Source organism: Balaenoptera acutorostrata, chromosome 4 (assembly GCF_949987535.1).
Source record: "Balaenoptera acutorostrata chromosome 4, mBalAcu1.1, whole genome shotgun sequence".
In the NCBI taxonomy this organism is placed as follows: Eukaryota; Metazoa; Chordata; class Mammalia; order Artiodactyla; family Balaenopteridae; genus Balaenoptera; species Balaenoptera acutorostrata.
Window position 1 is genome coordinate 9,598,789 of NC_080067.1, and position 144,179 is coordinate 9,742,967.

The following is a 144,179-nucleotide window of genomic DNA, read 5'->3' on the forward strand; positions in this document are numbered from 1 at the left end:
TATCTGAAAACTAATACTTAACAACACATCTCTCCTAAGCAGTGACTTTCAGGGTCTTTTACAATTCACTTTAAAAAAAAAATACATTTTACACTGTGGCCCAGTATATATATACGTGTGTATGAAGCAAACATTTCACATAATACTTACCCTTATTAAATGTGATGCACTCTTTTATTCTCTATTCTATTTCATTCTTTCAAATGTTGTTTGTGACCCACTAAATTGATTCCACCTCCCACTAAGCTGATTTCACAACCCACTAGTGGATCCAAAACTGTAACTGTTTTAAAAAATTTGTACCATAGACCTTTTCACAATATACTGCTAACTAAATAATCCTTCCCCCCACTATAAATTTCCCTTAGGTGAAACTCTAGAATATGTAGATTAACTTGCACATTAGTTGTGGTTTGAGCATATGTAAATGCCAAGTCATTCCTACCAGGAACGATTAGAAAAAGAGAATATTGGGGGATGGAAGGAGAAAGAGGGAAGGTAGGAGAACTTGAAAGCAGGATTTTGCCATCAATCAAGCCGCCAGAGAGATAAAGGGAATGAGTTCCTACCATGTCAGCCTGGCCTCCAGTCACTTCCTGTGTGTGTCTGTCTCACCACAGGTTTAACGTGTCCAGACCAGAGTTCTTGGATTTCCTGCCTCCTTCTGCTTCTCTAGTCTTCTGGACTCACTATGGTACCACCATCCACCAGAGTGCTGAATGCCAAGACTAGTCTCCAGACCAAGCTCTGAAGTCAAAGCCTATCCCTAATCCAACCAGCACTTCCACTGAAAGCACTCAGGTTAGACCACCATCACCTTTCACTTGGGCTTCTACAATCGCCTCCTAATGCTTACCCCCAATCCACTCACCCCGCCACGATCCAGTCTCCACAGAGCTGCCGGAGTAATCTTTTAAAAATCTGAATCAGACCATGTCACTCCCCACTTAAATCCTTCCAAAGTCTTCCCCTTCACATTTAGAACAAAATCCAACCTTAGCTCGACTCCCTCTGACGTCTCCAAACTCACCTTCCTCAATTCTTCACCTCATCGTGCTCCAAAAATCCTGCCATTCCTTGAATACACCACAGTCATTCTCACCTCAGGACTTATGTATTTCCTGTTCCTTTCAGCTAAAGCATCCCTTCCCCAAATCTTCTCACTTCTCTTAGGTCTCTGCTCAAATGTCATGGCCCCAAAGAAGCCCTCCTGAGCACCTTACCTGAAATAGCCCCTGCCTCCTACCATTCTCTGTTTCTCTTCCCTGTTTTATTTTTCTTCATTGCACTATCAGTACCTTAAACTATCTTATGTGCTTGTTTAAGATCTGTCTCCCTCAGTGGATCGTAGCTTCCATGAAGACTGGTGTTAACGGCTGACCATCATTAACAGCTGTTGATCAAGCAAAGCCAATTGCATGGCTCACTGCAGCCAAGAAAGCCAATGCCTTGACAAAGTCTTAGTAGCAACTCAGATGGGAGAGGTGAAGGGCAGGAGATTTTAAAGTCTGGGGGTTCAGTTTAAGACAAGTATTTCAATACAAGTATCCTGATTGGAATTGAGTACATTTGTGATAGAATAGTTTAGGATTGGTGGACTCAGAGGGCAAGGGTTTTTTTTTTCTCTTTTCTTTTAATTGAAGTATAGTTGATTCACAATGTCATGTTAGTTTCATTGTACAGCAAAGTGATTCGGTTATACATATATATCGATTATTTTCCAGATTCTTTTCCATTATAAGTTATTAAGAAATATTGAATATAGTTCCCTGTGCTATACAGTAGGCCCTTGTTGGTTATCTATTTTATGTATAGTAGTGTGTATATGTTAATCCCAACCTCCTAATTTATCCCTCCCCCGCTTTCCCCTTTAGTAGCTATAAGTCTGTTTTCTGTGTCTGTGGGTCTATTTCTGTTCTGTAAATAAGTTCATTTGTATCTTTTCTTTTAGATTCCACATATAAGCAATATCATGATATTTGTCTTTCTCTGTCTGGCTTACTTCACTTAGTATGATAATCTCTAGGTCTATCCATGTTGCTGCCAATGACATTATCACATTCTTTTTTCTGGCTGAGTAATATTCCAGTGTGTGTATACATGTGTGTGTGTGTGTGTGTGTGTGTGTGTGTATATATAAATATATATACACACACACACACATACATACCACATCTTCTTTATCCATTCATCTGTTGATGGACATTTAGGTGGTTTCCATGTCTTGGCCATTGTAAATAGTGCTGCTGTGAACGTTGGGGTGCAGTGGGCAAGGGTTTTGAAGAGTAAATAGCCATTTGATAACCTAGTTAAGTATTATTCTGAGAAATGGCTCTTATTATCCTCATGAGACCTATTTTACTTGCCTACTACTCTAGAAAAAGTAGATTTTCACAGGTTCCTGAAACAAATTTATTTGCAAATTCATCTTTCCAGACAAAAATTTTCTGGGAGAGTAGTCATGTTAATGCAATCTTAGCTCTTAATCCTAAAAGCTGCATGTGGTTTCATATATAGTGATCTTGTTTGTCTGGGTTAATAACAAAGTGTTTAGAAGCATGCCTGACACATAATAGGCACTTAAAAAATGTTTATTGCTATTGTTCTGTAGTTGTGGAAAGTTCCTGGCAGGTACACAATAAATATTTGTTGGATTAGTTAATTAATAATTATGGTTCAAAGGACTAAGACAGAGCTAAATCAAACATGAGAGAGAGAAGACCTTGAAGACTTCGATGATCGTGTCCTGCTCCTTCTTTACGAGTTCTTACGTGGAGCTATTATGGCGGGGATACTGGGAAGAATGTCAGAGGAATTGTCTGCCATCGTGAGCTGAGTGGATTAAATGAAGACTCCTCAGTTCTATCTCCACATCGAGTATCCTTGTACTGTGGACCATGGTGGGACCTCATCAAAAGTTAAAAATATAAAAAAGCAAATTGTTGAACTCTCAGACAGAAGATCAGACCGGCGATATCTGGGCCCTTTATCGCACCCACAAAAAAGCAAACGACTTTATGTCTTGTTGAAACTGCAAGGGAAGAGAGATTCTGAAAGTTTTATATTAAGCAAGGATGGTGAAATGAAACTGATTTTGCACTAATAATAATGTAAGATGTGTAAAATCCTATACATAATGGCAAAGTATAACTTTTTATAGTTGAAAACAAGACTCTCATACAAATATAAAATGAACACCTGACTAAGATTTATTAACTCATTAATGAGGGAGGTAGTAAGAAAAAGGTAAATCTAGTTCAAAGAACATTTTGAGGAATGGGCTATTTATCAGCATTTAAAAATAAATGTGAGAATTAGATTGCTAGGTTAGATACAAAATGGGATTAATGTTCCACAAGACAATGAAAACCATAACCTTTGGGGTTATCTTTGCTACCAGACAGAAATTATTTGCATCTTTGCCCTACAAGATCTACAAGTTAACATGTAAGTTCACAGAGTTTGAGCCCTTAGTTAATAGTAAATAGCAAAGTCAAGCAAAGGTGCATCCCCAAGATAGTTAATTATCCTTAGGTGGTCTTGTTAGACAATGCTCCTATATATCATTGTAAAGATATGCCTTATTTCCAAGCTTTGGAGAATTTTGTATCACAATATTCTCTTCACTTTGGGTGTTATCTTTTTTATTTTCATGAACTTAATTTCCATAGCTTCTATAGGTTCGCTCCATCCTGATCCCCAACTCTGTAGTATCCATAAGGTTTACACTTTTCAACTGCAAATTCTACCATGAGAGAGAAGTTTTTTTACTTTTTTGTTTTTTGGGGAAGGTCAGCCTCATGATGGAAAAGAATCATTTTGCATACAGATGACCAACAGGAACATGAAAAGATGCTCAACATCGCTAATTATTAGAGAAATGAAAATCAAAACTACAATGAGGTACCACCTCACACCAGTCAGAATGGCCATAATTTAAAAATCTACAAATAACAAATGCTGGAGAAGGTGTGGAGAAAAGGGAACCCTCCTACAATGTTAATGGGACTGTAAGTTGGTGAAGCCACTATGAAGAACAGTACAGAGGTTCCTCAAAAAACTAAAAATAGAGCTACCATATGATCCTGCAACTGCACTGTTGGGCATCTATCCGGACAAAACTATAATTCAAAAAAATACATGCACCCCAATGTTCATAGCAGCACTATTCACAATATATATTTATGGAAGCAACCTAAATGTCCATCAACAGATGAATGGATAAAGAAGATGTAGTGGGACTTCCCTGGCAGTCCAGTGGTTAAGACTCTATGCTTCCAATGCAGGGGACGATCCCTGGTCAGGAAATTAAGATCCCACATGCCGTGCGGCGTGGCCAAAAAAAAAGATGTGGTATATATACAATGGAATATTACTCAGCCATAATAAAAAATGCATTAATGCCATTTGCAGCTACATGGATGGACCTAGAGATTATCATACTCAGCAAAGTAAGTCAGACAGGGAAAGACAAATACTATATGTGGAATCTAAAATACGACACAAATGAACATATCTACGAAACAAAAACAGACTCACAGACATAGAGAACAGACTTGTGGTTGCCAAGGGGGTGGGGGAGGGATGGATTGGTAGTTTGGGGTTAGCAGATGCCAATTATTATATATAGAATGGATAAACAACAAGGTCCTACTGTATAACACAGGGAACTATATTCAATATCCTGTGATAAACCATAATGGAAAAGAATATAAAAAGAATGTATGTGTGTGTGTGTGTGTGTGTGTGTGTATATATATATATATGAATCACTTTGTTGTACAGCAGAAATTAACACAACATTGTAAATCAGCTATACTTTAATTTTAAAAAATAAGAACAAAAAAAAAGAGAAAAAAATCATTTTGTACTTTGTGTTTGTCTCCCTTCTTCAGACTGCAGGCTCCTCCAGGCTAAGACTTGGTCAGTTCAGAAACTTCAGCATTTACTTCAGCTACACATTTCTGCTGTCTAGTGATGCCCAGTACACACCGGGAACACAATAATGATGCCTAGACAAATGAATGAATGTAATTAAAGAAAAAAAGTTGTTATCCTTAATCAGGGAAAAGGTATGAAGTTACGTAACAGTTTAACACACAGGTCCAGACCAAGAAACAGTTTGACACAACAGAAATACAGCTTTAGAGCTGCAGGAGGATGCTTGTTCTTTTGGGACGATCAGAAATCAGCCTATAAGGAAAAAGTTTCGGGGTAAGGCAAAGATTGTTCCAATCACCATTTAGCACAGGAGATACACTTTTAGTCTACCTAAAACAATTAAATCTGTTGTAACCCAATAACCATGTTTAGGAATGAGTCCTAAAAGAGAGCTGCATTGGAGAACTGATCCTTCTCATTTCTGGCTTTTCTCCTGCCATGAGAGAACTTGCCTAATACCTGTAAAGAAGAGAAATTATAACAGAACTTACATGTCTCTTTGTTATATTTTTCTAAGGTTTTATTTAAGAACTTGAGGTGGCTTAAGAAAAAAGATATCCCCCAAAAAGATCTTTTTTAGTGGAAAAAGGTGTCATAAAGTAAGGAGGATAGGTATCTGTACCAGAATCCTAGCCCTGAGCATCCTGGTAGCCAAAGCAAGAAAGAAAATTTTACAACCCACACAAATCTTATTTTCTAATAAGGAAATAATACCAGAAAAGAGAAAATTTTCACTATACAATATGCAAATTATAGACTCATTTGCCTAAATTATACAAAGAATTTATGTACAAATCCTTCTATAGGGACCCCAGATATTATGGTCAAAGCCTTCAACCCAAGTTTTACAAAAGCTGAATTTATGCTCTTTAAATTTCTATTTCTAATATTACTGTTTACTGAAAGCTAAGTCTACACTGTTAAATCATATGTAGGCAACATATCCAGATAGGGAGCATTTGGTTGGTCTAACCAGATACAGAGATACAACTTAAACAATTTTTAGAAATAAAGTTAGAAAGTCTTTTGGTTCAGCCACTTCAGATATCAACTTGACCTTCACTTTGACCAAAGCTATATAGAGGCCAATTCTAGACTGAGATATAAATGCTCAAAGGGCAGAGATACATCTCACTAATCTTTGTATTCTCCATGCCCATCATGGTTCCTGGCACATAGTAGGTGCTCAATAATACTTGACAAAGAGCAGTAGTGAGTGTAGAGCAGCCAGAGTGCCCTGAGGTAGCAAAGATGGCCTTGAAGAGGACTCACGTTGGAATCTGGGCAGAGAAGGGTCACACCCTCACTGCCTGTGTTAGTGTAAAATACACTTCTTCAGCTTCAGGACTCCCTGAAGTTATGCAATGATGCCTTCATCTATAATTTTAGTAACATATGTAAGTTAAGTGCTCAAAATCTGCACATAGCTTATTCTTTCACAGGGATTTGCCAACAAATCCTTTGCTGTTTCTCTAGGAAAGTAGTAAAAGGACTTTTTCTTTTTTAAAAACTTTGAGTGAAGTATAGTTGATTTACTACGTTGTGCTAATTTCTGCTGTACAGCAAAGTGATTCAGTTATATATATATACATATTCTTTTTCGGACTCTAAAAGGACTTTTTCTTTAACTTTTTCTTTAGTGTCCAATGCATGCTCCTACAGTGTTTTGTCTCCCTAATCAGTGGGATGGGCAAGGGGGCCTTACAGCATCGGTTCTCCTGCAGGCAACCATGACAACGCTAAGATCAAGGTGATTCCGATGACCCGCTTCAAAAATCAACCTGCCAGACCATCAAAACTGCCCTCCCAGGGGCCTTCTTTGTTTTCCCTAGTCCAGTGCAACCTGTAAATGAACACAAAACTGATTTTCTGAAAATATAACTTTGATTGTGTTATCTCTTACCTTACAAACATTCCATGTTGGGGGAGAAAAAACAAACAAAACAAGAGTTGGGAACTGGAGGGCAAGGAGGGCATCCCTCAGGGACCTCCCCACTGTTATGCCCATGCCCAGATTAAATGTCCAGTAAGTCTCGGGACCACATGTGGGTCAGAACACAGGTCAAACCCTTTGGAACCAGAAATAGTGGTTTTGCAAAACATACTCCATTATGCATCCTCCTGCCCTGTCTTTTTTCCCCAAACATTCTAGGAGGGCAGAAAAGGAGGGTCTTCCTGGGAGGGTGTCAGCTTGATAAATGCACCTGTGACAAAAATGCCGTCCATTTGTAGAGCAAGATATAGTTTCATATATAACCACATCTTGATTCTCATAGCAACCCACCTCCTGGATCTGTCCTAAGACAGTAATCTAAAGCAGGGCTTCTCAAACTATCCCCGGTGATGAATCACTTGATTTTTCTGTTTCCAATCCATTGCATATCAATAGTTTTTAAAAATAATGAATTATTTCTTCAGTTTTATAATAAAAATGTGCAAAGTATAAGCCCACACTTTTATTATTATATTCAACAGATATAAAAATAGGCTCAAATTGCTTTACAAGTCTCTGAATATTTGCTGTCAAAATCTGGGCTTGTCATATACCAGTAACGGTTGCAGACTGGCACCAGTCACGGTTAAACACTGAGTAGCTGTGGTCTAAAAAGCGTGCTGGGAAACCCCTTAGCACACCAGACAAACTCTCTTCCTCTTTCCCTCTGGGCGCCCTGCTTGAGAAAAAAGTCATACACACAAGAAACACAAAATGCCTAAGGATCCATTTTTTAGAGGGGGGATAAGAATGTATCAATAAATCACATGGGTTTTATGACATGAATCCAGCTCGAATATCATGTGAGTTTCACTGACCTATATCTGTCACTAAATGATCAAGGAAAGGTCAGTCCTGGGGATATGGGTGATTTGGTCTCTAGGGACATATTAACAATATATTTAGATCACCATACTAGTGATCATCACGGAGAGTGTGAACTTGTTTAATAGTGTCACATGCTTAAGTCCAAGGCGATTCCCAAAACAAAAGCATCCATCATTCCGAAAAGAACTCTGACCCTCCTGTTCCCCCTCCTGCTTTGAGTCTGAGACACTCTGGCCATTTCAAAGTTCACACTGTGAGCAGGAAAGATTTCATGTTCCCATCTATGCCGAAGATCATGCAAACTGTTCAACATATTTTCCTTCCAAAGGTAGAAGAGCCAGGGCATAATTCCTAACCCACTGGTTTCTTCTAACACCTCTGTTCATCAAACGATTTTCTCTTCTTCTTGGACTAGTTTACATTCCTCCCTGCAGGACGGGACGATGGAACATGGATAGAAGAGATGTGTATCTTACTTCCGGTCCTGTCCAATAGACACCTGCCAAAGCCTGGTCCTTCACGCTCTTTCCCTGTTCCGGCAAGGTTGGAAGCTGCCTGCTGTAGATGAAGAAGCCACAAACTGGAGGAGCCAGAGTCCCTGAATCCGAGCTTGGAGGAACCTCTCCCCAATCACGAACATTCATTCCAGACACTGAGAGTGAATCTGAAATGGGGTTGTGCCTTTGGGATTTGGGGGTTTGTACATTATAGCAGCAGATGTTACCTTAGTTAATATGCCTTCATAGTCAAAGATTTCAACTATTTTTCTCCATCATTGTGCAAATTGGCTGGTGAGTTAGAACTTCTTTATTCATCCACTCTTGTCACGATCCATTCAATGGGCCTGTTCTGGATCTTTTCATTCAAAAATTATTTATTGAGCACCTACTATGTGCCTTCATTGGACACATTCAAAAATTATTTATTGAGCACTTACTTTGCGTCTTCATTGGGCACAATTATCATATCTAAGGGTCCCTTAAAATGAGACCCAAGAGAACAATTCTTACTTCTAATTTGGTTCTAAAGTGACGCAGTTTAGAGCTATGATTACAAAGCAGAATTCATCCGTAGACTCTTTAACGCCCACCCCTTCCCTCCTCTCTACCCTCCTGCCGCCACCCCCGCACAGCTGTGTGCCAAACCACAGGTGGAGCTTCAGGCTGCATGATTTTGAGGAAAGAAAAGGAAGTGTTCCCCAGGAGGTCTTCTTGCTCATCCTCAGTTCAGATCCACGATTTCACAGGGACTTCAATATGGGAGGATATTGTTTCCATTGCGCTGGTGACATCAGAGAGACAGAGAGGGAGCATGCTTTGCCCTGGAGAAATGAGAGATTTCGATTCTTTTTATACGTGATCCCGTCCTCTGGGTCCTCGAGTGACTCTCACTAAACGCCCAGATTACTTGTTAAGCCTTTTTAAAGTCTGGTTATTCCTCATTTTGTGTCACAGCCCTGAGACAGAGCTTAGCGGGAGAGCAAAAGGACGCAGAGTTTTAGAGCGTATCTGAATGTGGCATTCCGATGTACAGAATTAAATGGGATTTACCTGTGCACCTTACTCCAGATTCAACTCCCAAGCAGGCGTGTTCCCTGTCCTGTTTCATCACGCGTTTGCCTCCTAGCTAGATGTTCTGCAGTCTTTGCAAAAAGTCTGTTTCACATGGACCTTCCTACACAGCTGAGCGGCTCCCTCACGAGCCATCAGATTTGTTTACTTGAAATGGAAAGTAGGGATTTGCAAATCGATTTTGATTTGATTTTTTATAAGTAAAAAATGAAGTTTAGATGACTATAACCCAGTATATTTTTATTCTTTCCTGCTCCTTACAACCAACCTATGGTCCTATTTCTCCAAGGAAAGAGTCTTTTATTGTCCCATTGTCCCATCCATACCACTCCCTACTTCACTGTTTGTAAAAATACTGCTGGGAAATTAAAACAAGAAATGCTATTTTCCAAAGAAACTGAAGCATACCTGAGCTTAGGCAAATGATGCTGTTTTAAGTGATATTGGCAACTCAGAACCGCGTCCTGTACGGTGTTTTGCAGGCCCTTTGTAAATGGTTAATTCTGGTGATGGAGATCATGCAGATACCCACTGACTTATCAGGAAAAAAGAAAAGAAAGAAAGCCTCGGGTTTCCAGACTGCAGACCTAAATCAGGGACCAATGCTCGCTCGGAATACGGATTTCAGGAAACTTCCAATCACCCTCCATCTGCAGGATTTAAGCCCCCAAGGCCAGAACCTTCTATTTTTCACATTTGGGCTGTGACCTGGGGCTGAAATCAGATACCACCCCCCCTTCTCCTTACCACCCTCCCTTGTGCCTCGGTAACTCTGTTATTTCTCCTATTAATATCTCATCAACATCGGGCAGGTGCTTCCTGTACGGAGGTTCTTCATTAACAAGTTGTCAGTAGGACAAAGTCAGATCCCCACTGCTGAAGGAAGCTGGCGTGAGCCCTGGCAGGAGGAAGCCAGAGAACATCCTGCATGATGATTACACTTTCTGTCGAGTCCGTGTTTTCCTGTCAAACTTAAATTTGGACTCATCTATCTGACTTCCAAGAACTTTCCTGGCACTTCCTCCTTAAGCAAGCATTCGTTCTCAAATTACATCTATTTTGATGTTCCATGTCATATCTGAATCAGCAGTTTTTAAATACTCGATATATCTTTAAATGCCAACAGACAAGTATAGCAGGTGTTTTATTGTGGTTTAAAGATCCACATTGTTCACATTTTACAATCACAATTAAAATTAAGCAATAACACCAAAGGAGTTCCGGTAGACGGCAATAATCCTTACCCGTATAGTGAAACTGATAAGGATCCAGATATAATAATGCCCATTGTAGTAACCCTGTGGTGACTGATTGCTATTCTGCCGTTAGGAAACAACCAAGAAATACTTTATTTTTTCAGAATTATCAATTTGTTTCTAGGGTATGGGAACAATGGAAACCTTAAGGGAGAATGCAATAGTTAGTGAGGTATTAAAACAGTTCTATAACTAATAAAAACACTAAATCAACTTAGATATGCAGCAGTGTGTCATTTCCATTTTAATAAAAAAGTACATTATTCTCTTCCCGGAATTACAAAATTTTATTTTATTTTTTTACTCCGTGCCAACATACTTGGAAAGTTAAAAAGTCATAAATCTACAGTTTCTGGAATTGTCATTTATGTGATTCTCTAGTCCTTACAAAAGATAGAAGAAAAACAGGCATTTTCATAAAACGATTGATTTGAAAAATTATTTGCAGTCGTTGCTTGCAATTTTTTTTTCTTTGGGAGGTTGGGAGGGGGAGCACAGGGACTTATAAACAAAACACATTTGATTTTCATAGCATCCCTGTATGCTGAGCGTTAAGATCTCTGGATATGCCTGCTCAAATAGGCAGTGTGAGGAAATGCTTTATTGAGGGGAGCTTTCACGTCCCTTGCAGTGTAGCCTGCGCGGTAACAAAGGCTCAGGCGGAAGGTCAGACTCTTGTTCAATTAAATCCAGGCACTGGCCAGATGGGAGACAGTAGGGAAACTGAGCCAGAAGGCAGCAGCAGCCTCTCATATTTGCAGGCCTGAGGTGACTTGGAACTCCCAGTTCCAAAACTGAGCCGAGCTGGCCAGACGTTCCACCAAGAAATTTAGATGTGGGACTTCTTTGGTGGTCCAGTGGCTAAGACTCCACGCTCCCAATGCAGGGGGCACAGGTTCAAGCCCTGGTCAGGGAACTAAGACCCCACATGCCGCAACTAAGAGTTCCCATGCCACAGCTAAAGATCCTGCATGCTACAACTAAAGATCCCACATGCTGCAACTAAAAAGGATCCTGCATGCCACAACTAAGACCCAGCGCAGCCAAATTAATTAATTAATTAATATTTTTTTTTAAAAAAAGAAATTTAGATGCATGCATTTTTCTTCTCTGAAAACATAGAGACGAGCTTACCAGCAGGGGCTGCAGGATGGTTTCCAAGCACCCTTGACAATTCTCCTGAGTTTATTGCCTGAGTTGTTGTGAAAACCCTCCCACGGGGAAGAGCCAAAAGTAGCTGTTGAAAGACCTAGCTGTAGAACTGTAGAACTGCAAGATCGTTTGAGAAGAACTGAGCAAGAGGAAAAAGGTCAAAACTAGAAAGGACCTTTGAATTCATCCAGGGCACTGAGTCTCATATTTCCACCAAAATACCCCAGAACAGTTGTCTCTGCCTTGCCTGCACTTTAGTATCCCATGGAGCGCTTTTAAATATGTACATATATTGATACATATTTAAAATATATACATAGATTCCAGGCCAGTTGAAGCCAAATCCCTTGGGAACAGAGCCTGGGTGATTCTGACACACACACATCACCGAGGAACTTGAGGGTGGATCCTCTTGTCTTAAAACCTGTGCACATTTTGTAATTCGACTCAATAAGGCATTTTTGTTTCATTAATTAGATAGGTTTTCTTTTCCACGAATATTCAAGTAAAATCAATGAACCAGGAAGGCATGCCATATCCCCCCTGTGACTTGCCCTGCACCTGAGAGTGTTACAAATGCCAGGGAAGCAAGGGTCTAACTCACTGCATAAATGAAGAAACTGAGGCTCAGAGAGGTAAAGTCCTTTGGGATTTCTGATGACACTCTACCATCTGCTCCTTTGTACCATATGTAAAGGGCAACTTAGTGACGAAACACTCTGGATTCTATTCAAAAGAACATAAGAAAATATGAAATGGCTGGAAAGTCTGATAAGAGAACCCAATAACAAAGGCAGTTACGATTTACTGAGCCCTGCTAAATATCAGAAATTTGCATATTCATACATTCATTCAACAAATTTTATTGAATATTATTATAGGAAAAGCACTGATCTAGACAGCTGAGGATACGACAGATATTAACATGAGATGTGATCCCTGATTTCCTGGAACTTCAGGCTACTGGGGGAGACCAAGATTAACCAAAAATCACAGTAATGAGGAAATAACTAGGACCTGTGTTAAATGCTCTGTAGTTCCATGAGAACAACAAGAAAGATAATCTATGCAGGAGACTCAGGAAAGGAAGAGACCCCTGAGCTGAGAGCATGAAGGATGTAGTTCAACAAATGGTGGGAGATGGCAGAGTGAGGAACAAGCATTCCTCACAGAGAGAACAGCATGTGCAAAAGTCCTGCGGTGAGAGAAAGCAAAGCACTTCAGAAGATGTGAGGGAGGGTTAGAGTGGCTGGAATAGAGAGAGCATGCGAAGCAGCAGACAGGAGAGGTGGGCAACGGCCAGGTCAATCTTTTTAACCATCTTAATGGAGGATGTTTTTGTTCCAGAGTTTAAATAACACAATCCAAGGTCACATCACTAGTAAGTGGCTGAATGGAAATGAAGCAAATCTGCTTCCCTGAATTACCCCTTTTGCTGTCCTGCCACTGCTCATAAACGCTCAGAGGTTGCCTATTACACTTCCTGTGGATTTCATGCATCACATAGTGAACAGCAGGCTCAGGGGCTTAGTCGGCAGGGTCTGCCAGTGCTGAATGGAGGACAAAGGAAGCTCATAGGACAAGACCCAACTTGGCCTCTGAGTGACCCAGAGTCAAAGAGCAGTGAAACAAAGAGAGAGAAGCTACAGAACAACTGAGGCAGCCAGTGCCACCCTGAAATCTATGTGAAATGTTTATATTCTTACAAACGACTTCTTTGGTATTATTTTGTTGTTTTTTTTTTCTGCACCCCACAGAAAACTCAACTTTAAATGGTTTAAGCAATGCGGATAGTTTATTGTTTCGCATAACACAAGTTCCAAAGGAGGATAGCTCCAGGGATGATTTATTCTGAGGCTCAGTGAAACCATCAAGGACCAATCCTTTTCTGCTCTACCCTCCTTAGCTTGTCTGCTTTGTCCTCAATGAGTTTCCATCATGGTCACAAGATGGTTGCCGCAACTTAAGTTTCACCTGTAGACAGGACAACCACCAGCCAGACAAGGGTCTGTTTCTTCCTTGTGGCTCCTTTTACAGAGCGAGGAAATGTCTTTCCAAATGTCTCTGCGCCAGCAGATTGATCCTCAGATCCCAGTAGCCAGAACTGGGTCCTATGCCCACCCCACACCATTAACCGTCTAGAGCAATGAAAAGACCACACGAGAATTAGATGAATCAGGATTTACTCCCAAGCTGAGGATAGAGTCACCTGAAAGGCACTTATATGAACAAAACTGGAGTTCTTTCAGCAAAGAGGTAGGGGAACTTATTTGAGGTAAGTAACCAATAGTATTGTTTCAACTCTGCTTGACCTGATCAGAAAAAGTCCCACCCTCTGGGCAGCTGGGATTGAATGACTTCAGGTCGATGACACCTTTAGGATCATTTAAAAATCAAAATGGAGTAACTGTGGTTCAGGCATCCAAAATGGAGCAACATGGCCATTGTGGATGTGGTTTCTGACGCATACCTGCATCACTGAGAGCTTGAATTTTCTCTGAACTGTATCAAACTCAAGGACACCACCAGCCGTTTTCAAAACAATACCTGCTAGTAGCTGCCAGCTGCAACCTTTAAGTTTCAAAGACCACCCCCACGACTATGTAATCATTTCAGACCCCAACTAATCTTTGCTTAGCAAGCACCCTTACTTCTTGCCAGCTCCAATCCTAATTCTTTTTTTTAAAATTTTATTGAAGTATAGTTTATTTACAATGTTGTGTTAATTTCTGCTGTACAGCAAAGTGACTCAGTTATACATATTTTTTTCATATTCTTTTCCATTATGGTTTATCACAGGATGTTGAATACAGTTCCTTGTGCTATACAGTAGGACCTTATTGTTTATCAATACTATATATAATTGTTTGCATTTGCTAATCCCAAGCTCCCAATCCATCCCCCACCCCCTACCACCTTGGCAACCACAAGTCTGTTCTCCATATCTATGAGTCTGTTTTCATTTCATAGATATGTTCATTTCTGTTGTATTTTAGATTCCATATAAGTGATATTATATGGCATTTGTCTTTCTCTTTCTGACATACTACACTTAGTATGATCATCTCTAGGTCCATCCATGTTGCTGCAAATGACATTATTTCATTCTTTTTATGGCTGAGTAATACTCCATTGTGTATATGTACCACATCTTCTTTATCCATTCATCTGTTAATGAACATTTAGGTTGTTTCCATGTCTTGGTTATTGTAAATAGTGCTGCTATGAACATAGGGGTGCATGTATCTTTTTGAATTATAGTGTTGTCTGGGTATGTGCCCAGGAGTGGAATTGCTGGATCATATGGCAACTCTGTTTTTAAGTTTTTGAGGAAACTCCATACTGTTTTCCATAGTGGTTGCACAAATTTACATTGCCACCAACAGTGTAAGAAGCTTCCCTTTTCTCCACACCCTCTCCAGCATTTATTTGTAGACTTTTTAATGGTGGCCCTTCTGACCGGTGTGAGACAGTACCTCGCTGTAGTTTTTATTTTCATTTCTCTAATAATTAGTGATGATGAGCATATTTTCATGTGCCTCTTGGCCATCTGTATGTCTTCTTTGAAGAAATGTCTGTTTAGGTCTTCTGCCCATTTTTCAATTGGGTTGTTTGTTTTTTTGTTATTAAATAGTAAGAGCTGTTTGTATGTATTGGAAATTATGTCCTTGTTGGTCGCATCATTTGCAAATATTTTCTCCCAGTCTGTAGGTTGTCTTTTCATTTTGTTTATGGTTTCCTTTGCTGTGCAAAAGCTTGTAAGTTTGATTAGGTACCATTTGTTTATTTTTGCTTTTATTTCTATTGCCTTGGGAGACTGACCTAAGAAAACACTGGTATGATTTATGTCAGAGAATGTTTTGCCTATGTTCTCTTTCAGGAGTTTTATGGTGTCTTGTCTTATATTTAAGTCTCTAAGCCATTTTGAGTTTATTTTTGCGTATGGTGTGAGGGTGTTTTCTAGCTTCATTGATTGACATGCGGCTGTCCAACTTTCCCAGTACCACTTGCTGAAGAGACTGTCTTTTCCCCACAGTATATTCTTGCCTCCTTTGTCAAAGATTAATTGTCCATAGGTTGTGGGTTTATATCTGGGCTCTCTATTCTGTTCCATTGATCCGTGTGTCTGTTTTTGTGCCAATACCATGCTGTTTTGATTACTGTAGCTTTGTAGGATTGTCTGAAGTCTGGGAGGGTTATGCCTCCTTCTTTGTTCTTTTTCCTCAGGATTGCTTTGGAAAGTCTGGGTCTTTCAAATTTTAGGATTATCTGTTCTAGTTCTGTGGAAAATGTCACAGGTACTTTGATAGGTATTGCATTAAATATGTGGATTGCTTTGGGTAGTATGGCCTTTTCAACAATATTAATTCTTCCAATCCAAGACCATGGGATATATTTCCATTTCTTTTAGTTATCTTTAGTTTTCTTTATTAATGGTTTGTACTTCTCAGCATATAAGTCTTTTACCTCCTTAGTGAGGTTTATTCTCAAGTATTTTTTTTTGATGTGATTTTAAAAGGGATTGTTTGTTTATATTCCCTTTCTGATATTTCATTGTTAGTGTAAAGAAATGCAACCAGTTTCTGTATGTTAATTCTGTATCCTGCTACCTTGTTGAATTCATTTAACAAGTCCTTAAATCCCACAATGTGATATTTCTCACCACAATCACTCTTTAAAGCTTCAATCGTACACTCAACACACATTTTGTGTGGAATCTTTAGGGTTTTCTATATATAGTATCATGTCATCTGTGTATAATGACTATTTTACCTCTTCCCTACCAATTCCTATCCTAATTCTTGACAAACAATTTATGTAACCTTGTGGTTTTTGCCTTTTTAAGCCTCCCACATTTTGTAGTCTGGCAGAACATAATTCAAGTTCTTCTTGAATCTGCATCTCCGGGCTGCAGTCCTAACAGACCACAAATAAACACCTCTTATTTCCATCAGGTCTCTGTTTCTGAAATTTTGGTTAACAAAGTTCATTCACAGTGTTTCTAATCAGTTCGACATGGTAGAAATAAAGCAGTAAACAATGTGCAAAAAAAAAAAAAGACAGTCCAACTTTGAATCCTGGATCCCTCCAAGCTGGGAGGGAGAGAACTGGACCCAATCCTGGGCAGGGCCTGACTGTGGCAGCTGTGAAGAAGTTATCCAACCTGCAGCTGTATCTCATGCACTCCACTGCCCAAGTTAACCTGCTCACACATGAGGGTCAGTAACACTTTCAGGCCGGCCAGCCCTAAAACCAAGGACAGAGTTTAGATATCCTCAGAGCCTATTATCAATCAGGGGGATGAAAATCACGGTGCAATCATTTGGCACATTGCTCCCTCTGTTTCCATCTCAGCGGACCAGAGTGAGCTATAAACATTAATTAGGAAAGATCCGTGACCCTCCTGAGATGATAGCAAGGTTGGAATCACAGATGCCCATCACAATTAGCTCAGAGGACAAACAGGCAGGCCACCTAGCACCTTTCCTGGGACTCAGTGACAAATGATCTTAAGATTCAACAACTAGTGGGTGACTCAGAAACCACTGGAAGACATTTTTAAAAAAAGGTCATATGCATCTGAGTTGCTAACAGGACCACCAGTAAACTTGAAGTTAGGGCTCTTCAGTCATGTCGCATCCCCTGTCCTCTGCAGACAACATCTCCCTGTTCAAACACCCTTGATAATTCCGGGGTTTCTGATAGAGGAGGAGTCATGACATAGGTACACCAAGGAGTAGGATCAGACAGCCACAAGACATGTGGGACGGAAGGGACTCTCAGAAAACAAGGATCCTGGGATCAGAAGACGACAGAGGTGAAAGATGTCTCAAAAGAGTGCAGAACGCCCTCCTCATACTACGCTCCAGGCGTCATGGAATCTCTTGGTTCCCCCAGAAATTTAGAAAGATTAATGGCCTTAAAAATTTCTAGAGACCCGCTCCACGGCTGCAATATTATAAACAAGTCCTTAAGTCCCATCATGTGATGTTTCTCACAACCATCACTCTTTTTTTTTTTTTTTTTTTTTTTTTTGCGCTGCGTCGGGTCTTTGTTGTGACCTGCGGGATCTTCATTGCAGCACATGGGATTTTTCGTTGCGACGCTCCTTGCGGTGCACAGGCTTCTCTCTAGTTGTGGCGTGCAGGTTTTCTTTCTCTTTGCTAGTTGTGGTATGGGCTCCAGAGCACGTGAGCTCTGTAGTTTGTGGCACACGGGCTCTCTAGTTGAGGCGCACGAGCTCAGTAGTTGTGGTGCTCGGGCTTTGTTGCCCCGTGGCATGTGGGATCTTAGTTCTCCGACCAGGGATCGAACCTACATCCCCTGCATTGGAAGGTGGTTTCTTTACCACTGGACCACCAGGGTAGTCCCCACCATCACTCTTTAAAGCTTTCATTATGCACTCAACACACATTTATTGGGTACCTACTATGGGCCAGTAGCTGTAAAGGTGACTTTAAGGCCCCACACTTGGCATTTTGCATATGTAATTACCTGTCCTGGCCATGACCCTAAAGAGAAGCTACTACTTACCCCATTTTAAAAGGCTGGTATATTTCAAAACCATAGCTGGTGAGTTTCAGAGATCAGATTGGAATCCTAGCCTATCTATGTATTGCCACAAAAATGCTGCCAACAAACCACCCCAAATATCAGTAGGTTAAACCTACGTTCATTTATTCTCAGTGATCTGGAGGTCGGCTGAGGGCCATTTGATCCAGGCCGGGCTTGATTCAGGGTGACTCCAAATGCCTCTCACTTTTCTGGGAGCGTCAGACTGCCTCAGGTGTGTTGTTCTCAAGACCACAGTAAGCACCCTTCAAACTTGGTTACATGGTCCATGCCAACATTCCATTGGCCAAAGAAAGCTACATGGACAAACTCGGGTACGGGCAGAGGAATATATTCTACCTTTTAGTGAGAGAAACTGCAAAGTTATATGGCAAGGGGGCCATTTAGGTAATCCACCACAGTCTAACTTCAAAACCTATGCACATTGCTGCCAGTCTCTCCAGGTAAACAACTAAATACAATATGTGTAATCGAAATGCATCTAAGATGCTGGGAAACTTTGGTGAAAGGGAAAGCTCACTCAGCCCAGACGGTCAGGGAGGAGGTGCAGCAAGACAGGAGACTGCTAAGAAGAAAGTAATTAAGCTCAAATGGCTTCTGACTGAAGTCAAGGAGAGGGGCAGGCATGAAAATGTCAAGCTCTGGCCTCAGCAAGTTGGTCCCAGCGGGAAGCAGCCTAGGGAGTGGAAGAGGTTTTGATGACTCAGATTAACCCAGGAGACAAGCACACTGGAACTGAAACTTTCTGTGGTTTGCCTAAGCCAGGCATCAGCTCTCTGGAGAGATGGACGTTATGATCAGTTAAACAATTTCATCAAACTTCACACTGTAACCCTTGGGCAAAACCAGAAATGATTATTCACTGGTAGGATTTTAATAGCAAGAGGTGGGCAAACCAAAACTCTGACGGAAGAGTGGCATCCAGTGGCCAGGGGTTAATTTGCAAGGAGCCACAGATGCAGGCATACAGATACGGCAGTTGCTGGCTAACCACAGGCCAGGGGAGGTTCAGCAGACCACGAGGAGTGGCAGGCACCAGCCTGGGGCCCGCAGAGGAGAGAATCCAGCAAACGACAAAGACAGATATGGTCCCCCTCCTCCTGGAAGAACTCAGGAACCTTCTGAATTTCCTTCACTCCTGGTGTTCCCATCCAATCAGTTCTACCAAGCAAACTGTATCTTATATACTAGAACGTAGATTTAATTACCTCACAATGCACATCTCTAGTCCTGGACCCATTACATTTCTTAAGTAGCTAACGTAAATTTTATCTCTGATTTTCCAGAATAGTTTGGTCTGCTTTTCCTTTCATTGCTGTAAAACAAAACATACCACCCATACATCAAAACCTTTAAAAAAGGACTTCTATGTAAGTGATCCACCTTCTCACTCTGGAAAGGTACATGGCTATTGGAGACTGATTTTCCTTTATAGCTGGAGATAATATCTGAGGTCTCAATCAAACTTTAGCTAATTTAAAACATACAAGCATATTCTCTGACCATAATAGAATTAAAGTATAAATGAATAAAAGAAGAATAACAGGAAAATTTCCAAATACTTAGAAATTAAACAAAACACAGTTAAATCCATGGATAAAAAGGAAAATTTTTCCTTAGGGAATTAGAAAATATTTTGAACTGAACAAAATCCTTAGAGAGAAATTCATAGCATGAAATGCTTCTATTTAAAAAAAAAAAAAAAAAGAACATTCTCTAAGTTTCCACCTCAAGAAAATAGGAAAGAGCAAAATGAGCCCCATTTAAGTAGGAAAAGGCACTAATAAAGATAAGCAGAAATCAACAAAATTGAAAACAGAAAAACAATAGAGAAAATTGATAAAACAAAAAGATTTTTTGAAGATCAATAAAATGGACAAACCTCTAACAATACTGAAGAGCGCAGAGAGATGAAACAAATTATTAGTATCAGAAATGAAATAGAGGATCTCACTATACACCCTCAAAATATTAAAAGGATCATAATGAATGACTACCTACATAAACTCAAAAACTTGGATGAAATGAACCTATTCCTTGAAAACCACAAACTACTGAAACTCACCCAAAATAAAATAGATAACCTGAAAATTCTAAAAATATTAAAGAAATTGAATTTGTAGCTTAAAACATTCTGGAAAGGAAATCTCCAAGCCCAGATAGTTTCACTGGCAAATTCTACTAAACGTGTAAAGAAGAAATTACACCAATGCTACACTTTCTCTTCCAGAAGGTAGAAATGGAGGAAACATGCCATAAGTAATTTTACAAGTCCAGCATTACCTTTATACCAAAACCAAAGACATTAAAAGAAAATGAAACTACAGAAAAGTATCCCTCAGAAAGACATAAAAATTCTCAACAAAATATCAGCAAATCAAATCCAGCAATATATCAAAAGAATAATACAACACAACCAAGGAAGTTTATTCTGGGAAAGTGAGACTGGTTTAATATTCAGAAATCAGTATAATTCACCATATTAACAGCCTAGAGAAGAAAACCATGTGGTTATATTAATAGATTTAGAAAAAATATTTGACAAAATACAACCCCCATTCATGATTTCTTAAAATCTCTCAGCAAACTAGGAATAAAAGGGAAGTTCCTCAAAATTATAAAGGACATTTACAAAAAATTTGCAGCTAATATCATACTTAATAATGAAAGACTGAATTCTCCCCCTGTCAATCAGAAACAAGACAAGGATGTTAACTCTCATCACTCCTACTCAGGATTGTCCTGGAACTCCTAGCCACTGCAATAAGGTACGAAAAAGAAAGAAAAGGTATACAGATTGGAAAAGACAAACTGTCCCAGTCACTGACAACATGATTGTCTATGTGGAAAATTCTAACAAACCTATACGAAAGAAAGAAGAAAGAAAGAAAGAGAGAAAGAAAGGGAGGGAGGGGGGAGGGAGGGAGGGAAGGAAGGAAAGAAGGAAGGAAGGAAGGAGAAAGAAGAAAGAAAGAAAGAAAGTAAGAAAGAAAGAAAGAAGGAAAAAGAAAGAGAAAGAAAGGGGGGAGGGAGGGAGGGATGGAAGGAAGGAAAGAAGGAAGGAAGGAAGGAGAAAGAAGAAGGAAAGAAAGAAAGAAAGATAGAAAGAAAGAAAGAAAGAAAGGGAGGGAGGGGGAGGGAGGGAGGGAAGGAAGGAAAGAAGGAAGGAAGGAAGGAGAAAGAAGAAGGAAAGAAAGAAAGAAAGAAAGAAAAAGAAAGAAAGAAAGTAAGAAGGAAAGAAAGACAGACAAGAAAATTCTAGAATTAATAAGTGAACTTAGCAGGGGTGCACTATACTAGGTCAACACAGAAAAATCTGTTATATTTTTTTTAAGTCCCAGTTTACTAATCTGTAAAACAGGGAAAATAATAAATTTTGCCTGTAAGTTTGTTATGAGAATTAAACATTTAATATATGCAAACCACATAGCATAGGGCCTTGTACATTGTAAGTGCTTGATAAAAGTTGGCTATCACTTACTATTGTTAAGTATAGGAAGGTAGATATGGATGCACGTGAAGCTGATATGAAAAAGATCTATAGGTTTCATGGATGAAAATCTAAATGAGGTCAGTGGATCTAGCTGCCCAAAACTGCTAAGGCAACCTTAGGACTGCATTCTGAGCTCTGCAAAATAAGGATATATTAAGGCAATATGAGACCTCCAACTTGAGTTCTGTGTTCAGTTTTGGGTGCCATATCTTAACAGGTACATTGGGAAAAACACTGACTTCCTAACAGAGTATGAACAGAAGGATGAAGGTGCGGGAAACCACGCCATGATCACAGCAAGGAGGGATGTTTACAACGGAAACATAATGGTTAACAGTTGTAAGATAGCTGTCCACAAATATCTGTCATGTGGAATGGGGCTAGACATTCTCCAAAGCATTAACCAGTGACCAGAAGGTAGACAGTATACACTTATTTAACTATTATATTAGAAATAATATTTAAAGCTCCTCTCAGCTAAAACAAGTAACCTTGTGGGGTGAACAGGGATTATAATTTGATCCCCATACTTATAGATAAGGAAAATTAAGGCTAAAACTAAAGTACTTGACCAAGATCTCAAAGCTAGCCCATACAGAGTCATGATTTAAATCGTGGCCTCTTGACTCTATCCAGGGATTTTCGTGGTCCTTCAGTAAATCAGAGAGGCTAGGACTGGAGTCTACAGTTTTTGGCTCTGCTATTTGGTCAAGTGGCCTGGGCCTCATGAGTGAGGCTGAAGATAATATTCAACTGTTTTGAAGCAACATTCTAACTATGCTGAAGTTAGACCATCATGCTGAGTTTAAATACAGAAGGATGCAGAATCTAACCACTCAGTTAGCTACAACCATTCCCCAAATGAATGTGGGGTAGGGTGATGGGGTGTGAGCAGATGCTATTGATGGTTTTTGCCGAGTGTTTGAAAACCCACTGTGAATATTGATGCCAAGAGCTTGTTGCTGGCTCTTAGAAACAAACAGAAGATGGAACAGCCATTTTTTTCCTTCGATACAGGATACTGTTAGCCAAATGCAGAATTTCAGTTTGATTAAGAAACACAAGTCCACCATACATTTGCTCCTATTGTTAAATTGTGGTTGTTGATGCTTTGGGAAGTAGACTCTCCTGAAAGAATTATACCAACCACAGTGTACAGAGGCCAAGGCAACTACGCCATATGTGTGATGATGCCCTATCCTGACAGCCGGATCAGCCAATGAATGGATTTTTTAATGATTATTCAATCTCTTCCAACAGAACCTCATTAGCTCCAACCATTGTCACCCTCTATCCTGCCAATGAGTCGAGTTTTCAGTTCAGTGAAAGCTTAGAATTTTCCTACTCATGCAGGCAGATTAAAGCTCTCAACTAACTCAGGTGTAACTCATTTAATTCACCACCCAACTAATTACTGCAGATGCAGATAAACCAGGCTAAAGGGAAAGAATTCACCTCATAACACAAAACAAAGAGCAAGTAAGCATGTTTCTGAATACCCAGCAAAGGATGTGTCAGATGGCAGACATCTTAAAAAGCAAACAAATGTTCCAATGACTTCAAAAATCAATGAATTCTAAGAAGAAAAAAAATTATAGTACAGTCTTTGTACATTTGGGGTCTACTTGGTTCAACCTTGAATGCCATCTAACAACAGAAATAAAATCAACTGTTTCAATCAAGTAAAATTTGAATTCATCAGGTTCTCACACAATTCCATGTTAAACCATATAGTTTTTCTCCCCAGATTGGGCTTGATTAACAGTGAATAAAGTATGGAGACTAGAATCAAGGACACTTTTTAAAATGTGAATTCTCTGTCCTTCAGAGAGGTTAACTTTGAAATATGAACTTAATTGAATGTCTTTTGCTCTAAAGAACATTAATTGGATATATCTTATTGTGTTAAAAAAAATTGTGTTTTAAAGGGAAATAATTTTAAAAACCAGACTTCTGTTTTGACAGGTCATTTTCTCAAACGGCATATTCAGAAAATCAGTTATTTGAGCATATACTTTGAAAACAATACAGAACCAATCTTAAACATCCTGTTAGAATAATTCATTTTTTCGTTTACAAAGGTTATGGACTGAATAAAATTTCAGTCTCGGCAGAGAGTGGTATTCTTACTTATGGAAGGAAATCTCCATACAATTCTTTCTGTTTAATAAGTAACTACTACATGGTAACATTATATTCATCATATTCCTACTAACCCATCCCTGTGAGATGTTTGGGGAAATATTTCATGGTCCCATTGGGCAAGAACTACAACCCATTCTGAGGAGAATGGCCAAGGAGAACAGTCTGAGAATCAGACAATGTTCAAGTACCAACTCCATCATTCAGTGTGTGTGACCCTAGCAAATCCTTAACTCTCTGAACCTCAGTTTCTTCATCTGTCGAGTATCACAGCCTTGTAGTAACATGCAGCAAAACTGAACAGAAATGAGCCTGTCAGCCAAAATTTCATTAAAATGACCAGGTCATTGGAATCTTGACTCAAAATCAAACTGCAGAAACCCATTCAGTCTGAATTTCTATGTACCATATGACAACACACAGGGAGTGTCTGAAATTAGCATTTGGGATGACTACAAAAGAATGTGTTCAAAATAACTGACTTCTGTTTCTATAGCGAGAACCACAGATGACTTAACACATGCAAGGAACCAGATACCAACCTCCAATTCTCTCTTTCCTTCTCTCTCTCTCCCTCCTTCCCCCCCTCCCTCCTTCACCTAAGTGCTCTGTGACTCCATGTTTTCTTAAGCAGCAGGCTCCCAGCCATGGGGCAGTGGGCGAGTTGTTTTTAAACTCTCTTTGATATTAATTTACTTCTAGCTTGGAGGAAAAAAACATCAACAACCCATTGCTCTCAAACATGGGGGCCATGATTCTTTTTAACATCCTTTAAAATTTGTTCAGCAACCATAACTCAAGATTTTTCCCAAAATTTATTCTCCAGAGTCAAATCCCAAAAGATTCATTGAAAAAACACAGGTAAGGAAGCTCAATGACTAAATGTCTGGGAAACATTGCATACTTCACTTTGCTCTTGGAAATTCTTCATTCTTCTTAGTTTAAAGGAGCTAATATTTGCAGGAAATAAACCTGTTTAACTTTGTTTAAGTTGATATTTCCCAAACGTATTTGACCCTTTCCTCAAGGTAGCTATTTAGAAATCCCACTTTAGTATTCTACCAAACACATTTAGGTAATTCTGATCCAATCACTTGGTACCCAGTATCATGTGGACCAGGAACTTTTTTTAAGACAATAGGAGAGTCTCAAAAACCTAGAGTTTAAGCAGCACACTTCTGAATAATCCCTGGGTCAAAAAAAATGTCTCAAAGGAAATTTTTTCTTTATCCTGAACTTTAGAAAATTCACCAGACATGTTTATCAATAATTGCTATTTCCAGGGAATTCCCTGGCAGTCCAGTGGTTGGGACTTGACTCTTTCACTGCAGGGGGCCCGGGTTCCATCCCTGGTCCGGGACCTAGGATCCGGCAAGCCACACAGCGCAGCAAAAAAAAAAAACAAATCTTTTAAATAAATAATAATTGCTATTTCCATAATACCCAGTTCAGTCATTTTGCCTGAATTGTGGTAAACTCTCACAATCCATTGGCCTGGAGTTGTTTTGTTTTGTTTTTGATGCAAGTTTTCTTCTTACATTGTTTCTGCATGCATGAATTATTATTTATCTGCTTTCTTCCCTCTAGTCAGTTTTATCATATTTTTTCCTCTGTGTTCTTAGAGAATATTGTCCTTTAACTCAGTAAATCTGAGTAGGGGAGGGAGGTTTGCAATCAGTAATGTGATTCTCTGCACACAATGAAAGTTTACATTACTATCTGCATCTTAGCCAGTTCCCCTTTTATCCCACCTGGCAACTTCATAGTGTACAGAAAGAGCCACCTGAGATAATGCAGATAATGCCCCTAGCATGGCATCCAGAACAGCAAACATGCAACAAAGTTTAGTTACTGTGGTAGCCATTATTCCCATTTATATAAATAGTTGAGTACCCACAAAAGAACTAAAGTAATGCTTTTGCGATAAAAAGGAGAGTATGCAAAACTAGATATAAAAAGTCATAAATGGATTCTTCCAGTAGACAAAAAAAAAATGATAGTCATTACGTTTCTTTACATTATTTAGATAGTAAAAACAATATGCAGAAAAAATAATAAGAGGCAGGTGCAAGAATCACCATCCATCAACATTTCTGGAATGTCCAAGGTCAGGGCACTCCTCTAACATCTGCTCAACCCCCTACACTTTGTTCTCCTGTGATATCCAGATAGTAAATAGTAGGTTACTTTGGCTCTAGCTTGCTGTTCATACCAGGAATAAATGATCAGAGAACTCTAGCTTTAAAAAATAGTTACTCGAAAGAAAGAAAAAAAGAAAGGGAGAGAGAAAGAAAGAAAGAGAGAGAGAGAGGGAAGGAGGGAGGGAGAGAGAAAGGAAGAAAGAAAGAAAGAAAGAAAGAAAGAAAGAAAGAAAGAAAGAGAAAACCATACCATAAGAAAACTGTTTTTCACAGCCACATAACTGCAGCAATAGAGCAGTAATGGCTACTAAATACTACCCTAATCCTACAAGTGAACAGATTATTGAAAATTTCAAAGTGTCAGCTTTGATTTGAAGATTCACCTCATTGACTATCTAATTCATTCCTAATGACATAATCATTGGTGAACAGTAAACGCAATTCAGAGGGTCACAACTCTCCTATTAGTCATTAGCTTTTAAATCCAGAGTGCTGCTTTACTACTGAGCCTTGTATTTCACTATTTAAAAGAAGAAGAAGGTATCCCCATTTCCTAGGTGATGATTGTTAAAGGGCTGCCACAAACTGCACATGGTTATTATAGCTCAAATAGAGAGCTGCTGGAGACATACAACAAAACACATTTAAATCTATTCCACCAAAAAAAAAAATTTCACAAATAAAAGTCAGCTAGAGAGAAATTAATTACCTTATTATGTTCCACAAGGAAAACAAGTGTTAGATACCCTGCTGCATTGTTTGTGGTAAGCAATCAATATTTTACTGTCTAACCATATTTAACTTTACGTGAATATCTAAATCCCTTTCTACTAGGAATTCTAATACAATACTCTAAGCATAACTCATAGCCATATTCAGGTAAATTAAAGATTCCCTGAAATACACCACACGAAGGAAGTCATATTTCATCCACATCTGTTTCTCTTATTCATTACCTAAGCCTTCAACCCCCCAATTCTCTCCATGGTTCTTTATTAATTTAAACAAAATATGTTCAACTGGACTTTTCTTCATAAGGCATAAATCTGTACACTTACCTATCATAGACCATTAACAAAGACCAAAAATTTTTATATAGTGAGCACTATAACAAAATAGGTTTCTAAAATGTTACATGATTAATTAGAGGATTGTACTTGCTTGTACCAAGCATCTTTGAAAGGTTTGCTTTAGATTCAACGGCCTGTAGCTCAAATATTGATCTGTTTCCTGGATTCTGAAGATGGATGGGACAAGACCATAATGTTTGGGTTTGCAATAGTTAACCTGAAAACCTTTCATAGGTGTCTGAGAAATTGTTGAGTGGTAAATATCAAGAGCTCTTTAACCACAGGGAATGTTTTCATACCTACTATTGTATGGGCTTTTTTCTTATTTGAAATTTGTTATCAATGCCTCCATATTTCAAAATCCGAGATAGGGAATAATGTTTTTTAAAAAGAGATAGTGGTAAATAGAAAAAAATGGATAAGGATGATGTTGGTTTTATTCCTGTGTGTATATTAATGTGATGAGTCGTAGGAGAGGGGAGGAGGGGAAACCTGTCTTTCTGTGCCAGCTTGAAGCTCCTGGACTTGATTTATTTTATTATTATTTTATTATTATTTATTTTATTTTACTGTTTATAAGATTAAAGGATAATGCTCATTTGACTTTACACTTAATGTTTAAATTTAATAAATGTTTTCATCTCCATGTCCATATGACTGCTACTTCCTTTTCTCTAAATTTCAAACGTGGATATTCCCTTACTGCATATTTCTCAGTAGACTCTAAAATCTATACTAATATTGGGTATTTCCAAGGGCCATCAACAAGGCCTTAGAGGAAATAATGGGTCAATAGCCTTTAACATATCCATCCCAATGTTCACAGAACCCTGTCCTACCTCATCTGGAAAGACAGCAAAGAAGTAAAAGGAAAGGTTTCCATCTAATGGGGTGGAGTGGAATCGGTACCCCTATATGAATGCATTCAGTAATCCAATTACGTTTATAAAAATGAACAAGTTGTTTGATAGGTGGATCGTATAGCTTTGAGCAATGCCCTCATATATATTAATGGTAGTATTTTGTAACCCACAGAGGCAAAGACGGGCCTATTCACCAATGGAAAGCTCTTTTGCAGATTTTTTCCCAAGGGCATTAAGTTCTCCATCTAGTGCCTTTTCAAAAAGAAAAATTTCAATGAAGATATTTTTATTAGAGGGGTTAGGGAGAAATGTGGAAGTTTTGCCAGAGCAAAATGTTACTCCTTTTTTCCCATGCCTCAGAAAACAAAAAAAAAATACAGGAGGTTCCTTAAAAAACTAAAAATAGAAGTATCATACGGCCCAGCAATCCCACTACTGGGCATATACCCTGAGAAAACCATAATTCAAAAAGAGTCACGTACCAAAATGTTCATTGCAGCTCTATTTACAATAGCCAGGACATGGAAGCAACCTAAGTGTCCATCAACAGATGAATGGATAAAGAAGATGTGGCACATATATACAATGGAATATTACTCAGCCATAAAAAGAAATGAAAGTGAGTTATTTGTAGTGAGGTGGATGGACCTAGAGTCTGTCATACAGAGTGAAGTAAGTCAGAAAGAGAAAAACAAATACCGTATGCTAACACATATATACATGGAATCTAAAAAAAAAAAAGGTCATGAAGAACCTAGGGGCAAGACGGGAATAAAGACACAGACCTACTAGAGAATAGACTTGAGGATACGAGGAGGGGGAAGGGTAAGCTGGGACAAAGTGAGAGAGAGGCATGGACATATATACACTACCAAATGTAAAATAGATAGCTAGTGGGAAGCAGCCACATAGCACAGGGAGATCAGCTCGGTGCTTTGTGACCACCTAAAGGGGTGGGATAGGGAGGGTGGGAGGGAAGGAGACGCAAGAGGGAAGAGATATGGGGACATATGTATATGTATAGCTGATTCACTTAGTTATAGACAGAAACTAACACACCATTGTAAAGCAAATATACTCCAATAAAGATGTTAAAAAAAAAAAAATACAGTGAAGATTATGCCAAAAGCCTTCAGGAACAATTCAACCTCCAACCGAACCTGGGAAACATTTGCAAATAATCAGATTTTATAATGTAAAAATAACTGCAACATATTATGTGAAACTAAGTTCTTCTGAAGTCTCGATTAATCTAAAGTTCATAGGAAGGAAGTGACTCACCAGCACTGTCATCTCATGATATTGGAAATGATTTCTCAGTCTTTCAGCCTTTATTTACAGTTAATACTTATTTGTTTTCAACACTTCAACAATGAAGATCGTGAATAAGAGAGAATACATATGTTAGATTGGACGGTCTCATCGTTCTTTGCCCAAAAAGACCTCTAACAACTGACCACATTCTATGGATTTCAACTAAAATCCACACCTCACAATATAACTCTCTTTCTCTCTTATGGCTCCCTAATCTGTATGTAATGGCAGCTCTTAATTTCCTCACTTTGAATAAATCCAATTAACTTTGACCATTTTTCCTGTCCTGCCTGGTTTAATTCCATCTTGCCAGTAAGTGAGACCCAGAAAATGCCAGAGAAGTCATGATAAATCTCAAGAAATTCCCAGATAGTATTTTAACAAATTTAACATGAGATGCAGCTCATTTTCATCATGTTCATAAAGCTCAATAAAAGAATGTCACACCACAGTCAAAATTGTATCAGTAGGGTATAACTTCAGTGCTCCATCTAGATTCCCATAGATCTCTCAGGAGCTTGTTTTGGAGAACTTCCTTCAAGCCACTGGACACACTCTTGTGCATTCTAATGACTGAGAGATTCGTGAGTATGAAAGTCCAGCTTCCTTGCCATAGGTTTGGAAAAACTGCATTTGTAAAACAAGAATTGATTGTCATTAAAAGGAGCAAAGATAAGAGACTTTGGCAATTAAAACTACAATTGTCATAATAAATTTGACAGAAAAGATGAAAAAAAAGAAGAGTAGATCTCTCAAAACACTGAGGAGAATTACAAAGAAATGGAAAATATATGGGGGGATCAATTGAAGAGATTCATGAACAAGATACAAGAAGAAACTAAGAAAATGAAGTGAAAAAATAGTTGGAGACAAATTTCCTGAGCTGAGAAAAGACAGAGCCTATGAGATTGAAGGCAACCACAAAGTGCCTAACAGGATGAACTTAGGAAGACTCATCCTTAGTGATACCTTAATGAGATTTCAGACTACTGAAGATAATACAAAGATCCAAAATTAGCCACCAAAGAAGAATAGGTTACCTGTCAAGGAAGGAGAATCATAGAGACATCAGATTTCTCATCAGCAACATTAGCTGCTAGAAGATGATGGAATCATCCTTTAAAGTTATGAGTAGAAATTATTTTGAACCAAAAATTCTATTTCATAGCAAAATCCTGCATTTTTAGACAAAATGTTTATCTCCACTAATCCTTTGTAAAAAGTAACTTGAGGCTGTAAACAGAAATACGAGGGAGACATGGAATCTAAGAAATATTATTTCTAGGACTTGTCTGACAGTCTAGTGGTTAAGACTCTGCACTCCCAATACAGGGGGCACGGGTTCAATCCCTGGTCGGGGAAGATCCCGCATGCTGCGTGGCATGGCCAAAAAAAAGAAATATTATTTCTAAAGCAGGAGTTCAATGAAAACATGTCCCAGGAGGAGAGCTGTGCAATAGAACTAGGAAACAATTGTTCCAAAATAGAATGGGAAGTGCGGGAATCCAAGAAAATTATGTCTAAGAAAAAAGTGTAGGGATTTCCCTGGTGGTCCAGTGGCTAAGACTCCATGCTCCCAATGCAGGGGCCCCAGGTTTGATTCCTGTTCAGGGAACTAGATCCCACATGCTGCAACTAAAAGATCCCACATGCCACAACAAAGAGCCCACATGCGACAACAAAGATCCTGTGTGACGCAACTAAGACCTGACGCAGCCAAATAAATAAATAAATTTATTTTTAATTTTTTAAAAAAAGAAAAAAGTGTATCCCATTCCATTCATTTTTTTAAAAAATTTTATTGGAGTATAGTTGATTTACAACGTTGTGTTAGTTTCAGGTGTACAGCAAAGTGATTCAGTTATACATATACATATATTCATTATTTTTCAGATTCTTTACCCATATAGGTTATTAGAGAATATTGAGTTCTGTGTGCTATACAGTAGGTCCTTGTTGATTATCTGTTTTATATATAGCAGTGTGTATATGTTAATTCAAAGGTCCTAATTTATCCCTCTCCCCCTATGTTTCCCCTTTGGTAACCATAAGTTTGTCTTCGAAATATGTGTCTGTTTCTGTTTTGTAAATAAGTTCATTTGTATCATTTTTTAAAATTAGATTCCACATAAGAGTGATATCATCTATTTGTCTTTGTCTGACTTACTACACTTAGTATGATCATCTTTAGGTCCATCCATGTTGCTGCAAATGGCATTATTTCGTTCATTTTAAGGCTGAGTAATATTCCATTGTATATATGTACCACATCTTCTTTATCCATTCCTTTGTCAATGCCATTCCACTCTTTTTTTTTTTTTTTTTGGCTGCGTTGGGTCTTCGTTGCTGTGTGCGGGCTTTCTCCAGTTGCAGCGAGCAGGGCCTACTCTTTGCTGTGGCGCACGGGCTTCTCATTGCGGTGGCTTCTCCTGTTGCGGAGCACGGGCTCTAGGCACGCGGGCTTCAGTAGTTGCAGCATGCAGACTCAGTAGTTGTGGCTCGCAGGCTCTAGAGCTCAGGTTCAGTAGTTGTGGTGCACAGGCTTAGTTGCTCTGCGGCATGTGGGATCTTCCCGGACCAAGGCTCGAACCCATGTCCCCTGCATTGGCAGGTGGATTCTTAACCACTGAGCCACCAGGAAAGTCCCCACTCATTTTTAAATAGAGAAGCAAGTTGAGCTTAGCAGTTAGATTAAAACATATGTTTATTTTGTCATGGTGGGGAGGGGCAAAATATCAATTAGAAACTCCAAGAAAAATTAGCTGTATAAGACAAAAAATGATTTAAATATAAAAGAAACTAAAATATGGCATGATTTTGAGCAATTAAGCTGGGTAAGTACACTAAAGTGGAAGGAAAATATGTATAATGGATACTTTGGTATTCCACCTGTGCCCTTCTTCAGGGCTGACTCACCCATTCCCGCAGTTGCTGGTAATATCAAATGCTGGCTGCTCACATCTTCGTTCCTCACTGGCAATTGCCCTCAGCCTCAGAGAACTGTCTTGCCCAGGGTTACATTCTCTGTAGGACTGTCTGAAACCTTAGTTGCAACCACACTGCACATCAGCTTCTCCCGATGCCCGATCCTGCCTTCCTCACTTCTTTGTGAGTGAATCTCCCAAGAGCACTCCCTATGCAGTTCTCCATCTCAGAGCCTGTTTCCAGGGAACCCAATGGAAGACACATTGTAAAGTCACAAAGGTAAAAGGGAGAGTGGAGAATTCAGAAAATTGCACGTGATTCTCCCTCTATAACTGGCACATAGCTTTCACGTGGAGAGATGGAGAGGTGAAGAGAGGAAATTAACAGAGCTATGTGGAGGCCAGTGAGTAAAGAGATCTGTATGCTGCACTATGGAGTCTGCACGGAAAGTCAAAGCTGTATGACCCTGGGCTGTGGTGAGGAAAATGAGACACTGTCTCTGAAAATGCTTTGTGATGAGATTCAAATGTAAATGATCAACAGATTTCAGTTTATGATGTTTGAGCTTGCCCACAGGCCTGATAAACCGGGCCAACTACAAGTCTATTTACAAGAACTAAGAGAATCCTACCCTGTGGGGAAAAGGCATCAGATATAAAAGCTGGTCTAATGACAGTGGTTATTGGAAGAGGGCACGATTCTGAGTTACAAAGTGTCGCTTGGATTCATCCACCCTGCCCTCACTGCCCTCCACCCCCAGCCCCAGTGAACTTTGTGGCAATGGGGGATGGAGAGAAGGAGAGAGGACAGAGGAAGAATCATGAAGGAGAAGCTATGAATAAAAACAGGAAGAACTGGGGCAGTAGAGCTCTGTAAGACAGTTGGCACAAATAGCCCTGCTTCATCACGTGACCCAAAATTGGGAGAGACATATATTATCTACTTCTGCCAGGAATACAGTGTGACTCTGGCATCCTGAGAACTCCAAAAAGCGCTATGCACAGTTGCCACCAAAGGAATCCCACACATCTGCAGCAGTGGTGCTCAGAAGAAGAGGTAGATCCCATGGAAAGCAGCTCAGCCTCGGGCCCCAGAGTCAGGGAAGTGCCCCATGATTGGAGGCCTACACAGAAGGAAGCCAGAGCAGCAGGGGGAAAAAATGGGGGCCATATGTGGTACCCAGCAGAAACCATGTGGGACTCCCAGCAATAAATGCTGGACTCTTTTCCAGAAGCAGAGGTCCTGCAATTATAGATGAGAGTCAGAGAAATCTGTGTTACTACTGTTAATGTCATCCATTTCAACAAGGATTTAAGTAGCCTGGGGAAGCATAGTAATAATTACTATTATTATTTACCAGATAATAGCAATCTTTATAAGAAAAAAATGCCTTTCATTTCTTATTAATCACCGCCTAGCCTAATCCCCTACAAACGGGTGCTGAATAAATGTTGACTAAATGAATAAATAAATGCATGACTACCTTATTATCTCAGGTTTCCCTGAAATTGGACCATAAAAGATATCATGTTAAGGTGTAAAGAACGGTACATCAGGCTCATAATCAAAGGATGACTAGTGAATGACAACAAAGTCCACAGATTCTGGGATGTTGCAGAAGCACCAAAACTTCCATGAGTGTATCATCTGTAGTCTGAAGGCTCCTCGGGAATTGATCATATTTTCCATCTGCAATATCTCCTTGGGGTGGTAAATGTCATATGCTACTACCTCCTGGGTAAATAGCATATCATTCTCTGCGCCTGTCTAAAACTCTAAGGAGAGTTATTTGTCATCAAGTGTGTCTTTCCACTGGGCAAAAGCTGGGTCCTCAGTGTTTGCTAATCATTCAGAGTGTGTCTTGAGCTGCACCAAAACCTGGATCAGTTTCTCCTGCTCAGTAGTGGTGAGTTACAGATGTGGTCCTACCTTCTTCTTGGCATTGCCAACAGCAATGTGCTTTGACCTCTATCAATAAGAATTTAGAACACATTTCCCCCTTTTCAACTAAAATCTTTGTCCCAAGTAAAACTTCTGCCAACTAGACCTCATCTGAATGCTTCTGTGCTAGGCCCCAGGACTCATTTGGGTTTGAGCCCAATCTGTTCAGAAACCACAAGTTGAAAATAAATAAATAAATAAATAAATAAATAAATAAATAAATAAATAGAGTATGGGGGTGTTCAAATAATTGTATGAACCAAAAATATTTTTTTAATAAAATTTTCTACATCTTTTCTTTCTTTTTTTACCTGTAACTATTTATTCCCTCCCCTTTAACACACCTTGGCAGGAATAACCTAACGGGTTTCATCCAATAAACATGGCTCAACCCATTTCTCTTATCAGATTTCTCTCTCCTGAAAAGTTTTCTGAAGTGAGGAACGATATTATTGCCCTCAACTGTAACATGATCTATTTCTCTGGTCTCCTTTAAGCTGTTTATCATTTGCTTCACTATTTCAGATGGAATTAATCTTCGAAAAACAGATAACACTCTAAGATGTTTTATGGCTAAAAGCTCCATCAAGACTTTTTCACAACTTGTTAATGGAACAGAAAGCAGCCAGGTAACTGCATTGCCGGTGCTGTAATAAATGCTTACTCCTGCATTCGCTAAAGCCATCAGCGTTACTTCACAGACATTGAGGAAACCTCTTTGTTTCATAAATCATTGAAATATTTCAGGACCTTCTGCATGAGCCAGAGATATTCTCAGAGAGTTGAGCATCAATAACAATGAAACCGACATGACAACATGCAACAGCAATCTGAAACATTGTATGGGGAGTTCCAGCCTGCCTTTCATTGGAGGAATACTAAAACTAAGTACATTTCACCACCCCTCCTCCCCCAAGGCACGCGAGCGCGGCACTTAGGCAACTTATTACTTCTAGGGCTAATTAAGCCTTTTTTCCTTAATAGAGACACTATAACCAGACTTAATACATGATGGAAATTTTAAATTTCAATCTACTTATACGGAATGAATCTAAAATATATAAATTAGTTGAACATATTATGCATTATCGGTGAACTCGACTTGCAATATTTTACAGTGGAGGATCCTGCTCAGGGACAGCTTCTTTTTTTAAATTAATTTTTATTGGAGTATAGTTGCTGTACAATGTTGTGTTACAGCAAAGTGAATCAGTTATACTCATACATATATCCCCTCTTTTTTGGATTTCCTTCCCATTTAGGTCACCACAGAGCATTGAATACAGTTCCCTGTGCTATACAGTAGGTTCTCATTAGTTATCTATTTTATACATAGTAGTATAATATGTCAATCCCAATCTACCAATTCATCCCACCCTCCCCTCCCCCCTTGGTATCCATACGTTTGTCAGAGACAGCTTCTTATTGGCAAAATAGGTAAGTCCCACCAAAAGAAATGACCTTGGTCTTTGTGAGGCTCATTCTCTTTTCCAGTTGCTCAGGCCAAAACTCTTAGAATCATCCTTGATTTCTCTTTCTTTGACACCCCACATCCAACCCTGAGCAAACCCTGACAGTCCTAAGTTAACATAACTGGAATCCAGCATCTCAGCACCTCCACAGTCGCCACCCGATGTAAGCGTCTCCAAGCTGGTTTTCCAGCTTCCTCCTTCACCCCTCTATAATCTATTCTCCACCAGAAGCCAGAAGATCCTTTAAAAATGTAAGTCACATCCCGTCACTCCTTGGCTTCCATCTCACTGAGAGTAAAAGACAAAGACCGACCAAGGTTTAGAAAACCCTCCGCTGCCTTTCTGAGCTCATCCCCACCATTGGCCCTCAATTATTCACATCTAGCCAGTCTGGCTTCCTCCTGCCCTTCACCTTCTGCTCTTGCCTGAAGAAGGTCTTTGCACTTGATATGCCCTCTGCCTAGAATCAATTTCTGCAAGATATCCATGTGGTCGGCTCTCTCAGTTGCTTCAGAACTCTGCTCAAACAGTACCTTATTGGGGAGGTTTGGCCATCATACATAAAAGAGCTCATGGACTGGATCCAATTTATGTGCCTCTGCAGATTTGTTCTGTTCCACCTGTCCCCAGGTATCACCAGTTTTCCCTGCTTCCCAGGTAGAGGAGCCCCAGTAAATGCAGTGCATGTGATCAAAACCCTGATGTCATCTCTTACCTTTGCTGGCTGATTCAACTCTTCCTTCTGGGAGAGAGTCAGCCCTCGGCAGCTCCTGAATCCGGGGTCAACCCAGCTGGACCCATGAAGGTTCCAGCCAGCCCAGTAGCTGCCCAGAGAGGCCAGATAACACAAACCAGAAGTGAATTTGATCAGTGAGAGACCAGAAATAGAAGGAAATCAATATAAGTTGCTCTCCTTCTCGCGTTTGTTCCCCCAAGTATGAAGCTCCATATCAACTCTCTGGGAATGTCCTGAGTGACCCACCTGTTTCTTCTGAGGCTGTGACCAGTTCAAAAATGCACCACCTTTTACTTGTTTTCCTGATTGCTCTGCTTTGCATTCCTTTCTCCCTCACCTTTACTGCTCTGAGATTGCACCTCCCAAAAGTATTAGGATGTAAGCTTTGTCTCAGGCTCTGTGTCCTAGGGAATCTAAGATATGCATACACACACGCGCGCGTGCACACACACACACACACACTCACAGAGCTATACTCCAAACCCTGATCCTGCTATATTTCTCTTCACTGCTTGTAGTCAGCTATCTTTACGTCTGTCTCCCACTGTGAAATGGAAACCGCATGAGATCACTGACTTGGTTTCTTTTGTTTGATGTAGTATTCCCAGTAGCTAGAACAGTGCCTAGCACCTATAGGCATTTAATAAAAGTTTAGAAAATAAAAAAATGAGAAGTTTGTTTGCAAGTGTGGAATTTAGCTCCAAAAACACAGAAACTAGAGAAGTTCAGGTTTTTATACGTGACCTGCCTTTTGATGTTAAAACACCCATCTGGAAGTTTTCCTATTCTTCTTCCTCTCCTAATTTCACCAAATCTCACTGGCCACCTCTCAACTCAAAACTTAACTTCCAAAACTCCCTTCCCCCACTTAGGCTCACTTCTGACATAACCATTTCGATAATCATACTAATCATTTTTTTTGCAATGCCCCTAGATGGGGCACATACATACCTAAGGTGTACTTTATGCATTTTACCCATTCTCACACAACTACATAATATCCTAAAGTAGATTCAGCCTGTCTTTATCCACCACACACCCCCTCATAGACATGCACAGGGACGTCCCCTCCCCACATCCAAGCCCCTCATGCTGATCCTGCCTTAATAATGACTACTCATTACTGAGTGCATACAATGTGCCAGGCATGGTGGTGGACATTCGGTCCTCACAACAACCCTGAAAAGTGTGATAATATCTTAAAACTCATTCATACTAAAATGTTTGGGACGTAACTACTGTATGTTCCCCTCAGAGTTATTTGCCTGGAGGAAGCTGACGTAGTCAACGGCAATGAATCCCTCTGTTACGAGTTCATGCATCAGGAAGCAAGGACTCCATGGGGAAAGCAAGGCTCCTTCCTTCCTTATAGTCCTGAATTCACAGTCTTGTCCAAAGTAATGATTCTCTGCTTTGTAACTGTCCTGGAATTGCGTCGTGAGACTATGTTCCATCTCTTTAGGTCATTGAAAGCTCCTTGAGATCAGACATGGCTTTTATTTCTTAGGTGTTCCTGGAAAACTGCATTTGTCTCCTATCCTAGCCTCCCATCTCCCTCTGCTCTAGCCTGTCTGTACTTCCACCAACTGATTCATTCTCCCAGACAGTGGTCTCCAAAGTGGGAGTGCGCAGATCCAGGTAATGAACAAGATGAGTTTGGGGGTTTACAGAAACATACATTTATTATGTGTGTGTATGTATGTGTATATATATAATATATATAGATTTTAAAAATAAAAAGTTATATAAGCTTTATTACATTTCATATACATAGACTCATACTGCTGTCTTCCCCTGGTCTATATGTAAGAATATCAAGGGCACATAACATACATGAGACACCTAAACACAGAGCAGATGACCAGGACCCTGTTGCTGCTCTTGTATATTTAGTGCTTTACAGTTTAGGTATATCCAGGTAACAGTGAGGTTACAAACTATATAACTGAGTTTTAACTAACTCTGGGAAATGGACACCTGGCTTAAAAATTCCTGCAAAAAAGCCATCTGTGGACAAGAATACCAATTTTGCAAGCTCAAATGAACAAGAAAATGGCAGCAGTAACACATTTACCCCAGTACAGGTTTGTTTTTGTTTTTTTTTTTTTAATTTATGGCTGTGTTGGGTCTTCATTTCTGTGCGAGGGCTTTCTCTAGTTGGTGGCAAGCGGGGGCCACTCTTCATCGTGGTGCGCGGGCCTCTCACTATCACAGCCTCTCTTGTTGCAGAGCACAGGCTCCAGACGCACAGGCTCAGTAGTTGTGGCTCACGGGCCCAGTTGCTCTGCGGCATGTGGGATCTTCCCAGACCAGGGCTCGAACCCATGTACCCTGCACTGGCAGGCAGATTCTCAACCACTGTGCCACCAGGGAAGCCCCCAGATTTTTCATCTAACACATTATAATATAAAATCAGCGACAAGAAAGTGGCTAAAAAAATTCAAAGCTATCCGGAAGACCATTTAAAACATAGATTTACATTTATTTTCATTAACAGTGAACTTCATCCTATATATATGTATATATATATATGTGTGTGTGTATATGTATATTGTGTGTGTATAATATCTTGACATATTGGTTAATGACTTTGATATGCATATGTAGACTTGTGCTTTGAAGTAAAAGCTAACGATAATTCGAACCAGTCACAATTCACAAGACATTTTTTAAAATAAGCATCTGAAACAAAGAGACAAGCCGCTGCAATATTTGGAAAGATGTTTAAATTAGGCATTACTCAATCCACTGTCTTACAAAATTTCAGGAAACATGTAATTTCCTTTTAACAGTGAGAAACAAAAGGCTATGTGCAATTACAGACATCTTATTTTTTTTTTTTTTTTTTGCTTTGGTGAGTGCTGAAATAATATATACAAAATGATATGGTACAAACCAACATGGACACCTTTGTCAGAAAATACAGGACTTTTTAACCAGATTAAAACTCTTCTAAACAAAGAATTTCAGTGGAATCTGAACCCATTTTGATAAGATGCATGGAAAACATTGCTGAAATTTTGTTTTTTCATCTTTCTATTTTATTAGATTAAAAAACACAAACAAAACCCACAGGAACTAAGGGAAAAGATGGGGAAAGAAATACAGGAAAGGGCTGGACAAAAATCAGCGATGACAGGAGAAGCGGAAGGTGAGGGGGTGGGGGGAGACATTAAGAGCCCCAAGTCAGAGCAGGAAAGAGGTTTCTGAGAACAAGACATCGCTTCATTTGATGACAATTTTCTGGCGCATGGCTCAGGGCCCAGAGCCTCAGAGGGGCTCAGGAGGTGATGGACAAGGTTCCCAGGGCTGAGGCAGTGGGCAGAAGCCCACGGACAGTGATGTACTTTTTGTAGGCCTCAGGGATGATCTTGAAGCTGGAGCAGTGGCGTGGCGGATGTCTGTAACAGGGTCCTGGTTTAGGGCCGGGCAATCAGTCACTGGGCAGACCTCTCCAACAGGGACCTCTGGGGACTGCCCTTGGAGGAACCATTCCTCAACTGTCCCCTCATCCCTAAAAGTAATGAAGGCACGTGGAACGCAAGCAGGAGGGATGACGGGTCCAGGGCCGGCACCGGGAGTCCCTGAAGAAGCTGTGGGAGCAGGATCAAGTCCTTCTACGTCGACTTCCTTTTCTTTAGGGCCTGGCTCCCCAACAAGTGGCACTGTCACTGAATGGAAGGTGGCGATGGACCCCGGGCACTTCCGCTTCTTGGGAACCTGCTTCTTTCCGTCAGCCTAGGGCCACTCATGTGTCTCCAGTGAATGTCAGTCAAGCTCCTCTGTGACTTTGGCCTCCACTCCCAGTGGGGCCCCTCTCGCCCCCGTGACCAGCCCTGCTTCTCCTGTACCTGAAGGAATGTGGTGTGTGCACAGCTGTAGATGGACACAGGAACTTCCCATGGCCAGAGGCACTGTCCTGTAGCTCTGGTGGGAGCAGTGCCTTCTCTTCTCGGCTTTTCTGAGCGCCACCAGCCCAGGTGCTGCTGACATTTTGAGGCCTCAAGCTCTTGAGAGGCTCCTTATCCTCCTTTTTTTTTTTTTTTTTTAATAAATTTATTTATTTTATTTATTTTTTTTTTGGCTGCTTTGGGTCTTTGTTGCTGCGCACGGGCTTTCTCTAGTTGCGGCGAGCGGGGGCTACTCTTCGTTGTGGTGCACGGGCTTCTCATTGCGGTGGCTTCTCTTGTTGCGGAGCACGGGTTCTAGGTGTGCGGGCTTCAGTAGTTGTGGCTCACAGGCTCAGTAGTTGTGGTGCACGGGGTTAGTTGCTCCGCGACATGTGGGACCTTCCCGGACCAGGGTTCGAACCCGTGTCCCCTCCATTGGCAGGCGGATTCTTAACCACTGAGCCTCCAGGGAAGCCCTTCTTATCCTCCTTGATGGCAGCTCCATGCTTCCTTCTCAGCTATTCTCCATCACCGGAGTGTTCAGTCCCGTTCTCCACGTCAAAGTCAGAGTCTACTGCATCCTCTGTGTCTGACTGGTCCCCTTGGTCCTCATCATCTCCTGAGTCCTCTGTGAAACCCCATAAGCTATCCGGTAGAGCTCATCCTCCCCCCTTGCCCTCAGGAGCCCAGAGAGCTGGCGCCCTGAGGTCTTCTGAAGGCCCAGCCCCCCAAACTCCAACTGCTCGTGGACCCCGCACCTCCCCCAGCCACTGCTCACACAGCATGGTCCTCGGAGCTCAGAGCCCACACCACTACCTGCAGGCCGCCGGCAGCCTGGAAATTATTTTTAAATCAAGAATTGGGACAAATTACACAGTGTTATGAGTTTGATATATAATGAAAGTATCCCTATTTCTATTTTACCAAGTCTCAGCATATGGTTTTTGCTTGGTTGTGTTTCAATAATAAAATACATGAAGAATTTCTTTTTTTTTTCAAACCGTCAAAGGTAAAATATAGGCATGAGATATATTCTCAACAGTAAATTACTTCTTTAATGGTAAAGCTGTGTAAGTAGTGGGGCCACTCCTTTTACCAACTGTTTTAAAGGATTTTGGCTAAGATTACTGAGGCAGATCATATGTGACATTCATTCACCCTGCTCTACACAGGCAAGCACAGAACACCATCAGTGCGGTTAATTTAAGTTTACTTTTTTTAATCTTTAAAATATGGTTGACTCTTTAGGAACAAATTGAAATGGAAAGTAACCATGAACATATTTTCTACAACGCAGAGATATGCTTATGGCAAAGTACTCAAAAGGGCTAAAAACATATATTTACAGAAAGACAAGTGTTCCAGACATGCTAAGCTTTTCTATGATGACAAGCAGGCTATCAATAACATGCTACCTATCAAGTATTTTTTAAATGACAATAACAATAACATTAATAACACAATCTGTCTCTTCAAGGTTGAAGTAATGTCTTAATAGTAAATAAGAAGGACTACCTTTTCTTCTGAAAAAGAAGAAAAGAGAGAAACTCAGGCTACTGACAGAGCACATTGGAAAAGGATATAGAGAAAGATGTCCACTGTTATGTAATTTGGATACAAAACTAGATTAGTAAATATATCATCTATTTTTTAAAATCTCATATCAGCACATTCTAAAACCTTGGAAATAAGATTTTTGTAACCAGTTTTAACTCTTCCAAACAAAGAATTTCAGTGGAATTTTGATAACAATGAAAAATGGTAAAACCTATTTATCTCTTTGCAAGAACAACTAATTGACATCAGAGAAGATAGAAACCTACTAGCCACATTTTAACAAAAGCCTTTCCATAAAAGGTGAATGGAATTTATTTAAAAGAGCCAATAAAGGAAATTTTTCCATTTGGATTTATGTGCCTTTGTGAGATATAGTCCTCAATTGCAAAAACCACTACAACAAAGTACTGGAAAAAAGTGAATTAAGAAAGACATTTAAATGGTTGTATCAGAAAAATTTTAAGTTTCAGGAAACAGTGAAGCATATTCAAATTTAACAGTAATTTCGGTGAGAGCAAAAAGACTTTTGTACCATTACTAATTAAAATAAAAATAAAACAATAATTGCATATTTCATCATGAGCTCAGCCTCTTTGGGTTATAATGGTATAGACTTTATGATATGCATAACAGGTATTGACACAGTAGTTTGTCTATAATTTGGAAATAAATAAATATACATACAGTGAGGATGTATACTGGATTTTTTTTTTACTAATAGGGACCTGCAAATAAAACATTTTGGAAGGCCATGTGCCCTATGTCAGGGCTATTCAGTGTGTTCTGTGAACCCACCACATCAGTGTGACATGTGAGATCATTGGAAATGCAAATTATGAGGCTCCATCCCAGACCTACTGAATCAGAATCTTTGGGTAGGGGGTCAGGAATATGTGTTTTAACAAAACCTTCAAGTGATTCTCTGATGCACATCAGATCTGTTCAAGATCTTGCTCTTTCAAAGCTGCCTGTTGGATACTAAATTAAGGCCAAACTTCTCACCATATCATTCAAAGCCTCTCCAAATCCAGCCAAGCCTCCTTTAACAGTCTATTTCCATGACTCCCCACCATGTTGGATGTCCCAGGTGTTCTTGGGTGCCCCCTTCTTCCCTCCTCTCTGCCTCGTTTATGTTCTTTTCTTCACTGGATTCATACCAGCCCTATTATGTCTGCTTAACCAAAATCTCCACAACCTTCAATACCTGCCTCAAAAGTAACCTATTCTAAGAAGATTTGCATGATTTTAGAAGAAGGTGGAAAAAACTTACCTGCATGTTCTCTCTCCCTTTTTTTTTTTAATGCCCAGAGCATCTTGTTTGTTTATTTGCCCTGGCACTGACTGTGCTGCATCATGCATTATAGTCATGCAGGCACTTATCTCATTCCCTCTGTAGATTGCAGGCTCCTTGAGAGAGAGACTTTATTCATCTTCCTTTATCCCCTAGTTTAGCACAGTCCTAGCAGACTCTCAACAGTTTGCTACAGAGTCGAAATAAAGTCCCATAACTGAGCTCTGCCCACACCGTGGGCTTCCTTCATCATGCTGTTGGGGACATTGCCTCACCATGGAGAACCTGGATTTCCCATGGACTTTTCTGTATACACTGACTGTCTCTTGCCCTCATGTTGCATTTCTGAGCTGGAAGAGCCTTCCTTCTCACTTAGTCATGACTGGAGCTCAACACTGAGCCACAAATGATGATCAAAACCAAAAATGGTTATCATGTTTGAGGCTTACCAGTGTCAGACACTCTACCATGTATGACTATGTCCTTCTGCCCTGGCGATGACTCTATTTGGTGGGCATGTTACAACTCCTATTTTACCAGGTGAGGAGACTAAGATGCAGAGAGGCTAAGGATTAAGTAACTGGCTCAAGGTCACAGGGCTAACAGAGTGGTAGAGCCAGGACTGGAATCCAGGTTGGCCGGCTCCAGAGCCTTCAGAGTTAACCTCTCCATTACCCTACTAACCACAGAAGATAACATTGCTCCAGGGTCTTCCTTACATCATCTCCAAGTCACCAGCGCTCATAACCACATGAAAAAGCCATGGGCACTAGATTCAATCTCGATGACAATATAAAAACTATGATTTTACTATAAAATTTCAACTTAAATCTAGATCAAAGATATCTAAGTTACTCTTCATTTGGGCTATAATCTCATATTGCAAAACTTAAATGCTTAAAAAGAAAGCTTTGTCTAATTTTAGATTACTAGCTCAAATAAAGCACAGAGTTAATACTACTTTTCCTCTAAAGTAATCAGTACAAAGAGTCCTTTTCTTCTTATAGTAAAATATGTCATAGAACTCGAACTAGTAGGCAATCACTATCTTTTCTTCATAAGAAAAAAAAGCCTTTGAAATATGTACCATAACCTCTGAAAAATACAATTATCTTCCCTAAGAATTGAGGCATTTTTTTCTGACAAAAACGATGGGCAATTGATCTATAGTTCTTTTCTTCCTCAAAAAAATTATTGTATATTGTGTAATGATCATTATAATTAAAAATTAAGATGGCTTGCAATAATTTCACCATTATTTGATTCAAAATCTTTATAAAATATTGGCATTTTCCAACATTTATTTTTCCTGTCTATGTTCCACTTAAGGCCAAATTTTCAAACCCAGCTGCCAAATTACACATATAATTACTGCATTTGCGCACAAAAATGTGATAATTGCTTACACAATTTCAGAGGCCAGCTTGAGGCTCCTTTCCAAATTTGTTTTACATGTACAGTGTGGTGTATGTAGTTTTATATGAAAATGGGGGAAAGTAGAATTCATGTTTTGTCTGGGTGATACATGAAAATAGGTACAAAATAAAGCCTTTCTATAAATGTCTAGGTCTGTCTTCACATTTTCTCCCCATAGATCTTTATAAAAGAAAAGTCTTAAAGAGCAACTCAAACTTGAGCTGGAGTTGGAGTCATGGCAATGGAAGGGGATGATGGCTGGTATAGCGCCGTGAACAGAACAGATGCCTATTTTGTGGGTGGTTGACATGTTGTCATGAGGTATTCATCTGTCTATGAACTGCCTCTGTCAACCTGGCTAAGAAAAGATAAAGATGATACAAGACCCACAAATGTACAGTCAGCCAAGACAACACTAACCTCAGTAGAGCAGAGTGGCTGAGCACTGGAGACTGGGGGTTTATCCTTCCAGCTTTGCCTGATGGTTGACATAATGTTTGGCAAATATCCACCATGGACATAGCTCACAATGGGTACTCTTAGTGGAAGGTTTGGTTCAAGAGAAAGAAAAGAAACAAGATCTAGGTAGTCATACACATTAGTGAAATGATCTGAGATACTTTTGTTTCTGCACAAATAGGATAGAAAATTATGCCCAGTTCCACATAAGCTAATACCTAGGCTCAAAAAATATACTTGCCAAGCTCAAGGACTATGAATCTGATCTCTGACTAGCAGACATCTGACTGTGGAACTTACCAGAAGCAATTAGACCAGAAGTCCACTAAACAATGAAGGAAGCTCTACTGTCAAAGAAACCCTCAGAAAGATCATCCTCCCCAAGGCCCACCTGAAATCATCATAACATGTCTTGAGCACTTGATGTATGTGAAGCAATGTTCTAAGTATTTTGCATGCATTCATTCCCTCTTTACATGCTTACTAATCCTAAAAGACGAGGACTATTATTAACCTCATTTTGCATCTGAGGAGACTGAAGCACAAAGAGTTTAAGAAATTTGCCCAAGTTCAGACAATTAGAAAGTAGAAAAGCCAGTTATTAGAACCCAGGCATTCTGACTCCAAAGCCTTTACTTTTAACCCCAGTACCATGTTGCTTATCGGATAAAGCCAAGGAAAATAATGGACAAGGGATAGCCTCCCAAAGAGAAGACCCTGGGCAGCCAACATGGTCCTCCATAGAATTCACTATTAGAATGCAGTTCTCACAATTTGTGTCCAGCAGGAATGATATCATTGTGGATTAATGGCTAGTATGTGTTGTTTCTCATTCTTCACTTTTCCAGTTATCCTATTCTTTCTTCATCATGGGGTCTCTATGGGTTGTGTTGTATATGGGTAACATATTATTACCAATAGTCTTATACCAATAGACTATGAGAAGTTTCACCCAGATGTGATGGAGTGGACCCCACATCACCCAAAAAATCAAAACTTGGAGCTAATGCACCAAATCTTTGGATTGTCTCTACTGGGGAAACATGGATGTTTCTGAGAAGATGAATGGAAAGAAGGGTATGCATGGGTGCTGGGTAGCCAGTGGACATTCACTGATAACTTAACCAGGATCCACTCCCCCTTTCCAGGTTCATGGGCTCCTCATACCATTCATGGGCTTTGGGAGCCATAAATTTCATCCCCAGTCACAGAAGTGAGTGAGTCCTGATTAATGCCCAAATCAGAACAATCCCACTCCACCTCCACATCAACCTGGACATGACAATTGGTTTAGGAATGATCAGTAATCCAACTGTAAACCAATCAGTACGTAGCATTGATTCACCATCATTGGTTCAGTTCAGTCCAAACAATGCAAAGAACAAGGTTTTTGTTCACTGGTTAGGGGTAAAGGTACCTTCTCCTCTATCCGGATGTGAAAGTGGAAACATGTCACCTTGATGACCACTGGCAGCCACCTTACAACCACAAAGAAAGTCAGTCATGGAATAAAGCTAGAACTGGATAGTAGAGTGAAAGAGGGAAGAAAAAACACTAAAACTAGGTATTTGATAATATCACTGAACTGGATCAACCAATAGTGAAACTCACCCAACTCCTGAACTTCCAATTACATGAGCCAATAAGTCTCCTTTTCTACTTAAGCCAGTCTGAGTTTTGTTTTCTGCTAATTGATGTATCTTCTAAGGTTATTTGCATAGTTTTCAGAAATAATAGCCTAGAAAGATCTGATTTCTCTGTAGCCTCCTAAGAAGTTTAGGCTGATACCTGGAATATCTGCTCCAATTCCAGTGGTGCAGACTTCTTGTACCATGAAATTCAACAAGTTCTAACTGGTTTAGGAGGCTCTAAGGCAGTGTACAGCAGTGGAAAACACATAGGACTTGGTTGAGCTCAAATCCCAGCTCTTTCACTTACTAGTTGAATCAGGTGACCATATAATTTATTATCCAAATCAGGATATTTGTGAGTAAAAGGGAGTGCTTAAATAATGTCTCTGGAAAGCAGTCATAAACTGGAATAGTGCCAGGAAAATAGGTGCGAACTGTCCATCTATATCTGGGTTGCTTTGGACAAATCTTTGAGTGCCAATGCACATATCTGTAAAATGGGGCTAACGGTATTTGTCTCTCATGGTTGTTAGAGGATTCAAGTAGATACGACACATAATAGGTGTTGGGAGACAATTAAAAGACCATCGCACTTTTTTATTCTAAGTGCTTCTATACCGATAATTGTTTAAAAAAAAATTACTCATGGGAATTCCCTGGTGGTCCAGTGGTTAGGACTCGGGGCTTTCACTGCCGGGGCCTGGGTTCAATCCCTGGTCAGGGAACCAAGATCCCGCAAGCCACTCGGCACGATCCTAATTAATTAATTAATTAATTAATTAATTAAACATATTCACATATTTACTGGGTGATTTTAGAGATTTTTCTTTAGACTATAAATATTAATGAAAAGAAGTGAATACAAATAAGAATCTATGGCTTCCCTGGTAGCGCATTGGTTGAGAATCTGCCTGCCAATGCAGGGGACACGGGTTCGAGCCCGGGTCTAGGAAGATCCCACATGCCACGGAGTAACTGGGCCCGTGAGCCACAATTACTGAGCCTGCGCGTCTGGAGCCTGTGGTCCGCAACAAGAGAGGCCGCGATAGTGACAGGCCCCACGTACCGCGATGAAGAGTGGCCCCCACTTGCCACAGTTAGAGAAAGCCCTCGCACAGAAACGAAGACCCAACACAGCCATAAATAAATAAATAAACAAATACTTTTTTAAAAAATGCAATTTAGAAAGCGCCTTTAAAAAAAAAAAAAAAGAATCTATGAAAACCTCACGAACTTTAATAACATGAAAACCAGGGCCAATTTTGCACATAGGTATGGTAGGTTACCACCCTTCAGACAACTTTCAGGGGTGCAGGAAAATTCCCCTTCCTCCTAATAAACTTTTTTGGGTGATGCCTAAAATTCTCCAACTATTGAAAATGATGGGTCCTTACATTTCTACAGCACGCAACAGTTTAGAGTTTGCTATAGCATGAACTTACAAAGTAATCAGTCAGTCTCATAGCAGTGACCGTAGAGCTGGGAGCAAGCTCCTAAAGAAGCGACAACACAGGTTACCCTGTCTTGAGTTTTTTCACCCTCTTCCCAATATGCCCAATCCTGAACATTGCGGTCCTACAGACTTTCAAAGGATTTTGTCATTCTTATCCATTCTATCATCAATCCAAACTTTTCCTTGCTAGCATGTGAATGGATCTTACAAAGTCAAAAGAATTATTTTTCAGCACCCCCATTTGATCTTTACATCATGAATTTGAGGTCACATCAGTGTTAGCAAGACACTTCTCTGAGGCCTGAATGCGGAACATGTATCAGTCAGAAGCTACTCCGAAGGCAAAAAAGACACCAGTTATTCAAACAGAAATTTTAATATATTTGTTAACTGACTAAAAGTTAGAAAGAACTCTAAGGTATCTTGGAGATAACAACTTTGGGAAACAGCTACTGCCCCTAGGACTGAGGGAATAAAGAGAAGAGACTGAAATTATTAAAACTCAAATTATTAAAACTGACTTCGAAAAGGGGCTCCATGGAATTGAAGCTCAGGCCTCGGAGGAGGGGGCACTGCTCACCTGTTCCTGGTGTCCCTGAGTTCAGAGGAGGGTCCTGGTGGCTGGGACCCAGACTTCTGAGGAGGGCACGCCAGCCAAGTGGCGCTGGTATCTCTGAAAAGAGCACAGTGAAGGTTTTACAAGTGCTAGAGAAACGGCAAACTAGATTCCGATGCTGCTCTAGGAAGGAATTGCCCCTACCTGGGTGAACAAGCATGGCTGGGGTTACAGTCACAGGAACAGGAAGGACCTTGCAGTCTTCCTCTAGTGCCCCCTATTGACAGAGCCGACATGCAGTCAGTTTACAAAGCCGCATGTGTTTTGCAGAGCCCCAGCTTCAGGATCACAAAGCAAAGGACAGGTTTGGAGCTTAGAGATAATACCTTAATGACTAACACAGAACAGCAAATTTTTACTGTGTGGAGGAGGAACCCATAATCTGACTCTCAGGATAAAAATACCCAGCTCCTACAAGACATTTCCCATGCCTTCTACACCACCACCAATGAAAGTATTTTGAAAACTATTAAGTATCATTGAAAGAAAAGTGCTATAGTTATTATTTCTTCTGGAAGACAGATCTGAATAGGCAATCCCTAACAGTTTGGATATCAAGAGCTGACTTGTTGACATCTTAGTGACCATTTTTGTCATATGAACTATTACCAGCCAGAGACATCATAGTATTTCTGTTCCTACAGAAATTGTGAGGATGCTTTTTTCCCCAAGAAGCATCTTAGACATTGTGATTATTCTCTGTAGATATTCATGGAGACATGATTTGAATATCTCTATTTTCTCAGGGAGCTGAAGGAGAGAATATTGATTATGGAATATTCTGAAAGGCACACAGTGTGTATAAAGCTAATAAAAAGGCACATTGAGGTCACGGTAGAGTTTTCAAAGAGGTAATGATCATGGCTTCACTGTGCCTACCTGTTTGGCAATTCTTCTTTTGTATGAAGTGTCATTTATTATATTGTCTAGGTCTTTGTTGACTGAGTTTGGACAGATTTAACAAGACAGGAAAATCTGTATTCTTATACCAATTTTTGACAACCTTAATAGACATAAAGTCCCTTCTGATGTCTTTCCTGGGGCAGTACAATGAGTGGCCAACCACGAACGTGTTCAGAAACTTCCTTTAACTGGCTAATTAGAAGACTGGCCTTAGACCAGTGCTTTGAACTCCAGTATTCCTAAAAGAGACCTGAAAGATACATATAACTTGAACACAGTTTGTTCTGGGAATCCCCTTCTGGATAAATGGGGGCAGAGCAGGGCAGAGAAGGAGAATGACAATTGTCTTAGGCTTTCAAAGGCCTTAAAGAGCCATAAAAGTTAGATAAAAAGACAAGAAAGAGGCAAGCTCTAAGGGTTCATCTAAACCCCTCCCCAGAATGGAGGGATAACGTCATGTGGTAAATGCAGCTCCAGCACTTAGCAGTCATATCATATCATATCAAATCATATCCTACATATGAGTAGTTCACAGAATGGAAACATATAATAAATGTCTGAAAATTAAGATGTTTTCATCACAGCCACTGCCTAAATGGCTCATGTTCGGTTGAGAGGTCACTAAAAATAACATAATAATTTAAAATGTGGTCTCTGGAACCATGCTGTCTAAATGCAAAACAAGGTACCTCTTATTAATTAGCTACACAATCATAGGCAAGTTACTTAACTGCCTGTGCCTCAGGCTCTCATCTGTAAAATGAGGACAATAATATACCTACCTAAAATTAATTGGGGTAAATAAAGTGTCACCATAATACAATGGCTTAAAGATTATAGATATATGGACTTCCCTTGTGGCGCAGTGGTTAGGAATCCGCCTGCCAATGCAGGGGACATGGGTTCGAGCCCTGGTCCGGGAAGATCCCACATGCCACGGAGCAACTAAGCCCGTGAGCCACAACTACTGAGCCTGCGCTCTAGAGCCTGCGAGCCACAACTACTGAGCCCACGTGCCACAACTACTGAAGCCCGCACGCCTAGAGCCTGTGCTCCACAAGAGAAGCCACTGCAAAGAGAAACCAGCGCGCTGCAACAAAGAGTAGCCCCCGCTCAATGCAACTAGAGAAAGCCCGCGCACAGCAACGAAGACCCAACACAGCCAAAAAATAAATAAATTAATTAATTAATTAATTTAAAAAAAAGATTATAGATATATTATTAATATTATATTCACTGTGACTCTTATAACTAACCATGTTTCCATCTTTATATTGGCTGCCAGGGAACTCAGAGTCAAATTTATAATACTCTCTCAGCAACTACATAGTAATGACATAAGCATTTGTGTCATAACCAAATCTTTATCAGAATTCCATTCCCACTTTTACTCTTTACTTAATTTTCCAATCTCTGTATGTTTTTTTCCTGTATTGTTATAAATATCTTTATAGGTGTCCTCAGAATCATTTTGAAACACACACACACACGCATGCAAAAATAAATATTTTTATCTTTTTAAAGTTGTCCTCAGACTCCTTTTGTAATAATAAAGCATAAATTAAGTAAGTGATAGTGTTTTCCCAGACAAGACTATGAATTCCTCAAACACAAAGGGCGCATTTGTCTAACTAGCAAACATTCAAAAGTATGATAACACTCTCTATTGCTAAGGCTGAGGGAAAACAGGCAATTCAGTAATAGTTATCAAAATCACAAATTCATGAAACTACTGACCCAGCATTTTCTCATCTAGGCATTTATCCTACAGATATACTAGTACCCAGATAAAATGGCATATGTACAAAGTTACTCACTTCAGCCTTATTTCTAACAACAAGAGACTAGAAACAAAATAAATGTCCATTAATAAACAGCTGGGTAAAAAAATTATTTATTTCACTTCTCAAACATTTGTATAGATCTTTGGAATGCTCACAGTCTTGGACACTCAGCCTATGATGTCTGTTGATTAAATTGATCCGAACAGAACCAGTAAGCATCAGTCTTCATCCTACTTTACCACAATGCCTTATATTGCCAGGCCAGTTTTTTGCTGCCTATAAGGGTCATTGAGGGTAAATGAATTCCTAGTACACAGATAGCACATTGTTTTCATTTATGCATTCAGTCTCATATATTGCTTGTAGGAATGTAAGTTAAACTCTTACAGACGGCACTGGTGCATTATATTCCAATGCAGAACCTTAGAAAGAGACTTGGGCTGCTAAGAGACTTGGCCAGACACTCTGCCTTTCTTCCAATATCTGAGCATTTTACATAACACAATCAAAAATAACGACCACCACAACACTCTACACGCTGTGATAAACCAAAACCAATAGGCTCATTGTATTAGTTTTCTATTGCTGCATAACAAATTACCCCCAAACTTAGCAGCTTAAAACAATAAACACTTATCATCTCACGTAGTTTCTTGGGTCAGAGATCCAGGAGGGACTTAGATGAGTGGTTCAGCATCAGGGTCTCTCTTGAGGTTGCAGTTAATGTCATCTAGGGCTGCAGTCATCCGAAGGCTTAACTGAGGCGGGAGGATCTGCCTTCAAGGTGGCTCACTCATGCCCAACAAGTTAGTGCTGGTAGGAGGTCTCAGTTTCTAACCACATGGACACTCCCATAGGGGTTCCTTGAGTGTCCCCATGACATGACAGCTGGCTTCCCCCAGAGAAAGTGATCCAAGAACAAGCAAGGTGGAAGTTGCAATGCCTTTAATGACTTCATTTTGAAAGCTACACACCATCTCTTCTCCCACATCCTGTTCTTTAGAAGCAATTCAATGTCTGGCCCACAATCAAGTAAAGAAGAATTAGGCTCTACCTTTTGAGGGGATAGTTCCAAAGAATTTGTAGACCTATTTTAAAACCATCAAGATCTTCTCGTATGCTTCTAGTCCCCCAAATAAAAAATCCTTGAGTATTTCCTGTAAACTCTGCAACAAAAACAATTTTATCCCCAACTTTGGCTAAGCTGGTGTCTGAAGATGTATCATGACCTTGGTGGATATGATAATCATGTGAGCAAGTTTCTGTCTTCACCATGAATAGATTAATTTTCCAGTTTTCCCTTAAATACTAGTTATGTTTTTGATAGACCAGTGAGTCTTTCTGAAGTCTGGCTCCTTTGCACTCTTTGCAAGTGAATTTTTCTCTCTTTCTCTAAATACCTCTGAGCATCTCTTTGATAATGTCTGAGTAGGACCTCCTACCTTACTCTCTAATTCTTCCATCCAACCTCACAGAGGAAGAATATTGTAGAAAAATGGGAAATAAACTTGCCCAAGCAAGATCAGAGAGCAGCAGGAGCACACCAAGGGGGAATCATCATATGTTTCTACTTGCCGTCCTACACTTCTGCCATTGCTGTGAGAAACACTTTCCCCAGGTAGGTCCTGCTCCATCAGACTGGGTCCCAGAATGAAAATGCATTGAACAGAGCCATCCCAGGAATCTGCAGACCTGAAGCATGAAGCAGAGAAGTCCAGCCAACACTCAGACTCTTGAAGAAAAATAAATATTTATTTTAAGACATCATATTTTGATGTAATTTGTTAGGCAGCATAAGCTAGCTGATACACCCAGTTTTATTGAGATGGCCACTCCCACACCAATAATCTGTGACCAGAAAGTGTGACCGTGAAAGAAAACTACATCTTCTGCACATGTTTGAAAGAGAAGGGGGAAATTGTTCTCCGAAGAAGGTTTTGGCAGAGAGTGGGGAGAGTGTCAGGCACACAGATCAATAGAGATGCACCAGAGTCTGGAATTCCCTAACCTCCATCTGTGTTCTCATTTCTTTATTCAACAAGCATTCTATCCAGTGAATTCTTTATTTTTTTTTCTCACTTAAAACTCTTCTGCTACATTTAACAAAAATGCCTTTCTGGAGTTGGTGTGATTCAAAAGAAGACTGAGAAAGAAGAAGACTGGTTTCAAGCAAAGGCTCAGCAGCATGCATGGGAAAGTGGAACCAAGAGGTGAGGTGTATGTTGGAGAGGATAGAAACCAAAGAGGCTGGGGTAAGTGATGGATTGTATGCAAACACCTGACCCTGACCCAAGGAAGTACACGTGTGGCTGGTCTAGCCTTTCTCGCCTCGGCTGCATCCTGGGGAGCACACTGGCAGGGTTCTTTGAGGAAGAGTGTTGGCAAAGCCATTGAAAATGGTGCCGGGAGAAAGCCAGAGAACGGAGAGGCACAAAATGACAGCCATCGTGGCATTTTCCCTTGTTCCTATAAACCACATTTCTGTCATTCCTTCTTTCTTGCCCCGCACACCACCTCCAACAGAAGTACTTGGAAGTTACAAAATGAATATTTGAAGCCCCCACTAGTGCTATCCCTCAGTTATTAGAGTAGCTTGTTCTTTAAACTAGAACTTTCCTGTAACATATCCCTGATCATTTGGGGCTTTGATTCCTCTATTTGAAGGGTGTCACATGTCCTGTCAAAATAACTTCTTATAGCTCCCTAACAACTGTGGGTGGCCTGTGATCACCTTGTCAAAGTGTCTTTTACACCCAGAGCTGGTTGCCAGATTCCACGTGACTTACTTGCTGGCTCCCCCTCCCTACAACTTATGCTCCAAATATCATCTCCTTCCTCGTTTTTTGGTTTGTTTGTTTTTGTATTGTTTGTTTGTTTGTTTGTTTGTTTTGCTGGCAGTTGCTGGGGCCGAACAGCAATTTGCAGTTATTTATGCAGCTTAAACCCTATTGTCAACATCCTTATCCTCAATACACAACCATTCCAGGGGTGTGAGCTGAGCTTTTCAGGTGTCACCATGAGAAGGGGAGGGAGATGGGCTGAGGTTCACAGAAGCAAGGCTTCCTGGGGTCCTCAGCCAAAGCACACATTGTTGCCGAGCTGCTTTTTCTCCTTCTCACCTCTATTTGGGGTGGATTTTCATTTGGAATTATAAACAGATCACAGCTTGCTGTTTGTTTGCTATTGTCAGGTCAGACCCAGCACTCAGGGAGAGGGAAGTATCACGGAATTTTCTTGGCCATTTAACAGGGAGGATGGAATTTGCCTGCATTTGTATAGCTCCTTCTCTCCCGGACTCTCAAAGGCCTCCTCAAACAGAACTTAATCCTCTCCAACTTCAGGTGTGGATGGAACATTGTCCCCTTCCTGCCTCAAGCCCATTTCAGAGGGTATAGTTCAAGGAGAACAGATGAAAGCAAATAGGAGGAGGGGGATGAAGGCTGACACTTCCTTAGAGAACCGCAGGTGCGGCCTTTGCGCTGCTTACACAGAAGTACCCCTGGGTGCACATCTTTCCAAAAGGCATGCTTCCGTCTACACTGATGCAGTCCCGTGCCAGGGCACAGCTCGGTGAGTAGACTATGAACTGGATTAGGCACCCTCGTCCCCTCAGCCAAGCATTTTTGTACATGGCACAACTGTACAGGTCAGCCCTGAGTTCTTACACCCAATGAAGTGAATTCGGTTTTTGTACTTAGGGTGAGAATTTTGTCCCAGAAATTCACTATATCCCCATTACACTGTTGACCAATTGACGAGCCCATCAGTGCCTTAACATCTAAGTTGAAAATTACTGTTCAGAGACCTCTAGGAGTTTTTGCAAGCGTCATCTCATTTATTCAGTAAATATTTATTAAGCACTTCTGTACAAAGCACAAGCCCCCTCCAGGAGCCTAAAGCTCTTTGGAAAGACCACAAAAACTGTGATAAATCACTGTCGCTGTGGTAGGCAGCTTCTGACACGGTCCCCAGTGATCCTCACCTCCTGGTATTAATGCGTTTGTGTGAGCTCCTTCCCTTGAAAATAGGCCAGACCTATGGCTAAAGGGTTCTAACACATTATAAAGAGCAGTCTATAGCAAAAGTGATGGTCTGTTGCTTCCCTCATAAGGTCACAAAAGGCTGACTTCCATCTTGCCAGCGTTCTCTCACTTGCTCACTCCGGTAGAGCAATCCACCATACTATAGATGCTCTATGGGGAGACCCATATGGCAAAGATCCGAGGGCTCCAGCCAACGGCTTGTGAGGAACTGAGGCCTCAGTCCAACAACCCATGAAGAACTGAATTCTGCCAACAACCATGTGACTGAGCGAGGAAGTGGATCATTCTCAGTCAAGTCTTGATATTAATGCTACCTTGTGAGAGACCCCAAGCCAGACAGGACCCAGATGCCTCACCTACACAAACTGTGAAATAATGCATGTATGTTATTTTATTTGGGGGTAATTTTTTATGCAGCACAAAGCTATAATCACAGGGTGTCAGGCAGGACCGTGGTCATCTCCAGGCTCCACTTCCTTGAGTAGGGAAGGATTCACTTCCACATCCACTCACAAGATCGTTGACAGAATTCAGTTATTCAAAGGTTGTTGGACTGAGGGCCTCAGTTCCTTGCTGGCTGTTGGCTGGGGACCACCCTTAGGTCTTTACCACATTAGTCTATGGGCTAGCTCACAACATGGAAGTTGTCTCCCATCAGAGTGAGCAAAAGAGGGCAAGCAAGGCAGAAGCCAGGGTCTTTTTGTACCTAATCTCAGAAGTAACATCCCATCATGTTTGCCATTTTCTATGGGTTAGAAGCCCACACTCAAGGGGATGAGATTACACAAAGACAGGAACTCCAGGACGTGGAGCTCATGGGAGGCCATCTTTGAAGCAACCCACTGCGTCTTCTCTGTCATTTCCTCACCCCATCCCTTCCCCAGGCCCTCACAAGGCCTGGGAGATTCTCTCTGCCCCACTGTCTCTCCATTCTCCCATCACCATGTTAATTTGTACACAGCCTTTGCAACTATGTAGATTTTGGCCAAGCCTCCTAATGAGCCCACCTACCTTCTTTCTACTCTCCCAACTGGTACTCAGAAAACTGATTACAATTTTCAAGACATCACATTGTATCATATAATTTTTCTATTTGAAAATGGTCACTGGCTCCCAAATTCCTCTTCTATCAGTAAAGACTTTTCTCAGTCTAACTCAATGTACTGTTCCAGTAACACTTTTCTTCCCACTCCCTTCCAACCATACAGGTATACTCATTGTCCCCAGATCACAGCCAGCCAATCTCCCTTTCCATGGCTTTGTGTGCTGTTCCCCTCCCTTAAATATTCTCCCCCTTCTCTCCAGCTGTCTGAATTCTCCCCCAAATTTCATGACTCAGCTCAAGTCTGTCTCCTTGCTGAAGCTTTAAAACTTATGACAGAGTGTCTGGACATAGCTGGCCAAGTAATCTATGTGTTAGCGTAGTTTGATTCATTCTGGAGCCAAATGGCCTCTTCCTCCTCCTGATTCTTGAATTACTCCTTACTCACTGAACCTCTGGTGTGACACTTATCACAGACTTCCATTAGTTTGCAGTTCAGTAGAAAAATAATAAGCTATCAATAGCTGCATATTAATTGAGGGTGTGAAACAAGTTTGCAGAGAGTAGAATCTACCATCAACCTTGACCATAGTCACGATATGTTCTAGAGCTGTCCTATCAACCTTCATAGGATTCTATTGCTTATTATCCTGTTTTCAGGGATTCATCATTAGCCCAGAGACTGTACAACAATTTACATTCATAGGCATGAAATTCTTGGAGTTCTCAGACACTATTTCTTAGCTTCACCTATAATATAGTGTAACAGTCTAACAGAAAACAAAAACTAATAATTAGTGTCACCTACTAAATACCCTAGATTATGTTGTTCTATCTAATCCTCACAACAACCCATTTTACAATAGAGAAAATGGAGACCCAGAGAAGTTAAGTAATTTGCCAAAGCTAAATTACTTTTGGTGACTGGTGAGACCAAGATTCCAACACCAATCTGACTGATTCCAAATCCCATGCAACTCCCTCTTCTGGACATCATAACTGGGAGATATGGCCTCATGCATGTTTAGGAGAAATCATATTTATTTTGCATGGTTATCGTTGGATGGAAGGCAGCCTATACCATTCTCCCTGAAATGATTTTATCGTCTTTTAGCAGCTGTGCCAATCCAATCTGTGCCTGTAGGAAAATCATCTTTCTCTACAACTCCAAATGAAATGAAGTACAGACTAGACAACCCACCAAGAAAATTTAATTGTAAAGAGGGATGGATGGTGGAATTTGATGGAATCATCCTATCCCACACCAGGTCCTCTAATGTCATATACTTATTGGTCTTGGAAAAAAACAAATAGTTTTTTTTTTTTCCAGAAATAAGTTGCCTTCAGATCCTATCTTCTGAAAGAGCTTTTCTGGAGAGATATCAGCATAATATATTTTAAAAAAACAAACACACAAATGTGTTTCCCAGAAATGGAAAGGGATATAAGGTACAGCTTCATTTCAAATTAGCAAACCTTATCCCAAAGATATCTAAGGTAGTAACTGCTTGATTAGTACTCTTTCCTGGGCTCTCCAGAGCCATCCATTCAGAGACTGTCAAATGACAGTGTCTAATGTTGACATTAGCTGAGACCATCCATCTGACAAAGCTGAGGGTGCAGAAAGAGTCAGGGGGATGCTAAAACTGGATTGATCGAGGTCTGGGAAACATGTCTGGGAACCATGAGTGTGGCCCGCGGACAGAGGGGGGCAGCAGAGAGCTGCTGGAGAGGTAGGCTCATCAGGGAGCTTCCAAGGGGGCAGGTGGTTCTGGTCACCATAGAGACCTTGGCTGGAACATCCTGCCCCAGGGTCAGTAACCCAGCTGAAGAATTAGTCCTGTTGAGATTCCTGGCTGGGATTCACACATAGGACACTCCATTTTCCACACTGTGGCCAGAGATCGTCATAAACCTGCCTCTGATCATGTCATTCTCCTGCTAAAAAGGCACTTTAATCAATCTTCCCATTGTTTAAAACAAGTTCTCAAGCTTTATTGTGTATCAGCATGACTTGGAGGACGTGGTAAAACATAAATCACTAGGGCCCCACTCTCAGAATTTCTGATAGGCTAGGTCTGGGACGGGACCCGAGATTTTGCATCTCTCACAAGGTCCAGGTGATACTGATGTTGCTGGCCCCCAGTGGTCCAGGGACCACACCTTCAAACCACCAGCTTAGAAGATGCTGAGCTGCCATCCCCCTCCTGTCTAATTCCTCTTGTAACCACTCACTTCCACCCTCACACACTCTGCTCTACCTGGGGACTTCCTTCAGCTCCCCAAGGGAGCCGTGGCTCCCCACACCTCTTGGCCTGTTCACATCTGCCCTCTCCGCTGATACGCTCACCCTCCATCTCTTCACCTGGCTGATGCTTACTTGTCTTAGGTCCCTAGTTAGACGCCTCCTGCTTACGATCTCCCATAGCGCCCTGTGCTTCACCTCCTACACTGTGTTGCAAATAACCGTGTGTGTGTGTGTCTATCCTCCTTGTGAGAGCAGGGGCTCACCACCACACCTGCCACGCTCAATCCACAATCCTCTCATCTGGATTCTCACAGTAACCGTGCTACATTTCTCTGACCATCTCCCTTTTCTGTTCTCGATGACTATTTCAAACAATCTTCATTCTCTTCAGATCTCTAACCTTCACACCTCCTCTATCACACTAGACAGATGGCCTTCCTACTCCCTCAAGGAGAAAATAGAAGCCACCAAACAGAAACCTCGCAACTTCCCACCACCAAACTGACAAACCCACCAGCATCTGTACCCACCGCATCCCCCTGACCTCCTGTTACAACAGAGGAACTGCCTGTATTTTCTAAGCCTGTCTAAAGCCAGACTCTCCATCTATGCAGTGGTTTCCCCTCTCCTGCTACCTCAAAAACCCCCACTATCAACACACCTTCTCCACGTTTCTTCAACCTCTTCCTCTCCCCTGATTTTCTACCTGCTATTTTCAGAACTCGCTGACCTTTCTCTCCTATAAATAACCATCCTCCTTAGGCTCCATGTCACCCTGAAATTACTGTTTGCTCCTGCCCCTCCAAATATGTCCAACTTCATGATTTCCGTTTCCTCATCTCCCATTCACGCCACACGCCATTTTTCCTCAGAAACTGTACTAAGGTTGTGAAGGAACTTTCTTTAGCGAATCCAAGGATGCTTTCAGTTCCCATCATCCTTGCCCCAGGTGACTCCTTCTTCCCCTAGCTTCCATGACATCCCAGCCAGGTCTTCTACCCATCTGCCCGTTCCTCCTCTAAATGCTGGTATTCTGTTGGGTAAATCCTAGAACCTCTTGTCTGAAGTCTGCCTGGATAACATGTCCATTACCGTCAATTCAGTTACTACACACATACCAACCACTCCCTTTACGGGAGAGGTCTCCAGCTCTCTGACATCCAGATTCAGAAAACAAATTGCCCGTTCTATGTATTTTTCTTTGGTGTTCAGAGGTCCCTCATACTCAACCGAACTTATGATCTGCCCCCAAACATGCTCCTTCTAGGTGCTTGTTATTGAAGGAAATGGCCCCAGGCACATGGCCTTGACACCTCCCTCTGTCTCCTACTCCCCGCTCACTAAACCCACAATTCCTCAATTCTACCAGACTCTCTCCCTCTCCCCCACAACCACAGCCCCAGCTACCATCCTCTCTCTCACAGCTACAGCCATCAGCCTCCTTGAAATATCTCTGGCCCCATCCAATCCATTTCTCCCACTTTGCTGGAGAGGTCCTTCTAAAAACAAATGTCACCTCTTTGTTTAAACCCCATGATGGGTATCCGTCACTGGCGGGATACTTCAGTCTTGCTTTGACCCCACACCCCAGCCACCAAGCACGCAGCCCGTACCCACCTCAGGGTCTTTACACATTCTCTTCTCTCTCTGGACTCCGGCTCTCACATCCATCCTTGCCTAGTAAACTCCCGTTCATCCTTTAGGGCTCAGCTTCAGGTTCTCTGAGGGAAGTTTCATCGACCTTCCACCAGCACCCACTACCCTCTCTGCCTACACACTCTCCCTGCATCTCTTCGCCTGGCTGGATTAAGTTTACCAGTTAAGCGCTCTCACAGCACGCTGTACTTTGCCTTCATAGCACTCAGCACAGCTGTGGTCCATCAATTATTTGTGAAAATATTTTTTAATGCCTCTTTCTCTTCCTCTAAGGATCACACAGCCGAAGATCAAATCTTCCTTATTCTCTGCCGTATCTCCACTACCTTTTATGATGCCTGGCTTGTACTGAGCTGACAACAATCTTTGTTGAAGAAATCATGAATGATTAGAGAAAAATATGCCATAATTTGAGATTCAACACCTCCTGGACTGATGTTTTGCTGATTCTCTGCATTTCGCAATTTCCTCTGTATTCAGCAGATAATAAATAATAGCTCATACTTCTTCGGAGCTTTCTATTTGTCTATGGCTGTCCTAAGTGTATTACATTCTCACAAAATTCCTGTGAGCTAGATACTATTATTATCTCCATTGTATAGTAGCAGAAACTAAGGCACAGAAAAGTGAAGAAACTTACCCAAGGAAACAGAGCTGATCAGTAATAAGCTGGGCTATAAATCAAGATAGTCTGGCCTACATCCTGTGTTCTTAAACACCATGATATACTGTCTCTCAAAATCTTTGTGGTACATACAAGGAAGACCTCTGTTGAGTGTGGAGACTTTTGCATTAATAAGGCTGCTGTTACAGAGAAAGGAAGACAAAAAAATTTTGATACATCAGTGGTTCTCAGAATTTAATATGCATTACAATCGCCTAGAGAGATTGTTAAAATACAGATGCCCTGGCACCAGATGCACCTGGTCTGAGGGGGGAGGCCCAAGAATTTGCATTTCTAACAAGTTTCCAGGAGATGCTGATGCACTTGGTCCAGGAGCACGCTTTGAGGACTACTGCAGGACAGAAAGGATTTTCACAAGCTTTCTCAATCTTTAAAAATGCTTGGTACCCTTCCTCTGCAATCTACAAGGAAAGGAGGGTGGAAGGGAAGATGTTCAAGAGAAAATTTTAAATGCAAACAAAATAGAACAGGAGTAGGTGGTTTTTCAGATTTCTCATCCACCAGATTCTCTTCACCTCTTTCCTCCAACCTCACTGAGCGGGTTGTGGTATGAACCTCCTTTTGAAGAAATGGAAGTGTTTACCTCTAACACGATGAGTGGGCTCGCTAGCTTATCTTGTTTATGCTCAAAACAACTCCACAAAATCACTATTATTATCCCTGTATTAAAGAAACTGAGACTCCAAGAAATTAAATCCCTGACCTAAGAGCACAAAGCTAGAAAAGAGAATTCCAACTCAAATTCAGGCTGGTGTGACCCCAAATCCCTAGCTTTACCATGAATTGATACTGGCCTTCATATTTGCATTCACCCTTTTAATTCTCCTCAATGCACAAATGACAAAAAGTAATTTCTCCACATTCATACAGACACTGTCAACTGAAAAACACAGATCGAAATCCATCTTTCTCCCCAAAATATGCTTTTAATGCCTCTTCTGCTGGTTACTTCTTTGAAGTTGGTTGCCATTGATTTCAAATGTAGAGTGAAAAAACTCAAGATTTTGAATCAAAGAATCATTAGAACCTCTCTAAGAAGTATACAGTCCCCCAAAATAACCACAGAATGGTTTGTATTTCTTGAGCCACTAGACATACCACATCTCCTCGCCCTCCTGGGTTGGTTGAGGAAGGCTTTTAGAATTCCCTGCAGGGCTGTGAGGCCGTCCATCCCCCAGGACTAATCACAAATATTTTATAAAGATGAAGTTTCGTTATGTCTTTGTTCTTTGTATCTTGGCTTTTGTTAGCGCATTTTAATTAGGATCTGGTATCTGCAATAAACAGTAAACATAAAGAGCTTTGCAAAAATGTATTAGACTGTTTGTTTTCACACTCTAATGCATATTTGCACAATTTTACCATGAAAAAAGGAAAACATGCTAAGCTCTTGGGCTCTATCCCAAATGTCCTGGAATAGAATCCGGAAATTACTAAAAATGCATCATATTCCAGCAACTAACCTAAGAAACGAGAGTCCATTCTCTGTGTGAAAAAAACATTTTTGAGGGGAAAAGTCTGTGGAGGAGAAGGCGTCTCGATAACACATGTATCACATTCTCCAAACTGGTTTTGAAATTTGGACTATTTCCCTTTCATGCTAAAAGAGCTTAATAAACAAATTAAGTTGAGTAATGTTTTGTTTTTCTCTTTCAGAGTGTTAAGAAAGCCGCTTCTACTAAACGAAGACGGGAAGGACTGCTAAGCATGAAACGAGGGATAAAATAATCACATGTGGTCTCATTTTTAAAAGTTGCTGGGGATTAATAATTTTCTTGCTAAATAGTTATTCACTAGAATGAATTATTATTAGAACAGTAGAATCGTGGTGAATGCTGATGACAAATGATAGTTTGGGGGATTATATTTGAACATATCCTAATCAAAAAGTAGCAAAAACTTTAAAAATCTCCAAATGTGGCTCTTGTGTACAGTTGTTATTGATAGGACACCTTGATAGTGTTCGAATACGATGCAAAAGCCATAAAAGTGTGAGCAATTCAGAAGCAATAAAGTGATTTTCCTTCTGTATCAATCCCTTAATATGTTTCCAAATAAAACACAGGATTAAGTAATTTATTTTGTTGCATGATTTATTTATGGATTGAAACACAGTAAACAACAGATAAAAGGCATAGTCCCAGGCATCAATTTAAAGTATAAAAATCATTATATTTTATTAGAAGGAGATACATAAAAATGCCAACGTGATCTGTAAAGAAAGGAAAAGTGTTAGCTCATAGGTCCCAAGTCTAAGTTAGACTTGGTTTTTCTAAATCCCCTTTAGGGGAATGATATGGCTGAATTTAATTAGAAATCTGTTTTTGTAAGCTTAAAGTTGTGAAAGAAGTTAAAAGGTTGGATCATGCAAAAATAAAAATGGCTGTGAGGATCTTAGGGAATTTGAACCGGTAAACTTAGATTTTATTTCCTGCCAACTGTTTGCAGGAGGATTAAGAGATGTACAGGAATTATTAGTTTTCGATAAAAGCCAGCATTTTATAAAGCAATTAATTTTTCATTAGTTCCACATAATTTTGGCAAAATATAGTTTTGTTCCAATAAAGCTATTACATTTCAAGAGGTTACTCTAAAATATAGCCATTAACTTTGCATTAATTCACCAGATTTATAATAGGCTAAACTACAGGCAGGAAAGCAGTAAAATTTTTTTCAGAATATATTAGAATTAAAAAGAAAAAATTAAGATGAAAAATATTTTAAAAAGGTCATAAAACTTCTAAATTTCTAAGCGTGGTTATGCATTTATTTAAAATACATTTTCCTATAATGTTTCTTAAGCATATAAAATGAATTGTACAAAGTTCACCTTAAGTTTTTGTATGGGGTTATCTTGGAAATATCAGATATTTTATTACAATACATGTATGTTATAATTACAATAAATGTATGTTATAATACAATAATAAAATATACTTTAAGAATTAAGAAAAATACTTATTAGCACTGAAAATCTATTCACAGAGCCATAAACTACCCTTCCCAATGCTAGAACTACTTCAACGCATCCACAAAATTCCACTCAGATGGCCCATTCACCCAGATTACTGGAGTGTCTCCCCTCCAGTTTGAGGTCTTTTTTTTTTTTTTTTTTTTTTTTTTTAATATTTTTATTTATTTATGGCTGTGTTGGGTCTTCGTTTCTGTGCGAGGGCTTTCTCTAGTTGTGGCAAGTGGGGGCCACTCTTCATCGCGGTGCGCGGGCCTCTCACCGTCGCGGCCTCTCTTGTTGCGGAGCACAGGCTCCAGACGCGCAGGCTCAGTAGTTGTGGCTCACGGGCCTAGTTGCTCCGCGGCATGTGGGATCTTCCCAGACCAGGGCTCGAACCCGTGTCCCCTGCATTGGCAGGCAGACTCTCAACCACTGCGCCACCAGGGAAGCCCCCAGTTTGAGGTCTTTAAACTTCACCAGAATGACAAAGAAGCCTAGTTGAGTGAGGATAAGAGACCTCAAAGTCCCAGCAGGAGAATGTTTCTTAACTGTTTACCTCCAATTAGGCCTCAATGGACAACACTCATCTCTACCACCAACCTGCTCCAGGTCAGAGCCCCCTCCCTCCAGCTCACTGCAGTACTCTCCTACCAAGTCCCTCAAATCCCATTCTTGTTCCCCATCGCAACTCAGTTTCCATACTGTGGACAGAAAGACCTTGTAAAAAATGTAAGTCATGGAAGCAACCTAAATGCCCATCAACAGATGAATGGATAAAGAAGATGTGGTATGTGTGTTTATATAGATATATATAGAGAGAGAGATATATAAACACACAATGGAATACTAATCAGCCATTAAAAAAAATGAAATAATGCCATTTGCAGCAACATGGATGGACCTAGAGATGATCATACTAAGTGAAGTAAGTCAGACAGAGAAAAGCAAATATCATATATACGTGGAATCTAAAAAAAAAAATGATACAAATGACCTTATTTACAAAACAGAAACAGACTCACAGACATAGAAAACAAACTTATGGTTACCAAAGGAGAAAGGCGGGGAAGGATAAATTAGGAGTTTGGGGTTAACATATACACACTACTATACGTAAAATAGAAAAACATCAAGGTCCTACTGTATAGCACAGGGAACTATACTGAATACCTTGTAATAACCTATAATGGAAAAGAATCTGAAAAAGAGTAGATATATATATATACTTGTATAACTGAATCACTTTGCTGGACACTTGAAATATTGTAAATCAACTATACTTCAATAAAAATTAAAAAATAAAAAAGTGTTTAAAAAGTAAGCCAGACTGTGTCTTTCCTAAACTGAAAACCCTCCTCTGGTTTCCCTTGTCCCTTGACTAGAATCTCGCTCCTACAGAACCCTTGACTTCTGTTTCTCTCCTCTGAGTAACACTTTCCTTGGCAGTCAGTACAGCCCAACCCTGTGAGGTTCCTTCAAGGGTCCTGTCCCCACTCCTATCCCTGGTAATGCACAGGCACCAGATAAATGCTGAGTTCCTATGTTACCACCACTTTGGTTCTAAGACATTTGTCTCAGCATGTTCTTGATGAGACTTTCTGTCCATGCAGTTTTCAGATTTGTTGCCTGGTTTTGTGCCTCTTTTTGCCCTTTGGACGGGGCAACCAATACACTCCTTCACATAGGATCCTGATCCCCTCTCAAACATCACCTTTTTACAAACCCAGCCTTGTTCAGTGTAGGCCCAGCATCTTCTTCATGAGTCCTGTTCAAATGTGAGGTACCTTTGATTAGGTTATACCAGCACCATGTGGGTCCAGGGAAGAACCTCACAATCTAGTATTAACCTATTCTCTAACGACTGCACTTGTGCTCATATTGTCTCCCCACCCCCCAGTAGCTCATTAGGTCTTTGAGGGTAAGCTATGTACTTACTTATTTACATTATGTTAGTGGAGTGCTGAGGACTTAGCAGATGTCATACCCACCATGCGCTCAGCTCAGGGCATGATGGGTCTTCACAATGAGCTGGCTCCCAGACAGGCATGAAGGCAGGACTGAGGAAGCCAAACTAGGAGTGGGCCGATCATTCACTCATTCACTCAATTACCACTCACCCAGCAACCTCTATATCCTGATAGCTATGCTAGATGATGCAGAGAAAGAAATGAGTGAAACATAGCTACTTTTCATTTCTTTCCAAATTCTTGAATCTCCATCAGCATGCACATGGTACATTCACAACACACATGCACACATACATACATTTTTGCTTCTGTGCTCAGTATCTTTTAGACTGTTTTACTAAGAATAGTGGATCATTGTATATGTAGAAAATCCAAGAGGTAAAATGGAAAACAATGAAAACTAATAATAGAATTCACTTAAGTGGTAAATTGGTGGATAAATGTACAAAAATCAATTTCCTGTATACAAACAATAATCAAGTAGAAATTTTTCCCATTTGCAACACCAATAAAAAGTATAAAATAGTTAATAATAAACCTAATAAGAAGTATGTATAAAGAAAACTCTATATGTTTTTGAGGCACATAAAAGAAGTCTTGTGTAATTTTAATGGAATATAACATTTCTGTATCAGAAAACTCATTACATGAGGTGTCATTTGACCCCCAAATGATTTAGAAATATTATGCAATGTCAATTAAAATCCTCTAAAAATTTTGGAATAAGGCGAAATGATGTTCTTGTGAAAGGATAAATGGGAAAAATGCAAAAAAAGAAAAAAGAAAAGAATAATTGTGTTAGTTGTCTACTGCTGCATTAAAACTTACCTCAAAGTTTAACAGCTTAAAACAACAAACTTTTTATTATGTTAGCTCCTGTGAATCAGGACACCGAAGTTGTTTAGCTGGGTGCCTCGGGCTCGAGTTCTCTCCCAAGGTTGCAGTCAAGTTCTCAGCTGGGACTGTCATTAACTGTCATCTCCTCTAATGGCTCCACTGGGGTAGGATCCACTTCCCAGCTTACATAAGTGGTTGTTGGCAGGATTTGATTCCTCTTGAGCTATATTGGACTGAGCACCTCAGTTCCTCACTAGCTGTCATCAGGAGACCCCCTTCAGGTCCTTGCCACTTAGCCATCTCCACAGGGCAGCTCACAATGAAGCAGCTGGTTTCTCTCAAAGCAAGTGAGAAAACAAGAAAATATCCAAGATGGAAACCACAACATTCTTGTAACCAGAAGTGATGTAACATTACCTTTACCACATTTTATTCACCAGGGAGTCACTAAATCCAGCCCACACTCAAGGAAAGGAGAATAACCAAGGGCATGAATACAAGGAGGCAGAGATCATAGAAGCCCATCTTAGAGGCTGCTTACCCAGTAATCAAGGGGAACTTGTACTGCCAGCATCAGAATATACCATGAAGCTATAATAACTAAAACAGCACATTACTGATGGCAGAATAGACATTATTCAATGGTGCAAGATAGAAACCTTCAAACAAATAAAAGTATATGTAAGCATTTAGTACATTAAAATAGTGATCTTTAAATAAATGGGAAATCTCAAATCATGCTGAGAAAATTGGTTATCCATTTGGGAAAAAAAATATTATATTGGATCTTTGCCTCACTGTATGACCAAGATTAGTTCCAGGTGTTTGAATAGTTAAATATATACTTTTGAGGAGGGACATAAATGGGTATTCAGTTCTATCAGTAACATTTTATTTCTTAAGCTAGGTGGAGTATATGGATATTTGCTATATAACAGCAAAACTTTTAGCTCACTACACACCAGGAACTGTTATAAGTACTACACAAATGTTAATTTACTTAAATTTCAGATCTATCTTACAAAGAAAATTCTACTATTTCCCCATTTTAAAATACGAAAACTAAGGCACAAAATCTCACACCTTGACGATTCATGCCTATTGTATTAGTCATCTATTTTTACATAACAAATTATCCCCAAACTTAGCAGTCTTCAACAACTAACATTTATTATTTCATACAGATTCTGAAAGTCAGAAATCTAGGAGCAGCTTGGCTGATTCTGCACCAGGGACTCTCATGATATTGTAACCAATGGGTCACCTGGGGCTGTAATCATCTGAAAGCATGATGGGGCTGAAAGATCACTTCCAACTCTACTCATGTAACTGTTGGCCTGAAGCCTCCATTGTCTTCCTCACTGGCTACTGGTAGAGGGCCTCAGTTCCCCATCACGTGGACCTCTTCATTGAGTTGATTGAGTGAACTCATGGCATGGCAGCTAACTTCCCCCAGAGCGAGAAACATGAGAAGGGGAAAGAGAGAGAGAGAGAGAAATAGAGACGCCTCAATGTCTTATATGACCTAATGTCTGAAGACACACTCCATCATTTCTACAATATCTACTTATTAGAAGTGGGTCATTAAGTTTACCCCGTACTCCAGGGGAAGGAATTTTTTTGGTTGCATTGGGTCTTTGTTGCTGCACGTGGGCTTTCTCTAGTTGCGGCGAGCAGGGGCTACTCTTCATTGCGGTGCGCGGATTTCTCATTGCAGTGGCTTCTCTTGCTGTGGAGCACAGGCTCTAGGCCACATGGGCTTCAGTAGTTGTGGCTCACGGGCTCTAGAGTACAAGCTCAGTAGTTGTGGCCCACAGGCTTAGGTGCTCCATGGCATGTGGGATCTTCCCGGACCAGGGCTCAAACCCGTGTCCCCTGCATTGGCAGGTGGATTCTTAACCACTGCACCACCAGGGAAGTCCCAGACCTCCACCTTTTGAATGGAAGAGTGTCAAAGAATTTGTAGACTTATTTTAAACACCCATGAAATCAGGCTCAAAAGCTGATTGACTATTACATATATTGCCTCTTTTATATTATTCTTCATGCCAATTTCTATGTGTGAAATATTTCATAATAATTTAAAGGTTAAATATAGAAATTAAAATGATTAAATGAATCATAGGCAAGTATTTTTCAATGTTATGATGGGTAAGGGCTTTCTAAGCATGACACTCAAAATAGAAGCCAAAAAAAAAAAGGCTGAAAGGTATAACTATTCAATATTCTGTAATAACCTATATGGGAAAAGACTCTGAAAAAGAATGGATATATGTATATGTACGGATGAATCACTTTGCTGTACACCTGAAGCTAACACAACATTGTAAATCAACTATACTGTAATATAAAATTAAAAAAAAATTTTTTAATAAAATAAATGAAGGGTATAACTACAATTTTTAAACCTACATATCAAAATTCACCATCAGCAAAGTTAAAAGTCAAATGGAAAATTTAGAAAAAAATATTTGCAACATATATGACAGATGAAAAGTTCCTGTCCTTAGTATCAAAGGTGCTTTAAAATCACTAAGAAAAAGATAAATACATTCATTGAATAATAAATTGACATAAATAGGCAATTAAAAAGAAAAAAATAGAAAATACAAAAAATGTGAAGAAAATATTCAGCTTATTTGATCTTTAGTAATCTAAGAACAGCAATTAAAAATGAAATCTGTATGTCTATGTCTTTTCAAGTTAGCAAAGATTGGAGAAACTATGGTATTTTCAACATTTGGAGGAAAAGAGAATTTCATATGTCCCCAGGTATATAAATGGATACAAATTCTGCAAGGAAGTCTTCACTATATACCAAAAACTTTAAAGAGTTGTTTGCCCTTTCACATAACAACTCTGCTTCTAGCAATTCATCTTAAGAACTAATTGGACAAAAGTGTACATATACAGATGATCATCACAGCATTTTTTATTACATTCAAAAAAAATGGAACAGCTTAAATGTCCAAAAACCAAAGATTTTGTTAAATAAATGATGGTACAGTGGTGAATGATGGAAAACAACACCATTAAGGTTTTAGAAGTATATTTACTGACATGGAGGAAATTTATGAGATTAAATGAATAATATATTTTAACTGGCATATATAACATGACACAATTTTTGAAAGAAAAAATTTTCAACATTATGTGCATAAAGCATATGTTAATAGTGTTAAAATAAGCAAAAAGTTAATAACATTATCTTTAAATGATAAATTTTAGGTGATTTTTATTTTCATCTGTTTATTCCTGTTAAAAAAATACTACATGAAATAAGCCCAAATCATAAATCCAGAGTTAGTTCTTCAATGACCCCTCAGTCCTACTCCTTTCTCCCTCACTACGTGAATAAATGATAGAAGAGGCTGGAACCTGTTATCACCAATTAATAGTCATTAACCCCCTCCCCTCTAGCACCGCCTCTGTAATTTGCATAATACAGAAATGAGTCTGAAATCCTCTGCCCAGGATCTCCATGCACTTTACTGAACCTACTAGTGTTTCTGCTTTTAAGCTAGAACTTTAGGCAGCATTTCCAAAATCATGATATGTTCACATGTAAACCAAGTGATCAAAAATGTACATGAATACGAGCCTGTCTTACACACCTAAAAAGCTTACAGTAGCTTTTATCAGTGTAGTTCACCATTTCTCAAAACTGCATCTATGTCATCTACCTCTGTCATTTTAGAGACGATTGAAAGTTTGATTTTGAATATGAAAAATTCTTAGACTGCATAACAGGTCTCTAATTGATAGTTAACCACTCATATTGAAAGGTAGCCAGGGCCAAATAGACTATCCATTTATTACCCTTATGTTCTTATGTATTAATGTTTTTAATTAATTTGGCCAAATTGTGGTCAACTTTCTGTTAAGAAAATCAAAATCCAAGAAAACAAGTAACCACTTTTTGATGTACAAAGAGAAATTCATATTCACTTAAATATTTTAAAAGGTCAAAAATGACCATATAAATTGCATACTAATAATAAAACATGTTTCAAAAGGCAATGGCCAACATAGAGTACTATTCACTTTTTTAAAAATAGAGCACTCCTATTTTAGAGCAAGGAAGAATTTGCAATACAATGGATAACTTTAAAGATGAAGAAATTCTAAATTTTACTTGGTAAGAAAGAATAAGTGAATTTCATCTTCTTTTCTTCCTTAACTAATAAAAATCTTACAAGCTCCTTTATTCCTATAAGGCAGCCATACCAGATCAAGCCAATATAAACTTACAAAGACTTTTTGAAATTATGCAATTAGTTTATTCATTTGGAAAAATTTTTGTGAGTGATTTCCTAATATTTTCCCACATCATCATTGATTATCTTTGGAAGAGAAGTATTGGCTGAATGGTACTTGTCCTTTTAGAATATCGAAGAAAATATTTCATTCTTTTAGAGCTATCAATTCCCACTGAGAACCAACTCCTCTGATGGTACTAAATAAATAATAAGAGTAAAGTTACAATATCCAATGTCTGATTCAGCACCCATCTTAATGAGTTTTAAGGCCATGTTAAGTGCTTTGAAATCTTCAGAGAGTAGTAAGGACAATATATTGTACCACCCATTTGGAACATAACATCATTCTATCAGAGATCAATATTTCAATTCTTCATTTTATTTCAATATTTTCACTTTGATCTCTTTTGCATTGCCTATCTGTATTTTATGGAAGCAGGGTTTAATATAATACAAAAATAAGCAAAAATTTTAAGGAGCTCAGAAATATTTGGGGGGTTGTCTGGTCCTTTCTACCATTGATTTTTTTTTTTTTTTTTTGACTGTGTCGGGTCTTCGTTTCTGTGCGAGGGCTTTCTCTAGTTGCGGCGAGCGGGGGCCACTCTTCATCGCGGTGCGCGGGCCTCTCACTATCGCGGCCTCTCTTGTTGCGGAGCACAGGCTCCAGACGCGCAGGCTCAGTAGTTGTGGCTCATGGGCCTAGTTGCTCCGCGGCATGTGGGATCTTCCCAGACCAGGTCTCGAACCCGTGTCCCCTGCATTGGCAGGCAGGTTCTCAACCACTGCGCCACCAGGGAAGCCCTCTACCATTGATTTTTAATAAAAGCATATTGCATTAAATTGAACAGCACCAAACTAGTACTTAAAAGAGGCATGTGTTACATAAGAGAAACAAGCGCTGGTCTCACTGTCTGTGGGACTGCTGGCTGATCATGTACCCAGTCGGGGCCTCAGTCATCTCATCTAAAACAGTGATGGCTGGATGAGACAATCTCCAGCTGCAATATTCTTTGAGCACATGAAATCCAAGTTGAGAAAAACCTGTACTGAACATGTCTAATTAGGGTGGCTTGTGCTACAACATAGCGGTACTTACTTAGAAATCCCAACCTAAGAATCCTCAATTTTTGAAAACTCCAAAGTTCATACACTAAGAAAACCAAATCCCCTCCCAAGAAAGATAAAATAATCACCTTCAAATATCAATTCACCTTGACTAATGGTATAATTTGTTCAAAATACTTCTAGAATCAAACCAGTAATTCAGTCTGGAGCATATCCATCCAGAGCCAAAGAAGTTTACTTGTATAAGTGAACATATCAGAGATCATCATCTGCAAGCTACCCCTAAGTTCCCAAGGGTTAAGATATGTGGAAAATAAAAATAAACAAAAGGCTTTTAGTAATTACTTAACCTAACAGTTTCTTCCCTTTTCAGTATCATTAAGAATTCATTTCACAAAACTAACCAAAGTTTAGAAAATTCCATTTTGATTTCACTGCTAGTAGGTCTGACTCCCCTGAGATGAAAACACTGAGGGCCATTTCTTTGAGACTTGGGTCCCAGACAAAGCTTTGCCTTCCCTGAGAAAGGAGTACACTTCCTCCTTTCTGATGGATGATTTGTAATCTATCATGCTTCCCTCGTACCCCACCTGCCAAGAAGCTTAGACTTAAGGTCGAAACCCAATCACAGCAACCACGTGAACGGTTGAAGTTAGCATATTTTCCTTGTCCTTTTTCCTATAACCTGCTTTTCTATTTTATTAACCTTGTTGCTAAGTCGCATTTTATAAGTCATTGCAAACTCTTTTGGAAAGAGGTGAAGTATAAATAAAGGTGAAATGAGCATAACACGTAAAAATTACAGTCTATATTTAAAGAACAACATTCTTCACATCTGTACAAGGATATTAAAATTAAAAGTGAACTTATTTGGAAGTGAACAGCATGATATCAGCAAAATTTAGACAAGTAAGTTATTTGTTTATTTGACGCTTCATCAACTGTCTCAATCCATTTTGCTTTATTAATCTCTCAGGGAAAATTGAGGCCTCTCTGAAGACTTGGAGTGTTCAATTAAACTAAATATTTTGTAAAAATACATGTAACTAATTTTTAGGTGAGTGTCTAACTTCAAAGTGGAAACAAAACTCTTAAGAACTGGAGGCTCTGTGTTATTTAGGGGAGTGCTGGCTGCAATAACAAACCCAAAATGTGTAAAGACTCAAACACATTTGAAGTTATTTTTTGTTCATGTAAGAGTCTGAGAGTTTTTTCTAGTTAGCAGGACAATCTCCTCCATGTGGTGCTTTTTTTTCTTTTTATAAATTTATTTATTGATTTATTTTTGGTTGCGATGTGTCGTTGTTTCTGCGTGCGGGCTTTTCTCTAGATGCGGCGAGCGGTGGCTTCTCTTGTTGAGGAGCACAGGCTCTAGGCACACGGGCTTCAGTAGTTGTGGCACGTGGGCTCAGTAGTTGTGGCGCACGGGCTTAGTTGCTCCACGGCATGTGGGATCTTCCCGGACCAGGGCTCAAACCCGTGTCCCCTGCATTGGCAGGTGGTTTCTTAACCACTGCCTCACCAGGGAGGTCCTGTCCTCCATGCGGTGCTTTAGGGACCTGGTTTCCTTCCATCTTTGGCTTCGCCATCCCCTAGGGCACCCAGCTAACAGAAAGGAAAACACTGACCTGAAAATAATATATCACTCCCACTCACATTCCATTGGTGAAGACTAGTAAGGGGGCCACAACTAGATATAAAACAAGGCCTGGGGGTTTTAAGTAGTTGGGACTAGGAAATGTAGTTCATGGCTGAATGGCCGCTTTCCAGTAATGACTCCATACAATGGAAAGGGGGCACATAAACCTATGTGGGCAGCTTGCCCTTCCTGCTACAGGTTCATGCCTTTCCACCCTTTTGCTTTCTTTCTCCAAACTCTTCAACCTCTATGCAAGGGCAAACATTCAAACACCCAGTGGTAATTTGGAAGCCTAACTTGGTCTATGTCAGTCTAGGTTGCTGGCAGAGAAGAGCTGCTGGTAAAAGCCAGTTGACAGAACAAGGAAATCACATCAAAGACAAGTAAACACCAGCCCTGAGATCATAAATGGACATCTTCCCTCTGTGCTGTTGAGTCCATGGGAAAGATAAACTGGATAGCCCAGGACAGACTCAAACTCATTTTCTTTTCATCAGTGAAGGTTCTTTGTTCAATGTGTTACAAATATGATACTTCTGAAAGACTTTTCTTATTAAGAAATTTACACAGCAGAAGATTGCCTTTGTCGAGCCATATATCCTGATACTTATTCAGGAGATACAGTTATCATCTGGGTTCTGGGTATAGCTCAGCCAATAAGTATATGTGTGACTTTTAGACTAGGGGTCCCCAACCCCTGGGCCATGGTCTGCACAGCAGGGGGTGAGCGGTGGGCGAGTGAGCGAAGCGTCATCTGTATTTACAGCCGCTCCCCATCGCTCACATTACCGCCTGAGCTCCGCCTCCTGTCAGATCAGCAGCGGCATTATATTCTTATAGGAGTGCAAACCCTACTGTGAACTGCACATGTGAGGGATCTAGGTTGCGTGCTCCTTATGAGAATCTAATGCCTGATGATCTGAGGTGGAGCTGAGGCAGTGATGCTAGCGCTGGGGAGTGGCTGCAAATACAGATTATCATTAGCAGAGAGGTCTGACTGCACAGAGACCATAATAAATCAACTTTATTGAGTTGCAGACTCATATCAAAACCCTATCAGTGAGTGGCAAGTGAAAACAAGCTCAGGGCTCCCACTGAGTCCGCATTATGGTGAGTTGTATAATTATTTCATTATATACTACAATGTAATAATAATAGAAATAAAGTGCACAATAAATGTAATGCGCTTGAATCATCCCGAAATCATACCTCAACCCCCGCCCCCTGCTGATCCGTGGAGAAATTGTCTTCCACGAAACCGGTCCCTGGTGCCAAAAAGGTTGGGGACCGCTGTTTTAAACAACCCATTTCACCTCTACAGCACTCAGATTCTTCATTAAAAAAAAGAAAAAAATGAAGGGATTGCACCAGTCACTAACGTCCAATTAATATCCCACTGAAAAACTCTGAAATCTGCATGGCATATAAAGCTAATTCAACTCAAACTCACAATATATGCTGGCATCAATGGTAAGCCAAGTTATTATAATAACTGCATCCATTGATTGGACTTTGAACAATTAATGGTTTGTGGAATCCAAATATTGCCTACAGTGAGGAATATTTCCCTATATCAGATAGCGTTTCACCAAATGCCTAATCGACTGCTATAGAATAAGAGTTTAGATAGGCCTTTACCTCTTTACAAACATGGCATTGCTTTTAATTGAATCGCACGAAACTTCACACACAGCTTCTGAACCTGAAAAGAGAGTGCACTAAAGTTAGTTAATCAGGATGTGTTATAAAAGTAAGTACCAGTCTACACTCGCTGGGTGTTTTAGAATGTCATTCAGTCAACAGCCGAATGACTAGTTTAGTGAGCTAAATCATAATCTCGTTAGCCAGTTGGGTAACTGCCTTCCTTAAGCGGTGCCCCGGGACGGGGAGCAGCTGAGGCAGGAAATGCGCCATCTTCACCCACTCCCCCAGCACCACTCAGTGGTCCACGCTTGGGAAACTGTCCTCTGCGGTGTCTTGCAGAACTTTACGGAGGTCAGTAACCACCGTGCCTCCCCCTACAAAGAGCACCAAAAAGAATCACCCAACATCTAACTCTCGATTTAAGAACTGAATAGCAAGATCTTTGGGTTTTTGCTTAATTTGATTTCCAAACCCTCACTAGAGAAGTTTGCTGCAGTTCTAGAAACTAGTAGGCAGCATTAAAGAGGGAGGGGTCAAGTCTACAGGGGAGTGAGTGGGGTGTTTAGAAAAAGGTTCACAGATAAGGTGACACTTGAGAAGGCCCTTCAAAGACAGGAGGGATAAGGAGGTGGACAAGGAGGGAAAATCTTCCTAAAATGCACAGGCTAGAGAAATAAACCAGGATCGCATCATAGAGGACCTGGGACTGGAGGCTAAAGAGTTTGAAATTCATCCTGTGGATTTTAAGCATCAGGGTAACAAGATAAAACTGCATTTTGCTAAGACTGTTATCCTGGCCACAGTGTGGAGGAGAAATTGTGGGCCAGAGTGGAAACAGGGGGTCAGTCAGGAGACAGTTGTGGTAGTTATTACAAGGTAGGTTTACTATATACACTAGGACAAAGTTCCTGGGCAGAAAAACACCCCTCACCCCACTCCAATCCTTAGGCATGTTCACAAGCAACAGGAAATTTCACACAGACAAATGCTCCTAATCTGTACATAGATGCTTCCAGGCAGTAACCTTAGCTCAAGTTGTATTTAGGGAATGCGTGGAGTTACATGAGAATGCCTTCCTCTTTATTGATTACTTTCAATTACACATTGGGATAGTCTTTTGCCAGATATGCCTTATGATTTAGATCAGGGCTTCTTTATCTGTGAGGAAGGACCAGGTTTTGTGTTTTCTTTTTCCAATTTGTCACAGGCTGACACTTTCTTCAAATACAATAATGATAAATTACTAGAAAAATGAAATGAAAAAGCAAAGAATACAAAATACAAGCCCTTTTTCTAATTTTATTGAACAAACAAAAAATAACTCCGTCAAATTGCTATCAGAGTCTCTGAATGCTTACTCTCAGTTTCTGCCGTGTACCAGTGAGAGTTTGCAGACTGGCACAAGTCCACAGACCACACTGAGTAGCACTGGTCCAGATGGGCAGAGCAAGAGGTATGGAGCACAGGAAAACTGACAACCTCCAAGGGGATCCTAGACTCCCCTAGGTTATTCTCCCCAAAGAGACTGAATGATGACAGTACTAAAACGAGTAGGCAAAAGTGGTCAGACACAAAGTCCAGCTTTGTGTTATGAAACAATGTAAACAAAGCAGCTTTTTTATTAGAGTTGGGTCAATGGGGATGTTTCCCTCCTACGTAACTTTGCTTCCAGCAACCACTGAGACCAATATTTAAACATGTTAGCACTGATGAGCAATGCCAGAAAAAATATAATCAAAGTGACTAAATTAATAATTTATACACTAACAACTACGTGAAAATATAAGGCATGAGGAATTAAATTAGAAAAAAAAATGTAATCCAAATTAGAGTACATCTCAATTAAATTAGATTCCCCAACAGTGCTGTAAGTTTAGTTAAAGCCCATAGCACTACAATGACCTTAGCATCACTAATGGTAACTAGGCTTGGAGCATATGTGGTATATTTGAAGCACTTTATAAATACTTACGTGGATGCTTCGGTTAAGCTTAAATGGTCATAAGATTCTTCCCAGACCTCTCTTTACAGGGCAATAATAATAGTTATTTATTGAACACTGGTTGGCTTCAGAGACATTCTCTTTAAATACACCCCAACAACCCTGTAAGATAAGTATTATATTCTCCCATTGTAAAGGTGAGAAAACTGAGGTTCAGAGAAGGTAAATACCTTATGAAAGGTACACAATTGTTAAGAGAAGAGACCACGTTGAAACCCATATCTCTGATACCAAAGCATGTCGTTATAGCCAATACGCTCTACTGTATTCTGCCTGAACCATTGGCTCAAAGTGGTGTTTTGACCCAGAGGCTAGAGACAGCCTGGCTGGAGTTGCTTTTTCAGCTTTGACTGAGATGGAGATACACTAGTTCTTGACCCTCACTCAGTAGTAAAATCCCTAGCAAGGTGCTACCACCCAGGACAGCCCAATCTCTGTAGCTGCCTGTCTTTTTTTTAACTTTTTATTTTGTAATAACTTTAAATTAATAGAAAAGTTGCAAAACTAGTACAGAGAAGTTCTCATATACCCTTAATCCATTTGCCCCTAATGTTAACCGTCTTACATAACCACAGTACCATTAATGAACCCAGGATATTAACATTGTTACAATACTATTAAGCTACAGACCTTGTTTGAATTTTGTCAGCTTACCCATTAAGGCCATGTTTCCCATTGAATTTTGTTTTTCTCCCTCCTCTGTCTCCTCCAATCTGTGACAGTTCCTCAGTCTTCATCTTTCATCACCTTGACACTTTGAAGAGCGCAGGTCAGTTGTATTGTAATATAATACAATATAATCTAATAATATATTATAATATAATACAATTAGAATGTCCCTCAATTTGGATTTGCTGGATGTTTTATCATGATTACCTTACGGCTATGGATTTGGGGGCAGAACGTCACAGAGATGATGTGCCTTCCCAGGGTATTGTCTCAAGCGATGCACATTGTCACTGTCTTATTATTAAGACTATGTATGTCACTATTATTATTAACCTTGATTAAGGGGTTGTCTACCAGATTTCTCCACTGGAAAGTTACTATATTTTCACTTTGTATTTATTTGGAGACGATATATTTTGAGATCCTCCTGCCAGCCTTTTTAATTTTGACATATCAGCTTGCTAATTTTAGCATAGTTTTTTCCAGTGGAAATGTATTTTAACAGGTGATTACCATGGTTTAAGATATTTACTATAAATATTTTTTGCATTGAATCTGATCAATCCTGACCATCTATCTATGTTTTAAAGACTATATGTATACATGTGTGTGTATCTTTGTCTGCACACATACGTATTCAGATCTGTTTTGTGAGCAAGTTGTTTTTTAGTTGAAGTATAGTTGACTTACTTATATTAGTTTCAGGTGTACAACATAGTGATTCGATATTTTTAAAGATTATACTCCATATAAAGTTATTATTAAGTATTGGCTATATTCCTTGTGCTGTACATGTAAATAAGCTACATCCATGTAGCTTATTTATTTTATACCTAGTAGTCTGTACCTCTCAATCCCCTACCTCTATCTTACCCGTCCCCATTGGTAACCGCTAGTTTGTTCTCTGTATCTGTGGGTCTGTTTCTGTTTTGCTATATTCATTCGTTTGTTTTATTTTTCAGATTCCACATATAAATGAAAACATATAGTGTCTTTCTCCATCTGACTAATTTTACTAAGCATAATACCCTCCAGGTCCATCCATGTTGTTGCAAATGGCAAAACTTCATTTTTTTTTATGACACTGACCGTTCGGAAGAGGATGGTTGGAGTGGACAAGCAGAGAACAAACCTATTCATCACTGAGAACGAAGAACAGCCTCTAGGGGACTGGATGAGGAACAGAAAGACAAAGTGAAGACAGTCAACAGAGAAGAAGTAGAGCCCTAGAGAACTCTGGAAGAAGACCATGAATTGTCCCTGGCCCCATGGTTCAATACTCCCTTGGTAATTTAACCCCCACTCACTCATCCTCAAGTTTTAGCAAGATGCATTACCTTCCGTCTTGAAACTACATTTCCCAGCTGGATGTGGCCTCATAACTAAGTTCCCAACAATGGCACGTGAGCAGCCAGTGCTGGGGGCTCTTCATCAGAAGGGCTTTTTCCCTCTACTCTCTTTCTTTCTTCAACCACCATCCTAGAACAGGACTTCTTCTCCGTTTTGTATCATGGACTGATTTGGCATGCTGGTGAACCCCCTGAGACCTTAACAGAATGATGATTTAAATACATAAAGATACTGGGGCTTCCCTGGTGGCTCAGTGGTTGAGACTCTGCCTGCCAATGCAGGGGACACAGGTTCGAGCCCTGGTCTGGGAGGATCCCACATGCCGCGGAGCAACTAGGCCCGTGAGCCACAACTGCTGAGCCTGCGCGCCTGGAGCCTGTGCTCCGCAACAAGAGAGGCCGCGGTGGTGAGAGGCCCGCGCACCGCGATGAAGAGTGGCCCCCGCTCGCCACAACTAGAGAGAGCCCTCGCACAGAAACGAAGACCCAACACAGCCATAAATAAATAAATAAATAAATAAATAAATAAATAAATAAATAAAATTTAAAAAATAAATAAATACATAAATACATAAAGATACAAAGGATTATAAAGGAAATCAGTCATACTGAAATTATAAGAATTATGAAGGAAACCAATCATAATGAAATACGGTTATAAAAATTTTTTAAAAAATGTATGACACCTTACTCTGTGTATTTCTTTATTGATATATTACATAACAAGATTTAACAAGGGAGGGGGTCTAATGACTAACATGGTTTTAAAGTGATGCATAGAAATGGTAGTTTGAGATAACTGCGGTAACTATAATGTGATTTGATAATACATGTGCCTTCCATTGGTGACAAAGTCACTAGTCTGGCTAACATCACTATGGGTTGTTGCCTATAATTGAAGGAAACACTATATTTCTGTTAGAGGTTTTCTAACTCAAGTTCATAGACATCCTTAATTCTATCCATAGACCCCAGGTTAGAGGATATTGGAGCAAGAAGAGAGAAGGACTGACCCTGCATGACCCATGGAACAAAGCCACCACTTGCTCTGGACTCCCTCCCTATTGACGTCTGGGCTGTTACTTAAAAAGAGAGAAATTTCTATATTGTTTGAACCACTTTGCCATTCTTTTTTCTGTATATGACTCTCAGTTACGATAGCTGAGCTGTACTCCAGCTCACTAGTTCTCAAACTTTTTTGTCTTCAGACCCCTTTACAATCTTGAAAATTGTTGAGGACCTCGAAAAACTTTTATATGGGTTATATGTATCAATATTTACCACATTAGAAATTAAAACTGAGAAATTTTTATTTTTTCATTCATTTAACAATAACAAAACCATTACATGTTAACATCAATAGCATTTTTATGAAAGATAGCTGTATTTTCCAAAACAAAAAAAAAATCAGTGAGAAGAATAGGCGTTGTTTTACATTTGTGAAAATCTCGTTAGTGTCTGGTTTAATAGAAGACAGCTGGATCCTCATATTTGATTCTGCATTCAATATGTTTTGCTTTGTTGTTTTGGTTGAAGTATATGAAGAATATTCAACTTCACACAGATATGTAGTTGGGAATGGGAGGGGTATTTTAATAGCCATTTGAGATAATCTAGGGTATTTCTTATTGATATTATACTAAAACTTGACAAGTGGTAGTTTCTTAAAAATTAGTTGTAATGTAAAACATGAAACCATACAAATGAACTTTCATACTCTGTTGCATTAAAATCCATTGGTCTGTCTTGCACTTTGAATGGCTCTCTTACCCATGCACAATTTTGTCTCATGAATTGGTCATTTTGAAAATATTGGTTCATTGAGTTATGCAGATCTTCCAAATGTTGATGCATCATTAGACAATATGCAAAAATCACACTGGTTAAATTCACCACAGATCTCATCAAAAAAAGTTTTTAAGTATTGGGAAGCTGTCAAGCTCATGGTGGTGGATACAAGTCTTCCACAATTATAATTTTCACCTGAAAGCTCAAATGCTATCATTGGCAACAAATACTGTCAGTTGTTTTCCTTGAAGTGACAGGCTTCCTTAATACAGTCTTAAGGAAATATCTGCCAACCACTATAGCTTGTCTATCAGTCATTCTTTCAAGTAAAAATGGTTTTCTGCAAAAAAGAGACTAATTCATCTCACAGCTCAAGCAAGCACTTTGTCTTCAGACAACCCTCACAATTCAGGATGTGAAAAAGTACTTTACATACACTTCCCATTTTGTCCCCCAGAACATTAAAAAGACATGCACTCAAGGGTTGAAATTTGATTAAATTAATTTTGTTTTATTAATTAGTTTAATAAAATTTCTATTTCTTTATCAAAGACATTAGTAAGTGAAACTGACTTTTTAAAAAAAATATATACTGCGAGGGCCTGGTAGTGAAGAATACAATCGTTACTAGAATTTTGGTATCACAACCTTGATTTGTGCTGAGGTACCAGCAGTTTCACCATCAGTGCAAATGGCAATACAGTGAAAAGGACAAATAAAATCTTAGTGTTATTATGAAAATAGTTTGACCTGTGGAATTCCTGAAAGAGTCTGAGAGACCCTTAATGGCCCAGGGACTGGACTTTTAGAACTGCTGCTGTAACTAATACAACCTCCAGGACCTAAAACAGGTGATAAACTGGATGGGAACTGCTCAGGGAAAAGGAACACAAGGTGACAAGAAATGAGTCAGTATCAAGTTTAATGCTCTGCACATGACCCTGGCCAACGGTCATGACCCTGAAGAAGTACTGTAACAGAGCAGGACCCTATGGGGCCTTCCTGGGACAGAGCGCCCACCACCACCATGTCCTCTGTGACTGCCTCTTGTCTGTAGAAAAACTTTAGCCAAATAATAAATTTAATCAGAGAAATGAAAAAAAAATGCAGAAGCAAAGGAACACAGTAAAACAAGACAAAATAATAATACTTTAGCCATTAAACAAAGTCAAAGACCATTAGTCCCTCCTCAAGGGCTATAGATAATATCCTGCGCCCTATCCTGTGAGCTGTTTTGCAGATACTGAAACCCCCATCAGGTGCAAGAAGTTAATGACATGATGACCAGACTGGAGCCATGACATAAACTACTCCATCTTACACAATTCTGAGAACTGGCCTCAAGGAAATGGGAACAAACTGACCCTGGAATTGAAGATTAACTGTACGTAAAACAGTCAAGATGATGCTGGTCAGACCATGGCATGACCACTTTCAAGACGACTGTCAGAGCTGCCTGTGCTGTTCTGCATGTAGCCCCTGTCCCCACCCCCGCCTGTGCACCCCTGTAAGTCCCACTTTAAAAACTCTTGTCCCCAGATCGGCAATGGGGAGTTGGTTCTTTGGGACGTGAGTCCACCTTCTCCCCAGGATTGCTGGCTTCCTCAGTAAAGCTATCTTTCCTTCTACCCAACACTTGTCTCTTAGTATTGGATTCTTGAGGGATGAGCAGTCAAACCCAAGTTCAGTAACAGTATGGACCTTGGTTCTACAGGCTGCCCCTGGGCAGGCAGGCACTTGGGTTTCATTAACTTCCCTGACCTCTACTGTCACGGCTTTGCCCAGCCAGTAAGCCAGTAAGGCCTCTCAGGTTCTGAGATCTCATCATTTCTCTTGTTTTGTCCATGTAGCATTCCTCCTACACCCCACTTCTTTTCCAGACTGCCTACTTTCTGAAACTGATCCCATCTCCACATCTGTCCAGGTGTTTTGCAGTGGGATGAGTAAGGTTACAGCATGACCCAGCTCTCAGGCTGCAGCTAATCAGTGCAGAGGTGGACCCCAGATTCAAGCTGTGTCCATAACCCTTTGCTGAAAATGTTGACCCTGGGGGTGCAAATGGGTCAGTCTCTCTCCAGATGGCTGAAGCTGTAAGATAGAAACCAGTGGTTCTCAAACTAGGCATGCATTAGAATCACCTGGAGGGCTTGTTAAAACAGACTGCTGGGCCCTACCCGGAGTTTCTGATTCTATAGGTCTGGGGTAGGGCCTGAGATTTTACATTCTAATGATTTCACATGTGAGGCTAATGTTGCTAGTCTGGGGACCACACTTTGAGACTGATGTAAAGTTCCAGAACCATCAGGGATCAAGGTCATGGTTCCCATTCTACAACTAGAGAGGTTGAAAAAAATATGTCTGGAGAGATAGAGAAAAAGAGAGATAAATAGATAGACAAAGGGAGAGACAGTGGGAGAGAGACAGACATAGATAGAGACAGAAACAGAGACAGACAGAGAGCCTGAAATATAGAGGTAAGATTCGTAGATACTATCCTGGTAGTTTTCAAGGGCTGTTTCCATTGGTTCCTGAATCTCAGCCACATGCCTATCTTTGGGCTCCACAAAATTCCCTGCATCCTTGGAATATAATAAAATGTGGGTTAAAGTTGGGTTTCTGCCCCGCTAAGCTCAATATCTTCTTAACAGATACACCCTCCTGGAACCATCCCTGCAGAACTGGCTTTTCCCTTAAATTCTATTTGGAACCACAAACCAAGGCAATGGAAACAGAACGGATGTCATGAAGCCTCTCACAGACACCAAAACCTCAGCCAAGATCTGCATGAAAGCTGCTAGTTGGTGAAGAAGAGCCCCAAACACCAATAGGATTCTCAGCCACAGCTCAGGGGATAGCATCATGGATGGAAATGCAGGTTCTGGGTGAGAATGCATTGGTTTCAACCTCACTCTGCTACTTGCCAGCTGTATATCATGAGCCAAATACTTAAACTCCCTAAGCCTCAGTTTCCTTATCCATAAGGCAAGATGACAATAAGACCTGCTTCAAAACATTCCTGTGAAAATGAAACGGGATCTGTAGGGCAGCTTAGCACAGCATCTGGCACGGGGTGAGCTCTCAAAAATGTTGATTACGGTTATCTTTTTTTTTTTTTTTTTTTTTTTGACCACACCGCATGGCATGTGGGATCCTAGTTCCCCAGCCAGGGATTGAACCCATGCCCCCTGCAGTGGAAGCATGGAGTCCTAACCACTGGACCACCAGGGAACTCCTATGCTTATTATTAATTATTGTTTCTGGTCTCTTCTCACTGTGATCCTGGATCTTCAGAACCACATTCATGGATCCTGGTCTCTGGTCCTCTGGATTTGGCTTTTGGGCTTGATCTCTCCAGGCTATGTTCTCCCAAGTAGGGCTCCTCATCCCAGTTCCAGCTCTAAGCAATCTAGCTGATAGATGTACCAGGAGATAATTCCGGCCTGCAAATCATCATGGCTGTTAATTCCATCAAAGGTTGAGAGTCTTCAAGGGAGTCTCCTAGCCCCAACCGTCTGGGCAAGAATTCCAAGGCAAAACAAGGCCTGGGAATGGATTTCTGCAAGCTGGTAATAAGAGCCAGCTCATATGTGACGAGGGACAAAGATGATGGAAGCAAGCTGAGGTGGGAAGAGTTCTGATCCTGGGTTCAGGTGTTATAGTGGCTTCTCATGCAGTGTCCATGGCTTCAGGTATGAGGATCTGGCGTCAGTTAAGAACCTGATAAGGGGGAGATATAGCTCCTGTCAGATAGGACACCAACATCACGTGCCACTCAAGCACGATGGAAAATCAATCTCTTGTCTTCAGTTTCTCCTATTTTCAGCTTGCTAGGCCCTGTGCCCTAAAAACCCAGGACAGCCACCTGCTACAGAGCCAACTCCTAGAGTGAGCCCACAGTGATATCCTAACAAGGGAAAACACAGAAAAACAGATAACCCAAGTTCTATACCCTTTGGGTATTTCCATCCAGGACCCTCATCTCTGTCACCCTCAGAAATCCTCTCTCGTGCCCTCATGTGCTTCTACTGCCTCATTCCTCCTCCCCCCGTTCACCTGGCTTCCCGTACTCGCCTTGGTAGCTTGTATCTCTATGTTCCCTGGGACTGCTGGCCATGACTGAACGTGACCCTCTTCCAGGACCAGTGTCTCCTTGACAACATTCTCATATTGAGGCTGTGGATTCTCCCATGATCGCAGCATCTCCCCTGCCTCTTCCAAAACTCCCTCCTCTGAGGTTTTCCCTTTCAGCCGTCTCATCCGCTCCATGGTTTGAGTTACTGCCTATGTATTGACGACTACTAAATCTTTATTTCCGTTCCATCTTTGCCTCTGATCACCAGACTCGTATATCTAACTGCCCTTCGAAATCCCCAAAGTTGTCCCTGAGGCACCTTCCAATGAAATGCTCCAAACGGAACCCCCTATTCTTAAAGTTGCACACTTACTTTTTACTCCTGTGTTCTGTACTTCAACACACGGCCACGTAGCAAGGAGCTGAGGACTTCTGCCAACAACCAACACCAACGTGTCAGCCAAACGAGGGAGAGACACCTTGGAAGTGGATCCTCTAACCTCAGTCAAGACTGCAAATGACGGTATCGCGAGATCGCGGGCGGCAGCGCGGGCAGAAGGTGGCCAGGGAGGTTCACAGTGAAGGTGCTGAGAAAGAGAGTGTAAGACAGTAAAATAATTAAATATTTTTACTGAGTCTCTTCAACAGGCCACATTTAAGAGGTGTCTCGTAGCCCCTGCTGCCGGAGGCTGGAACACAATGGGTCACACAGGGACACTAGACACCGAGGATGAAGTGGGACCTTTTAACCCATCTTGCTCCAAGTCCTCAAAGTGAAGCCATTGCCCACGAATTCCAGGGGCTCTCCTTGCTCTCCAGTCAGCACCTGCCCCCTCGGAACAAAAGGAAGATTATGCTCCAGCCGAGGCTGCAACAAAGAGGACGAGAGGACAGCTAGTGGACCAGGGCATCATGCCACCTCCGAAGAGCCCAGTAGCATTCCATGAGCAATTAAAAGATTTGGAAGGGGCCAGAACCATAACCTTTTTGAAGCACAAGATCTGGAGCCCACCCGATGGTTCTGAACTTGTCAGGATGCCCATTTTAGAAAGAATGTTTGCAGAGCCATCCTTGCAGTCTACTCAGATGAAGATGAAAAGAGCTCAACTAGTTGATGATCTGAATGAAAAGATTGCTCAAAGACCTGGTCCTATGGAGCTGGTAGAGAAAAACATCCTTCCTGTAGACTCCAGTGTTAAGGAGGTAATTATAGGCATTGGGAAGGACCACTGTCCTCAAACTCACAGCAATTTCTCATTTGAAAAAGACAGTAGTGATGCTTTGTCTCCAGACTGGCCAGCCAGCTAGGAGTCGCAAGGGTCAGCTGCATTCCCAAGTGAGCCAAAAGTTAGTGAATCGCCATCTCCTGTGACTACAAACACTCCAGCTCAGGTATCACCTTTCTTGTTTTGACCCCTAAACAGAGGAAGTGCTTTGTTTTTTATATATTAAGGTAATACATTATCACCAGAAGAAAAGTCTGAAGGTGCAGAAAAATATAGATTTTCACATGTAATCCAACCACTGTTAACATTTTCAATAGATTCTTACATTTTATTTCTGTTCTATGTACACATTTTTTACAAACAGTTTTGCAACTTGCTTTAAAATTTTTTCATATAACTTTTTTTTGAGATATAACGCACATATCCTAAAATCCACCCTTTTTTCTTTTTAACTGTGTTAACCATTTTAAGCATACAGTTCAGTAGTGTTACATATATTCACACTGCTGTGCAACAGATCTCCAGAATTTTTTGTCTTGCTAAACTGAAACTAAACCCATTAAAGTGCATCTCCCCAGGGCTTCCCTGGTGGCGCAGTGGTTAAGAATCCGCCTACCAATGCAGGGGACACGGGTTCGAGCCCTGGTCCGGGAAGATCCCACATGCCGCAGAGCAGCTAAGCCTGTGGGCCACAACTACTGAGCCTGCGCTCTAGAGCCCAAGAGCCACAACTACTGAGCCTGTGCGCCTAGAGCCCATGCTCCACAACAAAAGAAGCCACCGCAATGAGAAGCCTGAGCACCACAACACAGAATAATCCCCGCTCACTGCAACTAGAGAAAAGCCTGCATGCAGCAACAAAGACCCAATGCAGCCAAAAATAAGTAAATAAATAAATTAATAAAAATAAATAAATAAAGTTCATCTCCCCATTCCCCTAGACCTGGCAACCACCATTCTGTTTCTGTCTCTTTGAATTTCACCACTTTAGATATCTCATATAAATGGAACCATACAGTGTCTTTTGTGACTGGCTTATATCACTTAACATAACGTCCTCAAGGCTCATCCATGTTGTAGCATGTGACAGGATGTCTAAGTTTTAGAGCTGAATAATATTCCACTTTATGTATATACCACATTTTGTTTATCCATTCATCAGTGGACATTGGGTTGCTTCCATCTCTTGGCTGTTGTGAATAGTGATGCTATGTACGTGTGTGTGGAAATATCTCTTTGAGACCCTGCTTTTAGTTCTTTTGGGCATATACCCAGAAGCGGGATTGCCGGATCATATGGTAGTTCTATTTTTAATTTTTAAGGAACCTCCATACTGTTCTCCATAGTGGTTGCACCATTTCACACTCCCACCAACAGTGCTGAAGGGTTCCAGTTTCTCCACATCCTTGCCAACACTTGTTAATGTCTATTCTTTTGATAGTGGCTATTCCAATGGTGTGAAGTGATATCTCACTGTATATTGTTTGTTTGTTTGTTTTATTGAAGTATAGTTAATTTACAATGTTGTTAGTTTCAAGTGTACAGCAAAGTGATTCAGTTATACATATATATAAAAGAATATATATATATATATTCTTTTTCAGATTCTTTTCCATTATAGGTTATTACAAGATGTATTGAGTATACTTACTGTGGTTTTGATTTGCATTTCTCTAATTATTAGTGATTTGAATATCTTTTCTTATGCTTTTTGGCCATTTGAATCATCTTTGGAGAAATGTCTATTCAAATCCTTTGCCCTTTTTAAAATCAGGTTATTTGTTTTTCTATTGTTGAGTTGTAGGGGTTTTTTATATGTTCTAGATATTAACCCCTTATCAGATATTTGATTTGCAAATACTTTCTCCCATTCCATGTGTCACCTTTTCACTCTGCTGATAGTATCCTTTGATGAGCAGAAGTTTTTAAGTTTGATAAAGTTCCGCTTGTGTATTTTTGGTTTTACTGCCTGTACTTTTGGTGTCATACTAATAAATCATTGCCAAATCCAATGTCATGAAGCTTTTCCCCTGTTTTCTTCTAGGATTTTCATGGCTTGGGGTCTTACATTTGGGTCTTTAATCTGTTTTAATTTCTGTATATGGTATAAGATAAGGAACAAACTTCATTCTTTTGCATGTGGATATCCAGTTTTTCCAACACCATTTGTTGAAAAGACTGTCCTTTCCCCACTGAATGGTCTTGGCACACTTGGAAAGATCATTTGATCATATATATAAGAATGTATTTATGGGCTTTCTATTCTACTGCATTGGCCTATATGTCTGTCTTTATGCCAGTACCACACTATTTTGATTACTGTAGCTTCATAGTAAATTTTGAAATCAGGAAGTGTGAGATCTCCAACTTCATTCTTCTTTTTCAAGAGTGTTTTGACTACTTGGGATCCCTTGAGATTCCAGATTAATGTTAGGATAGATTTTTCTATTTCTGTAAAAAAAAAAAAATGGCGCTGGGAAAATCACCCTATTAAAGTGTATACTTCAATGGTTATTAGTATATTCACAGACTTGTGCAACTCTCACCACTATCTGATTCCAGAACACTTTCATCTTCCCAAAAAGAAGCCCATACTCATCAACAGTTTCCTCCAATCAGTCCTAAGCAACCATCAGTCTACATCTACTTTCTATCTCTGGATTTACCTATTCTGGATATTTTATGTAAGTAGAATCATACAATATGTGGTCTTTTGTGACTGGCTTCTTTTACTTAGTATAATGTTTATAAAGATTCATCTATGTTGTAGCATGTATCAGTACATCATCCCTTGTTATGGCTGAATAATATTCCACTGTGTTGATATACCATATTTTGTTTATTCAGCAGTCAATGGGCATTTGCTATTATGAATAATGGTGCTGTGAACACATGTGGACAAGTATGTTCTCACTTCACTTGGGTATATACCTTGGAGTGGAATTGCTGTGTCATATGGTAACTCTATGTGCATCTTGCTTTTATACCTTAATAATAATCATAGTAGAGTTCCTTGTCAATAGATATGCATTCATATCATTTTTAAAAAAAGACTTCAAATGACCACAGCACCAGCCAGCATCTTGACTGCAACCTCATGAGAGACCTTGAACCAGAAACACCCAGCTAAGCTGCTCTTCAATATCTAATCCACAGAAACTGGGAGCTGATAAATGTTCATCGTTGTTTGAAGCCAATAATTGAGGGAGTGGAGGTAATTTGCAAGACACTGTGGTAGGCACTGGGATATAGTGGTAAAGACGAGAGATGTTATCCCTGCCCTCTTGGAGCTTACAGATGATCTATGCCCTAGTCTTTCCCTCACAATCATCAAAATATTGGTGCCTGTTCACAGTCCAGATCTTGCACTGCCCAAGAAATATCATTCAGTATCCCTGTCTCACAGGCCCTTGACCTCTTTAGTTTCTAGGATGTGCATCTTCTGTATTTCAGCAGCCGGCTCCTGTGACACATGCTGTGGTCTTGTCACGGATGCATAACTGGACCATCTGTAAAATTTTCAACTCAAATGTACAAGTTTTTCCCACCTGGTTATTTCTCTACTCATTATACCTGCTCTGCTCTCCTTAAGAGATTCGGGTCCATGGAGCTCCCCTTGCCTCCCCCTCTGTAGAATCTCTCAACCCCTTCTTAATTTTATTTCCTTCCTTATCCAGGCTAGATCCCATGCTCCATCACACCACATCAACCACTTCTCTGCCAGGACACTCACTTAGCCTTTCCTATTTGTCTCCAAACTTGGATATTTTCTCCTCCGTATGGCTATCGCACACCTGTCAGTGCCCCACCCATCTACCTCAGCATCCACCTCCATCCCCCAATGGTTGCTTACCAAGGATACCTGCACCTCTATCTCTGATGACTTTGTATGTCTGTGGAACAGGCTCAGCCAGAGTTCACAGGGCAGTCAGGAGTGCTAAGTGCCCTGTAAGCAGCCCTCAACTAATGGTGAGTGAGGAGATACAGAAAACACCATGTTCGGCATCCACAGTTGAGCCTTACCATTGACCAGAAATTCCTCTTTTTTTTTGGCCACACCACGCAGCTTGCAGTATCTTAGTTCCCCAACCAGGGATCGAACCCGGGCCCCAGCAATGAAAGCGCCGAGTCCTAACCACTGGACCACCAGGGAATTCCAGGAAGTGCCTCTATTTGTGATGGCCATCTTTGCCTCTCATGTGCAGCGGCCAGCTCAAGGAATGTCCTCACTTACCCTCAGTGCCACTCTCTTCCTGCTTGACAGAGAAAGTGGAAAAAATCCAGTAGGAACTACATTAAATTCCCTTTCCTACCCATCTCCTCTGGGGGGAAGAAAAGCACCTTCCTTGCCTCTTTTTCTCACTCATTGCTAGGAAAATTTGTCCCTCCTATCCAAGGCGAGTCTTTCACCTGGATTCTGGATCCCATTTTCTCCCCTCTCATTACTAAAGATCTCAGATCACCCCTGAACTGACACATGTGATGAAAACTTCCCAGTTATCTTAATTTATCTCCCTGTAGCACCTGAAGTGGCTGACCACTCTCTTCTGAGATGACTTCCTCCTTGGTTTCTGTGACATTCCTCTCTTGTAGTTTTCCTTCTACATCTCTGGATACCCCCATTTGGTGTTTCCATTCATCAGACACCCCTTAAATTTCTCTCCAAACCACCCACTTCTGTCCCCATCACCACATTGCTAGTCCAGAATACCTCCATCTCAAACCAAGATTACTGAGTGATTCTTCTAGCTGCCTCTTCAGCCCAGCTCACCCTCCAGCCCAAATCGATCCATGACTCCTCATCAGTTGGGTCTCGTGGATGGCAAGGTTGGTGGCAGAGGTAGGAGGTGCTAAAGCTGGTGACCTCCCTCACTCTGCTCGGCCTGGGAGATGTGAGAGATTTTCCACTGGGGAGCTGCTGCTTCTGTCTTGGAGAAATCTCATCTGCTACAGTTGCACTTGAATACCAGCACTTTTTAGACAATCCCATCTGACTTTCTAACCCAGCAACAACTGTGGAGTACCCCCTAAATTGAATCGTCCTTTTGTCTTGATATCTCACATATCTCTAAATCCCACACATCAGCTTCAACTTTCTGATATTACTACCCAAGGATTGATACTGATTGGTAACAATTGTGAATTGTTGAATGAATTGTGAATTGTGAATATCCCATTCACATTTGGGATGCTCATGTCTTTCAAGTCTGAAAGAGGAATGACATGCTTCACACAAAAGTGAATGCAATAATAAAGATTATATTTTCCCTTTGATTTTGGCCTCCAAGAGTCTCAGAATTAAATTTGTGTTTCAACTTAATAACTCTCCAAAACCCCTATCTGTGGTGTCTACAAAACTTTGTTCTCATTTTCCATTTGTCTGGATCTTAAAGTCTTATTTGGATTTCCCCCCTGATGTATGAGTTCTCTATTGCTGCATACCAAATTACCACAAGGTTAGTGGCTTAAAACAACATGTGTTTATTATCTCTGCTTCTGTGGGTCAGGAGTTGGGCAGAGCTTAGCTAATTCTTCTGCTTAGGGTCTCACAAAGCTGCAGTGTAGGTGACGGTTGGACTGCATTCCTTTCTGGAACTCAAGATCACATAGTTGTTTGCAGAATTTAGTTTTGTGCAGATGTAGGACTGAGGTCCCCACTTCCTTGCTGGCCGTCAACCAGGGGCCATTCTCAGCTCCATGGAGGCCTTCATGGTTCCTTGTCACATGGCCCTCTCCCAGCCCTCTCACAGCATCACAGCTTACTTCTTCAAAGCCAGCAGGAGAACCTCTCCAGTCAGCAAAGATAGTCTTACACAATGTCACATAGTCATGGAAGTGGCCATGCTATCACTTTGGCCATCTGATGTAACTTAAGGGAGAAACTATCCCATTGTATCCACAGATCCTGCCCAAACTCAAGGGGAGAAGATTATAGATGACATGTATACCAAGGGGCAGGAATCTTGGGGATCATCTTAGAATTCTGCTAACCCTAACCCTAATCTTACACTTTTATTTATTATGTTAAAATTGTTTGCATAACTGTATATATTCTGAAATCTATCTCTTTTTGCATAACTGTATATATTCTGAAATCTATCTCAAATATTTTAGAGAATAAGTCAAGAGACCATCTCATGCTGTATGGTAGATTGATTCTAAAAAGGGCTCACACCAATTATTCCCTTCCCTGGATCCATGCCTCATGTGATGTGACTTTGTAGCTCATTCCAGAGATTCTCAGATGGGCTTATGTCTTTCTTTGGCCATAGATTGAAGCTGAAACAACAGTATGAGAGTACTGGGCCTAAACTCAAAGGGGGGTTGCATGTTTCTGCTCTCTTCCTCTTGGAACCACACCACTGCCATGGTAACAAGCCCAGGCTCGCCTGCTACAGAGCAATGTAAGCTCCCATCCTGGCCAGTCCTAGACCACCTGGCCCCCAGCTGACCCACCAGCTGGCCATAGACCCATGAGGGAGCCTACCCAAGACTAGCCAAGCCTATTCCAGGTCAGCAGAACCTCCCTGTCAATCTATAAATTCGTAAGAAATAATAAATGATTATTGGTTTATGCTGCAAAAATTTGGGGGTTTTTGTTATACAGCAATAGCTAACTGATGGATGTGGGGAAATGCCAGAAAGGACTTGACTGTATAGTGGAAGTAAAGCATCTAAAAAGGCACAATTCATTCATGGTACCCTCAAATCTCTGTGTTTCATGTACTCAATCACTACTGCTGATGGTGGAATGTTTTCAACCTATGTGGCCCATAATATTCATTCAAAACACTGATGTGTGACTTGGAGTCCTTTCTACAATGATTAGAGCAATAAAGAGATAGAGAAATCAAATAGCTAAAAAAAAAAAAAAAAAAAAAGCATCTTGCTGTGCTGTTCTAGACACAGCTGCCCTAATAGAGAAATGTGCAGTTTTTACTTTCCTTGCAGTTTTTCAGTTCAGAATTACTTTAAAATAAATCCCAATGAAAGCAGTAATCAATTATGTCAAGAAGAAAACAAAGTTTGATCTGAAAATACTAACGGAATCTAACATTTTAGAAATAAATTACTGTGTCATGTCCTATGGCAACACTGCATCAAATTGCTTAAAGATAAATTGTACAATCAACTCCTGGGTATCTGCATGTGGATTATCCTTTTGCTAGACTACAAAGGGAAAACATTTAATTCTAGATTTTTATCCCTCTTCTCTTCAGTGTATTTCTCTACCACCTTTCTAACTACTTAGTCATGGTATGCTAAGGGGACAGAAACAGTGTAATACAGTAATAATTCACTTATATTGCATCATACAAAAATAAGGCGTTCAATATTAAGTAAATTTCCAAGATGACCTAAAAGCACACTTGCTTCAAAAAAAAAAAAAAAACTGACCATTCTGATATACATTTTTCTAAAATGTATTTTACATTTTCTCTCCTTAGGAAACAGAATGTGCTTTACTCCTTAAATAAAACTTTATTGTACAAGGTACTTTAGCAGTTGTTAAAAGGATGCAAAGGTGAATCAAAACAGGATTCTAGACTCCAGTGGCTTACAACTGAGGGAGGAAGATGGGTAATAAGACATGTACATAGATTATTCTAGCAGTAAGTTCATTAGAATATAAAGAAAATTTTGAATCCATTTAGTGACATGAGAGAAGGCTGTGTGGAGTTGGATCTCAAGGACAAGAGAGGGAAACAAGAGAGGCACTTGCCCCAGGTGCAGAATTTAAGGGGGTATCAAAAAACTCAGTAATCAGTAGGGAAGGGATGGATTGGAAATTTGGGGTTAGCAGACGCAAGTTATTATATATGGGATGGATAAACAACAAGGTCCTACTGTATAGCACAGGGTATATATTCAATATCCTGTGATAAACCATAATGGAAAAGAATATAAGAAAGAATGTATGTACATGAATAACTAAATCACTTTGCTGTACAACAGAAATTAACACAACATTGTACATCAACTATATTTCAATTAAAGAAAAAGAATAAAATTTTGTTTTAATCAAAAGAAAACCTCAGTAATCAAGATATGTAATATTTTAATGTATAATTCTTAAAGGTCAAAAATTAATGCAAAAATATCTATGATGAACAAAATATCAAAATTTTAAATAAAGACTGGACTAGTAACAGTACCATGCAGAGCCCTATTGGAGTCTGAGGCAAAAGGAAAAACCCATAAAAGACCATTTGAGTTGGGGACTAAAGAACCCACTAAGTAGGAAGTTATGCCATTTTCTTAAAATTATAGTCTATTGTAAAAAATAGTGGTCTACTGCAAGGAATGATCATTTTTGTGATCATTTACAGCTTTCTACAATTTTGGGTGCCACACACTGAGTGGAATATTGAGGTGGAGATTGCACATGTGTTGATGACATGCCAACAGTGATGCTGAAAGCTCGGCTTCTCTGCACCAGTGTGAATCGAATCTCAGTGACAGAGTTTTGGGTGAAGCAGAAAAGAATAGCTTTGTTGCTTTGCCCGCCAAAGGGGGACACAGCAGGCTCCTGCCTCGAAAACTATGTGTCCCAACCTGGGAGGCTTTGATGAGGGGTTTTATAACAATAGTTCAAGGGTGGGGTTGCTGATAAGATTAGGGCATGTGCAAGATTACGGTCTCCTAATCTTCTCTGGTCCCTTTAATCTTGCCTCAGGTGGTTTCTTGAAGGCTCCTCCCTTGATTAGCAACTGTTCAAATCTGCCCTCAGGGAAGGTCATGGAAGCTGGAGTCTTGCCTACAAGAAACTGGGACAAAAAGTCTTCAGTGCCCAGGAGCCCCACAGGGTCCTTCTCTATTTCAATAGTAGCAGATATTGGCTTCAGGGATTTTGTCTCCTAACCAATTTGGATGATTAGATGGAATCTACAACCTGATACCAACCTTCAAGTTGTAAGTCGGAATATTGGGTCAGAATTGTACAGCTCTAATAATAACATTAATGTTTTTCCCCCGACCCCCCACCCCCACCCTTTCTTCTAGAGACAGGTCTCTCTAGGCAGCCTGAGGCATCCATCTGCCTTGGGGGGAATTAGGACTGCTAAACAAGAATGCAAAGAGAAAGAAAGGTATAGTTTAGCCTCTGACTTGGAAAATAGAATTTTCAAATGCATAGCAAGACTGAAAAGCAAAGTTCTGTCAAAAGAAAATGAATTTTTGTACTTCCCTGGTGGCGCAGTGGTTAAGAATCTGCCTGCCAGTGCAGGGGACGCAGGTTCGAGCCCTGGTCCAGGAAGATCCCACATGCCACGGAGTAACTAAGCCCGTGCACCACAACTACTGAGCCTGCGCTCTAGAGCCCATGAGCCACAACTACTGAGCCCGCGTGCCACAACTACTGAAGCCTGCGTGCCTAGAGCCCGTACTCTGCAACAAGAGAAGCCACCCAATGAGAAGCCTGAGAACCACAACGAAGAGTAGCCCCCACTCGCTGCAACTAGAGAAACGCCCGCACACAGCAACGAAGACCCAAGGCAGCCAAAAATAAAAATAAATAAATAAATTTTTTAAAAAATTAAAAATAGAAAAGGAACTTCTGAATTCCCTTATCTCCAGCTTTAACTTATCAAGAGAAGCTGACTCATCTTTCATAGTGAAGCTGAGTATCCCATCCACCTTTGGCCAAGGCCATGGGGCCTGCTGCCCTAGGTAAGGAGGATGTGTTACCTAGGAAGTGAAAAGCCCAACATGTCCTACTTCTCATAGGATTTCGAGAAGAGAGAAACGCAAGAGGAAGGAGATGAGCTTCTCTGAAAATGGCACGGGTTTTGAGAGTTGGACAAAGTGACGGGACCAGAAGGGATTTTCACAAACTCAATTTGAAGGCACAGGAGGACATTGCCTCCCAGGCTGCCGAGACTCCAGCTTCAGGGACAGCCCCCTTCAGGTCAAACAAGAGCAGGGTTAGGCAGAGTAAGAGCCAGGGTTTAGCTTCCTTGAGTCCAAGTTAGGTGTGGACGGAACTTGAAAGTTCTCCCATGCCCCCAAGGGGAGATAGAAAGGTAAATGAGATGAGAGCCCAGGGGCTTTCTGGGACTCACAGTGGGAAAGGACAAGGTCACCTCAGAGCCTAGACCCTGCGGTAAACTGCCTAAGCCATGAACAGGGGAGGGTGTGCCAATGTGAAGCGTGGCAGGTAGGCGTGCATATAGGTGCACGGGTTAAACAAGGCACGGTCACATGAGAAGACTCCCAGGTCCTGGCCAAGCCAGTTAACTGTACTCTCAGTTATACAAGCTGCCACCTCTAGCAGCTTAGGTAATTCAGTCTGTTCTCTTGGCCCATGTGGTAAGATGCGACCATGTAGACAAAGGACAATTCTGCAAAGACCAGGAAAGCCAGAAGACACCCTGAGGTGGACACCGTCTATGCTCTGCCCAGATTCCCTGGTGTCTCCTAACAGCCCCCCACCACCCCTTCCAGTGTGCTTTTGCCTCCAATGCCTGCACTTGAGACTCTTTGGAGATGTCTTTCAGGCTACTGGAATGACTACGGAGAGAATAAGAAAGCCCAATCTCTTCACCTTAAGTCCTCAAGTGGGGACTACTTTGGGAAAGCACTTAAGACCTCAGAGTTCCCTGCAGGACCAGGGTGAGGCTACCGTCTCCCTGCCTTTGCCTGAAATTGCACCATTACTTGGCTGGCTCTTCCTCCTATTCTTTTACTGGTTCCTCCTGTTTGTTATTGTTCCTCTTGTTCTTTTTGAGTTTCCTGAGGTGAATGCATAATTCACTCATTTTTCTTCTTTTCAGTGTGATAACATTTAAGTGTATGAAATTTCCTCTAAGTGCACTTTTGATGTAACACTCTGAGTTTTAATACAATGTGAATATGAGTCGTAGTTCTAAATATTCTATTACTGTATCAACTTCTTCTTTAATCTAAAAGGTAAATTGGAAGAGTGTTGTATAATGTGCAAGTGTTTAAGTTTCTATTTGGTTAAATAGAAATAGATCTAAAAACATATGTCCACATAAAAGCCTGCACATGAGTGCTCATAGTAGCATTATTCATAATAACCAAAAAACAGAAACAACCCAAATGTCCATCAACTGATGAATCAATAAATACAATGTAGCATATCCACACAATGGAATATTATTTGGCAATAGAAAGGAATGATATACTGATATAGTACATGGATAAACCTTGAAAACAGTATCCTAAGTGAAAGATGCCTGTCACAAATGACACGTTGTGTGACTTTATTTATATGACCTGTCAAAAATAGGCAAATCCACAGAGACACAAAGTAGATTAGTGGTTGCCAGGATAGGGGAGGAGTGTATGGGGAGTGACTGCTAATGGTATAGGGTTTCTTTGGGGGGGGGGGTGATGAAAATGTTATGAGACTAAATAATGGTAATGGTTAAACCACTCTGTGAATATACTAAAAACCGCTGAATTGTACATTTTAAGAGTGAATTTTATGGTACATGAATTATGTGTCAATAAAGCTATTTTTTTTAAAGATACCATGGTTAGTACAAAATGATAAAAAAAAATTGGTTGCTCCTATTTCCATAAACTTTATCCATAGGATCCATATCCATATATCCAATATTTATAAATTGGTTGCTCCTATATCCATATCCAGAAAAATATACCGATGGAATTTTTTTTTCTTATTTTAGGTCCTTGTTGTTTATCTTTTTAATATACAGTAGTGTGTATCTGTTAATCTCAAACTCCTAATTTATCCCTCCCCAGCCCTTGGAATTTTTTAATGTAGCATACATACATAAATGTGCACTAATACACATACAACTTGACAAATTTTCTAATGATGACGCACCAGTGAAACAGCTCTCTAGATCAAGATGTTACCAGCATTTTAGAAGCCCCCTGAGGACTCCCTCCCAGGCGCTCCTTGGGAGCATTTCTTTAAAGAATCCTCATCTCAAGGTCTACTTCTGGAAAACCCAACCTAAGACAGTGTGGATACAAGGATCCCTTTTCTCTGCCCTCCCCCAAACACCCCGAAGCCATTTTTGAGAGAAGAGCAAGAGGCTGAACTTTTGCCTGAAAGAATCATCATCAGAGGCTGTACTTCGACTCTCCTGAATGATTAAACTAAGAGAGGTAAAACTGAAAAAGACTCTCCAATAGTCATTGGCAAGTGGGCGTGGTCCTAGCTATCCGAGGGCTGGGGGACCATGAGAAAAGTCAAAGCAGGTACAGAGAATTAAAGTAACTGCAGCTCCCTGCACATCTGATGCCATGTGAGTTGGTCAGGTAATCCCACCAGGGAGACATGCTATGTAGATCACAGAACTCAGTAACTGGCACGTAGCCATGTCCACTGAAGGTGATTATTCCCCACTGTCTTGCACTGTGACCCCAGAGAAGCAGTTCAACCTTTCTTGGCCTTTGAGTCCTCAGCTAGAAATAAAGGGGGAAAATGCTGATATTACATGTGGTTTCCACATCAATGGTAAGCTAATTATAACTGGTACAAAGAACTTCCACATTTTCATCAGAAAAGGCAAAGGCTCATCCTTATAAATGACCAGGACGGCATAGGTTCCAGCCTTAGAGGGTCTGTGATGAAATCCCCTGTGACAGGCTTCCAGAAGGCAGGGAGAGAGGTCAAGTTCCCCTGTGGCCTTCCGGTGCCTAGGACCATCAGGGTAACCCTTTGAGGAGGTACATCAGTCCTTTAAAGGAAAAATATGCTGCCCCTTTGAGAACAAACGAAACCCCCTACGTGAAAAAGACTTGGACGTGGTCAGCTTTAAGTCAAACACTGAAGAGGACTGCTTTAAAAATCTGATCATTTAAGATGCTGTAGTGGAAGGATTTAGGTAGAAAGGAGACCAGTACTAACGAATATCATGCCAGTGAGATTCTTCTACGGCTGAGTATTCAGTCCTGACATTGTCAAATTTCATAGGATGGTAAAACCCACCTCAACAGAAGAATGAATTCAAAGCCTCTTGGAGTAATAATATTCAAAATTGTTCATGGTCTGGTTCTTCATGCTCCTTTAAAATCATTCCCCACAAATTCTGTTGGCTGTTGGGTCATAGGGTATTGCTCTGCTGATCCCTTTAACCATCCCCTGTGTTTTTATACCCACTACTCTTTATTTTGGGCTTTTTATATATTTTTTATTCAATAATTCCTATTTTTCTTTAAGAGTCAGACTCACTTAATAGCCAAATGGGTTAGATCTTGGTTTTAGAAAAAATACAGCTATAAAAGAAGTTTGGGAGATAATTGGATAATTTGAATATGTCCTGGATATTAACTGATAGTAGGGAAGTACTGCTAATAGTATAATCATTATGTAGGAGAATGCACCTACTTTTAAGACATGTACCTGAATTATTTAAGATGGAATGCTTGATGTCTGTAACTTACTTCCAAATGGATCAGAAAATAGAGAAGACAAAGCAAAGATAGTAAAATGTTAACAATTGTCTAATCTAAACGGTAGGTATTCAGATGTTCATTAAGATGTTTCATTCTTTTTTCTTCCCTTTTTTGTTGTATTTTTAAATTTTTATTGGAGTATAGTTGATTTACAATGTTGTGTTAGTTTCTGCTGTACAGCAAAGTGAATCAGTTATACATATACATATATCCACTCTCTTTTAGATTCTATTCCCATATAGGTCATTACAGAGTATTGAGTAGAGTTCCCTGTGCTATACAGTAGGTTCTTATTAGTTATCTATTTTATATATAGTGGTGTGTATATGTCAATCCCAATCTCCCAATTTATCCTTCCCCCTCTTCCCTCTTGGTAACCATAAGTTTGTTTTCCACGTCTGTGACTCTATTTCTGTTTTTTAAATAGGTTCATTTGTACCATTTTTTTAGATTCCACATATAAGTGATATCATATGATATTTGTCTTTCTCTGTCTGACTTACTTCACTCAGTATGACAATCTCTAGGTCCACCCATGTCACTGCAAATGGCATTATTTCATTCTTTTTTATGGCTGAGTAACATTCCATTGTATATATGTACCACATCTTCTTTATCCATTCCTCCATCAACAGACATTTAGGTTGCTTCCATGTCCTGGCTATTGTAACTAGTGTTGCAATGAACATTGGGGTACATGTATCTTTTTGGATTATGGTTTTCTCTGGATATATGCCCAGGAGTGGGATTGCTGGATCATATGGTAGCTCTATTTTTAGTTTTTTAAGGAACCTCCATAGTGTTCTCCATAGTGGTTGTATCAATTTATATTCCCACCAACAGTGTAGGAGGGTTCCCTTTTCTCCACACCCTCTCCAGCATTTATCGTTTGTAGACTTTCTGATGATGCCCATTCTGAACAGTGTGAGGTGATACCTCATTGTGGTTTTGATTTGCATTTGTCTAATAATTAGTGATGTTGAGCATCTTTTCATGTGCCTCTTGGCCATCTGTATGTCTTCTTTGGAGATATATCTATTTAGATCTTCTGCCCATTTTTTTTTTTATTGGGGTATAGTTGTTTTACAATGTTGTGTTAGTTTCCACTGTCAGCGAAGTGAAGTAGAGTTCCCTGTGCTGTACAGCAGGTTCTCATTAGTTATCTATTTTATACATGTTAGTGTATATATGTCAATCCCAGTCTCCCAACTCATCCCACCTCACCCTTTCCCCCCCTTGGTGTCCATACGTTTGTTTTCTACACCTGTGTCTCTATTTCTGCCTTGCAAACTGGTTCATCGGTACCATTTTTCTAGATTCCACATATATGCGTTAATATACGATATTTGTTTTTCTCTTTCTGACTCACTTCACTCTGTATGACAGTTTCCAAGTCCATCCACGTCTCGAAAAATGACCCAATTTCATTCCTTTTTATGGCTGAGTAATATTCCACTGTATATATGTACCATGTCTTCTTTATCCATTCATCTCTTTATGGATGTTTAGGTTGCTTCCATGACCTGGCTGTTGTAAATAGTGCTGCAATGAACATTGGGGTGCATGTGTCTTTTTTTTTTTTTAATTTTGTTTGGTTATTTTGGCTATGTTGGGTCTTTGTTGCTGCGCGTGGGCTTTCCCTAGTTGTGGCGAGCAGGGCTACTCTTTGTTGCAGTGAGCAGGCTTCTCGTTGTGGTGGCTTCTCTTGTTGCAGAGCACGGGCTCTAGGCATGCGGTCTTCAGTAGTTGTGGCACGCAGGCTCAGTTGTTGTGACGCATGAGCTTAGTTGCTCCACAGCATGTGGGATCTTCCCGGACCAGGGCTTGAACCCATGTCCCCTGCATTGGCAGGCAGATTCTTAACCGCTGTGCCACCAGGGAAGTCCCGAATGTGTCTTTTTGCGTTATGGTTTTCTCTGGGTATATGCCCAGTAGTGGAATTGCTGGGTCGTATGGTAGTTCTATTTTTAGTTTTTTAAGGAACCTCCATACTGTTCTCCATAGTGGCTGTATCAATTTACATTCCCACCAACAGTGCAAGAGGGTTCCCTTTTCTCCACACCCTCTCCAGCATTTATTGTTTGCACATTTTCTGATGATGCGCATTCTAACCAATATGAGGTGATACCTCATTGTAGTTTTGATTTGCATTTCTCTAATAATTAGTGATGCTGAGCATCTTTTCATGTGCCTCTTGGCCATCTGTATGTCTTCTTTGGGGAAATGTCTATTTAGGGTTTCTGCCCATTTTTTTGATTGGGTTGTTTGTTTTTTTGATATTGAGCTGCATGAGCTGGTTGTAAATTTTGGAGCTTAATCCCTTGTCAATCGCTTTGTTTGCAAATATTTTCTCCCATTTGGTAGGTTGTCTTTTCATTTTGTTTATGGTTTCCTTTGCTGTACAAAAGCTTTTAAGTTTAATTAGGTCCCATTTGTTTATTTTGGTTTTTATTTTCATTACTCTAGGAAGTGGATCAAAAAAGATCTTGCTGTGATTTATATCAGAGAATGTTCTGCCTATGTTTTCCTCTAAGAGTTTTATAGTATCCGGTCTTACATTTAGGTCTTTAATCCATTTTGAGTTTATTTTTGTGTATGGTGTCAGAGAATGTTCTAGTTTCATTCTTTTTCATGTAGCTGTCCAGTTTTCCCTGCACCTCTTATTGAAGAGACTGTCTTTTCTCCATTGTATATCCTTGCCTTCTTTGTCATAGATTAGGTGACCATAGGTGCGTGGATTTATCTCTGGACTTTCTATCCTGTTCCATTGATCTATATTTCTGTTTTTTGCCTGTATCATAGTGTTCTGATTACTGTAGCTTTGTAGTATAGTCTGAAGTCAGGGAGCCTGATTCCTCCAGCTTTGTTTTTCTTTCTCAAGATTGCTTTGGCTATTCGGGGTTTTTATGTGTTTCCATACAAACTGTAAAATTTTTTGTTCTAATTCTGTGAAAAATTCTATTGGTAATTTGATAGGGATTGCATTGAATCTGTAGATTACTTTGAGTAGTATAATCATTTTCACAATATTGATTCTTCCAACCCAAGAACATGGTATATCTCTCCATCTGTTTGTATCATCTTTGAGATTTTTTTTCAATCTTCCTTTATGTTTGAAATTCTTCATAATGAAAAGTTGGGGTTGGAGGAAACAAAAGTAAATTCCTGGCATTATCCTAAACCAAAAGTACTTTGACCTCTGCATTTGGGGTCATATCTCATCCCAGCACTAGTACCACTGTAGGCCATGCTTGCTGACATACATGCAGCAGGAAAATTTGTCAACTTATTGTTAGCCCTCCCTCAGTCTCCAGTCACAAGCAGGACACAAGGAAGTTTAGTTCAAAGTGCCAAACTTTAGGAGAGTGCTTGTTAAATTGTAAAATCCTATTGTCAGTGTAGTCAAGTGTTGGGGAAGCTAGTAAAGTAGTCTTGTTCAGGCTTCAGAGGCGGCACCAGGCCTCTCTCTGACTGGACAATGACGCGAAAGCTGGCTGCATGCCGAACTGCTGGGCTACACCCAGGCCAGCAGGGGTGGCACCAGCACACGTTGTAAACCACTAGATAAGATAGAGGGTAAGTCATGGGACTTCTTGCACCTTGAGGGTCTGGCCAGCCCCAGGGGATCAAGAACATTCCAAGACTTACAAGTTAAGACCAAGGCACTTATGACAATAACGAGGGCTGCAAACTTGCATGCAGACTGATTGTTATCAGCCTGCGGCCTGGTGCTAAAAGCTGGGCTCCTTCAGGTGGCAAACTGAAGTCTCACCCGTGGGGTGGACACACCACCAGGACCTTCCCAATTGGGACTCCAGTTTGCTCTTCAAGGGACTTCCCAGCACTGCTTGGATCTGGATGTAGGTGCTTCCCCAATTTGGTGATGTATAAACCTCTGTCTTTACTATTCTTTCTCAGTTAGTTATACTATTCTTTTCTTAATTACTGTACTGTAATCTTTGTTAATTCAATAAACTCTCTCTAAATTCTTGTTTAACTGAGTACAGAGTGGTTATTTTGCCAGCGAATCCTGTGAAACTTGAAACCAAAAGTAAGACTTTCGGCAAAACATCAGGTCCTGGTACAGAAAATGGCTTCTATTAGCATTCAGAGTCCCAACACTGGACACTCAAGTAATCACAGACAGCTTTATGAGAAAGTGGTCTTAGACATGAAAAGTCTTAGATGTGAAATCAAATTTGGACTGGGGAGAAAGTATTCCTGGTAGGGTATAAATGTGTTTTGAATAAATATGGGGAAGACAGAACGGCCAAAGTCTGTATGGCAATGAGTAGAATTTGTTCTCTCATTCATTCATATCTAATGGTCTGCTTGGATCAACACAACTGCCTTACGCCATACCTATCCAGGATCCAGCTTTGCTTGCCTGTCTTAGCCTCTTCCCATTTCCTGCATTTGGTCCATTGCCTTGCATTGGGTGTGTGGCATTTCCAGGCTCTCAGGTCTCCTTGGTGTGGCTCATGCAAATGTTTACTCAGAGTTCCTGGATCATCTGCTTCTATAATTGCATGACTTTCAGCAATTCAACACTATTGATTATCAAAGTCCTGCATCCTCTGTAATGCCTCCAATCATAGTGAATCACTCCAGCTTTGCAAGCCATGACTTGGAAGTCACCCTTGACATCCCTCTCTTCCTCACATCCAATCCATCCCCAAGTTCTGTCCATTGCAGGCAAAGCTCTTGAATTTACCCACTCCCCCAACTCAGTGGATTAATTGACAAAGGTTGCTCACATTTCATGTCCATTGTGGGTCAACCGTGTTCTGCTGCATGTTGTCTTCATTCTGTGACCCAGGCAGACGAAGCAGCCGCTATCCAGAACATTGATGGTGGTGTGGCAAAGATAACCGAGAACATGGTGAACCTCTTGACAGGTGTTGAATCTTCTGCTCACAGATGTTGACATCAAACATCACTACTGTTGGGAAAGGAAGTCTCACGCAGTCTTTCAACACCCACTGGATCACCTAACAATGGGTCTTGGACCTGGATCACTTCCTTACCAAGAGATAAAGAGCCCACACTGCCTATGCTGAGCTCATCACCTTGGGTGGGAATATCTTTCCTTGTTTCAGGCTCAATGCTGCTTTTTTGTTCTGCTTAAATGGCACCTGGCCAACTGCTATCTCATTCCTCCGTGGGGAGGGGTCGGGTTCCTTCGTGTTGGCTGTGGGAGAGACCTTGGCCATGGGGGACAAGTGCCCACTATTGAAGCTGATCTTGTTGTGTCTCTTCTCTGTGTAAGTAAGCGTTGTTCCATTCAGTGCTTGACTTCATTGTGTTTTCTTTGGTGCTGCTGATACCAAGATGCAGTGGGCAGGAGTGTTGAGAGTCCTCCCCTGGGACTGGTTACCAGTGCAGGGTACCCTGCTCAACAACTCCCCTCCCTCTATCATCTTCTTGGTAGAAACAAGTCACAAAGTCACACCTTAGTTCAACAAGATGGGAGTGTATAATCCTCTCTCAGGGAGAGAAAATCCACATTGGAGCTGTGCAATGAGGTTCAGAGAACATACATGTCCCTGGGAAGTCTAGGAAAATCACGGTGTCCCCTGGCTTTGGGGTTCTGAGTGGAAAAGCAGGTTAACAAAGCAGGGATTCAGGCAATGGAGGAGCATAACAAGGGACAGCTACTGAAAGTGGGGTACAGGTTGGGTGCTTAGTCACAAGATATGAATTAAAGAGAGGAGAGCTCAAATCCAGGGGAATAGTCCCAACACAACCTACAGCAGTGGCAGAAATGAGGGGATAGGAGCAACTATGAAAGAAGGATAAACAGAACTGATGGATGATCCAGTGCAAAAGGGGTGGGAGAGAAAGAGCCAAAGGCGACAAATATTCTGAGCTCTCTAGGAAGCAGTATTGTGGGGATCTTGTCAACTTCGTTGACTCAGTAAAGCTGGAACTACATTTCCCAGTATTCCTTTCCCTCTAAAATTTCAGGCTAGCATTTGCCATAAGAAACAATTCTCCATGATGTTTGAAAGGCAGACGCGAAGCAGCACGTAGATTTTTTTTTTACCCCACAAACGTCAAAGCAAGGTGCTGGCCATTGTCACTGACCTGCCTGGGGTGCGTCTTCCTTCAGCTCCTCCAGCTGCTGTCAGAGCAGGTCACCAGCTTCCCTCTCGGGACACCCAAGGCTCCCACAGGTTGGAGTTAGTGAGAAGTAGACATGGATTTCAGTTCATCCTCACAGATTTCAGATTGTCCTTGTGCTTGTCCACATCTGGCTTTCCTTCCTGGTGGTCTGGTTGACCTCTAGGGACTTCAGGCTGAGTTAGAGCATCAGCTTTCCTGGACTGTCCCGCCAACTCCCACCGGGTGAGGGTCACCACCTCACCAAGGCAGGCATGGCGGTTCTGTCTCTCCCATTGATTCTGACAGAACCTGCATCTTAAAGCCTTTCACGTGATGACCGTGCTTGGCCTTCACATGCGGGGGTTTCTCTGCCTTTTTAAAGAATGCTCTTCATTTCGGGAGAAAGAGGTGTGTCCCAGTGAACTCAACTGTGGGAAATCCCAGCTATGATTGGGAAGCATGTGCCCATTTACTGTGCATCTGTTAATGTGGTCCTTAGGGAATGACCTATACATGTTATCTGCTTAACTTTTCTCCTATGAGTCATGCAGACAAATACAGTGGCAGGAGACCCTGACCAGGCATTTTCGCCAAAGCACAGAAAATGTCATCAACCCCCTCTCCCCACTCAGGTTTGTGTCTCTGTGCAAACATGATGCTCATTATTCTCTGCAACCCACTTCCTCCCTGTCCCAGCATGAGTTCCCTCAGTTAGAAACAGAAGTAAGATGGGCAAGTTCAGTGCTGGCTTGTACTTCCCTTTCAGGAAGCTCTTATTTTCCTTCACCCTCCCTGGATGCCCAATGTCCTCAGTTGGCTCCACCCTGCTACCATCAGCACCAGTATTTCACAGAGTTTATGCTTCTCCCAAACAGCTGGAACATGCAAAGTTAACATGCGCAGTATTCACCAACCATCCTGACACCCTTACATTAGAACCATGAAGCCTCCATCGGCCAAAGCAGAGGAATCCAGTTATTTCCAGAAACTGCCCTTCCTAATATGTGTAGAGAGACTCATTCAGGTTCTGGATACAGTCCTGGGGTATTTTTTTATAGCTTGTTAATGGGACAGAAAGTCAAACGCCTTACTAGGCTATCTCATGAAATAATTTGGACCATTGTGTGGAGAGCTGAAATGGTCCAGGAAGGTTCAGTGAGGTGGCATCCTGGGACCTCTACCTTGGGCAAGAGTGAAGAGGGGGGGTCATCCAGTCATGACTATACTAGGCCAGTGCTGTGGGAACTACCAGCTCCAGGCTCCAGGGCTGGTCCTTTAGAGAGGAGGCCCACCAGCTGAATCCCAGTATACAAAAAGCCACACTTGGGCTCATGCTGTTATTCAGGGCATCCAGATTGGTAGGTAAAGAATAGTAGTAAACTGATGTCAGTAAGACTCACTCTAAGCTCTATCCATTGGCGAGCGCAGGCTTCCAGGTACATCACTAAGCTTGATTAGGTTTGTTCAGGAATAGCGCTGACTTGAGCCTGCGGATTGAAAGCCTTTAGTACCTGTTGCTAAGCTGGGATAGCACAGGTAAGAAGCAAAGCTACAGATAATTATTTTTCCATGATAGGTAATAGGTTTGGTTGGTTCTCCACTGAAGGAGGTAAATATTCCAATGTTGATCATTAGGCAAATATAGGTCCTCAGACAGAAAAGTAGAAGTTTGCAGACCTGGCCTAGACCTTAAAGAAAGGAGGGTTTTTTAGGTATGGGCTCCTTCCTTGGATATGCTAGACTGACTATTACCCCTGGAGAAAGGATTAGAGGAAACGACACTTTGCGGGAGAACGGGGGTGGGTGCTGCAAGTTCCAAAGGGCAGGCCATGCTTCAGAAACTAGGTGCCTGACCTCACAGTACCTAGTATTTGTTATTAGTATTTGTTTCCCATCTGTCATCTTTTATCTGGCACAATGGTTCTCAACCCCGTTCGCAAAGACAATCACCTGAGGAGATTTTAAAACTCTCTGAGCCCCACCCGAAAGATTTTAGGCAGAATCTCTGAGGGCTGGGCCCAAGCATGATATATTCAGTATCTATAATAGCTATCAATCTGTCTATCAATCAATCTATGTATGTATCTATCTACTGATTTTATATTTACACATACATATATGTATGATCTCTAAATATACATTGTTTGTGTGTATATATATATATAATCAGTATATATGTATATATATAAAATCAATATGCATATATATGATCAGTATATATGAGACATATTTAATCAGATTAATAAAATGATTTTATATGTATATATGTGTGTGTATGCATTTTTTTAAACACTCCAGGTGATTCCAATGTGCAGCCAGAATCAAGAATCACTGCTTTAATAAACTTTCTCTGAAACATCCCCACTCTGCCTCACCTTTGCTGCTGAGAGTATGAAGCAAATACACAAAACCAAAATGGTCATAACAGTGGTTTTATTCAGAGTAGGTTAAATGAGCTGGGGTGGCTAAAGATTTGCGATACAAGATCTAGTTTCCCCTCTCCATACAAATATTGATAGTTTCTGAGCATATCAATTGGTTTTTTAAAAGGCAGACAAAACTTTCTTAGAGCAACTCTCTGAAAAATGACTTAATTGTTAAAACAATTTTAATAACTCTGTAGTAATATATTTTAAAAATTTAGCTCTACCAAGGGTTGTCAATATCTAATGAAAAACAAAATGTGTCTAATATTTGGTTTCCTGACAAGCCAAAGGATGATATTTAGGGAATGGGGTGCAGGAACCTCCTGAAACATCTCAGCAGAGAGCTTGCCCAGTTATATTAGACCAGCCCTTCTCCCTGGCACTTTTCCTCCTAAAAAGTGCTTATTTTTGAATGCCTCATTCATAAGCAGCAATTCTCACCTGAAAGATTCACATTGGCTATAGCTCACACAATAGAAGACTATAGCACAATGAGAGTGGGTTTTGTTTTTTTTTTTCTTTTAATCTTTTTGTGCTTAAAAGTATCTCCCGGTGATAGCCTTGGAGGAGATAGTTTGGAGAGAGTTTTCTTGTTTGCCTTTGAAGATAGTCAATGAATATAATATGTATTCAGGAACACATTTAAAATGTTATGTTTTGTAGATGGAATCCATAAATGAACTAGATTTTTTTTTAAGTTATATACTTTGGAGATATTTATCTGGTTGTAGCAATGACTCTCACAAGCAGTTTTTTTCCAGCTTTATTGCAATATAAGTGGCATACAACATTGTGTAAGTTTAAGGTGTACAATGTGATGATTTGGTACTTGTATACATTGTGAAATAATTACCAGGAAAAGGTTAGTTAACACCTCTATCACTTCACATAGTTACCATTTGTTTTTCAGTGTGGAGAGAAGATTTAAGATGTACTCTTTTAGCAACTTTCAAGTATATAATACAGTTAACTATAACTATACATTGTTAATTATAATCGCCATGCTGTACCTTCGATGCCCAGAACTTATTCGTCTTCTAACTGGAATTTGGTACCCTTTGATCAACATCCCCCCATTCCCCTCACCTGCCACCCCCTAATAACCACTGTTCTACTCTGTTTCTATGAGTTTGGCTTTTTTAGATTCCACATATGTGAGAGAAAATACAGTATTTGCTTTTCTCTGTCTGATTTATTTCACTTAGCATATGCCCTCAAGGTCCATCCACATGGTCACACAAAAGGCAGAACTTCCCTCTTTTTTTGTGGCTGAATAATATACCACATCTTCTTAATCCATTTATCTATTGATGGACACTTAGGTTGTTCCCGTGCTTTGGCTATCATGAAAAACGTTGCAATGAATATGGGAGTGCAGATATTGATTCTGAATCACTTTGAGATAGTGATTTCATTTCTTCAGATATATACCCAGAAGTGAGATTGCTGGATCATATGGTAGTTCATTCTATTTTTAATTTTTTCAGGAACCACCATACTGTTTTCCATATGGGCTGTACCAATTTACATTCCCACCAACAGTGTACAAGTGTTCTCTTTTTCAAAAACATTTTTTAAATCTACTCTTTATTAGTTTAAAAAAATTCATGAAACCCCTTACACCATATATAAAAATTAACTCAAAATGGATCAAAGACCTAAACTTAAGAACTAAAACCACAAAACTCATAGAAGAAGAAAACATGGAACAAATCTTCATGATTTTAGATTTGGGAATGGTTTCTTATATGTGACACCAAAAGCACAGGCAACAGCAACAACAACAAAATGGGTAAACTGGACTTCATTAAAATTAAAAACTTTTGTGCATCAAAGGACACTATCAAGAGAGTGAAAAGACAACTTACAGAATGAGAGAAAATATTTGGAAATCACATAAGGTAAGGGTTTAATATCCAGAATAAATACTGAACTCCTTCAACTCAGCAACAAAAAGACAAATAATCCAATTTCAAAATGGGCAAAGGACTTGAATGAACATCTCTCCAAAGAAGACATACCAATGGCCAATAAGTATATGAAAAGATTCTCAACATCTTTAGGCATTAAGGAAATGCAAATCAAAACCACAATGAGATATCACTTCAAAGCTATTAGGATGGCTATTAATAAATAAATAAATGAACAAACAAACAGCAGAACATAAGTGTTGGTAAGGATGCAGAGAAATTGGACCCTTGTACATTGAAGGTGGGAATGTAAAATGGTGCAGTCAATGTGAAAAACAGTTTAATGGTTCCTCAAAAAGCTAAATATAGAATTACCATGTGACCCAACAATTCTATTCCTAAGTATATGCCCAAAAAGAATTGAAAACAAAGACTCAAGTAGATACTTGGATGCCAGTGTTCATTGCAGCATTATTAACAATAGCTAAAATGTGGAAACAACCCAAGTGTCCCTTGATACATGAATGGATAAACCAAATGTGGTATATCCATACAATGGAATATTATTCAGTCATAAAAAGGAATTCTGATACGTGCTACAACACAGATGAGACTTGAAAACATTATGCTAAGTGAAATAAGCCAGACACAAAAGGGAAAATATTGTATGATTCCACTTATATGAAATATCTAAAATAGGCCAATTCATAGAGACAGTAAGTTAGAGGTTCCCAGGGGCTGAAGAGAGGGAGGACTGGAGAGTTATTGCTTAATGGCTACAGAATTTCTGTGTGGGGTGATGAAAAAATTTTGGAAATAGATAGTGGTAATGGTTGTACAACACTCTGAATATAATTAATGCCACATGATTACTATAAAAATGGTTAAAATGGCAGATTTTATATTATGTATGTTTTACCACAATAAGAAATATGTTTTAAAAATCCATGAAACCCACTGTGCCATTTACTATCTTCTCCCAGTTTACACTGTCAGATAAATGTCACTGAAATTAACAGGAAATGTGAAATTCCTTTTGATAAGAACAAGGAATGGATTACTAATGTATGCCAGAGGTCAGGTACAGATGTTGTCATAGTATAAATATTACCACCACATAACATTATTTCACAGGACACTCAAGAGACCACTCTGAATCTGGAACAAGGCTTCTAAACCTGCACAGATCTAGAAGGAAATGTATTATGGAATATATATGCCCTCATTCTAGAAAGACGGATTCCCTTTTTCCTCCTGATTTAATTAAGTTTCTCCTTAAGATAATCCTATTGTGTGTGGACTTATTATAGTTGAGATTAGTTTTTAGAAAGAAATAAACACAGGAGGTAATGTGGTCTTTGAGTAAGAAAATCAATTTAAGTCAACATTACTCAGAAATGGTGTTTTAAAGGAAAAACCCATAAATTCTGACCCTCTCATGTTTCTATATTCTGAATCAGGTCATCATAATACAGATTATTTAGATATTGCCGATAGATTCTAGTAAAATTTTGAAACATGGGAATACAGATAACATGTTTTTTAATCACTAGTCTTTCTTTATGTTGAATATATATATATATATATGTATATATATATATATATACATATATATATGAGCATGCAAAAAACAATGTATTTAGGAGCCCATTAGAAATTCAGATGCAGAATTTCCTTTCATCTGATCATGTAGAAGTGGATTAATACAGATAATATGAACAGAGAAAGATAAAATGATGTCATGTTGGATATTCAGTAATCCATTAATCAAGGATAAAGGTTTTCTAATAGCCATTAAAAAGAAAATCAAAGAATATACAAATTTTAATTTAGCATAGCATTGCACCACGTCATAGCTTATGGGAGGCTTCTGAAGCAGCTAGCAACAGATGGATTCCTGGTCATTCACTAAGAATTTGGAAATGCCAAAGGGAAAGAAAACTGGACTGCTCCAAAAAGATTTTAAATAAAAAGAGTATAAATTCCCCATAGTAAAAACCTTATGGAGAACTGTTATGAGTTTAGGCACTACTGAATAAAACTGCAGTTAAGAAAGCCAGTTATTTTTATAGGGAAAGTAAATTTTCCTATGATAATTCAGATGAAACTGGTAAATGGATAACTGCCTTAATAAAAAGGAGAGAGAAAACTCAACATAACAGCAATTTATACAAAACAAGAAGGGATAGTGATAAAAGAGATAAGGAATATCTTTAAGGCATGTTATGAGAGTATGTAAATCTGAGAACCTGGTAAGTGTGGTAGATTTAGAAAGTTTGAGGGAAAGAATTTGAAATCTTAAATTTCTTCTTAAATGGAAAGTTTTTTCAAAGATGAAAGATCTGTCTACCTTGGAAGCATGCAGATTCGATCACCCCAACATATGAGGAGGTCTAGAATAGGACCCACAGTTTCTGTTGACACATTTCAACAATATGGAGGACTCAATCCCATTTTGAAGTCGCAGTATTTTACTGAATTGCTCCTAAATCAATTCTCCAGCGCTGTGAAAAAGCATTTACCTGCATTAGTCAGGACTCTCTTCATTATAAATGGCAAAAACTAATTCAGGTTGGCCTCCACAAACTAGCAGACTAAGTTGATTTCCATAGCTGGGAAAAGATACTGGATTAGAGAAGCAGGAGCTGAGCTTAAGGACTGGTGATCTGAGTTTACCACTGCCTGGATTTTTTTTTCCCTTTCTACTTGTCTCCAGTTTCTGTTTGCCTTTAATGTCTGAATCCATCCCCAGCTGGATAGAATAAAGCCAAGCCAAGCCAAGCCAGGATTAAAGTAATTGGAAGCAAGAGAGAGAATGAGAGGGGAAAAGTGTCTCTATGGCGGGAGTCCCGAGTTTCAAACTCTGAGATCCCCAGAACCAAGCAAGTTCCTGAAACTCTTCCTCTGATTTGGATAGCATTTGCAAGATCCTTCAACTAAAGCCCCCCTTGGGCTCAGGCTAGTCTGAGTTGAGATTCTGTCACTGGTAACCAAGAGTCCACACTAATATCATACAGCTCTCTGAATAGTGCTGAAGAACTGACTTCCTGGGAAAGGAAATGTGTGGGCAGATAAACATCAACCTAATCATTTGGGATTTATTACAAAAGGAGGGTACACTTAAGTGAGGCTTCAGCAGAGGGATGGGTGCAAGTTATTTGTGAGGCATGAAAGTGAAGCAGAAACTGAAGCAGGGCAAAATTATAAAGAGTTAAAGTAAAAGAAAGGGAGTTAATGGTATGGATATGTGATACTGGTCAGCAAAGTTACTAATTTCCACACTCAACAAGCATTCACTGAATATTCTTTATGTGCCAGTCACTGTGGCAGGTGCTATGAAGGCCCAAAATACATGTAATGCACAGTTCCTGCCCTCAAGCAGTGTATACTTTAGTAGGGACACAAAACAGTTCCTCACATTACAGTTCTACAAAGTTGTAGTGATATGGACCAAAAATAAGACAAGGCAAAGAATTCTTGATTCTCAATTTTGCAAGAGATTTGTCCCAGATGGGAGAATGGGGCAGGTTCATGGAGGCGTGGTATTAACCTTGATATTGGCAGATAGGCATCTTTAGAACAAATAAAGTGGAAGGAGAGGGGAGAGAAAGAGTGGTTAAAACACTCCAAATACAGAGAAGAATAAAAGCAAAACCACAGGAGTTTGTGAACATCATAATTTGCTAGAATGGTGGGTTTTGCCAGAAGATAAAAGGTCTTAAATATCAGACTCAGGGATTTAGACTTTATCTGGGGGAATGAGGCACCAATGCAAATGTATGAACAGAATGGAGCCAGATTAGTAAGACAGTGGTAGATAGGATGATTTGACACTAGAATAGATGGGAGTCAGGACAATTCCTCAGCAGTCTATTAAATTAGTCCAGATGAGAGGTAATAAGTAAGTCACTTGAGAAGTTACTGAGGAAATGGGGAAATAAGAGTAGTTGTGGAAAATATAATGGAGGTAGGACAGGCCTTGACAACTGATTAGACATAAGGAAAGAGGGTACCTGGGTTGCATGCTCAGGGGCTAGAAGGAAAAGAGGGCCACTAACCAAACTGGGGGAGGAAAGGAACGGAAGCAAGTTTGTGGGAGGAAAGGATAGTTTGGGCCATCTCAGGTTTAGGTGTTGAGGTGTTTTGTGGACATCCTGGGGTAGAAGACCAGGAAGCAGTTAGGTGTAAGACCCCGAGTTCAGAAAAGAAGTTGGAAACACAGGTTTTTATTCGGAAGAAGTCTGCAGAGGGGAGGTAGTTGAGATCAAGGAGGGTAACAATCATACTTCCGCTGTCGTGAGGACAAAATGAGATGACAAATGCAAAGCACATGGATCACTTCCGGGAACATGGTAAGTACTCAGTGAGTGTTGTCCTGAAGGATCTGCAGAGTTGATTGTTCTAATGAATGGGGATAGTTAAATAAATAACTGTATAGTTACATGGTGGGAGATTATTCAGTTCTTTAAAATCATGTTTGTGAAGAATAGTAAAATGACTTGGGAGAATACCTTTAATTTAATATTAAGAGGGAGAATCAGAATATAAAATGGAAATTTTACTACATACACATACACAAACACTTGTAGTAAAAAGTATACATACACATACACAAACACTTGTAGTAAAAAAAAAACGTTCACAGTGGTTCTATCTGGAGAATGGGAATGATTGGGATTTAAGTTTTCTCTTAAAGAATGTAATTTAAATACTTAAATAAATTAAAGTATTTCAGTCTATTATCCATATTTTTATGATAAGTGTGTAATACTTTAGAGTCAGAAAACAATTTTTTAATTGAAGTTAGTTGATTTACAATGTTGTGATTCAGATATATCTATATCTATATAGGTATAGATATAGATATTCTTTTTCAGATTCTTTTCCATTGTAAGTTATTATAAGATATTGAATATAGTTCCCTGTACTATACAGTAGGTCCTTGTTGTTTATTTTATATATAATAGTGTGTATCTGTTAATCCAAAACTCCTAATTTTCCCCCCTCCCCCATTTCCCCTTTGTTAACCATGTTTGTTTTCTACACCTATGAGTCTATTTCTAGAAAACAATTTTTATACAAAGAAAGTTTGCTCAATAACATCAAATATTGTAGAAATTTAAAGAAGGGGGGAGGTCATTGGTCTTGGCAACTAGATAGTCACTGATGGCAGTTTTAGTAAAATAGTGATGGTGGAAGCTTTTTTTTTTAATATAATAAATATTTCATGTGTAAAAAAGTATTTAAATAAATAGAACATTATCATAATGGCTGAAGCCTTCAGTGTACTCCTTTCTAATAACATTTCCCTTCCTTCCTGCAAGAGGTAGAGATTATTCAGAGTGTTGTCCTTAAAGCCACATTTTGGTAGAGGATGGAGATAGGGGCTGAGAGGCTCTTTGATGAGTTGGTAGGAAAGTGGAGGAGAATAAGAGGACAGTAGCTTGAAGAGGATGCAGAGTGGAGAGAAGCGTTTTAATACAGAATAGAGCAGAAGTGAGCAAGTTTCCAGCAGAAGTAAGGGCACCAGATAGAGACTATGGATGCAAGAGAGATGGGAAGCTGTAACTAAGACAATCCACTGTCAAACGCGTAGAAATGTTTAAAATAGGCACTTTGGGGTGAAATTCAGCTACTTCATGGAATGATCCATTCTGGTCATAAGACAGATCCATTCATTGAAATTAATGCATTTATTTTCCTTGTCCTTTATATATTCCTTCAGGAAAAATATATGTTAACATTAGCATAAACCTTTTTCTTTTTTCTTTTTTTTTCTTTTGTCTGCGTTGGATCTTCGCTGCTCCACTCAGGCTTTCTCTAGTTGTGGCGAGCGGGGGCTACTCTTCAATGCGGTGCGCGAGCTTCCACTGCGGTGGCTTCTCTTGTTGTGGAGCACGGGCTCTAGGGTACGCGGGCTTTAGTAGTTGTGGCGTGCGGGCTCTAGAGTGCAGGCTCGGTAGTTGTGGCGCATGGGCTTAGTTGCTCCGTGGCATGTGGGATCTTCCCAGACCAGGGATGGAACCCATGTCCCCTGCATTGGCAGGCAGATTGTTAACCACTGCGCCACCAGGGAAGTCCCAGCATAAAGCTTTTTCAAGCAGGCAAATCCCACTGGAAATTTTATAAAAGCAATAAATGGTTAAAACTCAGCAAAACATTAGCAGAACAGAGAGAAGGATGTTGCTGCACTTCCTTAAAGAAGTGAACCCTGTAAAAGAGAATATTTCTTCTTTTTTATTTCAAATAGTGCCACATACACAAATCAATTCATGGTCTCATTTTTATATTATTACTGAAAATGAATAAAAGAGCTCCTTGGCTCTGTTCAAGATGTTATTCTATTTTTCTCAACAAGATTATGCAATAATATCCAAATTCTAACCAACAGATTGAGTTGGGTTGTGAAACAAATTATTCATAGAGATAGGACTCGCTTCCTAAAAGGTTGACTCATATCACAATGTGAGCAGGGTCTGAGTATTATTAGTTGCGCCCCAAATATTTCATTCCCAGTTCTGATGATAATGAAATATACTAAACTAGCATTTGATAGTATTAAAATGGCAACATGCTTTGGAAGGATTTAAAGGATTTGGTCTCAAGAAACCATTTACAATTCAGCGGGTATGCCTCCTGAAGGCATATACCTTTGAAGGCATTTATTAAAGTTAATCAGCATTAACCTGCATTCTTTTAAGGGGATAGGGTGATCCAGAATAACATCTGTCTCTGTAACTATATTTGCCTGATATTAAATTGCTTTTGTACATGTTTTAGGCAAAATAATAATGTATTAAAGTATTATGAACTCAGGCAGCTTCTAATTATTTATCACTGAAAATTATTTACCACTAAAGTTATTTCAAATTTTCTTTCATCTAAAAAAAATGTAAACAGTGTATTATGTTTTTGTTTCTGAGAGATATTACATGGACATTTATTTGAGTCTCAATATTTTATGATTAGAAAAATAAAGCCACAGAATAGGTCCCTAAAATTGTTTTCAAACTGACTCCTTTATTAATGAGACAGTGAATAGTAGTCATATATAATTTTCATAAGATGATGTACTTGTAAAAAACAACAAAATTTTCCTGTATGGAGTAATATTATTATCATCATTTTGGTAAATATTTGGGACATATTTCCAAAAGAGAAATTAAAGACCTTCTCTAGGGACTACCATTGCTCTTGAGTAAGTTATTTAACCTCTGAGCTTAGATTGGTACCCACAAATAACTAGCTTATCTATAGCTGTCAGTCATGCACTTGTAGGTTCTACCCCTAGTCCCACAGATAGATCATCACACTCATAGAAAAAACCCAGTCATCATTAACCAGCATGCCACTGGGCAAGGGCCTACTGTACTATTTGATATTTTGAACTATGTCCTTTGATAAAGATAACAATTAGATTAAAAAGAAATAAAATTTTAAGCACTGGATTAGAACAGAAAATCATTTCTAATTGTGGGTAGTATATCAGCCTGAGTCCATTCAGGAAAGCAAAAACCATGTTAGGTATTTCAAACAGAGGTATTTAATACAGAGATTTGTTACACAGGCATTGAAAGGTTGAAACTGGGATGCTGAGGTAACCTAGAGAAAACACCAGGAAAAACTACCACCTTGAGGGCTGGGCAAACAAATAGGAAGAGATGGTGTTACTAGAACCTGAAAGTTCTGTGGGAGTGCAGGACAACAAGGGACATGCCCATGGAGCTGATTTTTGCTGAAAAGTCTAAGGAGGGTCATAGCCAGGTGGGTGCTAGAAGGTCAAGGAGACAGAACCGGAAGGTAATGAAAATGGGATGCTGGGGTTAGTGTGGCAGGTGCTAGGACAGTTGATGGGTGGGGGGTGAGGGAGTGTGGCGGGGCTCTCATCCCAACTGCATGGCTGTTGCATACACCTGGTAGGGGCAGCTGCACGCTGGCTTTGGAAGTACCAGGAAAGGCTGGAGGATACAGCTATAGCTGTTCTCTCCTGCTGGAGGGATTCAGACCTGAATTGGAGGCCAGGAGAGGGCACATTATTTCCTCCACCTGCCCTCCAGTCTCCCATCAATGCCTCCTATTGGTAGAATCTATGTGGAAGTGGGCTGGAAGATGAAGTTATGGAGTCTCAGTCCCACTATCACAGAGCAGCCTATAGATAGGGGGGCATGGGGCTGAGAAAAATTAGGCAAATAAATGGCAAGGTAATTGTGTGTATTTCACAGTTAAGATATGTTAAAGTTTTTGCCATCAGGAGAATCAGAAGAGTCTCATGGTCTCTTGAGAGACAGTTTGGGAGACAATTCTCCCCGGGACTCTTGTGTTTCTGCACGTTTCATGAGCCAAAGCGCTGAAAATTCGTTATCCACTACCTTTTCAAGAATGTTCATATAACAGATACCTTTGGAAGATAGACATAGTGTGTCTCTCTGGAATACAGGGAAGGTATGTTTGCTGTCCAGTATAATAAAGATACTGTTTTCCCCAGGGCAAAGGTTGGAAAAGTTTGCTTGCATGAGTAATGAAGGAGAAGATTATAAAAGATTGAGTTTTCCAAAGCTGTGATTCCTCAGGTGTGACACAAACCTACTGCAAAGGTATCACCCTGATATGTTCTGAATCACCCTCATGAAACTTGGGGGACAAGAGGGCCCGAATATGAAGCTCATGATGATTGCTGTGCTATGAGTAATAAAGCCCTTTGTCTCCGACCCAGGAGTCCCATTACCTCTGTCAACATCCATGTGGCAGGTTAACCTAATTGCTTACAAGTAGGGTAAAATCTCAGATCCTTCACAGTTCTTGAGAGAACTTTCCATTCAACTTAACAGACATTTACTATGATACTGCTGTTTAACCAACTTTCACGGACATGTCCAGTGTACACAAGATGAACAATCACAGCCCTCAAGCAGTTCACAGTGTAGAAGGAAAGAGATGTGCTCCAGCACCACCTCCATCACCATCGCCACCTCCACCACCACCACCTCCACCTCCACCATCACCACCTCCACCTCCACCACCACCTCCATCACCACCACCACCTCCACCTCCACCACCACCACCTCTACCTCCAACACCACCTCCATCACCACCACCACCTCCACCACCTCCACCACCACCACCACCTCCACCACCATCACCACCTCCGCCACCAACACGACCTCCATCACCATCACCACCCTCACCTCCACCTACACCACCACCACCACCTCCGCCACCAACACCACCTCCATCACCATCACCACCCTCACCTCCACCTCCACCACCACCTCCACCACCACCACCACCTCCACCACTCCACCACCACCTCCATCACTATCACCACCCCCACCACCACCCCCACCTCCATCACCATCACCACCACCACCTCCATGACCATCACCACCCCCACCTCCATCACCATCACCACCTCCACCTCCATGACCATCACCACTCCCACCACCACCTCCATCACCATCACCACCTCCACCTCCATGACCATCACCACTCCCACCACCACCTCCATCACCATCACCACCTCCACCTCCATGACCATCACCACCCCCACCTCCATCACCATCACCACCACCACCTCCAGGACCATCACCACCCCCACCACCACCTCCATCACCATCACCACCCCCACCTCCATCACCACCACCACCTCCACCACCACCACCTCCATCACCACCACCACCCCCACCTCCATCACCACCTCCACCACCATCACCCCCCCACCACCTCCACCACCACCACCTCCATCACCATCACCACCCCCACCACCACCTCCACCACCACCACCTCCATCACCATCACCACCCCCACCTCCATCACCACCTCCACCTCCACCATCCCCACCTCCACCACCACCTCCACCACAACCACCACCTCCATCACCACCACCACCACCACCTCCATCACCACCACCACCTCCATCACCACTACCACCTCCATCATCACCACCACCTCCATCACCACCACTGTCACCACCTCCATCACTGCCTCCATAACTACCACCAGAGCTTCTATCCCACAAAAACTCAGCAGAGTAGAGGAAGCTGATACAAGTCAGTACCTTGAGTCCATCTGCTGTCAGGTTTCCAAAATATTGCTAACAGTCTTCATCTGCCATTGTCTCCTTTCTTACTGTTTTTGCCTTTTGGATTTACTCTTTGCTGTAACTTTGGTGGGGTTTTAGAAGGGGAAAACTGTCAGAGGTCTTCAACATGCCATATTTAAACTGAAGTCTGTAGACTTTCATTTTCTATCTGATGTGCTCGGTACCTATTTTGTTTCTGTATGTATCAATGAACTCTAAACTTCAGGATCCTGCCTTGTAAAAAGAGAGCTGCTTTGGTGTCACTTTAGGGGTGGAAATGATACATACACCTTCACTAATAAAACCTTTTTTCAGTAACTTTATTCCCTTTGAGGGAAAAATGCTTTGACCTGTTAGCCATCATTAATATTGACATGCAAAGGGGTTTTAGGTCATTTTGATAGGGAGAAAAACCAGAGGCCTCCATTTAGGATCCTGAGTGATGATTTGCAAAGGAGTATCTCCTGGAGAAAAGGGTTGAGGCTAGGATCTGAAGATACAACCAACTTCTTTCACAATTTTACTTGGGGCCAGCAGAATATTTTTTCACTCAGCTGAGGTGTGTATCTCTACATGTCTCTAACTTCCCAGGAAATAAATAATGTATTAAACCCAGTCATCTTACTGAAACTTCAACTACCCCTGAACCATCCTTTTAATGAAGAGAGAAAGCACAGCTCCTGCATCTTCTGCCCATTAAATGAGATTAGTTTATCTTTCCATCAGCTTAAACAAAATAGCAACTCAGTGGGCCTCCTAGGACTAACCAAATAAGAAAAGAGTGCTCTAATCAATGTTACTGCCAGGCTTAATTGTTTTCTGATATTTGGTCTAAATTTTATTGCTGTCAGTTGAGTACCTCTCTTTAAGCAATTCTATTTGCCTCTCAATTACTTGCATATGTTTCATATAATATACTTGTGGTAGAAGAATAAGGGGACACTGAGAATGCCATTGGTTATTTAGTTTTTCTTGTTATTACAAGCAATGGTTTCTTTATGATCGCTCTGTTAAACTAAGAATTTTTAAGGTTTTTTATTTTGGGTTTGGTGATATCAGTGCTGCTGTCCACTTACCCCTATGTTCAGTATTTTCCTCCCATCTGATGAGAAAGTCGATAAGTGTCTTTTCATCAAGGTGTTTTTAAAGTAATTTCTATGTTTTTGTTTAACATGGCTCAAAGAGCAACTCCCCCCCACCCCACAAATTAAGATACAGATGCTGATTAAAACACATGGCTGTCTGCTTCCCTGCATGTTGGCCCAGCGCCTGGAAGGATCACGGACCAGCAGGTAGATAGGATTGTGGCTGATACACCTGGCATGAGAGTGGACGGTAATGAAACCCAGGCTGCCCTCCAGTAAAAATCAGGATCTTCATGTCTTTGACTAAATCACTTCAGATCAAGGCTCTATTATGGCAGAGCTAACTAATGGTTTCAAAATTAAAATCAGGAAGGACTTCAGTATCATTATGTTGTTTCTACATATTGCAGGAATTTTAGACTGCGTGGAGGATGGTGCTGTGAAGATAGAGAAGGAAAGGGAAACTACTGTTGTTGATTAATTGCAAAAAAAAAAAAAGCTCCGATTCTTTACCCTCCTTTGCCATATCACTTTGTAGTGCCTTCTCAGTCTGACTCTCGCTTGGAGAGGTAACTTGCTCAAGCCAGTGGGATATTACCAAATATGTGCAAGTAGAAGCTTGAAAAATGGTTACTTGTCTCAATTTGCTTGTCCTATAACTCCACCTCCAGCATGAGGAAATGAGGGGGGCTATCCTGCTGGTGGCTAAGAGAAAAATGCCCAGTCAGCCTGAAACTGAGCAGACCCTATAGGGCCTTCCCTGGACAGACCCTGCCTGCTTCTTGTTTGTAGAAAAATTGTAGCCTCCTAGGCCTCTCCTGAGTTCGAAAAAACAAATTTCATCAGAGAAGTGAGAAAATGCAGAAACAAGGGAAAACAGTCAAGCAAGACAAAACGATAATAGTTTAGTCAGTAAACAAAGTCAAGGATCTTTAGTTCCTCTTCAAGGTCTGTAGATAATATTCTGGGCCATATCATTGAGCTATTTTGCAGATACTGAAATCCCCAGCTGGAAGAAATTAACTGCATGCTGACCACAAACAGGTAGACCCCAGACCAGTTGGGACCAGAAGGTTGACAATGTTGACTCCTCACCAGCAACCAATCAGAAGAATGTACATGAGCTGATTATGCACCCCACAGCCCTGTCCCTCATCCTGTCTTTAAAAACCTTTCCCTGAAAACCATCAGGAAGTTTGGGCCTTTTGAGCATTAGCCGTCCCTACTCCTTGCTTGGCACCTGCGATAAATGATGCACTTTCCTTCACCACAACCCGGTGCGAGTAGATTGGCTTTATTGCACGTGGGCGATAGGACCCAAGTTTGGTTCAGCAACAACCCCTGTCACCTGGCAATAGTGAGCCTACCATCTGACACATCAACAAGTCCAGTCTGGATCAGGTGAACTACATACCAAGCCCAATCCAAATGGCTGAACCACAGACTATGGAGCTAAATAAATGCCAATTAGTTTAAGCTACTGAGATTTGAGGTGGTACCACTGAGCATTACCATGGTGACTGATAACTAATACTACCACTCTTCAATGCAACACTGAGTGCCTAGTAGGCTCTTTGATGACGCAAGAATGAGTAAGGCATAGACCTGTCTTCAAAGTGCTTATACACTAGTAAGAGACAGACTTTGTAAACAACCTTCATGTAAAGTAGTGCTAAATACAAGCACACATACCTTGCTGTGAAAGCATTACTCAACGATTAAAAAGAATGCTTACAATGTGAAAATGTATTGCATTAGAAGTGAATACACACGTATGCATACACACGTACAATATGGGACATAGAATCAGAGATACCCACTCAAACTGCTATAGCAAAATGAGCGTTTACTGGTTTGATGCCTAGGGTTCATAATGTTCATGTATCTGTCCATTTGGTGTGGGGGAGAGGATTCCCTGTCATCTTGAGCCCCAATCAGGAGGTTACTGGTCCTATCACTAGAAGGAAATAAGATACCATTAGCTTCCTCAAGGTTTGTGCAAAACTGTAAATAACAAAAAGGGCAAAGAGCTAGCTGGCCACAGAACAGAGAAAGATCCAGTTAGAAAGGAGAGCTGAAGTATCCTTGTCTAGTACCTTACTACTCAAAGTGTGGTCCATGGACCAGCAGGAACAACTTTACCTGGACACTCATTAGAAATGTAGATTTCAAGTCCCATCCCAGACATACTGAATCAGAATCTTCATTATAACAAGGATCCCAGGTGATTCTTATGCACATTAAAGATTGAGAAGCATTGGTCTAAACCACATGCTGCAAATGATTGCAAGGGAGCTTATCGAAGCACAAAGGTACAGGAGCAAATGCAAGCCTCGGTCTTTTATGGGGTGCATTTGAATAAACAATAAAGAGAAAATAAATATTTGAAAAAGGAAAAGTAATAAAAAACATTTTATAATTGCTATACCATCAAACAATAATCTAAGAGGCTATCTCAAACAACGGTTTTCAAACTGAGAGATGAGACCTACCAGAGGACTGTGAAATCGATTTAAATCCGTATTTCTTAACCCTGGTTACATGTTAGAATCACAAAGGTTGATTTTTAGAGTCCCAAAGCCCAGGTCCTTCCCCAGACCAATTAAATCACAACCTTCAGCAGTGGGAATGTGGGGAGGGAGAGGGAATAAGGGATAAACCCAGTCATCAGAATTTTTTAAAGCTCCGTAAGTAATCTTAATGTACAGCTAAATTTGAGAACCCAACTTTGAGAAAAACTGATTTAGAAGGTCCCAGGTAGCAATTCTTTTCATAACTAAAGTAGAAGAGTGACATGAAGTAGAACAGAATGGAATGGAATAGGAAAGAAAATGCCAGTGTTTCACAAGCAGTCAGGGCATTATTTTGAGACATTTTTGTTCAGTATATATATATATGTATGTGAGAGTGTATGTGTAGTGGATTATACTATAAAATACATTTCTAACTGAGGGTCACTACCAAGAAATTTTTTAAACTACTGTTTTAAAGTGAGCATTAAACAATTACATAAGCTCAGATGGAGAAATATTCACAAATGAATGTCCTGATTTTTTTTTTAAGTTACACCCTAGCACAAATACAGGCCAAAAAAAAAAAAAAACCAAATAGGTTAGGACAGAAAAATTACTTATAGACCTTGACTAGACAGAAAACAGAGGAATCTGGAATGCACTGTACTAAAACTTAGACTGTTCTTGATCTAGGCACTCAAGCTCACTATAAATATGGAGGAAAATATACATCATGAACTTCCAACAGTGAAAAGTCACTCGCAAATCATCTGTTATATCCATAAAATCCTGATTTAGAGAATCTTTTCACATACTGTTAGAGAGATATTTGAAACACATGGGCAGTGAAATTTAGCAGACTAAACCACAAAGAGAACACTCCTTTTGACAATGGTTCTCAGCTTTGAGTCCCTCTTGAAAATCTGCTAAGAGCAAAGAGACTTCTTTTATAAAAATACACAGATTCAGCTACACACAGAATTTTGCAGGAAAATAAAGAACCCCTAAACCCATGCACAGACCACTTTTTCACAGTGGTGATCTCCAGATTAAGAGCCCCTAAAAGAAGGTGGCTAGAGAAAGCTTATTTCCATGTGGGTGTGCTAAAAGTTATTCAAGTATCCATTAATTGATGACAGCTTGATATGCACAGTTTTCATCTCACTGAATTAATAAAGCAGGGAACAGATGTAGTAAATGAAGACTTGCAATAATCAAAGGAGAGGTCCCCGTGGCCCAGTTCTAAGGTTCTGCTAGTGCGGCAATTCACCTTGCTTGTGCTAGATAGGGCTTTCTTGTCTTCCTTTTCCATCCTCTTTTTCTCTTTCTGTTTTAATCCCTTTTTTTTTAATTGTGGTAAAATATACTTAACATAAAATTTACCACTTTACTCTTTTCTGCGTGTACAGTTCAGTAGTGCTAAGTACATCCTCATTGTTTCATTGTGGTGCAATCTCCACAACTCTTTCATCCTGTAAAACTGAAACTCCATGCCCATGAAATAAGAACTCCCCATTCTACCATCCCCCAGCCTCTGGCAATCACAATTCCACTTTCTGACTCTATGAATTTAACCACTCTAGGGACCTTATATAAGTGGAATCATACAGTATTTATATTTTTGTGACTGGCTTATTTCACTTAGCATAATATCCTCAAAGTTCATCTGTCTTGTACATATGTCAGAATTTCCTTCCTCTTTCAGGCTGAATAATATTGATTGTAAAAATATATCACATTTTATTTATCTATTCATCTCTAGATATACACTTGGGTTGCTTCCACCTATTGGCTACTGTGAATAATGCTGCTGTTTTAATCTTTTAATAGTTTGTTGCAAAGTTCACCCCAGACAGCAGCCAGGAAGAACCTTAATTTGGGAGTCTGGAGTAATTCTAAAATAAATGAAAGCACTTTCTAACGATCATCATCAAGAATGAAAAAAAGGACTTCCCTGGTGGTGCAGTGGTTAAGAATCTGCCTGCCAATGCAGGGGGCACTGGCTCGATCCCTGGTCTGGGAGGATCCCACATGTTGCGGAGCGACTAAGCCCGTGCGCCACAACTACTGAGCCTGCACTCTAGAGCACGCAAGCCACAATTACTGAGCCCTGGTGCTGCAACTACTGAAGCCCGCGTGCCTAGAGCCCGTGCTCCGCAACAAGAGAAGCCACCGCAATGAGAAGCCTGTGCACTGCAACGAAGAGTAGCCCCCGCTAGCCACAACTAGAGAAAGCCCGTGCGCAGCAATGAAGATCCAACGCAGCCAAAAATAAATAATAAATAAATTAATTAATTAAAAAGAAAAAAGAATGAAAAAAAGTGCAAGCCTCAGATTTAACTTGCCACACAATAACTTGAAGATGGAATGCTCTATTCTTACAGAGAAGAGCTGATTTTAAAATGTCTTTCTTTTTTCTGATTATAAAAATAATACCTGATTATAAAAATAATATATGTTCACTGTAGAAAATTTGGAAACCACAAAAAGGGATAAAGAAGACTGTCAAAACTGTCCCTAAACTGTCAGTCAACAAATATCCACTGTAAACATTTTAGTGGTTTTCTTCTAGTTTTGACTGCTATATTATATAAATTTATGTAAATGCTATGCAGTATATATATCACTGTATACAATTTTAAAAAACCAGCTGGAATCATAATGCATATAATTTTGTATCTCTTTTCCTTTCATAATACCATATTGCATTGTTAGTGTTTTCTCAAGTTATTAAAATTCTTTGTAATGTCTATGTAATATTCCACTTCATGGATGTATCATAACTAATCATTTCCCTATTGTTTTTTGTTTGTTAGTTTTAATTGAAGTATGGCTGATTTACAATTGAAGTACAGTTGATTTACAATGTTGTGTTAGTCTCTGGCGTACCGCAAAGTAATTCAGTTATACATATATATACTTTTTCATATTTTTTTTGCTAAGGTTTATTACAAGATACTGCGTATAGTTCCCTGTGCTATACAGTAGGATCTTGTTGTTTATCTTTTATAATATATATATTATATAACATATATTTATTTATTTTTTTGGCCACACAGCATGTGGGATCTTAGTTTCCGCACCCCCTTGCAGTGGAAGCATGGAGTCTTAACCACTGGACCACCAGGGAAGTCCCATGTTGTTTATCTATTTTAAAGATAGTAGTATGCATCCCCCTCCCTTTCCCCTTTGCTAACCATAAGTTTGTTCTCTATGTCTGTCAGTCTGTTTCTGTTTTGTAAATAAGAATGCTAATTCCAATGCTTTATCTATGATAATCTTCTGATAAATATCTTTCTACAAAATGACTGTCTACACTGCTGATTAATTTATTTTAGATAGATAACTGGAAGTAGAATTTTGGGGCCCAAAGGTGTAAACCTATACAAATCTCTTTCTGTTTTGTAAATGAGTTCATTTGTATCATTTTTTTAGATTTCACAAATCAGTGATATCATTTGATATTGTCTTTCTCTGTCTGACTTACTTCATTTACTATGATCATCTCTAGGTCCATCCATGTTGCTGCAAATGGCATTATTTCATTCTTTTTTATGGCTGAGTAATATTTCATTGTGTGTGTGTGTGTGTGTGTGTGTGTGTGTGTGTGTGTATTTATATATATACATCTTCTTTACCCATTCATCTGTCAATAGACATTTAGGTTGCTTCCATGTCTTGGCTGTTGTAAAGAGTGCTGCTATGATCATTGGGGTGCATGTATATTTTTGAATTAGAGATTTCTCCAGATATATGCAAAAGAGTGATATTGCTGGATTATATGGTAGCTCTCTTTTTAGTTTTCTGAGGAACCTCCATACTGTTCTCCACAGTGGCTCTACTAACTTACATTCCCACCAACAGTGTAGGAGGGTTCCCTTTTCTCCACACCCTCTCCAGCGTTTATTATTTGTAGACTTTTTGATGATGGCCATTCTGACTAGTGTGAGGTGGTAACTCACTGCAGTTTTGCTCTGCATTTCTCTAATAATTAGCAATGGGGAGCATCTTTTCATGTGCCTCTTGGCCATCTGTATGTCTTCTTTGCAGAAATGTCTATTTAGATCTTCTGCCCACTTTTTGATTGGGTTGTTTGTTTGTTTACATTTAATTTTTAAATCTACCTAAAAGTCATCTTGATATCCTGTGAGATGACAAACTAACAATCTATTTTCACCCCTATCCCTATTGACTACCACTAAGTTTGGCTAATCTTCCCCAAAGGAATAAATGTTCAATGACATTTTGGGAAACAGTGATGCAGTAATTTATTACTAAGAATTATTTGGCTATTGTTTAAGATAGTTATCAAGGAGATATGATTTTACTTTTGGTTCATTAAGAGTTTCTATCATGAATGAATGTTCACTTTATTAAATAACTTTTTCAGCCTCTACTAAGATGATAAAGAATTTTTCAGTTTGTCCTAATGATATGATATATATATATGATTTCCTAATATTAGAGCACCTTTGCATTACAAGCCTAAATACAACTAAATCATGGCAGGTTGTTATTTTAATATAACTGAATTCACTTTATTAAGAAAGATCTTATGTCAGTTGTGGCTTTCAATCCTATTACATAAGTAAAATTGTGTGTTACCCTTCTCAGGTTTTATTATCAAAGTTACATTAGTTTCATAAAATTGTCTGGATAATTTTCCAATAAAACTTCCATCTTATTTGCTCTTACATCCACTTTTTATGAAAACTAGCATTTCTTTACTTTTTGTCTCTTTTTTCAATGAAGCACCCCATGAATTTACCAATTTTTCTATTTGTTTGTTTTTCTATTTATTAATCTCTGTTTTTACCTTTATCAATTCAATACTTCCATCTTTTCCCAGTTTCTCTGGTTGATTTTTTTTTCTTTTTGTTTTGGGGATTTTCTAAATGAAGTATAATACATTTACACAGAGATGCACAAATATATACATAAAGCTCAAATTATTATCATCAGAGTCAGTTAATTCCATCTGCCTCTTGTAAGAAGGAAAAAAAATAGCCAAATGGAACATTATTCCATGGACAGTTGAAAAGGCACAACTTCCATTTGTGGAGCACAAATTCTGATGTATATATGTTAAATCAGCCTTAATAATTATATTATTCTACCTATATTTGGTATATATTATTCTAATCATTTTAGAACTATTTTGGTTGCAAGTGGCAAATTCCATATGAACATTCTTAGAACAAAGGAGTCATTGGCTATACTGAATGGAGTTCCTGTTACTTGCAACCAACAAATTTCTAAATTCACCATAAAGCATTCTAGGAAGGTTTCTCAAGTTTGTCCTCCACATTACTGGTTTATTATTTTGCCAGCTTTGCCCTTTACTCACTTCTGTGTAGATTTTAATACTGTGTCTATATTTGGGGTTTTGATACATTCTTTCTTCTCATTTCAATCAGTTTTCTTTCATAGCTATCTTTATGTCAGACTTGTCATTTATGTTCTCTTCACAAAGAAATTATGTCCTTGGGCATCGTTTTTAATATTTCAAGCAAATATATTGCAAAATTTTAATGTATTTCTTAGAGACAATTTTTTTCCCAGAACCACGAACTTCCTTTGAATATTAAAAGGTGGTGTTCTGTTCCCATATGCTACAGTATTTTTTCATGTACCCAGAATTTTTTTCTGTCTGTTTATGCTGGAATTTGGAGAACACTATTGTTTGAACCCTGTGTTTTCCAATAGACTGAGTGAATGTCATTGTCTATCCTCAAACCTAAACCTGAAGTTCAAGTTAACCTGCAAAGTCTCTAACAGTGCATATTGACCAGGGATGGTACCACTCCAAAAGAAGAATTTCAAAACGTGGGCAGGTAGCTTAGTGTGGTAGGCAGGCAGGCAGAATACTGTCCCCTCCAAAGATGTCCATGCCCTAATCCTTGGAATTTATGAATTTATTACATTAAATGGCAAAAAGAACAGACGTGATGAAGGTAAGGGTCCTTGAGATGGAGAGATTATCCAGGGTTATCCTTAAAAGCAGAGAACCTTTTCATCTTTCCAAGCAGTGGTCAAAGAGAGACATGATGATAGAAGGACCAGAGGGATGTTACACAAGAAGGACAACGTCCTGTTACTGACTCTGAAGATGGAGGGAGGGGACCACTAGCCAAGGAATGTGGGTGGCCTCTAGAAACTGGGAACAGCCTTTAGGTGACAGCCAGCAGAAAATGAAGATCTTGGTTCTACAACATCAAGAAAGTTAATTCTGCCAACAACCCAAATGAACAGGAAACAGATTCTCCCCTAGAGCCTCCAGAAAGGAGTATAGCCTGCTGACACCTTGATTTTAGTTTGGTGAAATCTGTGTCAAACTTCTGACTTATAGCATGAGAAGATAATAACTTGTGTTGTTCAAGAGGTTAAATTTGTGGTAATTTGTTACAGCAGCCATAGAAATAAATACACATTGTCTTAATGACAGGCAGTTTCTATTTTCCAAAGACGACAGGACATCTCTTTTGGACATTCTTTCCATTGAAAAGTGGATCTTCCCTTGACCTCAAATCTGGGTGAGTTTAGACTTACTTGTCGCCAAGAGTGTAGCAGAAGTGATGCTGTATGACTTCCAAGGTAAGGCCAGAAAAAGCCACGTCCCTTTCACCTTGTTCCCTGGAACACTCATACTCAGAGCTCTGAACTGCCATGCATAAATCTGATTATTAAGATTATTAACCCTTGATGGACCTAGAGATTGTCATAGTAAGTGAAGTAAGCCAGACAGAGAAAGACAAATATCATATGATATCGCTTACATTTGGAATCAAAAAAAAAAAAAAAGATACAAGTGAACTTATTTACAATACAGAAATAGACAGAAATGGAAATAGACCCACAGACATAGAAAACAAACTTATGGTTACCACAGGGGAAAGGTGGGAGGGAGGGATAAATTAGGAGGTTGGGATTAACATATACACACTACCATATATAAAATATATAACCAACAAGGACCTACTGTATAGCACTGGGAACTATATTCAATATTTTGTAATAACCTATAAGGGAAAAGAATCTGAAAAAGAACATATATATATACAGACATACACACACATACACATGCGTAACTGAATCAATGTGCTGTAAAACTGAAACTAACATGACATTGTAAATCAACTATACTTCAATTTAAGAAAATTATTAAACGTTGAGACTTCCCTAGTGGTCCAGTGGCTGGGGCTCCACGCTCTCAATGCAGGGGCCTGGGTTCGATCCCTGGTCAGGGAATTAGATCCGCCATGCTGCAACTAGGAGTTCACATGCCACAACTAAAGACCACGCATGTGGGACTTCCCTGGAGGTCCAGTGATGAGACTTCGCCTTCCAATGCAGGGCGTGCGGGTTCAACCCCTGGTCACGGAGCTGGGGTCCCGCATGCCTCAGGGCCAAAAAACCAAAACATAAAACATGGGCAGTATTGTAACAGATTCAATAAAGACTTTAAAAATGGTCCACACCAAAAAAATCTTTTAAAAAAAGACCCCGCATGCCACAACTAAAAGATCCCGCATGTCACAGCAAAGATCCCGCATGCCACAGCTAAGACCCAGTGCAGCCAAATAAATAAATAAATATTTTTAAAAATATATTAAGCCTTAAGAGGCTACCATGTAAGGATGAGGCCTCATGTAGGTACTCTGATGAGCAGTCCCAGTCTTTAATCCTCCCAGTCCATATGCCAGAAACATGACTGAAGGAGCATTTATATCATTCCAGCCCCCAGCCATTGACGTGCCCCCAGTCTTGGAGTCAACCCAGCTGAGGTCCAGATGGGGTGAACCATAGAAAAGTCATCTTTGCTGTGCCCTAATTCCTGACCCAGAGAATCTGTGAACATAGAAAAATGATTATTGTTGTAATCCAGCAAGTTTGGGGTAGTTTGTTACACAACATTAATAGCAGGGGTACTACCTGAATCAAGTGCCCAAGGGCCAGTGAAGCCAATTGTCCCACAGAAAAAAGAACCACTTCTCCAAAACCAGTAGTGCTCCCACTGAAAATGTTGCTCTAATACATTAATATATGTCTTCTGGTCTGATGTTGCATTTTTCTCCTGCTCTCAATGTTGGTTTCTCTGGCTAAGCAGTTTGCAATTCTTATTTGAAGAGCGTAGCCTCTGAGAAAGATCTACTCACCCCGCAGGCAGTCTTCCTCATGTCCTTTCTGTCTTTATCCTATTTATAGCTCTGCTCTTTAGGTTAACTAAGAATCCCAAGATTAAACCTGTCTCTGTTCACTTACCCCCCCTTTCTGCTGTGTTGTTTCTGGGAGCTGTTTCCAAATGCATGAAGAGATGGATGCTACTGAGATTAGGTGGGGGGACGAGACAGGGAATGATAGAACTTTAGCTCTCACCGGCTCAGTTGCTGTTTATGGTCAGCAAAGTACCTGCATGCTGAGGTTAAATGCAGACAGTGAGGGGGGGTGCCGATTTTTTTTTCCTGGTTTTTGACATCATCTGTCATATTCTGTTTCACAGGGAAGAGCTTATGGAAAGTAGTTTAAGAATATGTTTTCACAGTATGGAGGTTCCTCAAAAAACTAAAAATAGAGTTGCCATATGATCCAGTAATCCCATTCCTGGACATATATCTGGAGAAAACTCTGATTCAAAAAGATACATGCACCCCAATGTTCATTGCAGCACTATTTACAATAGCCAAGACACAGAAACAACCTAAATGTCCATTAACAGATGAATGCATAAAGATGTGGTACATATATACAATAGAATACTACTCAGCCATCAAAAAGAATGAAATAATGCCATTTGCAGCAACATGGATGGACCTAGAAATGATCATACTAAGTGAAGTAAGTCAGAGAAAGACAAATATCATATGATATCACTTATGTGTGGAATCTAAAATATGACACAAATGAAGTTATCTACAAAACAGAAACAGACTCACAGACATAACAGACTTGTGGTTGGCAAGGGGGAGGGGGGTGGGGGAGGGAAGGATTGGGAGTTTGGGGTTAGCAGATGCCAACTATTATATATAGGATGGATCAACAAGGTCCTACTGTAGAGCACAGGGAACTCTACTCAATATCCTGTGATTAACCATAGTGGAAAAGAGTATGAAAAAGAATATGTATGTGTATAACTGAATCACTTTGCTGTACAGCAGAAATTAACACAACATTGTAATCAACTATACTTCAATAAAATACATTTAGAAAAAGAATGTTTTCAGTCCACCATCATCATCATCTTCAATAAAACAGTTAGTTGAAATTTTGCCTGGACTTTAGCCAGTATTCCTCTAATTTTGCCTACAGTGCCATTGCTATTCTTTCTCCTTTTCTGTATCTTTATGAGCCTTTTAACAGGAAACTATAAGCCAGCCTATCAGACATCTCTGGACAGTCCCTTTATGAACCCAAGTTGTAGACATGCTTTTAAAGGCTTTTGCCCTGGGAGTATACTTTCAATATTTTAACGTAAGGTATAGAAGTTAAATGAGAGAATAGTCTGATATATGGAATTTAGCTCTAGTCCAGCTTTTCAGGAATGCGTCTGTTCATGTCTTAAGGCGTACATAAATTGATAATTGGATATCAGTAGTTGGCTATATATGTGACACTTTTTATGACACTACAGAATTTGGAAGGAATAGCGTTATGTTCTTTAAATATTTTTGACAGAATAGCATTTCAACTTCTGGTGTTTCAATGTGAATTTTAAATTTAATGTCAAGTTAATTGATTAAATATAGTATAACATCTAATGTCCTTCATATACACCAAGTTAAATGGCAAGCTGCACGTTATTCCTTACTAATCCATTTTAACAAGTAAACAATAGTTGAAAACAGGTGATCTTTGAAAGATCTGTGAGTTAAAAAGTAAATAGAAGCATAATAGTTCAATTTGCCAGGTTCATGAGGCCGAGTCATTTATGAGGAAATAGATCCCAATGAAGAACCATCAGTTAGAGAGAACTACTGAAATTTGAAACAAAAACACAGGAATAACATATTGGCACTATCCATAATATATCTAAGAAGTGTTTCTTTTTATATGGAATACAACATTGCAGCATTTCTGCATGAAAATTATTCAGTCACCTATTAAACATTCAGTTGTATTATGCTGTACATTACTTGAGGCTTCATCCATAAGACAAAATTCCCAAAGTAATTTTTCTAACTGAATCTATAACTCTTTCATCACCCTGATCCCTGAATATGCATGATTTCCCATTACTGTTTATAGTTAGGACTTCTGTCTTTGCAGTATATGGGCACACAAAGCTATGTTATATTTGCCATGGGAACTATAATTTTTAAGGCCCCTGTGCTTGTAAAATCTTTACCTTTATTATATTACCGTAATGTATATATTGGATTTTATAGAGGATCGCATATCGAGGAAGCACAGTGTTGCACCAGTGAATGGACTGAGTTGTTAGTTACATGATGATGTGACTTGTTCTTTTAAAGCAACAGTCAGGGAGCTCATGCGAGCGTCACAGGCAATTGACCCGATTCTAAGATTGGCTACCTTGTGTTTACCTTCATTCAAGATGCCCCAGTTTTTAGTCTTTCCTTGTATTAGAATGATTTGCCATGTCCTCTCCCAGGACTTGGCATTGCCTCCGACTAGGATAAGCATGGTATATTTCTACATCACGTTCATACTGGATTCAGCCATATGACTTGCTTTAGCCAACAGTACATGGGCAGGAGTGCTGGTGTGCCAGTTTTGAGCTAAAGCCTTAAGAGTTACTGAATATTTCTACTTGTTCCTCTTGTACTTTTGCCACCTGCATGAGCAGAACATGAACAGCCCCTGTGTAGCTGCTGGTCTCAGAATGAAGAAGACGTGTGGAACAGACCTGAACTCAAGCTCAAAGCCTGGAGTCCAGCCTAGCCCAGTTTGGCCAAGTCCAGCCCAAGTGAGAGCATGTGAACCACGACCAACCTGCAATTCCAACGGGAGAAAAAGAAATGCTTCTGTAAGTCACTGAGATATTGGAGTCCTTTGTTATGCACCATTGTTGAAACAATGGCTAATTAATACCTCTCCTATTGTTGATGGTTCTCATGCATTTGTCTTCCTGTGTGTGTGCTTAGTGCTTTTGGCTGGCTGTCCAGATGAATGGAATCAACTGGAGCATGCCACGGTCCACATGAGACATTTTTGCTGGGAACTTCCAAGGTAGCAGAGATGTTGCATACCTTTAATGTTCATATTTCCGTCATCATTTTATAGGACTTCTAGGTGGGCATTCAGCATAAAAAGACTGGTGATTCGGGGTTCAACTATTTTCTATTGATGAGTTATGAGTCATCCATTCAGATTGTAAGGACTTTGGTGAAATACTCTCTTCCTTTTACAACATGCATCTGGAGCATTTACATATTTGAGCAAGTATCTGGGCATTCTCATGAATTAACATGTGAACCTAATGAAGCTTCTTCATTTGAGTGGACCAAGTACTCGTATCTTGTTTATACCAAGGCCCTGTCTGTGGTGAACAGACTCTAGAAGAGCCCCCAGTTATCCCTGCCTCCTGGTATACGTGCCCTGTGTAATACCCTCCCCTTAAGTGTGGAGGGACTCGTGACTTTTTAAAAAATATTTATTTGTTTATTTATTTACCTATTTGACTGCGCTGGGTCTTAGTTGCGGCACGCGGGATCTTCGTTGTCATGTGTAGGAGCTTCATTGCGGCATGCGGGCTCTTTTAGTTGCGGCATGCGGGATCTAGTTCCCTGACCAGGGATAGAACCCGGTCCCCCAGCATTGCGAGCATGGAGTCTTAGCCACTGGACCACCAGGGAAGTCCCAGGACTTGTGAATTGTTTCTAACAAACAATATATTGTAAAGGTGATGGGAATGTCACTTCCATGACTATGTTACATAGGTTTGTGACCTCTGTCTTGTTAAGAAACCCTCTCTTGCTGATTTTGATGAAGCAAGCTACTATGTGATGAGCTGCCCTTTGGAGAGGTCCGCTTGGCGTGAAACTAAGGCCCTTGGTCCTACAACTGGCATGAACTGAATTCTGCCAGTAACCATGTAAGCCTAGAAACAGATCTTTCCCCAGTCAAGCCTTGAGGTGAGACCACAGCCTTAGCCAACATCTTGACTGCAAATGTGTGAGAGATCCCAAAGCAGAGAACCTAGGTAAACCACTCACAGACTCTGGACCTGCAGAAACTGTGAGATTATAAATGTATGTTGTTCTAAGCAACTACATTTGTGGTAATTTGTCACACTGCAGTAAGATGAGTAGAACACTGTTCAACCATTTAGCAAGGTGATGATTTCCATAATATGATACATATTTACTTTTAGCATAGCAAACATTTATTGAATACCTGCCAGATGCTAAGCACTTAAAACACTGCCAGTGTCGAGATGAATAAGACATACCACTTACCGTTCAGGAACTCACCACCTAGGCAACGTTGGACATCCAAGCATCTGGTCATCACAGAGGGGACAAACATTATAACAGGGATAGGAAATAAATGGCATAAGCCATGTTGCTTATTTTTGCTTTTCTTGGTACATTTTAAGCCTGCACCAGGAAAAAAATCAAAGGGTCTCATATGGAACACAGACACCATAAAATCATGTTGAGAGGTGTTTACCATGGAACCATCTGTACGTACCTGACCAAGAGTAAGTAATCCAATGGAAATCACTGCTATCACTGAGAACAAAAGCTTCAAAGAAATGGCTTTACATGATTGTGATCATGGCTCCAACATCTTTCCACAAAACGACTGAAAATTAACACTGACTGTCTCCCTCCTGTAAGTTCTTTTTCCTTATAGGATAATGTTTTTAGACATGGTGCTTTCAAAGTAACAAAGTTAAGAGCTTACTTTTAGGGTTATGCCATTTAGGCATAGTAGTGGATACATCGTAGATGTTGGGGCAGTACAACAAAAATACCTTTGATTTTTGATGTCCGAAGTCCAGAATCTGCTATTTTGTGCATGCAAACAATGAATCCCAATCATTATGGCTTTATCTAGAATAATTTGCTCGTCCTACAGACTGCAGACGTATTTTTCTGATCGAGACTCCAAGATTTAACATAATAAAATAAAAACATAATATCTATTTTTAAAAATTGAATGGTTACCATGTGCTAAATATCTTACTTAATAGTGGGTTATCTCAATTAATGCTCACAACAACCTGATAAATTAGAGACTGTCATTATCCTCATCCCACAGATGGAACTGAAGCCACAGAGGTTGAGTAGTTTCAGTAACTTGGTTGAGATTACATCGTTACCAAGTAAGGGGAACTGGGTTTGGACTTGAGCTATTCTACTTCTGGTCCTATGCACTTAACCTCCATTCTATACTGCTTCCTAATGCCTCTGAATGCTCCGAGATTTTTAAGGGCAACTTTGAGCATGGGTGCTCTGGTGATAATAAAAAGCTTAATGGCGCAAACGTGGGCTGACGTGAGTGACGTATTTGTGTTTTAAAAATGTATCTAGACCGTCTTTCCTGAGATTCTTCGCATAACAATTTAGTTAACAGAATATAACACCTTACATATTGTAGTGGGTAGGGTATCAGGTATGCAGCTTTCAGAAAGAGATTTTAAACGTTTAGTGTCTTCAATAAGGTAGAAGTTTCTTTCCCTCTAATTTAAAGCTGTAGTGGGGCAGTAAAGGCTGGGGAGACAGCTCTCCGTGAAGCAAGTTTCCTTGACGCGGTTTCCTTGCAGCTTGCTGCTGTGCACCTTGAAGGCTGGGTCACCTTCTTCACACCACGTCTTGGAGGCTGGGTCACACCACGTCCGTGTGCCAGGTGGCATGCATGGAGACGAGGCAGTATAGGGCCAGCACTTTTCTTTTAAGCGAGGAACGTGGGAAATGTACCCATTGTCCCCTCTTGCACTCCATGATGAAAACAAAGTCACGTGGCCAAACCCAGCCACAAGGCAGCATGGGAAATGTAGTCTCTAGACAGGTGGCCACGAGGCCGGCTAAAACTCAATTCCAATTAAAGAAGAGGAAAATAAATTTGGCAGGGAAGAGGAGCTAGCCGTCTATGACATATCGATATGCAGACACTACGGACCAATCAATTTCTGGTTTCGGCATTTTTTCGGGGGGCGGGTAGGCTCTCTGCAGAATAATATACATGATTTAGATGAGAGTTAAAGTGACTTTAAACCTAATATCACTGAAGTCTAATGACACTGACCAATTGGTTTTGTGCCTGCTAATAATACTGACTCTTTGACAACAGGGTTAGTAAATGGATAGTTGCTTTACATTAGGTGAGAACATTTTGAAATTATGTATAAGAAGGTTGTATTGAGCAACTAATGGAAGGAATGCAGTGAACATGGATTGTTCTGTCTGCCAAGCATCCCTTTTCCCATCTGACAAATAGCCATGAGCCTTCTTTAGGAAGGGTCCCTGTCTCACTCCTTGTGGTTGTCAGTGGGGTAGGGGGACACCTCATAAGTGCCTTCTGAGGAAAGCTGCCTTAAGTAGTTCTGAGTACAACTACTCAGGCTCTGTATTACCGCGGTGTAGATTCCATTGGATGACCCCAGCCCTAGGGCCCTAGTAACATAATGTCTGTGTCTCCTCAGCTAAGGGGTAGTACAGTTCCCCCTGCTGCTGCTAATCTCTCGGTAACCTCCCATAGCTTGTTTGGTTCTCAGTTCTTTCCTCACCCATGTAACTCATTCCCTGTATTAGATTCTCTGCGAGTAAATAACTGAAATGGTTTCTAGTGTCCTGATAAGACCGTGACTGATGAAACGGCCTACCCCATTGGGTTGTTACAGTTCCAGCTACATACAAAGACTAACTAGTTACCTTTTAATCCCAATTTTCAATTCTCTCTGAAAGAGAAGCTGATTGGCCTTGTTGGTTTCAGGTTCTTGATGGGGGTTGGAGGTAGGGGAAAGGGAGAGGTGATTGAGGGTTGGTGGGAGACAGCTCTTATTATGATCTACAAAAACAGCCGCCACAGTATCTGCTACAGGAACACAGGCTGGGGAGGGGGAGACCCAAATGGCCCATGTTATCCTACAATACTTTTAGTAATTTTTATTATTAGCCTAACAGTCTTTATTACAATGTTAATTATCTTTGTAGTCAAAATAACTCTAAATCTTTCTTATTTTCTTAGTAGTGAAAAGCTTTAAGCATGTTGTTATCTCTACCTGGGGTTAGCTGCATTTTAATGGATGGGTCTGGGTGATGAAAAGGTTTTCAATATGTAAAACACAGAAGAATGAGAGAAGTTGGATTTCTTGATATGACTCATAATTGTGACCTGTAGCTCTAGCCTGAGGGTGGGCCAGGTAAAATCCTAGAATGGGGGTGGGTTTGAGTTCAGGTCCTCAGGGAGGCAGACACCAAGATGGGATTGGATATACAGAAGTTTAATTGAGAGAATAGCAGTGAAGGATAAAAGGAAGGGAGCAGGAGCTTGGGAGAGAGACTTCAGACCACGATGCAGGTCTGACACCTGTAAAAGCTAAGAGGGAAGGAAGGAAGGAAGATTAACTAAGAAAGTCCCAAGACTGCAGGCAGTTCTAAGAAAGTTTTGACCAGGCCTGTGGGGAATCCTTGAGCCAAAGCTGCCCATTAGAGGAATCCTGTGTTAGTAGCCCTGCTGTGCTCTGTCAGATGGGGAGCAGCCGAGCGGGGAGTGTGGCCTCAGCATAAACACAACGGTGGACCCAAGGGGCAGAAAGAGTCTCATCAAAGTCTTATGGGTAAGGACTGTTCTTTTCTGTAAGCCATTTCCCAGAACACAAACTGGTGGGGGGATTTCTTAATAGTCTTCGCTTTCCACGAGTACAGGCTCTGGTAAATTTCAGTGTTGTCACTGCAAAGCCTTTTTTTAAGGCCTAGGCCTGGAACTGGCACAGATTTGTGTGTCATATTCTGTTGTTTAAAGCTGTGACAGGTCCAGCCCAGATTCAAGGGGAGAGATTACACAGGAGCATGACTTCTGTGGAGGCATGGTTCATTGTGGGCCACCAAACTAATGGTGTCCCACAGATTCTGAACCTTGGACTAGATATTTAGAGTGGAATGCTACTAGCATACCTGAGGTGGTAGCTGAAATTATTGGGTGGAATCAATCCATGGGTGTATCCATTGGTAAGTGCAGAAAAGAGCCCACCAACAATGCAAACACATGAGAGTTGGGTTGTGATTTTCCTCTTTCTCAGAAGCCCTTGTCAACGCTGTTTCTTTCTTTTTTTTTTTTTTTTCAACGCTGTTTCTTGATCAACATTTATCCCAACATTTTCCTGGGATTCTGTTGCTAGTTCTATTTCTTGAACATCTTCATCTCAATATTCACTAGTTTAACAGTAACGATGACTGGTCTAGCCAGAACTACCAGTTAGTACGTTTTTACATTTTAATTATTTTTTTCCCGATTAAATCTGGCACGAGGCACTCACTTAACTTGTCCTGCTTCTGCAACAAAAAGGGCCTGCAGAAAGTGAGGGAATCGTCCCATGCAGGGGTGGGTTTGTTTGTGAACAGAGGTCTCCCACGCAGGGACCTTCCTCTGAAGCTAGCTAACCTTTGGAAATTTGACCCTTCTCTGCCTTGGTTTCCTTTTTCTGGACTCAACAGTATCGATTTCCATTGGGCTCTTTGTGAAAATAGGTTAATAAAAGACCATAAATCTTTTTAACTAGGTGAAGCATTTACCACTCTAATTAGCATTACCATTCAAAGCATTACCATTCAAAGGCTTTCATATTGGGGAAACAAGCAAAACGGCACTGCGCTGTGTAAATCATGATTAAGCAGTGGAGGACAACAAGCCACAGCATTTAGGCATGTCTGCATTCGGATAGTCAGTCATCCGACCTTTGCCAAGGTACCATCATGCTAAAGACACATACTGCCCTAGGTTATGAGGTAACATAAAATGCAAGCCTAGTACTGTGGTTTGTAAAAAATAACTGTTATGTATTATTTCTCCATGGACTACACTTAAGTAGGTATGCACAAAATGCTAGTGACTCCCCCAAAGTAGAGTGGGGTACGTTTCACAGAGGAAGTGACATATTGGCTGGGTCTTGAAGCATGAATAGGAGTCCACTCAGCTGCAACAAGGAAATGTAAATTCTTAGGCAGGAGGGCCAGCCTCTCAGAAGGTCCCACCCTGGGAAGGCAGTGGTGGTGAGTGTGAGGGTCTAAGTCCTGGGGCAGAGTCCCAGCCTCCAGCTGCGCGCTGGCAGAGAGGGAGTGTGGAAGGGAGCGAGGGAAAGGGGAAGGAAGGGAAGGGGGGGTGGGGAAAGGCCATCCCGCGCATGCGCTCTAGCGGCAGCGGAGGAGGGCTCGGCCCGCGGCTCCCTCCCCGCCTCGCGCCTCGCGGGGCCCCACAGGCCCGGCCCCGAGAGCAAGCGCGTCGCGCCCGCGCAGTCTTCGGGCCCCGGCGGGCGCCTGCGCACCAGCGTCCTGGGCGCGCGAGCCGCGGGGTTATTAGAGGTGGAGCGCGGGGAGGGCGCGAGGCAGGAGGCGGCCGCCGTTACGGCGCGGGCGTGGTCACGTGGCCGCTGGTCACCGCCGCCGCCACCCCCTCCCGCCCTGTTCTCTCTCTGGTCGGGTCCGGCCCGGCCGGCACCACGAGCGCCCGGCAGAGACTGAGGGAGAGAGAAAGAGGAGGGGAGGAGGAGGAGGAGGATTCAGGGAGTAGGAGCTGGGGAGCCCTCCTGCGCCACAGGTAAAATAATGATGATAATCGTAAAGCAGCCCGGGCCCCCTGAGCGCCTCCGCCTTCCTCCAGCGCAGCCCCCACATGCAGACGCTCCCGCCCCGGTCTCCCCTCAGCCTCTCAGGACGAGTCCCGCCTCCCCTCGCTCCGCCGCCGCCTCCCTGGCAGGCCTGTGGTGCCGCCGCCGCCGCGGACGGGGACTCGCAGCGCCCTCCGCGTGTGCGCATCCCGGGCGGGCGGGGGCTGGGTGGCGGGAGAGTAGGCTCTTTCGCTGCGGGGCGGCGAGGCCGGGGGCCTGTTCCCCAGCCTGCTGCCTGCCTGCCCTTTGGGGTCCCGGCCGCAAGGCCCCCTGCAGCGAGAAGGCAGAGCCTAGTGGCCGGACCCGGGCTCCACTTCCTACTTGGTAGATTTCCCTGTTCATTTCAGCCCCGGGCAGCACGCTTCCTTCGCGGGCCGGAAGCCAAACGGACCCGAAATCCCCAAATGTTTTAACGTGCAGCCTTGAGAAGAGAAAAAAGCCTTTCACTTTTCAAGATGGAAACGTGACCTTGTTTGAGTACGACTTGAGTTTTTTCACCTGTAGGAACATGCAAGTTGAGGCCGTTCAGGGTATGAGAAAAACTTTGCAGAGGGTGAACATTGATTTTTTTTTTTTTTAACGGCTCCCCCCGCCCCTTTCCTGGAAAAAGGAGTACCAACCTCCGAAACAATTTCCTGATTCTACAAGTGACCTAGAGTTTGTTCAGTAGCTATTAAGTACTTTTATTTCCAGGATATGATTTATGTTTAAAGTTCACATCTTTTAGATTTTTTTCTGAATAATTATCTGGAAAGAGTTTTCACTTGTCAACGTCGAATTCTGACTCCCAAAATTTTAGAATGCAGGTTGCACACCTTTGGGCCGGATTGCGCCGAAACTTCTAGACCCAGTCATTCTTTTGTATTCTTTGTACCACAAAATATAGTCCCAATATATGATTATGTAGTCCCTATATATTATGAGCGTGCGCTGTTACACTTTTGAAAGTAAACCTTTGAGCACCTTTGGTATCAGTGATAAAGAAATTCATTTATATGTTGGTTAATTCTCTTAAGGAGCTTTTCTGATTCCACGTCTTGGTAGTTTTCATATCATATCTCTAAATTCAGTTGTAAACTGGAGCATTTTTAATTTTTACAGCTATCTGCAGTAAAGTCCTGTAGAGCAGTTCTTCTCAAACTTCAGTGTGCCTAGGAATCCCTTGGGGCTCCTGTTTAAATATGCAAATTCTGATTCAGTAGATTTGTGATGCAGCTTAGTATTCTTTATTTCTTATAAGCTCCTACCTGTGGCTGGAGGAGGAACCGTTCTTGAGTAGCAAAGATGTAGATTACTTGTTTGCTAAGAAATAAAGTGTATCAATGAACAAGTGCGTTTTAATCATTCACGTTTGGTGTAGAGGTGGCTTGAGATAAGAGACACATGGCAGGATGAACTGAGAGCTTGCTTTAGGGAAATCGCTTATGCAGAGTAAGCTAAGTCCAGGTCCCAGGGGAGGTGATAGCGGAACTGGGAGAACTCCCTCAACTAGGAAGAGTGCAGGTACCACGTGTGCATGCTGTGTGGTGCCTACATCACTTGGCCTGCGAATATTCCATGGAAGCTTGGTGTACTTCTAACTGAAGGACTTGCTCAGCAATGGGTAGTTGGATTTTTATCAACATAAAGGCTATGCATCATACTCCTGAAAGTTTCTTTCATTGGTGAACGTATTGAGTGTGTTGCTCTTTCTGTCTCGCGTTCAAATGCAGCCTCAGTTGAGTAGTGCATTCCTGAGCCTTGGAAGCAAACTTGTAAACAATATAGGGTCTCCACCTGTCGATTTTTTTCCTAAATTTTAAAAAATGTAAATTGAAAAGTTTATGTTTAAAAAAAGTATGTTGAAAAGTGTCACACGTCACTTCATATATTCATACTTTATATACATAAAAATGGTTGTACTTAAGTTTTGAAAAAGTTTATGGCAGTATAACATCAACTACTTTTAGCATCGTAATTTTTATAGTCTTCATTCTAGTTCTTACCTCACCATTTTTTTCATGTTAAATAATAGTATGACAGTACTTTTTTTCTTCCAGTTTTATTGAGATATAATTGATATATAGCACTCTGTATAAGTTTAAGGTGTGGAGCATAATGATTTGGCTTACATCATGAAATGATTATTACGATAAGTTTAGTGAACATCCATTATCTCATATAGATATTAAAGAAATAGAAAAAAAATTTTTTCCTTGTGATGAGAACTCTTAGGATTTAACAACTTTTTAACAGCTCTTAACTTTCATATGCAACGTAAAACAGTGTTAATTATGTTTATCATGTTTTATGTTATATCCCTTGTACTTATTTATCTCATA

General features: G+C 40.4%; 1 protein-coding gene and 2 pseudogenes across 1 annotated transcript in view; 2 read left to right on the plus strand and 1 right to left on the minus strand.

Moving 5' to 3' along the window:
• Nucleotides 1-39,636: 39,636 nt before the first annotated feature.
• On the minus strand, nt 39,637-85,523 carry LOC103014026 (vacuolar protein sorting-associated protein 72 homolog; annotated as a pseudogene).
• Nucleotides 85,524-86,028: 505 nt separating this feature from the next.
• On the plus strand, nt 86,029-86,742 carry LOC103013753 (myocardin-related transcription factor B-like; annotated as a pseudogene).
• Nucleotides 86,743-141,564: 54,822 nt separating this feature from the next.
• TBC1D5 (TBC1 domain family member 5) overlaps nt 141,565-144,179 on the plus strand; it is a 534,463-nt gene continuing 531,848 nt past the window's right edge. Inside the window, exon 1 of the mRNA XM_057545046.1 lies at nt 141,565-141,788. The gene's annotated coding sequence lies outside the window, so the exon portion shown is untranslated. The remainder of the gene's footprint in view (nt 141,789-144,179) is intronic.